This window comes from Arctopsyche grandis, unplaced genomic scaffold (genome assembly GCF_051622035.1).
Source record: "Arctopsyche grandis isolate Sample6627 unplaced genomic scaffold, ASM5162203v2 HiC_scaffold_94, whole genome shotgun sequence".
In the NCBI taxonomy this organism is placed as follows: Eukaryota; Metazoa; Arthropoda; class Insecta; order Trichoptera; family Hydropsychidae; genus Arctopsyche; species Arctopsyche grandis.
Genome location: NW_027518461.1, coordinates 1 through 112,646, shown reverse-complemented (window position 1 = coordinate 112,646; position 112,646 = coordinate 1). Strand labels below are relative to the sequence as shown.

At 25.6% G+C, this 112,646-nt stretch overlaps 1 protein-coding gene and 1 non-coding gene across 2 annotated transcripts; one reads left to right on the top strand and one right to left on the bottom strand.

The window, feature by feature from the left end:
* Positions 1 to 64,455: 64,455 nt before the first annotated feature.
* On the top strand, positions 64,456 to 92,425 carry LOC143921959 (GTP cyclohydrolase 1-like; the record flags this gene model as incomplete). Its single annotated transcript, XM_077445264.1, has 2 exons — positions 64,456 to 64,897; positions 92,253 to 92,425. Coding segments are annotated over exons 1-2 (615 nt in total), but the record flags the coding sequence as incomplete, so codon positions are not given.
* LOC143921960 (small subunit ribosomal RNA) lies at positions 76,944 to 78,202 on the bottom strand. The gene has a single exon (XR_013261533.1). It is a non-coding gene; the product is annotated as a small subunit ribosomal RNA (ribosomal RNA).
* Positions 92,426 to 112,646: the final 20,221 nt, after the last annotated feature.

Below are 112,646 nucleotides of genomic sequence, written 5' to 3'. Positions count from 1 at the left end.
TTTTTATTTGACCACTGGATTTCCTTATCTTTATTGTAATCAAGAATTTTTTACATAAACTCTATTGGTACCTTTTGCCTATCTTTATTGTATCTCAGAATTACATAAAACATAGGCAAAAAAAAAAAAACTAGCTAGGGTCCTCTCAGAAATTTCCACTGGATAGGCAAAAAAAAAAAACTAGCTAGGGTCCTCTCAGAAATTTCCACTGGATTGTAATGTGAATTTTTACATAAACTGCTATGGTACCTTTTCCTTAGCTTTATTGTAATGTGGGTTTTTACATAAACTCTATTGGTAACCTTTTCCTTATCTTTATTGTAATGTGGGTTTTTACATAAACTCTATTGGTACCTTTTCCTTATCTTTATTGTAATGTGGGGTTTTTACATAAAAGATATAGGTACCATTTCTTATCTTTATTGTAATGTGAATTTTTACATAAAAGATATAGGTACCATTTCCTTATCTTTATTGTAATCAAGAATTTTTTACATAAACTCTATTGGTACCTTTTGCCTATCTTTATTGTAATCTCAGAATTACATAAAACATAGGCAAAAAAAAAAAACTAGCTAGGGTCCTCTCAGAAATTTCCACTGGATGTAAAAACATTTGCATGATAGCAAGGAAAACGCCAGTCAATTTTTTGGGCAGGCGCATTTTATGTAAAAAACATTTTGCATGATAGCAAGGGAAAACGCCAGTCAATTTTTGGGCAGGCGCATTTTTATGTAAAAACATTTTGCATGATAGCAAAGAAAACGCCAGTCAATTTTAGGGCAGGCGCATTTTATGTAAAAACATTTTGCATGATAGCAAGGAAAACGCCAGTCAATTTTTGGGCAGGCGCATTTTATGTAAAAACATTTTGCATGATAGCAAGGAAAACGCCAGTCAATTTTTGGGCAGGCGCCATTTTATGTAATCGTGGTGAATATTAGTAAAGGGCTAGACAGAAAAAAAGTAGGTGGAAGCAAATTTTATATGAAAACAAATTAATTTAATAAAATATTTAAAAACTTTAAATTATATTACCAATTAAAAAAAATTATGAATGTAAAATCAATTTATTAATTATTGTCTAACTGAAATTACAGTTAATTTTCTTTTCCTTTATTCCAATTTTGTGTGTAATTACATTTTTTATTTTTCAAATTTAAAAAAACTAGGCAATTGGTTTTGAAAAACAGGTAGTATCTATTTTACTAATTTTTTCAATAATAAAAAAAATTCAAAAAATCGACTAACTAATAAACTAACTATTGGAATTTTATTTGACCACTGGATTTTTTCCCCATCTTTTATGTAATAATGTGGCAGCTGATTTTTACACTCATACATAAATATGCAAAATGAAGTTGGTGTAAAATTAAAAATATCTCCAAAACAATATACTTTAAAAAAAAATAAAAAAAAACTGTATCATTTCTTAACTTTCTTTTTAATTAAATATGCATAAAAATTTATATAAAAATTCAAAAATTAGTAAAAAACATTTTTTAAAAAAGAAATTATTTATTAAATAACAGGTTTTTTATCTTCACAGTCTTGTAAATCTACTTTTCATCTTTTTTCTATAAAACTTCAAACTTGAAAAGTGACTAACTATTTTTTTAACTAGCTGATAAAAAAAAGAAAACGTAGCTGGATGTTAAACTAATTGCTTTTAATACCTTATTTTAATGTAGTAAGCAGCATTTTAATTTTTTTAAACTTTATCTGTTGCAAATTATTATTTTTAACAGACTATTTTTAAAACCGTTGATTTACAAACACACTATTGCTCGGGTTCTACATTTTAGTGTGAAAAGAGATTAAAAAACAGAACAGAGGAAGATATCTTGTTTAAATTGAAGCTGTTGTACTTTAATGCTGGATAGCAACTAAGAATCATTATATTGCTCTCCGACTAGTCTGGGCTATGAATAAAAGCCCGTGCTCTTATCCTAAACACTTAAGGTTGAGTTATTTTTAACTTTAAGTCGATCTTGTTTAATTTACCATAGCAAAAAAAAACATAATAATTGGTATGTTTATATCGTCTTATTTAAATAATTTCAGCTTAATGTTGTTATTAGCATTTAATATATTTAAAATTTGATTCTTTTTAATTATTCTGCAGCTATTCTATATGGTCTTTTTACTGCCTTGTCTTAAAAATTCTAATTATGAGGCTTCTTATTTTTTTATTTTGTTTAGCTAGAGAAGAGAATTGGGTATAATAAACAAAATTATATAAAACCCATTCTTTGTTTTTGAATGATAAAAGGCTATTGTATATTATTTTTATAGAATCAAGTCCTAATTAAATTACAGAGTTGACAGAGTTCATTTGTAAACTCATGAGGTTTCTTAAATACCTTAAAACATCTCTTAAGTAATTCCTTATTATTTTTGAGTAAAATTCACTAAAACATTTATTGAGCAGAAATATGGTTTGTATTGAGTGATTTTTTTAAAACTAAATTTATACGTTTGATTTGGGATTTTTTCTTTTAGTTTTATAATTATTTTCCTATGCCGCAAAGTATTAATAAATCAATTTTTTTCTGTTTAACTACCTCATTTAAATATCAAAAAATAATAAACGAAAAATTAAGATTTTATATATAAAAAGTCTAGATAATATATTTAATTTACAGTTAATAAATCTTTTTAAAGATAATTAGCCTCTAAACTCTAAAGCAAAATATTTAGATATTAATATAAATTATCATCATAAAACAAATTTTCCTTACCATTATTAGATTTAAAATAATAAGTTTATAGTGATATCATCATCAAAAAATAACATTACTCAAAAACTGGATTTGTAAAAGGAATCTTTAAAATTCATTACTATTTAATTAACTCAATATTAAGCATGCTGATTACGATTATTCTATTTAAATCTAGACAATAATATTAAGGACAAGTTTTGTAGGAACTTATTTTTCAACCCAGTTTAATCTTGTGCCCAGAATTTAAATAATAGAATCAAGAATACAACTATTTTGATGCAGTCAAGGCAAAAAATCTCAAATACATGCCAGATCTCAAATTAGTTTTATCACTAATATCTATTTAGTATGTAAAGATAAAAGAATTCGGATCTTAAAATGATAATTCCACAAGCTCACTTTTAATATAATTTTGCTTCTTTTCACAAAGTCTTCTTAAACGGGCATCTCTATTCATAAAAAAACTAAAATATTCTCAAGGACTATGTAAAGAATTTAATGCCAAAGAAAAACACAAGCACTGCTCCTGAAATGAGCCTAATTAAATTTTATTTTGTTGTGAAGACTCTAGTCTAATCACGAAACTTCGAAAGAAAAATGGGTTTTCAGTAATCTTTAAAAACGTTATTACACGACCAGATCTTAAAAAAAAGATCCTGATTACTTACTTGTTATCACCTACCTATTACACCTTGAATGTTTCTACAAGATTGTCAAAAAGCTAAAACAGAAGAAAGGTTAAGGCAAAAAAGTGTTTTTAAATATACATACTTATTAAATAAAAAATATGTTTAAGCTAAATATAAAGAAGTTTTCTTGTTAATTTTCCAAATCAAACTTAACCCGAATCTCAAAGCAAACTTTTACTGAGTGACTAAAATTGATTTCAGATCGAAGCGATTTAGTTCAAATTGGCTTCCAAGCTTCTTTTTTAATTACTCTAATCAACTCTTTGTTTTCTCTTGAAATATGTCATACGAAAACCCCTTTTCTCTTCCTTTTTTCCTTTCTGGCATTTCTAACTCGTAGTTCAATATTTTTTTTATGAATTTCATGTATCATTTCCTCCTTTCTCAATGCTTCTTAAGGTGCCATTCCATTCCTGAATGTTGTGTTTTCTTGAATGCATTTTCATCTTTCTACAATTTTTTTATAAAATTATCTCTTATCATTCTTATTTATCTCTTTTACACTTCAGTTCAAATTATGCTTTTATACACCTGAAAAATGCTGCCTTCTATTAAGATCTGTGCTGTAATTTAAAAATTATTTTCTTTATCTGCTTTTAATTCTCTTAAAATACTTCTCAAAGACATTATAAAATATCTTTCAAGGGTCTCAAAAGTTTAAACCCTTTTATCTTTGTAATGTTTATTTCCATTTTTAATAATTAGAAGGCGGTTTTAAAATTCACCTAATTCTCCATTTTCAACTATTCTTTCTACGTATTTCACACGTGGGTGGTGACTTTTTCTTACAGCAGGGTTACTTTCGGCCACTTGAATTGTTTTTATAATCATGTTTTAATTGATGCTAAAAATTTTCTTTCGTTTAATTTTTTAAGTATATGTTACCATTAAATTAATTCTTTTGCAATTTTGATATATTCTATTCAGAGCATCTGATATATAAAGCTTTTCAATTATTATAGGTTATATCAAAGTAATAATCTAATCATGAAAACTTTAAATCGATAAAGATACTCTTTGTTCTCTAAATCTACATTCTGTTTAATCGCTTCAAATCTGTTGTGATCAGTAATTAAACTGAAGTCTCTGCTACTTAATTAGTAGCCAAAATGCTCCATTCCTCAAACCACGACTATAAATTCCTTTTCTATAATTTCCATCTGGGCAACTGTTTATAATGTAAACTTTTAATTCTAATCTATTAAGTATAGACATAATTCTTCTACTAGGCTGTTCCCCAATTTTAAACCCCATTTTTCTATTTCAATTAAAATTTGTAAATTTCCTGTTATTCCCTTCCCATTGTAATTCAGACCATATCTTTTATAAATGCTGTAAAAAAATCTATCCTTTCTAAACATAACCTTTAACTATTTGTATCTCTTGACCTCGGTGAGTTTGTTATGTCTGTTCTTGTTCTTGATTCTTTTGGTAATTTCTGGGGTTACTATTTTAATTTACTTTTGTCAATTGTAACTTAAAAAAGTTATTCTCACCCAATCTTAATAGTACTTTAAATAATATTTCATCATGTGGGCGTGTGGATTACCGCCTAAAAGAATATTATCAAGGTATACATTCTTGAGCACTGCTTTTCACTGTTATTTCCCAATAATTTATCCTTCCTAATTTTTTTAAAATACTTGGTCATTTTTATATCGCTCATTAAAAAATAAGTTATAAATTTTTAATGGAGTCTTATATCGACACCCTTTCTTTATTGCTTTCGGAAATATCAACTCTTAAAACGGTCCATTGTAAACCCAGATGTGATTTGTCATTTTTCCATTAATAGTGTATTGGAATCTGGAATCTTGTTTGCAACTAACTCAATTGGGGCTAATTAAGTTGTTACACACCCCCACTTTACGATCTTTCTTTTCTACTGGGCTCTTCATTCTGAAACTGATCTGCCCTTTATTAAAACTTGCTTAGCCAATTTCTTTAAACAAAGTTCTTTCAATCACACAATTTTATGCTCTTCTTTTGCTCAACTAAGTATCCCCTTTTCCTTTCTGGTGGATTAATTTTAGAAACAAATAGCTTAGAAAGATCTCCAAGTCTTATATCATTAATTATAACATGGGGTAATGATTTCATCATTTTTGTAATAATTTATTTTGCACTTCCCCACTTCTTCACATTATTTTAATTTTGACAGGCATACCACCACATCTCTTTGCAATTTTTTTTGGCGTGATACGCTGGAATATTAATTGGGGCTTTTCTTTTCATCATAACTCTTCTTTATAATTTGATTCATTCATCTAAACAATTACACCGGATACCATCCCTTTACTGTTTTTCCCAAGCAATTTTTTTACTAACTGTAGATTTAGTCGCGTGTAGTCTCTTATAATAAATTATCTCTCTCCAAGTTGTTCAAATACTCTTACAAATGCAATTCTGTTATAAATTCCGAATAAAGAAATATGCTTGGCCCTATTCCCTATTGCTTTCTAATCTTCTATAAACAAGTGTCTTTGAAATCTAAACATCTTAAACCGAAGCAATTGTTCAGTGTTCAGTCCAAACTTCTTTGAAAAGCTTTCTTCTACCTATAGTTCTGTGAAGGCGACACAGAAACTTTTTGTGTGCTCTCATTAAACACATGGTAAGATTTCCAGGTTTAAACAAATAAATACTAATTTAAAAAAAGTTTACGAGTTTAGATTATAAACTCGGGGATTTTACATCCCAAAAATGATTTATTAAAAAAATTATTCTTCCTTATGGCTAGAGACTTCTGTGCTTCTAATTATTTAATAAGTCTTGCCATATATTAATTTGTGGACGCAAGATTTCGAACATAGCCTTTTATTTTTAAAATTCTAAATTATATTTCATTGTATTGTGAATATTCGCACCACCTTTTTTTCACCACTCAACATTTTTCTACGCCTCAAGGAGCGTAATTAGGTTGGTTCTCGAAAGATATTTGAATTTGTGTCCTTGTGTGACGCAAAAAAATGTCTTTGCAGTGATTATTAAGGCGGTTTAAATTTCTTTATATCTCATTCGTATTCTTTCTCCCCCTTTTAAACTATTCTCTTTGCAAATTAATTATTCTCCTCTCCATTCTCAAAAAAAGCATGGTGTCAATTTTTAGAAAGTTTTTATAGCAAAATTTTTCTAGAATAAATTAGAAAGTGGGTGGAGGAGTTGTATTAATTCCCGAAACTATTAATAAACAATCCTTTACGTTCCACTGCTTTTTCTTTTCTTGCCTTTACACTTTAAAGCAGTCCTCGTAAACTCCTAAATTCTTTAAACTGCTTTTTTACTCATTTGTTTTTTGATTTAACTCACAATTTCCTTCTCCTTTTTATCCACGTGCCAAAACAATAAAAATGGCGGGAATGAAAAAATATGGAACCACTTAGCTTATTAATTTGCCTAGAATGAAATGGGTGTTTGTTTAGGATCTTTGCTAATTTATTTGTAAACATTTCTTCTTTTGAAAACAACATTTGAACAAGATAATAAACAAATATTTAGTGTATATTTAGAATTGTTTTGATTCACTACACCCATTTCTGTTTTTTTTAATTTGATGCTTTCTAATGTTTCTACAATGTTACTTTTACTACAACCCATTATTACGATTTTGTTAAAATCCACAATTTCGACTACCAATCTGTTTCATTCTTTACAAAAGCTATTGAATTTCTTTCACTCACCTTGTAAACAACTTTAAATAATAATCTTTGACAGTGATATACTTTTTTTCCTCATTACACTTATTTCATTTCTAACTTTTCTTTTCGTTTAAACTTTCTTGGCTGCTATCTACTAAGATTGCCTTGTAGTTCATTATTACTAAATTTCTTGTTAATTCAATTTGTTTTTGTTTTTTTTTCTATTAATATGAAAATGGTATCATATCATTCTTGCGACTTTAAAAATTCGTTATCAATAGAAACTGTTTTTCTCTAACAAAACCTTTTTTTAAATATTTAAATTCCAATCCCACAGTATAAACGTAATTGTTGTAATTAATAAGAATGATTCTAATACGTCTTAATAAACTTGTCTTTTTTTATATTATGCATTGGAAGTGGTTATTTTAGAGTTTTTACTACTATCATCTTTAAATAACGGGTAGATATATCTTAAAACGACGATCATGTCTGTTTTATTATTATATACAGTATTTCACTATTATTTTTGTCAAGTTATATATTATACTTCGTCTTAGTTCAGGTTTCCCTATCTCTTTCTAGAACTACTAATCTATACTTACTCTCTTTCATTTATATTTATTGTATATGAGTATTATATGCCTTTTTTTATTATTTCTGTTTTCTTATCCCTTGACTTTTGTTCATTAAATATGTGATAATATATTTTCTCTTTTATTTATTAGCTTTCGCTTCTTTTGCCTTCATTCGATTTGAGTGCTACTCTACCATTAAATAATAGATCAACGTATATTCTGTGCAGATATTAAGTCGGAAAAATAAAGAAATCTCATTTATATGTTCAGTTTTATTGCCAAAATACGCATCTTTACTAGCACTGCTATTCCTATATCTATTTCTTTTTGTTTTACGTTTTTCTTGCTTTATACTCCTATCTTTTATCTGATTTATTTTAAATCTCTTTTTTCTTTTTTCAAACACCATGTTTTTATAGTTTATTTCTATATATAACCTGAAGTTAATCTGCAATTTCTTTTTAAATTAATATCATGGATAGACAGCTACAACGCATTTAGATATCCCTTGTTGATTTTTTGAGTTTTATCTTTGATATATTTTCAACAGTATTTCTTTTAATAGTACATGTTATTCTGCAGTTTACTCAATCCTGCTTTTAAACTATAATATTATTTTGATCTTTAATATCTCTAACACTCATTTGTAACTGATAATGTTTTAATACCTCTCTACTCTGTTATATTATTAATAAACGAATCATAATGAACTCCTTGAAATTATACTGTTTTCAATTCCCCTTTTTTAAACCACCCAACTTTAATTAGCTTTACTTCTTTCTAAATCAGTCTAATCAATTTCTAATCTTTAATATGAGAATAATAGACTATTTCTATAATTAATCTAGAATCACATGATATTAATCTAAAACATCAACTTTTTATAATTCATGGGTGTACAATCTGTTTATAGAAGTCGACTAGATAAAACCTGAAATTATTAAGACATGACTCAACTGATTTATTGATCAATATATAAAATAAATCTCTTTTAAATTTTACTTTTTTCAATTATTATATAAATCCATGTTTTCAATATATATTTTGTTTGACAATAATTGTAGTTTTTTGGAGCTTTAATTAATCTTTATTTTATATTCTGAGTTATTAGATAAATATTTCACTACCTTTCCTTAATTTTTAATTTTTCGTTCTAACTCCTGAATAATATATAATGAGTTTAAAGCAACAATCTTTGTTCTTTTAAACTGAAGTTTATTAATATAAAATTTTGTTCTTCACATTTAACTGTATTGCTCTTAGCAGTTAAATAGTAATATCTTAACTTTCTTACTCACACATTTCAGTTAAAATATAGACATATAATTTTAAACAAATTTCTTTAACCATAAATCAGTAGTTTCTTGTCTTTTTAATCTTTTTCTAATGCTTAATTACCTCGTTTTTATGATTTAAATTGTGAAGTTAAGTTAAATTATTTAATAAAGCTGCTCTTAATCTCATATTAATATCTTTTATATGTGTTTTTATTTGAGAACGGATTTTAATCTTAATATTTATCATATAAATTATCCTTACACAGTTCTAAATCTATAATTTAACTGGTTTCTTATTTATAGACGCTGTTATTAATGCAATCTCTAACCTTTTAATTTTGTTAAATATTTCTTACATAGTATTTTTTAAACGGGGTTATTTTTATCAACTCAATATCATAATCACAACTAATTACTCTCTACTGATATATTATTTTTAGGTCAAGTATTTAAACATTTCGTAACACTACTCATAAGAATATATACATTTAAAAAACTTGATAAACAGAATAAAGCCCCATTTATTTAACTCTTTAAATATTTACTTTAATTTATTGTTTCAATCAATCTTTAATTACCTTTTCTACTGTTTTCTTTCATTATTTTTTTTCTTGAAAGAATTTTACATAGTCTATTGATAAGTTTCTAAAATTTAAATAAAACTATAATTTAAAAGTGTGTATAATAAAATGGAATAAGTTTTATTAATTTTAAATATAACATGTACAGTTGTCTTTTAACGATTTTATATTTAATATATCCACTTCTTATCTTCTATTTCCAAGTATTTTTTTGTTAACAATTCCATGTTTTGATGGAAGAAGTTTCCCTAGTATCCAAACGTGATTTTCAATTTTTTAAAAAAATTAAAAGTAAAGATTAATTAGTATTATTCAGTTCTCTCACAAGTTTATTTTTCTTTTACCTATTTAGTTCTATAGTGTGATTTTTGTTAATATTATTAGCAGTGGTAATGCATATCTTTGATCTCTTTACACAGGACTATTTAAATCAATTAAATAAATGTATAATTTCGATTTTATATTTCGTCTGTGTGCATTTAATATCTTTTAATTTAATTAATTTGATCTCTTTTACATGTTTTTAATCTATTTAATATCTTTCTTTTGTCAAATAAATTTCTCAGGTGTTAACTGGCTTTGTTTATTACAATATTTTATTAGCTACTGCTTCGTATTGATTAACGTGTGATCTCAATGCTAAAAAACGGTCTTTTTTTAGAGTTTTATAACGTTAATCAATTAGTATTGGCCTGAGCTTAATTTACAACTAATCATATTTTATTTAAAAATTTTATTGATCTATCAAGCTGTTTTAATAATAAAATATTTTAATATTACTTCTTTCTTTATTAAATTTCTTTTAATCTATATTCATATGTTAATAATAGAGGATATTTATAATGCCAAATCTAATTAAATATCTTCAAACGTAATCAAGTCTTATTCTTTGTCACTTTTATTATGTTTAAACCTATCTCTTGCAACATTTTATAGAGATAAAATTGTTTTGCTTTTGTATATAACACTTTCTTTCTTTTTTTTTCTTGCCGTTATTGTTCTGGGTTAAAACTCTTATATCCTTCTCTATAATATTGTTTTAAATTCTAAATACTATACTTAATATTCATACCCTATAAATTATTTTATATTCTGCTTTTCTATGTTATAATTCTTTTTATTTTAAACTTCTTTTTTAATTATACTAATATCATTTTATTCTACCCTTAAATTTTAATTAACTGTTTTTTCATATATTTAATAGCTTGTAAGCTTTACCTTATAAGTTTAATTTTAAAACATGAATAAACACTCTTATTATGCATCATCTATTGATTCTATTTTTTTTTGTCTAATATAACATCACCCATATCTTTGTTTAGCCTATTTATTATAATATTGTTTGATATTTGCCCTTATATAATTTTTAATACCTTAACTGTATTTTTTCTTTTTTTTAAATATTTGTATTTTGGCTTGATTTTTTGACTCCTTAAACGTTAAAATATGATCTGGAAATCTTTCATAAATAATATTAAATTACTTTTTAATTAATAGCAGAGATATTACTACTATAAGTTTCTTGTTTTTAATTCTAATCATTAATATTCTATCCGAATAAAATTAATTCGACCAAGTCATACAAACCCCTTACAAATTTTCAGATACAAATAAATTTAATTTAAGAACAGTTTTTTTTAAAATAATGAATATATTTCTTGTTTCTGTTTTTTCACATTGCATCTTAATTATTATAATGTTCTGTAATATTTATTAAAGTATATTGTATTCTTTTTAAAAAATCAAATAATCTTACTATCATCTATAAAATTGGTAACTTTAGAACTTACATATCTCTTTACTAATTTTGATTTAGGTATCAATGCTTTATTATAACTTCATTTAATTAAGACTTTGAAGAGTACTAAATATTTAATATTTTAAATAATATTTAATTTTAATAGTAATTTAGTTGTACTTAATTTAAATTCGATTGTATTTAACTACCATTAGCAAATCTTAATCATCTTTAAGTATCGACGTTGTTTTTTTAGATTTATTTCTATATTACTCATCAATTATGTTAGAATACGTTGTTAATTGATAAAATCTTTGTTAAAGTGGTTTATAAGCTGATGAAAGTGACTATTTTATTTAATTTCTATATTGGCAGAATTTAAACCATTACATATTTGTTGTGTTAAATTAATGTAATATATATTTAAGTTGAAACGTTAATTAATATATATGAGATTATTTCTTTATTTCAAACACACATGTAAGCTTTTTCAATATTTCCTTAATCAACCTTCTATATTTACTGAGGTTTGTTTATTTATAAATGGTAGAATTCCCCCTTTATTACTGGTAGTCTCTTAAACTGTTTTATTCTTTAAAACCTTAACGTCTTTTCTTAGCTTTTATCACTTTTTCTTTTGATAAGTATTTCCCTTACTTTTTAGAAACCCTTCATCACAATAACTTAATCCCTTTTTCTTTTCTTTGCAAACTCCTTGGAATTTCCATTCTTTATGTTCGAACCTGTTTACCTTTTATAAATTATTTTTATATCTTACTTTGAACCTCTTATTGTATTTATTATTTAAACTTTTTTCTATCATAAAATTAAATGTATAAATACGTCAAGATCTCTTAGTTAATCCTCTATCACAATTTGGTTTGCGGGGTTTAATGTTTGTTATTCTCTCAAATCACTGCTTTACTGTTCTCTCTACTTCTTTGGCTATGTTATCTCTTTTCCGCCTTTTTTCGTTTCCTCTGTTGCTTCTATGAGATACTTCTCTCTTAACCATGTGTCAAATATTTTTTTCAAAACACATTCTCCAAAATTTTCTCCTTGATAAATTCTTAACCAATTTCAGTTGTTTTTTCTTCAATTTAAATACGCTCTTTTTACTTCTAAAGCTGTCTTGATTACTAAAACGTTTATTTCTGTTCCACTTGTAAAATAATCATTTCTTACTTTCACATATGTTTCAGCTTGTATTGTATCTTTCAAATCTATCTTTACTTTCTTCTATGGCCCGTTGTGACAAATAACTTCACATCATTTCTCTTTTTTTTATTTAATTGATCTCACTTGTTTTTAATACATTCTTAATTGACAGTTTAAATCTCTGTTTATAGTATTCTTCTTTTTTATCTTTGCCCCTACCTCTATTTCTCATACGTACTTAAATCAATTAACTCCTCTCGTTTATCTTGGGTATTTTAACCTTTTAAATCATAATCAAATTTGCAGTATTTCCTTCGTTGTTTTATATCTCTCTGTGCTTAGTCTGTTTTTCCTTCTTCTAGTCTTTCTTTTTTCTCTTCTTATAATTATTCCTTCGTCTCCTCTTCCTTAGTCTCTACTTTCTAAATCTCTACTTAAAGCAGCCCTAAATTAAAGGAGTTATATTTTGCTATTATCAAACTCCTCCATTTTTCACTATCCCCTTATTTATTTTGTAATTATTTAAGCACACCATCCTTCCAATCCTTTTGATCTTTAACTAGTTTAAACCTCCTTTCTCCTAGTTTATACTCTAATTTCCATTGAATCTAAACACTGTTACTATCTCTTTTTCTGATTTTTTATTTCTTTTCTCCATTATTGTAAACTTTTTCGGTACCCAATGTGCTGTAATAATTCTGCTTCCCCATCTTTCTGCAATAATACCATGCTTAAACCCATATTAGAAGCGTCTCCTCAAAGTACAATATCTTCCTTTGCCCAATATCATTAATTTCATCAGCCCACCCAGTACTCTCTTTATATTCGATCCCTTTGTTTAACTTTTCCTTTCCTTTTAGACACTTTTTGTAATCAAAGCTGTTACGCTATAAGATATTAATTAAATATTAATACTTAAAATACTCTTCATTTTATTCTAATATAGAAGAGTATCTTTTTTTGAAAAGATTATTTCTTGTTGTATTATATATGTTTTAATTTAAATTATAATATCTTCTCTGTACTTTATAACTTAAATTTAAAAAAGTATTTTATTTGACTGTTAAATCTTTTAATAATCATTTATTTCATTAAATATATATCTCTACCGTCTTTTAGTTTACCACATCTTGTTTTCTTTTAAATTTTGCTTAAAATGGCTTTTTGATATCATAAAACAAACGTTTAGATGCTAATTCTAAAAGTACTCTATTCATATGTTATTTTAATCAATTCATTTAAACTTTTCCCTTTCTTACAATTAAAAGAATATATGTTCATTATAAATCCTTTTCTAATTTAATTAATAAATATTTTCTTTTCGAATATTTCAACCAACTTAGCTAAAAAAAAGTGATCTGTCAATCTCTAATAATATTTTAGTCTCAGGTATCATTTCTTTAACCCATAGCCTTATAATCTAATTATATAATCTTGAGGGCCCTTTTCTTAATTATTCTATTTATCTTTAACTGTTATTATACAATTTATTCTATATCTTCTTTTACCTTAATTATTATATTCTAGCTTATCTAAACGGCTTTTTGCTTTTTTTTACATTTAAACTTGGTCTTTTACTATACGACAAGACTTAATTTATTTTAGTAACTGCTAAATATGAAATATTCATGTGTTTAATATATAGCAACATAACATGTATACTAAATAATACTGATCAAGTAAATCTTGCTTGAATAAATAATAATCATTTATATTATAATGAAGATACAGCTTAAAATTACATATTTAAAAGTGTTGAACTTTTATAAAAAATTTCTTTTTTTAATTAATATTTAATCTTTAACAGTTTAATATACAATTTGTTTTGTTAAATTATTCTAAGATGTTTCTTTGAAGTTATTAATATGCTTAAGTGGGCCCTCCTAAACATTAATTAATAAGAGTTCCCAAACTCTCTTTTTTCAACTTTACCATTTAAATTAATTAAAACTTCTATTGTTCTCCAGATCATTTCTTTTTTATTTGTTTCTATATAAATAACTGAATCTTTTTATATTCCTTCTAGAATCAAATCAAATTTAATATTAAAACGAGTATATTATGATCATGATTTGAAACTGTTTTTTTACCATTATTTAAACATAATCAATTAGTACAGAAATATCAAGATATTATGATCAATTAAACCTTTTTTTAATTCATTTATTAATAAACCTTTTCTTTTTTTAATTTCGTTATTATAATTAAATCTTAACTATAATCAAGCGGTTAATATGTTCTATATAATTAAACAATATCACAAGTATAGATTATACTGAACAGCAACTAATCTGATTTTAATATAATAGGTTGACGGATATTAAATCGTCTCACTATTATTCTACCAGTTTAATTGATCATAAAAATATCTATGAGTTATAAATAATGAATATTAAGAAAAAAACAGACATTTTAAATATTTAATTTATTTATTGGTATTAAATTACCGACTTACTTTTGTTTTATTAGTAATTTTGAGACCTGATTACTCAATATGTTTTTCTAAATAGATTTCATCGTTAAAATCTTTATAAACATGAATAAACAATTCCAACAACCATAGATCTATATTGCCTCTAAAGCAGTATACTTCCATGATTGTTAAAACTGCTCTTTAAGCTCATTCTAAATATAAATCTAACGCGTTTAGATTCTATACGTAAGAGTTTAAACGTACACCTTTAAAATTGTTGAGAGCATGCATATAGACTTGTTGTGTCTATTTATACTGCAGCTTTCCAATTTCTTTAATTTTCAGCCCTTTTTTCTATTATATTGGTTTTTTGTTTCTCCAATTATATATTGAGGGTAAGCTATTCAAGAAATTTATAAAAAAAAATAAATAAGATGCTGTAAAATTTTAACTTAAAAACTTTTTAAATTTATTTAATAATTAGTAAACAAGGTATCATATTTATTACTTTCACTTCATCATCTATTTTATTATTGTTATGTAGCTTGAGTAGGCGATTCTTTTATTTTTTAAATTACGATTTATTAACTCAACATACAATTATAAAGCTTAGTTGTTCAACCTATTTAATATTTTTTTATTTTCTTTCCTTTTTCAATTTCATTTTGTTGTTTTTTTCAATGATTTAGATTTTTCTCTCTACGTCTGAAAGAATTTACATAGTAAGAAGAAATAATTCAAAAATTTGAAAAAATGAGATTTTCTAAGTTGAATATAATAACATAATCCGATTTTTGAAGTATAAAAAACACAATTAAGACTATATTTGAATGAATTTCTATTTAATCTTTTACTTTTTATGTTTTAATCTACCTTATTTATTTTCTTTAAATGCCTTTTTTTGGCCGGAGTTTTTTCCCTATTGACTAAACGAGATTGGGAATTTCGAAAATTGTCAATTTTATAGAACCAATAAATAAAATAAAAAAGACTTAAAAAGTATAATTGTCACAAGTTAGACTGAATTTGGATAAATTTATATTTAATATTGGTCTTAAAATGTTTTGTTTCAATTATTTTTTTAGTAAATTTACCTTTTTTTGGCCGACTCTTTTTCCCTAGTAGAGAAACGCGATTTTGAAATTTACCAAAAAACTGAAGAATCAAAAATAAGCAAAGAATATATTGCTAAACACAGTAACGGTTGTGATTTCATGATTTTTGAAATTTCATTCTACTTTTATATTAAATTTCTTGCTAGTCGCATTATAATAAAGCGTAGCCAGACTAAAAAAGACGCTGCCATTTAAACTACTACGGACAGATAATACATTCCTAAATATACCAGATTGATCTGTATTACCCCTAATTAGTCTTCTGTTAATTAAATTCTAATATTTGCATAGTGTCTTAGTTTTACCAGTCAATGCGTATACTAAAAATAAACATAGCAATATAATAATCAAAGTTATTAGCAAATTGTATCTTTTACGCTTTTTTATCATAGAAAACAGCTAGAACCTTACTTATCAATTCATATTTTATTTCCAATATCTTCTTTTTTGCTATAACTTATTACACACATTCTAATAAATTAAAAACATGATTTCTTGTTTATTGTATCATTATTGTATGTTTTTAATTTTATATCTTAACAGATCAGCTTTTTAAAAATCTTATAAAAAACTTTTAAGAATTTATAATAATTCAGTTGGTACAAGCTATTTAAAGTGATATGATATCTGATTAAATTGCTCTTTTATATACTGTTATTCTTAAACTCGATTATTTCAACTCTAGCAACAACTGATTCTGTTTAGTACATCTATGAGCACATACATAAACCTGAATATTTCAAATATTTGAATATAACTTAAAATGACATATAAACTCTTTATGATTATGCAAAGTACTTATGCAAAGTACTCATTAGCATTGTACCCATGACAGTGAGGTACTGTCTATAATTAAACTCCTAGTTAAGGTCAATGGAACATTTAGTTCTAAGGCGAGTCGACTTTCGACAAGAGGTATTGATAGCTATAAGGCTGTGTAGAGTTGTAGGGGTAACCTGATTTTTGCTGCATTTGTAACACTTTCAATAAATACCATTTTTTTTTTAGCATTGTACCCATTTCTTCTCAATTTCAGTACTATACTTTTGAATAAATTATTTTAAAAACTCGTTTCTAATTAATAGCATTGATATTTAATCTTGAATTCTTATGGTTTATTAAATATTTCTATAACTGTATCAATTTGTATATTTAAACATAGTAAGAAAACTTTTTATTCTTAATATATTAGATATAAACTCGTTTATTTGGGTCTTAACAGAAACACCATTAATGACCTGCAGTATCAATTCATTATTTTCTATTCTGCCTAATTCAACATCACTCTTATCTTTGTTTACCCGATTTATTATAATCTCGTTTGATATTAAGATCTATATAATTTTTAACTGTCACAACTTTTCGTTGTCCTCATTTGTCATTTTTTCTAAATTTCTACGATTATTTTGTGTATTTGTATTTTAGCTTGATTTTATGGACAATTTTACGTTAAAATATAATCTGGAAATCTTTCATAAATAATCTGAAGTTACTTTTTAATTAATATCAGAGAAATTTTTACTATAGGTTTCTTATTTTTCATTCTAAGTATTAATATTTTAACTTTATTAATTAAACATTTAAAACTTTTACATGCCTCTTTCAAATTCCAAATAAATTTTTGACTTATAAATTGGATATCAAAAACATGAATTTATGTTGTATAAACATCCTGGATTCCTTTTTGTTGAATATTAAATAATCTAGACACAACATAACTTTTTCTTTCTAAAATAATCGAACTGGCTCCAATAATACATTTTAATAACTTCTCATTAAATTATTAATACCGAGTTATACTATATCACTTATATATATCTTTTTTATAAACGTTAATTTAATTTATTTAGAATGTCAGTATGCTTATTACATTTCTCATATATGTTTTTCTTTTTAAAACAATAATCACTAGATCTTCCATTCTAATAATAATCTTAAAGCATGTTTGTTTCAATCACTTATTTAAATAAATATTACTTTTGTTTCTATACATTGCAGTACATTCTGTCTTGTCCATCTTCCCATTAAATAACTTAAAATTTGAGCATTCTTAATGCCTAATTAGATTTCATAGTTAATAATCTTTCTCACTACAAGATCAAATCTCTTTTTTATTTTCTACAACATATACCAACCAGTTTTAAATAAGATTTAATCAAAACAACATGGTACATGGACTCTTTTTACTGTTTATAAAGATATTAAATTATTTTCAAGATATATTTAATAGTGTATATTATCAATACTGTTTCTGTATTTAGAAATATTTTACTGGGTTTTAATAACTTTTTAAAATTATTAATGAGTTTTTGTATCCGTTTTTAATTATCATCACCATATAATACTTTTATAAGATATTTTAACTAATTTAAATCTCAGGTATATATTAATTTAATCAAAAATTGAAAGATCTTAAGCTTACAATGCATACCACTGTGGACTGTCCTGATTTTTTCCTCATCTTATATTTGTTATTGTTGAAGCGATCTACGGACTCTTACAAAACATACGAAATGAAGCTGGTGTAAGATTCAAATATCTGCAAAACAATATACTTATTTTGAAAAAATTTATATAAATCTGTATCATTTCTTTTTAAAAAAATTTGCAAAAAATTATATAAATTGAAATATTAGTAAAGACATTTCGTAAAAAAGAAATTATTTATTTAAAACAATGTTATTTATCTTCATTAGTCTTGTTAATCTTTTTTCTAAAAAAATTGAAAAGTGATTTATTATTTTAGAAACTAACTCCTTTTAAAAAGAAATAGTAGTCGGATAATAAAGATTAATAATTTCAATAAAAATTTTTAACTCGCATTTATTTGAATATTTAATAGTAGATCTAAGACCATTAATTATTATAATTAGGCTATATATTATAAAATAAAAATTTTAAAATTTTGGCGCATTTTCTTTGTATTATTCGAGATTTTCGATAGAAAAATACGGAGGAAAATAGTGGATAAAATATTAATATTAAGCATGACAATAGTAGATAGAAATAGATTTACATTTACTTTCTCACACACAAAAGTTATATGTGCTCTTTGACAATTCTTAGTTCCTTTCTTGGTCTTTTTAATAAATTTTTTCTTTTTCTTTTTGTCACTATTTATTTGTTTGTATTTCTCACTTTGGAAAACTAGAAGCAACAAAAGAAAGGAAAAAAAATGAAAAAGATAATAAATCACATTGGTATAAAATTACAACTGGATATATATGTCATTTAGTTACTTTTTGACTTTTTTTAAGATAAAAATTAATTTTCGTTTTACAACTTTTTATTTGTTTGTATTTCTCAATTAAACTCATCTAGAATCAAAAAAGAGAAAATATCGACGAAAAAGTTTAATATTTCAACAGGAGAATAGAAAACAAAATAAATACAACAGCCATGAGTTAATTAATAGGATATTCAAGCTACTGACATTACAATTCAAAAATCAATATTTCTGCTAATTATTAGATAAATTTCTGTCTCTTAGTAGCTTTTTTTTGTTTTTCTCTTTTTACTAATTTTTCTATAAAGGCAAATGGATAGTGCAATCATTTATTCATGACCATTTTTTTAATATTCTTAGCTTCTATATTTCGGCGTTTTCATCTTTTTTTTCATAATTTACGTTTACTTTATTACCTTTTCACTATTTTTTTTTTAATATTCTTTACTACTAATATGCACTTTTTTGATGATGTATGTTTACTCTAATACTTTTTCACTATGAAAACTCTTAATATTCTTGAAAACAAATTTATTCGTTAAAATCGAGGTTTTAATAGTTTCTCTTGATTATCTATCAAGTTTTAAATGTTTTTTTCCACTAATTTAATTTGTACTTATTACTAATTTCCCGTTTAAAGGCCATTTTAAATTTTAAATATTTTTAACTACATACTACTATTTAATTAACTTTTTCATGGTTTTTGATAACTGCTTTCAATTAATCACCAAATTCATATTTAATATTCTTGCCAGCTATGACACATCTTTACTAATCGTGCTGATTTTCTTTAATAATTTCGGCGAAGTGAAATAACTTACATATAGAGTGTAGGATTTGAGTTCTATTTACTATTTGACTTTCTTTTTAAATTATAAAAAACTAGTCAATTGGTTTTAAAAACCAGCTAGTATAAGTTGGGATGTTTTCTACCTTTGCTTATTTTTCCTACTTTTCTATGCATTGTTAGAATTTTACATCAAAACGGACTTTGGTCCAGGCCTATTGCTTTTGAATTTATGAGGCCTGACTTGGGGTTTTTATGTAAAATTACATAAATTATATCAAAACGGATTTTGGTCCAGGCCTATTGCTTTTGAATTTATGAGGCCTGACTTGGGGTTTTTATGTAATCTCTCGCCCGTTACTATTGACTTGACACTAATTAGCGTGGGGTTGATTCTAAGAGGGCGTTTTGTCAGTCTTAAACATACTTTATATCTTTATGTACTTTAGTGTGTAATGTTATTTTACTTTAAAAACCTAAAAGTTGAAAGGTGAATTATAATTTTTATGATGATAAAAGAAAAAAACAGTTTATGACAAAAACATTTATTTACTAATTTCTAAAGGTTAATTTAAATTTAATTTGTTCAGAACGTTATTTATTTAATTTGTTGTACACTTTTATTTTTTTTCCAAAGAAACTAACTCGGGTGAAAAAAATTTGGTCCCTGGATTTAATAGTCTTACTAAACTTTGAAATTCAAATTAACAAAGTTTATTACAAATCGTATTTATTTAAACCTAGTGCTTCTGAAAAATATAAAAACATAGATCTACTTTTAAAAAGCTAATTATTAAGTAACTAATTGCTTTTACATTTTAATTTTGTGCTTTTATCACTTTCGTTTTTTAAATTATTAATCTTAATATTTAAATTTAAAATTTTGCCGATCAATATGACAGATCCTTACTATAAACGTACAAGAACTGTCTTGACTGCTTGGAAGAGCAAAGTTCTTTCAAAAGCTTTTGTTTTAACTAAATTTCCTGATGAAAATGAAAGGTTTGAACTCTCTAACTCTTTAAATATATCTGAACGTACAGTCCAAGTATGGTTTCAAAATCAAAGACAGAAAAGTAAAAAAATCAGCAAAGGATATATTTATATTGATCGAAACCTTGAAAATATAGAAAAAACTAAATTTCTTTCTAAAGGTTCTATTAATTCTTTGTTTCCACTAGAATATGCTGCATGTTATAAATTTGAAAAGAAGTTTAAGCCAAAGAATAAAAATTATAACTCTTATTTGAAATAATTAAATACTTATCATTATTGTTTCTTTTTTTAAGAAAATAACATTTTTAGTTTATGTATTATAACGGTTTTATATATTTATAAGAATTGTTAAATTAAATATCTTTTTAATTTTGATTATAAGAAATAAAGCTCGTGAAAAATGATTGCGGATTTATATAAAAGAACGCCGATTTATTTAAAGTGTTAATTGTACTTTAATACAATGAAATAAAAGAAAGTCTCTATCTCAACAGGTTTAATGAATAAGTTTTAATTAATGATTTATCAAGTTTGCCTATTTAACAAAATTAGATCTTTAATTGCCAGATTATTTTGTTTTTTTACTTAAAATTTTACTCTACAGAATTTTTTTAAATTATAATCTTAACACATATTAAATGTAATGGTTTGCAGCAAATAGCATTTCCTTTCCTTTCGTTTTTTTATTTATTAAATAGTGGCATGACTTAAAAATCAATTTTAACAATATTGTGCGTCTATGTGGAATGTCATTATCACATTTCCGTGATGTTTTTAATCGCAACTCAATAAGTTGCTTTAAAAAATTTAATTACTCTTAAAAATCAAAAATTTATAATTATTCTCCTACCTTATAAACGGATCCCAATTTTAATAAAATCACATTGCTCGTTTTCGGCACAGTCGTTGAAAGTTGTGAATTATTATTTCACAAAAATCATTAGAATCTTGCTATAAGCATTATCTTTTTTACCCTGTGTTTAAACTTGTTATTGGTATTAAACACCTAATCATTGTAATTTGTTTCCGTACCCTAGTGAAAATAAATTTAAACTAAAATCATTTTTTTATTGTTTTTGTTTCTTGTAGTAATTATTAAAATGTTTTTTAAATTATTTGATTCTAACAATATTTTGAAAACAACTTCATTTATAAATGCTATTGTATTCAATTAATTAAAATTAGAAAGAGGTGTGATTTTATAGTCTAAAACGTTTTTTCTTTTCCGCTCCTTTCTCAACAACTTGCGGTTACCGTAAATATAATCTTATTTAAGGTGGTATGGTAATCATGGGTATTTAGTTTAATATATATCTAATCTTCCTTCACATTAAAGCAAATTCCAACTGTTGTATGTTAATTTTTTTAGATCGGTGTGATTAATTTAAAATTGTTCCTTGCTACATCTTTAACGGTAAACCAATCGGTTCTTACAACTGTGTCTGTATTATGATTTAAATTTTGTCCTCAAATTTCGTTTATTAGCGTTTCTTACTAGCTGCCCTAAAATGAATTTTTCTCTTTGCCTCTTTTAAGAATCTATCTATAGAATAGTATCATTTTCTTTTTTAATTTTCAACCATTGGCAAGAATATTATAAGATCAAGTAAAAATAAAACTTTCTATTTATTTAGATATAATACAATGTCTAAAATAATTTAAAGTTTAAAATTAAAATGTCTTTTTTTCAATAGACTTGTGTTTCTTTAAGTAATTATCTTTCATAAAGGATTCTTTGGATTATAATTATTAATCACTCTTTATCACTGTTGTTTGTTTTTACTTAGAATTTTATCTAAAACTTAGAAATTACTTTTTAAAACCTGGCTAGTTTATTTTATTTGTAACCCTACTTACTTTTATTTTTGTTAAACTGTGCAACACGTTTTTTGAACTACTTGTTTAGTCTTTAATGAATTAATTAAAACTAATGTAGTACAATTTATTGTTAGTGATGGTTTATCTGATTTTGATGCACTTTTTTTACCGTCTTTCTTAAAATAAATTATATCAGCTCTAACACCAAGTTATTCTTTTTAATAGACTCTGGACTTATCTATAAATCAGAATGTATTAAACATTTGTTTATAAATTATAATTACAAATTACCTTTTTATGATTTTGTAAGCTATTTATCATTTCCTATTTACTAACTTTCTTTTTTAACAGATTTCAACTCAAATTCTGAATGATACTTTAATTAAATTATTTAAATTATTCGTTTCTGATTAATAGCAGTGCTATTTAATCTTGTATTTTTTTAATTAATTAAATATACCCAAAGATTTTTGTATATTTTAAGCGTATTTTAAAAACTTTTTGTTCTTTGGAATATTAGAAGGCAAGCTTTTTTCTTTGACTTATAATTAGTAACACCGTCTTTGAAAATATTCTTTTAATTCATTATTATTTTTCTTTTCTGATTTAATCTTCTGAAACCCATGTTAACTAATTTTGTATATTCTAATTTCTTTTTTAGATCTTTATAATTTTTAATGCTACACTTGCTTGCTCTCCTTATTCTGTTTTTTCTAAAAAACTGCTTTTGTAATGAAAAATTGTCTTTTAGCTTGATTTAATCATTCACTAATCTTTGAAAAAAGATCTGTAAATCTTTATTAAATGATTTGATGCTACTTTATATTATAAACAAGAGATATTTTTACTATAAGGAATTTGTTTTTTGTTATAAGTATTCATATTTAAACTTTATTAAATTGAAAATTAAAAGTCAAAATATCCCCTTTCAAAATTTTCAATGTTAAAAAATTAATGTATAGATACATTTTGTTGCACTAAAAAGTAGTTTTTATACATTTATAAACATGTATTTTAACTATGAAATGATACCTATTTTAGTCTGCCTGTCAATATGTTTATGTTTTTATAATAAGACTGATATAATGTGTTGCTCAGATTCTTTTTGAGTTGAAACCCTTTTTTTAATTTATAAATCTATGTTGTTTTGTTTTTTAATGAGCTTATATGATATTTAAACTCTATTTTTGCTTTCTCCTCTTACCAAGTTGTTTTATTCAAACTATTTTATTGCTCTAATGATCTCTTAAATCTCAAATATCTCTTATTTAATCATAGAAATAAATATCCCTTGAATGTGTTTTTTGAGAATAGAACCTAAATTGTTTTCTAATGTGTATAATTCCACTACTTTTTTGTTCAAGTTCTTTTAAAACTTTTATATATATCAACATATTTTAACATTCCTAATTTTTTTATCAGATTATTTTCGTCTCGTTATCAATTTTGTAAAGTTCTCAGATCTAACTTCGTTCGGGAATTGTGTATTTGATTTATTAGGCAACAAAGTAGCATGGCCAGGAAATATTAATCAATAACTCATTATTCAACATTCATATATTGCTAAAACATTAACGTACAAACATAACTAAGACATTTGATTAGTTGGTTCCCCGAAGAGATAGTTTGATCAGCTTGTATGATGTATTTAATGTTCTAACTTTATATAAATGTTTTCCTAATGAGTTTTTCATAACAGTTGTTTCTATATCCTCCCCTTTCTAACTTATCATTATTTCAAAGGACTTCTTCTGGCTACTTTTCGTTGCTCTTGGCTCTATTGTATTTATCTCTATTTCAACTATCTAAATTCCTATGGGTTTAAAACGTGGAAAGTTTTTTTAGTAAAAATTTTCAAGAATATAGAGAAAATAAGTGATGGCCATGTTGTAATTAATCGCGGATCACTCTAGATGAATGTAATAAACCTCTCAAGTGTTTTAAACTCATTTCTTGTTTTAATTTGTCAATATTTCTCCAATTCATTCTTTGCCTTCTCTTTTTTATATTTCTTTTTTCTTAAATTTTATAGTAGTGTGTGGCAGTGAAAAAAAAAAAGCTTTTTGTTGTTAAACACCAATGAATAACTTGTTTCTAATTGGATCTTTAGCAGAATGTAATTTGTTGAGCAACTAGCTTTTCAACCCAATTAAATATTCTTTTTTAAATCGAACAGGTGTTAATTCTGAATAGAAGTAGCTCTTTTTTGATCTTTTCTACTTTAAGTTCCTTTTAACGTCTTTTTTTATTCATACGTTTAATTGTTCTGTTTTCTTAAATTTCTTTTCAAATGTTTTTTTTTATGTTTGTTATTTTTATTATCTATCAATTGAAAACTGCCTGTATGTTTTGGTCCAAGTAAATAGACATTAAATTTTAAACCCGCTTGATAAATATATAATAAAAAGACTTTCAAATATGAATATCTTTTCAAATTGATTAGTGAAATACTTTAGATAATTGTTTAAATGTTTCTTTAGCTTAGTCTACTATCCAAGTTATTCTTCTTCCTCTAAATGAATCTACATCTAAAATTATGTTATTATCTTTTATTACCTACTCTGGTATATAGCTTTTTATTTAGTGAAATTTATTTTAAAATAGTAATTAAAGTTTAATTATATTAATTATTAGTAGTTCATATATATTTAAATGACTTTTAATATCTTTTGTAATCTCTTATAATTAAATAAACATGAAAAATAAAAGTGTTTTACTAATTTACTTGAATCTAAGCCCCAGTAATTATTATTGGCTTTGTTTAAACTGCCACTTTTCAGTTGAAACCATCTTGTTTTATCTGAAATTCATATTCAAACTTAAACTGTTTAAACCCAGAGAATATCCCAATTTCTAGGGTTACAGAATAGTTTTGCCATTTTTAATTTTTCCAATGTAGTACTAATATAAACTTATTAAAATATTGCAATGATCTTAATGAGTAACTTTAATCTTGTACATAGAAATAACTTTCTATAACAAGAGTAATTTATAAGTTTGTTTTTTTAATTATATTAATATGTAAAACAGTGCTGTAAATCTCCAACCAAGAATAATAGTTGTTTTGGCTGAATTGCACAGATTTGACATGTTGATCTTAAAAATGCTTTTAATTTAAATATTAAATTTTTTTGTATATTTCTACTGCTTAAATTAATTAATACTTTTGTAATCTAATTTATTTTTAAACTGCTTAATCTCTTAAAACTATTTGGGTTTTTAATTAGCAATCTAACAATATAATATGTCTGTTTACTGACTTATCAAATCTACCACTGTTTAACTTTTTCATAAATTTCCTTGATTTACAAGTTACTGTACAATAAACGTATATTTTTAAGGTGTCTGCATTCTTATCTCTTACATCATATTAAATCAATTTACAATTCTAAATATAGGGTTAAACAAAGTAAATGCCCGTAAATTAAATTTTAGTGTTTCATATCTTTTCTATTCAGATTTACAAATTCAAATATACATGGATTCAACTATATTATTTATTATCCAAATATTTGTTATTTTAGTTAGGATGCTATTCCAACCTTTATTCAAGCGATCCTTAATGTGTTTCATGCTGATTATAATTTAAAGTATTCAACCTCACTAATATGGGTACATAGCCAAATAATTAAACAAAAGAAATGTAAAATTTTTAAGGCAAATGAAATTTTTAATATCTAGTTGTTGTGAACTTATTTATTCTTTTGGTTGGTCTAAGGCGGTCCTATGAATCATCCTACTATTAAACTCTTTTTGTTGCTAGCAGGAATTGTTAGCATTTGATTTTAACTTTTTATGTGTGATATTTCATTTAATAATCACAGCTACCTTTCTTTTAGTTTTTTTTCATAACGTCTCTTTCATAGTTATTTATAATACAACCTATATTCTATTCAAAGGAGCAGCTTTTTATGTTTAAACGTGTAATAAAAGCTGTTCTAACTTTTAATCTAAAATAAATATTTCTTTATATCGTTTCTATTTTATTCCATGTTTTTTTTTAAAAAAAATTACTTCTTTACAATAAGATTTTTATTATTGAAGCTTAGATCAAATTTAAATTGAAGTTATTAACTCTTATCTGAGCTTATAATTAAAAACGTGTTATTAAACACCTTAAAATACAATTCCACCCAAGCGTTTTGAATTGATCTGATTATCTATGTGAAATACTAAATAATCGATTAAAAAAGTTTATTAATTAGCTCACAGCCATATGTTTAACAGCATCGTGGATCTATTTTGCATATAAACTTGTAAACATTTAGAAATTAATGCAGAATTATTTCCAAACGTGCCAATTTCTATATTACTTAAAATTGTTTTTAATAGCCTCATTTAAGATCTATTAATTATTTATTGTTCAATAAACTGCATTTTCCAAATTGCTAATATTTTATGGCTTTTTTTTTGCAATGCTGATCGATTACTTTTCTTTATAAGTTTCATATTCTCTTATAAAAATATGTCACTAGAGCTATCAAATTAACGAAATAGTATTTAACTGAAAATTTAATTTCTTCAATCTTAAGTTCGGGTTTATAATTGTATGGGTGAATATCTTCTGTTATTTCGAATTTTGGAGGTCTAAAACAACCCGACTTAGATGATTTTTTTAATAATTATAGCCAAATATCAGTTTTCGTTAGTTTTTAATTGTGTTTTTAAAACCTTAAACTCTATTAAGGAATTTACAATACTTCTGGCTTTAGTGGTTAGCAATCTGTTTACATTCTCTTTATTTAATTCCCCATTTCATTTTAAGCCTTTTGTAGATGTTAGATGTGATGGCAACAGGATTAAAATAACATTAATTTGATTAATAAAAATATCTTCTGCTATTAAAGTCACTCCTTTGTTTTTACCCTTTTTTATTTTCTACTAATTTAATCTATTTGATTTCTTTTTTGGTTAGTAGGGGAATAGAATATAAATTGGGGCTATTATAAGAATATTTAAATCTTAAGAAGTATTGCTAGAATTAAAAACAAACCATCGTTGTAATAAATTTTGTTGAATTTATTGATCTTCGTTACATTTGTCTGTTTCTCACTCTGGGCCTCCTTATTTTGGTTATTTATGTAGCTTTAGTATGTGTCTTTAATATAAAACAACCAATCTTTTAATATCTTTAGTTTAAAACCACTTTCTCTTAAATTTATCAAGTTTAACCATTTAATGAAAATGCTTTTTTAAAAAGTAGCACATATATTTCAATAGGAATTTCTTTACCCTTTTAAACCTTCTAAAAAAATAACATCTCTGACAATTTTAATAAAAGAGATTAAACAACAATGTTTGTTCAAAAATATGTGCCTGTGAATCCAAATATAAAGATTAACTATATTAACTTTCTATTCTTGCGTCTCTGCTTACTTTGCTTCTATTTTAAAAGATTTCTGTCTTTTTTAATTAAAAAGAGGGTTTATCTTTTATTTATAGAAATTCGTATTTGTTAAAGCATTTAATTTCGTTTTTTTGTTCCAACGCCTTAATAGGTCGAATAATTTATTCAAGGCCTATAATGTCTTTTTCTTTCATTTTGGACTTATTCTGGTTAACTCAACCTGTCCATCAGGTATCTTCTTAGTTGGCACGTTAATTTCTTTTATCATATTAGCTTATGTTTTTTGATATTACTTTATATCTGCATAAATTCTATTTATAAAAAACAGTGATTTATTAAATTTATTTATTTTTTCCTAAACAGTTTTACGAGAAATTTCTTAGCAATATTTTTGACCATATCTATACATACACATTTTAGTTTGTTTTCTTTTGAAAAAAGATTATTTTCAAAAATATTTTTAAATTTTATGAACTCATCATGAACAACACCGTTCAGCTCCTTTTGTAACTCTACTAAGCGAATGAATTTGTGCATTCCAAGTATAAAATCTTGTTTAAACCCTACAAAATAAGGAATTTCTGATCTCTTTGACTCAAATACTTTAATAGAAGACCTATTAATATGTATCAAATAGAATATAAACTTAATTTTAATTTTTTTTTCATTTGAAATATGATTATGATCTCCTGTTAAATCGCTCTCTTCCAGTTTTGGAATACTGTTAAGAAAAACGATAGTTTTACTGTTTAAATTCCAAATCATATTAGCGTAAATTATACTGTCTTCATTTAATTCATTTGTGAAATTAATGAATGCATAGTAAGTATTTAGTAATGCTAAATATAAATCTTTGTTCAATTTAGAATCACTTGAAACAAAAAGTTCATCTGTGCATTTGTGAATTTTGTTAAGTGCATCACAAGAAACTCCAACGTGTTTTAAACATACTTGACCTAAATCTAATTCGGAGCTGGATACTTGTTTTTCATCGTTTGTGGGAACAGTAACTTCTGTAGTATTAGACTCAGGTCTTTTAAGTTTATCTGTGCTTTCATTTTGTTTTTTGTCTGCATCAACTTCTTTTACAACAACTTTTTTGTATACTTCTTTCAAATCTAATTCGGGGTTGGGCTTTTTTTCTTCGCTTGTGAAAACATCAGCTTTATTGACATTATCCTCTGGTCTTTCAAGTTCAGCTGTATTTGATAATCCAGCCCAGTAAAACGAAAATTTTGAATGCTGAATTAAGACTTTTAATATTGGAAACATTTTGTTTAAAGTGGCTTAATTTTTTTTAATTTTTTTAAACAAAAAGAGTCGTTTAGACCAGTATTTCTTTTTTAAATTAAAAGGAGATCTTTTTTCATCTTTTTAATTATTTTGATTTTAACTTTCATTAAATTGTTATTTATTACAACTCTTGAACATTAATATATTAAGTCCAACTCTTATAAACATATAGAATGTCTATTAATTATATTTATTCTGTTTCTTTATTAAAATATAAAGCATACAATAAACATTATTTATTTGGTTTAGCAAAAATATACAACTCCTGTGCTGTATAGTACCCCAAGTTAAGTTTATTATGTATAACATGGTATTAATAAAATTTTTAAGTCTAACAAAACTTAAATAACTTATTAATCATCTTGCTGATTATATTTCAAACATCTCTAGTTGCTTAAATCAACCCCCTTTTAGAAGTCACATGCTTCTATTTTAAATACGCTTTATGCTGTTATAAATTAAATCTAAATAGATATATTCTGTAAACATCTATTTTACATCTGTACTAATTTAATATTCTTTTAAATATTGACTTGAAAGCTATACTGGATTCGTTAATTTATTATTATCACTTTTCTTTAATACAGCAAAATACTTAACTTTACATAACACTATTAGAATTTCGTTAATATAAATAAATAACTCAATTACGTGTAACATTGTCTCGAATCAAGTATTTGTTTTATTTATGTGGTTGAAATAACCTTCTTTGAATTTAAACCAAGAAAGTTAATCTTTGTTTAAAGTTTTGATCTATTATGATGTGCTTCTTAATATTTTTGTTTTACCAGTTTTTCGTATCAGATTGCATTGATTGTCCCATGATTATATGAATCTACTTACTCTATACTTAATTGTCTTAATACACAAATTTATGTTGTTAGCGGTATTGTTTTATTCAACTTCTAGCATATATACTCAAAATTTTGGGTATATTTGGTATAAACTGTTTTATTCTTTCTTTTATTATAATTTGATACGGTTTTAAACCTAAAATATCTATTGCATATATTAAGTGTCTGTATTTAAAAATGCTTTTTATTCTCCGTATCTATTTTTGTTCGGCAACTCATAATAATAAATAACTTCTTTTGAAAACTAATTTTTTTATTTAATTTATTAATCTTATTTTTATTTGTGGTGTTTGTTTCCAACCGGTATAATATTAAATTAATACTCTCTCCATATATTTCTGCGTTCAAATTTTAAATAAACAATAATAAGAATCAAACTGTAGAATTAGTATCGTAAAATGATAAACAATGTTACGCTGAAGAATTAGTATTAAAAACCAAAGAAGTTGTTTTCAATTTAAAACCCCCTTGTAATCTATTAATTAAAAGAAACTTTAAAACCTTTAATAAATACCATTTAATTAACTTTTTATGTTATGAATTCCAACATTTGCTGGAAAGATCATTTTTGCTTCTTATTACCTGTTCTTATTTGAGAGCTTTTCATTTAATTAATAATGTTGATCTACATCAACTGTTTCAATCATTATAGGAATGAATAAAACCCCATACCTTATTTATCAAGACAATTATTAAACAAATTGTTAGACAGTAACTGATTTCTTTCTAAGCGCTTTTAGGTGCAGTCAAAGAACTTGTTGCTAATATTTTGATGTCTCATACACGTGCCTGGCTTCGGCGGACTTAGAAAGCAATTAATTGTGTGCAATCTATTCGTTTTTATTCATTCTTTTATATTTGTGTACGCTTTAAACAAATCTCTTTTTAAAATAATATTCGTTGAAGAGTTTCTTCCCTTACTTGATTTGAGAGACTTTTCAGCATCTTTCTCTTTAACTTTATTTGTTGAGTTCAAAACTTCTAAAATTGGCAATATACTTTATCAAACCGTCATTTAAAGTTTTATTCAGCAGTCTGAACTTCCAATCTCAGAGATGAGATACTTCTTTTCTCTATCCTCAAGAAACTAAAAATTTTCAAAATCAAATTTATATAAGAAAACCACCACCCTTTATTATTTTCAATATTGATGTAAACAGGTCTTCATTAGTTGGTCTTTACAAGCATTTACATACTATTGTATAAAGTCACTCGATTACTTTGATGATAATTACTTTATATTCTTCGTATGTATACCTTCTAATTACACTAATAATGTGCAGCTTTAAATACTATTATTTTAGATGTATGAATACATAATATTGATATCTTTTATTCTGTGAAGATAAATTGAAGTATATATACTTAAGCAACAACCTCGTTCTTGTCAACTATTCTTTTTCTATGAGTCCCATAATACAGTTTTATAATAAATCATAATTTTGGTAAGACTTTTTGGCTCCTGTACCTGAATCTGCTTTATCAAGTTAATTACAGATCTTAGTAAACCAAATGTTGAAAGTTAATCTGGTTAAATTAAATAAATACAAAGTTTATTTTCTTTATTTTCACATTGTATTTACCAACACATTCTTTGTGTTTTAATATTAATTAATTCAAACGTTGATTAATAATTGTGATTTCTTTTTTTAATTCTAAATGGACTTAAAACTTCAGTAACATATTCTTTAAACGTAAAACCTATTTCTTTTTAATACCACACCATTACTAGTATTATGAATTTACAATCAACTATCACTATTCAGATAAAGTTAGATGAGATATCTCTCGGTTTATCATAGCTTTATTTAATTTATAAAGCAATATATTTAAAAAACTATACTTAAAGCAGTAGACAAGTTAGCACTAACAATTTTTCATTTAATTAATTGGAATTTATAAGATTGGCTTTCATTTCTGGTTTGGGTTTTATTCGGTATTAATTCGATATTCACCTGTTTATAAATTCTTAGAACAATTTACTTTATATATGTATAAATAATTATTTAAACAGATTTTTAATTTATTTCTATAATTTTAATAAATTGTTGTTTTGGATTTTGTAAATGTCTTTTAGTTTATTTTTATAATGTTTGTTCTATTAAAATTTTGTTTTCATTTATTCACTGCTATTTTATTCCTAGGCAATAATTAAAAGACCAATTAAGCCAGCTCTTGAAGCATTTATGAAATTTGTAGAAATCAAAAGTAGACCCTTAAAACCCCCATAACTAGTATCTTAAAGTGGCCATTCAGGAAAAGCTTTCAATGCTAAGATACTCTTGTTGCTTTATTTTCTTCTTAAAGATTTTAATTCTAAATTTGTATAATGTTTAAACCTTCTAAAAATATTCTATAAATAAAGTATACTTTCACAGCAGCTCTTGTTAATTATTTATGTTAAAACGCCTTATATATAGAATCTATGAATCTTTGTTCTAAATTATATACCCTATCATTATAAATCACATCTTATTCTTTTATTCAAAAGTATTCTTACAAAATAATGTTTTTTAATTAATATCTTCATCTTCCTTAGAAGATCTTAATAGTTGTTATTTAAGATCAATATTATAACGCCCTTTAAAACAGCAACACTCTTTTTATAGATTTAATCATGTTATTTGCCACTTATATTAGTTTCATAACCACCAATGTCTTTCTAGCAAGTTTGTCTTAAAACTTCTTTATAGCCGCATTACAATTTAAAATAGCTTTAAACGTCCTCATATAATTATACGGCGATTATAAGCAATTAACCATCAGTAATAATTAGTTGCCAACTTTGATTGAAATCATTTCCTTTCTAATTAATTTAAATGTTAATTGTTATCTTACAAGCTACGGAACATGAATATTTACTTTATAAATAATCTCTTATATGTAAGCCCAATCCCTATTTTTTTTTCTACAAAGTTTTTCGTTTTTATTGAGTTATATGAACTTGTGAATGTTCTCTTTATATTTGTACTGAAAATAAATTAATACATATAGATCAATACATTAAATTTCATTTATAACTTGTTTTTCATAAAATTAACTTTTTATAGGTCTCTTTTTTCATTTTGTAAATTTTTGACACTTTTTTCTTCATTATGGTTTTTTAATGAACTTTCTAGATCTCCTAGTTTAAACTCTGACGTTTTATGTTTTAATTATAAATCTCTACTAATTAATAACCTACATATTAAATAGAACCCAATTTATATCGGGTTTTAGATATTGTTATTTTGTATTTCCCATTATCTTTCTAATATTAATAATCATGAAGTTTATTTAACATCTGTTGAAAAAACTCTGCTCTCACTTACTATTAATCCGTATGAGCTAATCTACTAATCAAATTTAAATTATTTGTTTTTTACCTTGATAAATATATAATTGTTGTTTACTTTAAAATAATATTGATTATTGATCAAAGCAGACCCTTGTATGATGTATTTATTTCTATATATTAATTTTAAGAGATAGAATACAAAAACCTTTTATTTTTATTTCATTTAATAAATTATCATTAATTATTAAATGTTTCACACCTGTCTTTATTATATTGTTCGTTTTAAATTTTAATTTTGTTTATAATATTCTTTGATTGTTTTTCTCGTTAATATGAATACTCAACCTTACCAACTTCTTTTTTTATTACTTTTAGATTATGATTTCCAACTAAACCGGATTATTTTTATTGTGCTCACTGGTTAAAATCTAAATGAATAAGAATCACATGCTTTCTAAACCAACTCTTAAACTCGGTTGACAGTTCCAAGCAACAATTCCCTTAAATAAACGTGATATAAACATCTGAATCCTTTAAACATTCAATAATACTTTTAAAAAGACTACATTATACTTAAAAAACACAATTAAAAACAAATTTATTTATATTTTAGCCTAGCATGTGTGTTTTTTATATTTTAATCCAAGTGTTAAAGCACCACCTTGGTTTGCTCTTAGATTGTTTTGACTTTTATTTCAACTTATTTTATTTCTTATATTGGGTTTTTAACTAAATTTCTTCATCTTCATTATTTTTCTCCTTACAGTAAAGTGAAAGTATGGGTATTTTTATCCTGCTTCTTTTCTAATAGAATATTCTTAAAATTTTTCACCACAAGAAAAAACATTGACAAATGCCTAGTCTATACTAGTGAGAATAAAGACTCAGACAATTTCGTTTATATCAACATTAAAAACCTAGACAAACATTACTCTAAGATTGAATTTGGTCAATAAACTTTTAATAATTGCCATAGAGAAATTAAACATCATACCTTCTTTTAAACTTTTAATATTAATTCATAAGTTAAAATAAGGTTTTCAATCTTATATTGTAATTTTTGTTGACCGCTGTAATTACAAGTTGAAAATTCTGTTAAATACGTAAACTTTACCTTTAAACGCACTTTTTATATCTTTCTCTTCAATCTATAGGGTGATATATTTATCGATAACGTTCAGACAGTCAGCATTCATAATCGAAAGTGTAAATTTCTTTTGTAAATTCAATAGTATGATTTTTTAACACAGTAAACCTAGAACATCCAGCATATATTTCTATACTTTCTAATTAGACTGTGTAGTGATATTCAATATTACAAAAAAACATTTATGTTATTCGTTAAATTTTACATTGTTATCTTAATTCTAAATATATCTTCTATCATGACTTTATTAATTTTGATTATATCGTGTTTACAATCTTAAAGATTAGTCTGCATCTAAATCTTGTGTACTATTTATCAATCACCTTAGAGGTAAATTTCGTTTTTATTTATTAATTTTAAGGTAATTCAAGCAAGAACTCTTAGCTAATCATTTTATTCTTCTAAATATTATCATTATTAAACTTTTTTAAAAATATCTTAACATTAAACAATTTAAAACTGCCAATTATTAATTTTTAATCTATTTCTATTTTTTTAGTTTTTAAACAAATCTACATATATAAAGTGTAAGTACGTTTCTTTTTTCAATCAAATTAACGGCTGTGATCTTATTTGCTGCCAAAATACCTATTTAAATTGAATATTTAATAAAATGGCAGCGCTTATATATATTATCAAAAATATATATGTCAGGAATAGAAATTAACATTTTCCATTTTATTTAAAAAATCTTTTCAAGTTCATTAAATAATGATTATGTTCAAAATCAATGTTTTTATTAAAGAATGTCATGACTTCTTAGATTCAAGATTGTTGTTATTCTTCAATTAGAGACATAAGATTGAGTAGATCAAGCCAGTATTTACTATTTCTGTCTTCTATTATGAACTTGAATAAATTGTTCAATTTTTAAGTCTTTCATATATAAAAGCTGTCGTTTCTCTTAACTTATTATAAACAGCAATAAATTCCAATTGTTAAAGATCTAAAGTGTTGATTAAGGTTAAATTGTTTAGAATCAACTAATTTTATATTTCTTAAAGAAGAATGAGGTTTACTTATTTTATTAGCATTTATAAACTCTTTTTCTAATATAATAATATGAATGTTGAAAATATATCACTCTACTTATTGTTGATTAATGAATAAGTATGAAATATCAAGAATATTTTTTCATCTTTTTTAAACTGTTTTAACATGTCTCATGTTTTTCTCCTCTTTGTAGAGCTCTTCTTAAATTCTAATGAAACTACAAACTTAATCAAATAAAGATAAAGTGAAATGAATTTACAATATCTATTATAGAACAGCTTAAAACATTTACTGAATATTGGTAAAATACCAACCTTTTGTATACAAATCTTTCTTTTTTTTATGTGTCACAAAATTAATACCTTTTTGTTTATTAAAATTTCGCAGATTGAATCATATATTTCGCAGTGTTTATTCTTTTCATTCTAAACATGTGCTTTATAAAACATTTCGTGATTAAATTTAATTTTAAAGTCATTTAATTCAATTTACTATATACGTCTTCTGCTGTTCAATTTTTTAATGTTGTTTCTTTTATAGTGTAATTATCTTCTTAAATATTTTTTAACAGTGGTCTCTCTAGTCTTTTCATTACTTTTCTTTATAATAGCCGCTTTTCTATATTATTTAGTCAAATTTTTAATATTACTTCTTCCTCCCTAGATTCTTATAAAGAAATTTCTTTGTAATACAATCTTTACGATTTCGATTTACACATTGTGTTAAACTGACACCAAGTCTTGCTGATCTTAAGAGTCACTGATGAGCTATAACAGTATTATTACTTTCTATACATGCTTGCTGTTTAACGTTATTTCTTCAGTTAAACATTTTTTGGAATAATATTCTTTATTCTTCTTCTTATCTCTAACTTACTTCTAGTGAGTCAGATCTAATACAGTACTGCTTTTATCATCTTCTTGACGATATCAGCTTACAGTTAAAAAGCACATATTTAATGTGTTTATTTTATGATAATAATCTTGATGATTACTTTGAAGCCAATATTGCCATTGTTTTGTTTATCTTGTATTAGTTTGGTTCATAGGCTAATCCCTTTTTCTTCTTATTCTCTCTTTGTTACTTTTATGGAGTTTTCATAATCTTTGACTTTATCGAGTCCTAATTTTTTTAGCAATAAAAGAGGTTTGATATCTTAATATTTCATGATATCCTTCTCATTATTATCTGCTAATTTATTTCCAAACGGATTTTATCCTTGAATAAATATATTTTCTTGTTACCGGTTTTCTATTAATCTATACAGCGACTTTCTGCCGTTTTTTATTAATCTCTAATTTAGTTGTAAAAAAATTACAACTAAGTTTATAGCTGTATAACTGGTCTATTTTCGACGGACTCATTAAAAGGTTATCCTCTTTTTTATTCTGAATCCGAGTAATTTTTTTAACAAAGTAAAGGTCTAATAATCAAACTTCACTTTTCCTTTCTGCCTAGTCTTAATACTAATTTAACGTATTTAAGAAATACCAGAACTGGGTTAACTAACATTTTTTTAATCACCAGTTCTATTTTATACATTTGGTCTTTATTGTTTTTGTCAGAATATCTTTTTTATAGAGATTTCAGGTTCTTTTAATTCCACTGCGCAATTATTTCGATGTTTTTTAATTTTAATACTTGTATTAAATATGTTTAACCTCATGTATTTTCTAAAATTAATTTTTTCTGTTTTCTCGCAGTTAAGGATAAATAATGTTTTTTAGCTTTTCTCTAATTAGGTTTAATGTTCAAATGATTTTTGTCTAACGTTCATCTTTTTTTCATTGTTAAAAATCTAATCACAAATTTTTCGCTAATATTATTGTACTTTTCAATATATTTGCAGTTTCCTTCTTTTCGTTCCGAATTATATTTTTCTTTTGGCTTTTTCAGGCAGTTCTTATCTGCTGGTGATTATCTCTAGGCACAGTATTTTAATTTGTGTCTATCATATTTCCGCTTTTATGTTTAATCGTCTTGCTCGATTTACTTTTTGAGTGTGATTAAGCAGTTCAGGTTTGACCAATCGATAATCTGAATCTTAAATTGGAAAAGACCGTTTAATATTAAATCTCATATTTCGCTGTTTTAAAAATTATTTTCCAAAGCTTTTTACTCTGATAGTATTTAAATCTTAACTAAAATTTTTTAGAAATGTTGTGAATTTCTTGTCTTTATTGACACACATTCTAATATCATTATTAAATACATGAGAATTTGTCTTTGATAGTTTTATTCATTTCTGTTTCTTTTTTACAAATTTCTTTTCTACATTTGTTTTTTTATTCTTTTTACTGTTTTTCAATTATTAAATCTTTAATATATAAATTATCAGAATTAAAAAGTTTATTCCAACTGAATTTTGGTAAGTTCTGGTCATTATAAATCTTTTTTACGACTTTTTTTTAATTTTTAGCTCTATGTTCCTTAACCCTGTCTGGTTTGATTATATAATTTAAAAATGCCGTTATTAAAATATTTTCCATTTAGATAAGTTAAAACCCAACCTTTACAAATAAATCTATTAAAACTTTTTTTAAATTTCTTTCTAACTGGTTAATTTACATTGTTTCTAACTTTAAATATCAATTCATTTAATTCTACCAGATATATCTGCTTTTACTATACTGTTCATCACAATCTCATAATTAAACCCTTTAAAAAAGAGACTTAATTGTAAAACAAGTCAAGTTTAAATTAAATACGGCTGTATATAAGTTGAAATCATTTAATATTTTTTATTGTGTTTAAATTATTAATATTTATTTTAAATAGAAAATCATATTCTATATCTCAAACTTGTGCAAATATCCATTTTTTTATGAAATCAATATAATAAGTATTTAAATCAATCTCCTAAGAATACTATTTATTTGATAACAACAGCAATTCTCTTAAATTCTGTTATTACTCATTTCCAATAATTAGTAATCTCTAAAGTGAGCTTTTGCCTTAATCTGTCAATTCAAAGTCATCTCAAGTTTTATTTTATATATAAAGTAATTTTTAAATTAATAAACGGGTTTACATCTCAAAACTATTTAAATATTTTATTTAAGTTCTGAAAACAAATATTCTTCTTCAAAACCTTTTAAATTCTTTTTTTAATTATATTTACTACGCTTAAATTTATCTATTAGATTTAAACATTAAAAATTTTAATTTATTTTAAATTATTTTGAAACATACTATCTATTAGTTTCTTACTTGATTTAAATCTTATAAACTGTTTATTACAAGTTAATGGGGTATATAGGAATATCAATTCTTTTTTATAAAATTTTTATTCCTACTTAACAAATTAATTCAATCCTTATTCTAAAAAAGATTTTCTTCTTCTTAAAATTCTTCATTTGCTTGCTTTATTTTTTAACAGAATAGAAGCCCCTATACTAAAAAATAGAAGTGGATTTTTATAACTCAAGAACAAAGTAGTCTAGCCCAAAAAAACAATTTTATTTGAAGAGGATCCTGAATTTCTACGAGTAAGACGAGTTTATTAGCTCAATCACTCTTTACAAAACTTCGTGCTGACATAATGAAGTGTTCAATTCTATAAAAAATAATTTTTTGATTGTGGAATTGATATAAAGAGCTTTGTTTGTTTTTTATGATTTCTTTATATCCAACTGATATGGATGTAAATAAATCACTGGTTTCTAATCAAAACACCTTGAACTCTATTGATTTCGAGATTCAACGAGAGTTATAACTTTTATTTTACGTTTGAATTTTAAAAATGGTACCTATCTAGAAGTATGCACTAAACTTATTAAATGGTAGCAATGTTTACAACTAGTTTAATCCCATCCATTTTAGGTGTTATTACATCTCTTTATTTAATAAATTTTTTAAATTAATCTTCTTTTTATTGTCTTGAGTATTAACATCTTAAATTAATATTTTGAAGAACAGCAACTGTCTGTGGCCAGGTTTTATTTATTCTTTCTACTTTTTTAATAAATTTATCGTTTTAATTTTTACTGAGTGTATTCATATTTGAATTGAGTTTAAGTTTCTAGCAGTATGTAGTAAAACTGATTCTCAAAATGGTATCATCTTGCTAGTTTATAACGTATTTGGAATGCTTTTTCTTGTATAATAATGAGTTATATATGTCTATTAAGTTGTTATTATCTTTTGAATCTGCTATTATTTCAATTAACTTCTTTTTTTTTAATGAAAATTACTCAATACTTAAATCATTCGTTTTACTGTCTTGGTCAGATCTATTTTAATTATAATATGACAAGATTTGTTTCTTTATTTATGAATTAATATATTATTTAAAAACAATTATATTTATTTTTTGCTTATTTAATAAATTTTCTTCTTTTAATAGTTTTTTTTTAATTAATAGCTGCTACTTTTAATTTTCTTTTTTATTACCCTTTTAAAATCTAATTCTTTTATTAAACTCTTTAGATTCAATATGATTATCTTGTGCCATCGTAGATAACCCAATCTCTTCACCATTAAAGTATTTAGTCATTAAGGGTCTGTATTAGAATTATATTGATAGAGGATAACTCAACAATGATAGTGCTAATAACGTGCCTTTCTTTTTTAAATTAGCATCACAATTATCATCATCTTTTTTTATTTTATTTGCTTAATTCTAAAAATGTCTAAATTATAGATGCACGCTTTTATTTATCATTATGTAATTGTAATATCTAAATATTTACATTCATACGAATTTATTAATAAATTATTTATTTGATTATAGGGCATAAACTTCAGCTCGTTTATAATCTTTAAAATTTTTATCTTTTTATTTTCTATATTTCAATCCTATCGTATAGCTTCTTCATAAATTCATGTGCTTCTATACCAAGCTAAGTTATTAAATATTTTTTTTTTCTCTCAATCCCTCCTTTTGTTTTTTCTGTTTGCTGTTTCTATGAAGTTTTCAAATAAACGATTTCCTTTAATCTAAACCCTTTAGAATTTGTTGTTTCTGATGTACTGTACTCTTTTTTCATATTTTCATTATTTCTTTTTTTCATTTCCTTTATTCTCTGTCTCTCCAGAATTTTTTAATGCTGTCTCAAAGTCAAAGGCACCACATGTTTAGTTGCTTGATAAATTCTTTAAAATACTCTTCGAGCTTGTATAAAGCCTTAATCTAATTTTTTAATGACAAATTGATACTTCGGCTATTTAGTGAATTTATCTGAGTTATGTTTTAACTGGACATTTTACAAAGCTGTTAAGAACATTATGTTGTTCCTTAAGAAATAAAGACAAACATTTCACGCTTTAGAATGAATGGTTCCTTCTTGTACTGTTCTCTTTATCATCTATTTTTGGTTCGGGGGCTTATTGAACAGCTAAATGTTCAGTTAATTAGTCTATACTAACTGCTTTCCATTCCGAATATAACATTTTTTTTCTTTATAGAAGAGTGTTTAATGGTAAAGTTACATTGATTTAATTTGGTGGGTAATCATGGTAACTCTTACCAATCATTTTTGTAGAACTTTCTACTGTATACCTTTTAAAGAATGTTTTTTTCGCATTTTGAGTTATTTCTGGCAAAATTTTAACCAATATCTTATCTTTCAGTTTAAGGAAGGCAGCGGCGTTGGGCTAGTGGTCGGCTTGCTGATTCACTCCCGAACTGCCCGGGTTCGAGCCTCGCTTTGGTAGGTAAAAGAACATTAACCGGGACGCCGTTACAAAAGTGGGCGCTAGTCGTAATAACCCCACTATAAAAAGACTAAGACAGTATGGTACTGTCTCTAATTATAACGCCAGCTCAGGGTCAATGGGACACTTAGTCCTAAGGCTAGCCGACCGTCGGCAGAGGGATTAAGCTGGCATAAGGGCCGTGGGGGGTTTACGCAGCAATGCGGTTCCCCGACCGGATTACAGAGAAACACACGAAGAAAACTAACAAAGTATTAACAACTACAGCTTAAATAAATCCGAACATTTTTTTTTTCTTATCTTTCAGTCTGTATCTTTGGTTTTATTGTTTCGCTATTCTCTCTCCTGAGAATATCTTAAATAAATTCTTTCTCTGATAGGGAGTGTATAATTTTTATGTGTAATCTTTCTTCATTTAAAATAACTTATTTTATCTCTTTTAAATATCTTATTAATATATATCAATTAATTGTTTTCTTTCGCAAAATAAATGTTTAATTATCGTAAATTTGTTTTTTTTTGATTTTTTCTATTACAAGATTAATATACATCTTTAGATACTTACAATATTTTTAATTCGAATTTATTTAAGAATTAAATCTTTTCGGATTTATAAATATCTCTATAAAAGAACAATATGCTCTATTTTATTGTTTGCTTTAATTTTAAACTGTTTTAATGTATAAAATACTCTTTTACTTTTTTATTTATAATTTTTTAATTTCGTGGTTGCCGTTTTATTTAAGGTGAATTATATAATTTTCTTGGCTAATTAATAATTACATGATTTAATCTATGTTGTTTTACCATCGTTTGGTTTTTATGTTGGCTGCCAGAAAAATAATGTTTAAAAACGTGTGTTCACAGTTGATACCTAAATATTAATCATTGTTTTCTAAGACATCAAACTTTACTTTTGATTATTATATTTGATTTAATCACTCTATTAAACTGCTATCTATATGCTGTGTTTTTTTAAATACATTCTTACACGTTATGCTTTTTTTAATCATGAAAGTTGGATCCACTACCATCTGATCAGTAATTATTTCTTAATCAAAATTTAAATCTAAAATTACAATTACAAATTTAAATTCTTCTAATTTCATAAGCACCCCTTAAATTCATTAGACCAATTAGTAAAAACTCTTACTAGGAATTTAAACCAATTTAAAAACAGTGCTTTAAACCTACTATTTTACCCAGACCTCCAATTTCTTAATAGATAAATCTTTATTTACATCTTTTATGATTAAATTCAACTTATCCAGAATATTTTAATTTTATTGCTAAATTTTTCCTTGCTACATTTTAATCCTTCAGTTTTAATTCTACAAATTCTAAATTTAAATTTTTTACTTCTAAAATTGTATGAAAAATTAATGCTATCAAAATATGATCAATTATTATAACTATATTGTCTTCTCTTCAAGCTGTTTTTCTTTTCCTTACATGTTTATTTCTGCAAGTTTGTTTTCCCCCTTTTTACTCTTTATTTCAAGATTTATTTATTTATGTATGTAACCAACCACTTAATTAATTAGTTCATATCTTACTCTTGGTGTTACTGCAGCTTAAAAATGAATCTTTTACTCTTTCTTTTATTTTCTGCCTTTTCTAATTTTACTTTTCAACTTTCTTTTCTTTACTTATTTCCACTTCCGTTTTAAGATAAGGTTTCTGCCTTATAAATTTTTTTATTTGTTTAATTACTTCTTCATACTCTTAATGGCTATCTTTTACTTCTACACTCTTAAATCTGTTTTAAGTTGTTGAACTTTCTGTTTTCTTTTTTATTACCATTCTAACTAATATTTGTCTCGTTATCTGATAGTGTTAGGTATATTACTTCCTACATATATTCTGTTTTTTTTTAAACTCATAAATAATAATTAAAAATATATGTCCTACCAATTTATTTGTCAATAGGCGGATAGCTTCTGCTGTTACTTTTGGTCACTATGATCATTTGCATTAAGGGACACTTCTTTTGTTTTTGTTTCTAATTCTTTCTGCTCTTATTTTCTTTTTTCAGGCTCCTACTAAAGTTATTAATGTTTTTAGTATTAACACTTACTGTCAAGTTTAAAAATAGACTTGTTTATTTTTGGTATTACTTTTTCATATATCCCCTGAATAATAGGTTTGCTTAAACACCAATTGGGCCCAATATTATACTAATCTCTATGTCTTACTCTTTTGTCATAGAAGTTGCTCGTTCTTTATTTTTATGATTATTTTACTAACGTCTTTTGCTGTATGCCACTTACCTGATATTAACTTTAATTTCAAGGGGTTCTAATTATACGTTTTAGTTAATTCTAGATACTTGCTTTATAAATGTTTTTGTCTAATTCCCTAGGTGCTGATATTACCTCTTCTATTACCTTTTTACTCTCAAATCACTTTGTATCAATTTATCAACAGTGTGAAATTGGATCTTTCTTTCGTATTATCACCCAGTCTTTCGGTATTATAATTAGTTTGAGTTAAACTATCTTCTTTTACTATTTCTATTCTGTTTTCTTAAAATGGCGCTCCGATCCCCTAGCCTGAAGAATACTCTTCTCAAAAACACGATTTTACATCTTATTTTGCTGCTGAGTGTGAATAATACATGATATAACTGTTTTTATTACTTTTTCTGCTGCCTGGTTTATATACTCTTCATCTTTCTTTTAATTAAATTTTTTAAAAAGATCTTTCATTTTCACTTTCAAACATTTTTTTTCAATCTTTGCTTTAGTTTCATCTATTCCACAGTTTTTTCTTAAAGATTCTAAAATTTATTTGTTTTTATGACACTTTATATATATTTTTAACCATTTTAAAAAAATTCATTATTTTAATATCATTATTTATTCGATTATTTGTTCTTTGCCTTGGTAGTTTTCAAGGTTGTAGCTAGCAAATACCATCATTAATCTTCTTTTTTAACTTTTCAATTAATTATTTTTATTTTCACTCTCTGGTTCTCTGAAACTAGTTTTGGTAAAAATTTTCAGCCCTTTTATTTATCTGTGCCGTCTTATTTATTAATAGTAAAACTCTTCCCCAACTTCCTTTTTCCAGCTTTGCTTCTATATCCATAACATTGATGAACTCTTTCTCTCGATTTCTCCTTTTCAAGTTAAAATTCAATTTACAACTCTTTATTACAACCAAACTTATTTTTGTAGAATTTCCACTTAAGATAGAAATTTGTTACAATTAGATGCTTAAGCAGTTAAATAGGCACTGTTTTCTCATTTTATTTTTTGTTACCACTTTCTTTCACTTTGCTTTTTGTTAATTCGTCACTTGATATTTCTTTATATCAAATCTGTTCAGGTTATATTCTCATTGGAATAACATCATGTGTATTATATTAGTTTTTCGAATTTTCTGAATATCCTGTTATCTGTAATTATTATTTCCGATATTCTTCTACTGTACTTTACAGCTACGTTACTTACATTTCCGTTCTTTTTTAGGACGCTTTTTAAACAACATCAGCTTTATTAATATTTTAATAAGTTCTGGAAAATGGCATAACAATCCCATGATCAAAATAAAACCTCTTATTTAAACACTTGAAATTAATTATTTACCTTTCTTATTTTGCAAAATCTAAAGTATTTTAACTGAAAAGTGGTGTTTTTAATTAAAATATTAAATCAATTAGTTGTAAAATATTTTTAAGAAAAACAACCTTTTCCATTACTTTTATAATTTAGAGCTATTCCGATCTATGTTTCCCAATAGTTTTTAATATTATAACTTAATATTGATTACTCTATTTTCCTCACATGACAAAGTTGATCTAAATATTATAATGAATTTTAATTTTCAATTACCAATTTAATTGTTTTTATTGCAGAATATAATGTAAAATTCTAAACTACTTGAATATTAATTTAAAAGAATAATTTTTTATTTTCTTGGTTAATTGTGATTTTTATTTATTAATTATAACTGTTATAATCGGTCAAGATAAATACCCCCAATGTCAATAAATATTTTAAGTAGTAACAATAATTATCAATGTTTCTTATTAATCTGCTCATTTTATTACTTATACCGGCCCAGCATTATTTAGCTCGAAATAAACAAAAAGATAAATTATTATATATTAGTGTGCTTGTAAACTCTATTAATTGTTTAATCAGAAGCTAATATTTCTTTTTAAACCACTTTCTGGGCTAAACAATATACATCTCAATATATATAGTTTTAAAATCAAGTTAAATTTCTTAAATTCGTATTACAAACATTTTAATTTTCACACATAAATTTAAACCTATTGTATAATCAGATTACTGTTCTGAATTATTAAATAATTTTTTAACATATTTAATTAACGTGCCATAAAAAAACTAAAATAAAAAAGATTAAACTGCGTTTTATTTATTAAACGGAAATTATCTGCAACTTGCACCTGTTTAACTTGGCTTTTGGTTATTTCATCACTTCAAACTCATTTGTTATGTGTTTTTAAAGAGTCAACCCCCCGTGCTTTACTTTTTTTTATTATATATAATTCTCCAGTTTCCACGTTTATTATAGGATTTTAAAGTATTTTTGAGTTCATTTAATTTTCTTAATCAATTAATTGTTTCATATTTTGTTACTTATTTAAAATTTCAATTCCATTCATACTTTTACATATGTTTATTGCCTTAAAGATGCCTACTTTCTTTTATTTTGTCACTCTTCTTCGTTTAGATTTCTACTTCTTTTTGATTTGTTTTTTTTTTTTTCTAATTAGAATGGCATTTGAAAAATTTGGGGTATTATTTTATATACTTACTTTTAGGAGTCTAATTTAAATTAATTTTTTTCCAAGAAACAGATGTTGAGCTGGTTGTGTGATTCTCTATTCCGTACGAATAACACTTTCTATTCAAAGAAATTTTGCTTCAGAGTTCATCATTACTTATTATATATTTCCCCAACACTAATTTAAAGCACTCTTTTTTTAGTAAAATTTTTCAAGTACATAATATAGAGCTCAACATAAGTTAAATCAGACAATAGTACTATTTAATGATTAATAGCGGCGTTGGGCTAGTGGTCGGCTTGCTGATTCACTCCCGAACTGCCCGGGTTCGAGCCTCGCTTTGGTAGGTAAAAGAACATTAACCGGGACGCCGTTACAAAAGTGGGCGCTAGTCGTAATAACCCCACTATAAAAAGACTAAGACAGTATGGTACTGTCTCTAATTATAACGCCAGCTCAGGGTCAATGGGACACTTAGTCCTAAGGCTAGCCGACCGTCGGCAGAGGGATTAAGCTGGCATAAGGGCCGTGGGGGGTTTACGCAGCAATGCGGTTCCCCGACCGGATTACAGAGAAACACACGAAGAAAACTAACAAAGTATTAACAACTACAGCTTAAATAAATCGAACATTTTTTTTTTTTTTTTTTATTCACTTTTCGAATTTTTAAATATATTTTAGCAATCAAAAGTTTAAACCGGCATTTTTTTGCCTTCACCATTTAAAATGGTCTTGGATCATAATAAAACTGTAACTATTAAAAAAGAGAAATACATAAAATATGCAAAAAATATTTTTTAAAAAATTATTTAATTATTTCTTTTACGGATTTTGTTTTCTTGTTTTTTTTTTGTTTTCGGAATGTTTTTGTTACTTTTAACTGTTGGTTTCTTCATACACTCTACTATTTCTGGAGTGTCTTTAATAAAGTTTTGATCATTATATTTAAAATCTACAAAATTGGGGTCCATCGATTGAATTATTTCTACTATGTTGCAATGTAAAAGATAGTTTTCACTTAAATCTAAATATTTGAGATTCATTAGATTCGTGAGATTTTCAAGCGGAATAATCTTTAATTCGTTACAACCAAGATTTAATGCTTCTAGTAGTTTAAGTTCAAAGAGTTCTTTTGGCAATTGTTTGATTTTATTTCTAGAAAGATCCAACTTCTTTAATTTTTGCAGTAAATTTATTCTAGCCGGAATAATACCCAATTCGTTATAACCAAGATCTAATTCTTCTAGTAATTTAAGTTTAAAGAGTTCTTCTGGCAATTGTTTGATTTTATTTCCAGGCAAAACCAACTTCTTTAATTTTTGCAGAAGCTTTATTCTAGCCGGAATAATACCCAATTCGTTATAACCAAGATCCAATTCTTCTAGTAGTTTAAGTTGAAAGAGTTTTCTTGGCAATTGTTTGATTTTATTCCATCTCAAATTCAGCACCTTTAAATGCTTTAGTCTTCTAATTTGCAAAGGGATTTCTTTAATTTTTGCAGTTAAAAAGATTCAATTTTTCCAATTTTTTTAGTTTAAAAATCCTGAATGGTAGATTCATGATTCCATTCTCTGAAAGATCTAACACCTCCAATTGTTTCAGAAGATTTATATTACTTGGTATGTTTTTTAACTTGTTTTTGGAAAGATTTAATTCTTCTAGTAGCTTAAGTTTAAACAGTTCTTTTGGTAGGGTTTTGATTTCATTAAATGAGAGATCTAAATTCTTTAAATGCTCTAGTCTGCTAATTTCCGAAGGTATTTAATAATTTTGCATTTAAATATTTTAAAGTATCTAATGCTTTCAGTTTTGAAAATTTGAGAATAGTTTTTTTTAGTTCATCTTCAGAAAAGTAGCTTTTAGATATTAAAATTTCTTTTATTTTTTCCAAGCTTACAATAGAATCTGGAATGCAAACATTGTCTGAACTTGTAACTTCTAAACTGTGATTTGCATTATAACCTCTTGAATTTCTGGGCTTGAGAAGTCAAACTTGCTGTCAGTCTCCAAATCAAACACAAGTTTATATGTAACTTCACCCTTTTCTGTTTTACCATTTACAGATAACTCAAAGTTCTCCGAGGTTCTCTTTTCATTGGAAATGCCAAAAATTCCTACAATTCCAAGCGCTGGGAAAAAGCTCAACGATTTTACAAAGTTTAGCAAAAGCATGAGGGGACTGAATAAATTTTTTTAAATATTGTTTTTTGATGGGGTTGACACTTTTAGATCATTTTAATAAAAACACCCACTTTTATTTGCTACTTAAATAAAAAATAATTTATGGTAGTTATAGATGAAAAATGTGTGGTTTTTCTTTTTTGCAAGCTTTTCTAATGTACTTTACTTCTTAGCAGTGTTGTTTAAAAAATTTCGCTTGAAAAAGAAGAAGAAAAACTACAAAATAAAAATAATGCTGAAAAACTATTCTCTTAAAAAAACACAAGCTTGGAAATTGTTTACATTTGCTTAATAATTTTAACATTGTTTTTTTTATAATGACTTCTCTTCTTCTTTCGCTTCAATATTTTTTTGAATAAAAAACTATTGAAAAAATTTATTCAAAAATTTTAGAGGACAATAATGTCAGTAGTGCAAGATTTTAAAATAAGCATAAAATTATTTAATAATTTTTAGTTTCTGCTTTATTGAAATATTTACGAGTGACTTTAGTCCAGAAAAAGCATTCTGACACTTAAATGGTAATTTATATTAGTGATAGATTTTTGTAACTCAAACTCAAGTCAAAAACTAAGTTTTAATTTCTTCTAATCTCAAGAGTATCAAGATTTTCTTCTAAAGAAAAACAAAGCCTTTTATTTTAAATACGTTCCAAGTAGCAGTTTGTTCAAAGCTTTTTCATCCTATTTTTTCGAAGATTTCTCAGCTGTAGACTATCTATCACTTTCTTCTTTTTAAGAATCAATTTCAAAATTAAAAAAAAAATCAACAAATTTATCCTTTAGAAACAAGCTAGATATGGCCTATGTTATCATTAACTTGAAAAATAATTTTTTATTATAATTTTTTCATTAAATAGAAAGATTTAAAAATTTTCACTTTTAGATTTTTAACATTTTTCAAAAGTAAAATCTATTATATTCTGTTAATTTACATGTTTTGTTTATACATAGTTCTGATTATTCAATAAAAAAAACGGGGTTCAATTCTAAGAAAGAAAAAATTACTAGTAAATGCTTTAATGTTCGCTATACACTGCTTATATTCTCAAAATAAAACGCAAAATTTTTATTTTTTCAAAACTATTCTATCCATCTGTGAATTATAAAATTTAAAAAGTTTTCGATTTCGATATAAAATTTGAAAAATACTGAGAGAACCAAAATTAATCATTGGTTTAATTTAATACTATGCTCCCAAAAAATCGTTTGTGTTGTTTCGATAGAACTTTAAATTTTATTAAAGTAAAAAAGGTTTTTTTTTTATATAATTGTCACAACAGCTTCTTGTGTAGTTAAAAGCTTTTAATCGGGCAGTAGAATTTAAAACAAAAAATCCTTGTTCTGTAACAAAAAAAGCTTTAATGTCTTATCAACTAAAGCATACGCAACAAAGCTATTTTAATAAAAATATTTATAATATTTGTCTTGCATATCTCATCCAAAAGCTGATTTAGAAAATCCCACGGCTGAAGAATACCCAACAATAACGTTTACAAAAGTTTAACCAATTTTATCAATAAGCATAAAAAAATAATTTTATTGTTTTTTTTACTATTTTCATCAAAACTTTTAATTTATTTTTAATTACTAACGTTTCTATAGTTTTTTGAGATCGACCTTTTAACTTTTTCGTGTTACTGTAATTTACATATGCGACTCACCAAATTAAAAACAACTTTACGAAGATTTCAGCATTACAAATCCATGCCGTAAAGCCAATATGTTCCATCAATTTATTAGATTTTGAAATCAGTCAACTATAAATAAATTTGTGATTTTTAAAACCACTGTATTTTTTACTTTTATTTGAATTAAATCATTTTCTACATTATCAATAGATTATTTACCTGTTAACTTTGCTCTTGAGCAGATTTCCAATAAACTCGACTTAAAAAAGATTAGAAATCTAAATCTAACTCAAGAATTTCTATATTGCTTTTAAGCTCCTCTAGAGTCAAGAAAACGAAGGAAAGTCGATGTTTTACTAATGTTCACAGGCTTTTAAGTGTTTTGTTTTTTTAAATATAAGTCAAACAACCTTTTTTTAACTCAATGAATAAAAATAAGAAGTAGACTCTGTGGCTAATATACATTTTGACCGAACTCTTTTTTCTGTTTAATAAACATTTAAACCCCCAAGGATGATTGATAATTATAAAATACCCAGACAACTATTCATTAATATATTGTCATCTCTCCAATAAAATTAACAAACTTTGGCAAATAAAAAGAACTTTATTTATTTATCTATAAATCAAATTAAACCCCATTTTTAAACTGTTTCTTATTTCAATTAAAAGAAGACGGGGTTTTCACAACTTTTCTTTTAGCTCTGTTGTGATTAATTTTATAATATCACAGATTTGATTGATATTAAATTATTTTAAACCTTTATTTTTAGTAAAAATCTTGATAAATTTCCTATTACAAAAATTATAAATGATTTTAAAATCGAAATCTGAAAAAATTAATATACTGCCGTTATAAATCGTTAAACTTAGCTCATATAGAAATTTGTTTTTAATTATTTTACACATTTAATTTTGCGATTCATAATTAAAAAATATCTTCTTTATATTAAGTTTTTTATTAAAATAATAATTCGTCAAGTTTCTGATAATTTTTTAAATTTTGTATTCGCTGTTTTAAATAATAAATTATATACTTGATCTATATATTACAGCGAGGCAGATTTTTTAACCTAAACGCGATGAAGATAAAATAACATGTAGCCACTTTACTTAAGTAATTTAAAATCACAAAGTTTTGCTATTGTATGTGAAGAATTATGATTCAACTTCATAAGAGCATATCTATTTACCTTTTCTTTGAATTATAGACAAGAAAGTCACGCCCTAATGAATGACTCATGAAATTTTGTTGGTACTTGCAAAACTAATTCAGTTCTGATTTATTTACGACATTTCTCTGTACAAGCAGCATCTTATACATATCCAGTGAATAAACTTACTTGCATTTAAAACAAGTCAATTTCAAAAAGATGAGACCAACTTAAATGTGATAATCTGCCTAAAGGGCTATTAAATCATGTTGGTGCTAGAAAAACTGTTTGTTAACCATTTTTTAAGTGTTAGGTTAGAAGCTTTTGCTACAAAAAATTATGGGCAATGCTCCCTACATTTTTTTTAAGAATATTTTAAAGCCCAACCCAAATATTGTTTAATATTTGAAGCAATAGATATAAAAAGCAATAAGAAATTGGCTCTTTAGCATTATAATTAACATACAAGAGTTTTTATTGGCCTTTTTACTATTTTTTAACATGGATGAACCGGGAAGCACTGTTTTTGGCGATTACAATTTTAACCCTAAGTAAAATGATAAAGAACAATTTAAAATAAATACGGAAATTTCTGGATATAAAGAAGAAAACAGTTTAGACAACATTTTATGAGTTAATTCCTGATATGGTACCTTCAGATCTGTTTTTTTTTTGCTAGACAAAGTTGGAATTGTTTTGTGCTTGCAACTGATAGATATAGAATAAAATGTAGCCGGAGTTTCTACTTAAATGTTTTTTATCCTTTAAACAATTTACTAAAAACAAGATATCAGAGTTGTGATTTTTTTGGGTGCTTTTATTCTAGGTATAAACCGAAAATAAAATCTTAATTATGCTTTTCAGAAAAAATTAATGACATTTTAAAAAAATTGTTGATCAAATAAATTTTGGTTTAAATGATTTATAAGAACAAGGGGGTTTCAATCGATTAATACCCCCAGTCGTAAGAAAATGGTATTTTTTTATAGTAAGCGTTTGATAAATATTGAATTGATTAATAATATTTTGTTAAAACTTCATATTATTACCTAATGTTTTTAAATTATGAGTAAATGACACTTAAATTCATTGACTTGTAAACATCTCGCAATAAAATAGATTTAGCATTTTAGTAATGCAGACAAGTTTGTTTTATCAATTTATACTTGCTAAGAAACTTATTTATAAAAGTTAAAACGCTTTGCATGCGAACTATTTAATTTTAATATTATCTTTAGATAAATCTTACTGGAAACCCCCTAAAAATTGTCAAGCATAATTCTAAATGACTATGGTACTAAACAAGATTTCGCAATTAACACAATAGAACCAATTTTAATCTTCGCTAATATTGCTAAATTTTTTCTAATTATTTTTTGATTGAATGGGGCAAATTTCTACTGTTTATTTCGCTTGCTAATTTTTATTAATAATTTCCCCTTTGAAGAAGCCACAGAGTTACAAGATATTTAATAGTTTTTAAAACTAAATAAAACCCACTTCTTAAATATTTTTATAATACATAACTCAAATAAAATTGATCTTTAAGCTACTGATACGGGTTGTTTTTCTAGCAATAATTTAATGCTCTTAATTTAGTTTGAACTTTTACTTTTTATATTTACCGGGGCTATAATTAACAATGCAAAAAAGTTTTTCTTCAGCTCTTGACTCGCTAAAATGAATATTAAAATTATTCAAGTATAATATGGGGAATTTTCTTTTGGATATAAAGATTTAACGTAAGTTGGTTTTTTTTTTATTTATTTTTTTCCTCATAAGTAAAGCTAGAGAAACGACATACACCGTTTTTAAATTAGATTTAATTAATTCTATTAACAAATTCTTAATAGTTTTAAATTTGTAAATTTCTAAACTGGTATTAGATTTTATATCTTTCCTTTGAAATTTATATTATTTATCAGCTTGCTCTTTATAATGTTTGGTTAAACAACCACTTTTAAATCCAATACTTTATTTCGCCTTCCCATTTTAATAAAAAAAGCTTTTGGACATGGCAGTATTGTTTTAAAGTATTATAAATACCATTACTCTTTAATTTTGTTTCAAATGATACGTTAATAATTCTACCTTTAAAATTAATATTTATAACCTTTTAATACTTGCCATTTTCTTTTTTTTATACACTATTTTTCTGCGTTGTTGATGATATTCTTAATACAACTTCGCATTGATAACTTAATATTCAATTAAAATTTTGGCTTCCAATAAACATATACTGAATTTAAATATAAGCAGAATGTAAATTATCGTATTTAATCAAATTTTTGCCAAAAAATTGATAATTTGTCCTTTTTTGTAGATTCCGTGCTCAATAATATTACTCTTCCAACGATAAAATTTTTAATTCCTATAATATAAAATTATGTTATTTTTTCTGTAGAGTATTATCTCCAAACCAATTTTAAAAAGAGTAGTTTTTTTGATATTTCTATTTATGTTGATCTCAAAAGCTGTGTTATATTCCAACACCCCAAATCTAATATTTAAGAGATATAAAAAATTTGATCGCCTTTAAAATTTATGATATTCTTCTGTCAATTTTGAGCCCAATTTATTTTTTAAAAGAATTTACCTTACTTTTTATTACTACTTTGGTTTATACTGACAGTATGAACGCCTGAAAATTGTTAGGCAAAAACAAGTTTTTCAACAAGAATATAATGAAAAAAAATTTTTAATTAAGTTTTAAAAATAAAAAACTCCCTTCAAGCTTTGGCATTGAGCTGTTTAAAATTTGTGTGAATCTATAAAATTACAACAGAAAACATATTTTACCAGTGAAAAGACTTTAAAACACTTTTCTTAATTACGAACCTGTTATTATTAAAAAATAATCGAAAGATAAGCTTTCTTTACAGCAATTATTCTTGCTGTTCCTTCATTCTTTGAAATTTTTTTCTTCAATTGGTCTAACCCTAATTAGCTTTTATAAATACTTCAAGTTTTCCCTTAAAGTCAAAGATTGTCTAATAATCATCCGCCATAAAACAATTAAATAAATCTTTTGCCAATATATAACAATTTTCTTTTTAATTATGTTTTATTACTTTAATATATTAAGAATTATATTGTTTACACATAAGTTTAGTATATTTATTAAAATAGCCTGCATTTTTCTAATTTTAGAAGCAAATTATGATTAAAGCATAAATAACATTACTCGAGCTATTAAATATTTTTTAACTGTAGGCATTACTGAGCTTAATTCCAAGAGTTAAATTATATTGTTTCTGATATGTACAACAAAATTATATCCTGTGCTAACTTGGGCTTTGTTTCTTTCTGTGAATATTAAATTACCAATAAGTTTAGTTCCTGTTAACAATCATCCACCCTCTGTGCTTATTTTTTCTACTTAAGATTTATCCATGCTGAGAAATGACAAAAAAAACAATTTATTGAATTATACAAAGATATTTAAGAAAATAGGACTGACACCAACAAGCTAAAATACCCATCCTATAATCATCTTAATTTAATTACTTGAAATATTCGGTGCTTTTTTTTGTTTTTTTGAGTTTTAACAAAATTAGATTAATTCTTCTACAAGATCAAATTGGCATGAAAGCAAATTAAGAACACGATTTAATGTTTGAAGCATTGTTCTTTTTCTTTTTTGATTTATCTTTCGTAAGTATGATGATGGCACTCTTTCTTCGGGTTAGCTAAAATTTCTAGCTAAATGTCCAAAATACTCTTATCGATGCCTCATGTAAATTTAATCTCAATTTGATTATAACGAACAAATTTATAAGAATTCCAGCATGGTTTTAGTGTATTAAGTAAATAAAATCTTTAATCTAAAAATTTTTATCAGTTGGGGGTTTTCCTTCGAAGTAATTTGGAATTAGGTTTTCTGCTGAATATATTAATTCTCTAGTTAGCAAGATGAATAAAAGTTTTACGTTTTTTATGAGTTTCATAATGTGGAGCTACAAAATAAAATACTATCATTGCAACTATCATTCTTATTTCATTATTTTTTATACCACAACCCTTAAACGCTTAATCGTTTTAAGCGAATAATATAGTGTGAGTGTACGGTTCCTGTTTTATTAAGTAGAATATAAAAACGTTAAAATTTATCTGTTTGGCTATGAACATTGCAAATAAAAAATTACTTTCTATAATTAATTTACCTTAACGAAATGTTAAAATTTTTACAAGTAAAACAATCAACTCAGTACGCTATAATATAATAGTTCAAAAACAAAGTAATAAATTTTTAAATTAATGATTAATCCTTAAACTACATAGTCTTGAACTTTCAATCGATATTACTCGTTTCTCTTGACAATATTTTAGTTTGTAAATCTTTTTGATCTGTAGTGTCGAAAGTTTAACGTGAAATTTTTATCATTAATTAATAATGATTAAGATTAAATATCGTCAAACCATTATTCCTGTTTCTACGTATTTCTAAAATATTAAGTTATGATGTAACGCGTATATAAAAACAATTTTATGTTGTTATCAAAAAAATCTTTAGATTTATTGGTACACATTGAGCCCTTTTATAATTAAAGACTTAAAACAAGTAAAATTTATTTTAGCAACAATATATAGTTTTTGTTATTTAAATTTAATATAAATAATTTTATATTCTAAATGAGTCGTGTTTACATTAAAAAAGCGAAACCGTTCTTTAAACAAAATTTCTTAATTTTTTTAAAAATTGTTGTTTATTATAATATATGGGACAATTATTTCGTTATTCTGAGTGAAGATTGGCTTTCTAAAATTGACAGTGTTTTTAATAATATGATGATATACCTCTTATTTTTAGCACAAGACGTTTTAGTATTAATAATCTGCAAGCCGTTTTCTCAGGCTGATTTTCTGTAAACCCCTTTTTCTTGTCAGTTTTATACATAATTATTAGGTTCATAATATGCTGCTCAAATCAAAATCTTTTTCAGATTTTATTTAATTTTTTTTACATTCAAGCCCTTACACATTAAAAGGTGCTATAGATAGCTTAGTGCTAATATAATTTGTCGCAACTGTAGAGTTATCTTGTAACTCTGTTGCTTTCTTAAGTGAAGATTTTTAAGTAAAATTTTGCTTTAAAATAAAGCATGGATTATTTACCCATGCAATCAATAAATGAAAGTTCTAAAATTGACATAATTATTTAGAAAAACTACAGGATTCTATCTTACAAAAACTAATATAATTATTACTATTTGTAATTTTTTTTAACCGTGTGTTTCTGGTTCGTAAACATGTAGATCTCATTGATTCTCGAATTTTAATCTGTCAAAAACATGACTTTTACAAATAAATTAAATGTTTGGTTAAAAAATCTAATAGAAGTTTATAATTTAAAAGTTTTAATTAATTATAGAATTGTTTCTTTGAGATTACTATGCTTCTTAATATAAATTATGAAATTAAAGAAAGATGATGGAAAGAGCAAGTTTACACTGCGGTTAAAAGAACTATTTATGAATCAAATTATTATAAAACATAAAATACTAGCAAGAATATTTCAGTTTTTTACTTGGTTTTTTTACGATAATTATTTAACTGATTCCTCCATTCTATTGATCATTTTCAACATTTTATTCTTCAGTTTGCTTACCTTTATTTCGGTCTTGAGAATCCTAATTAATTAATTATTAAAATGAGAAAACTGTATAAAGGTGCTTTCTTAATTAAATTTTGAACTATATTTCCTAAAAAACAAATGGTTACCTTATATAAAATAATTCTAAACAATAAATATTAGTCGGCCTATTTAGTTTAGAAAAGTCACTCGCCAAAGATTCAAAATATAATTCCGGCACCTAGCACTAAAAATTTTAAATGAAATTTTATTTTGTATTGGATTAAAACAATTGAATAAATTAAATTCAACTCGCTGAGAAGCACATTAATGATTTTATGATTAAATTATTTAATTTACTGATACGGTGTATATTTTTAAAATGAAAAAACGTTTTAGAATTTTTTATATGCTCTAATTAACATTTTACTCTACAAATGTAAGATTATTGATTTATAATTTTTTTACTATTTAAAACGAAGACTAAAAATTAATTGGAACTATATTTAATTATTTTTCATTAATTAATCCAATTCCCTTCAATGTCTTTTTCTATGCTATAGTAAGTTTAAACATTCGCCTGTTTGCTATACTATTGATAGAAACACACAACTTAGTTGTAAACATATGCAATATTATACACTCTTTTTGCAATACCCACGTTGATCTGATTATATTTTCAACTACATTTTGCTAGGGTGCTGAAAGAAGGTATTAAGGAGGAAGAAAAAATGGGTGTGGTAAACAGAAGTTTAATAAAAACAATTGCCGGGTTGAATTAAGAGTTAAGAAGGGTTGTGTATTGTTTGAACCAAAAGTTTTATCAAGTAATAAATGACTTGGAGCTAATACTTACAACAAATTAACTGAAATAAATTAATAAAATTAAGTTTTTTTGTGTTTCTTAATAATTAGGTTTATTTTTTCACAAATTTATTTAAAAGCCTGCAATAATAATTCATTTCATTTATATTGGACTTTTTAAGCATAATTTAGCCTTTGCTTTGTTATGATAGATTTTTTTAAAAAATATAAAGTCTAAATTAAAGCGAATTAGATTTTTTTCTGGCAATTCTTTTTAGAGAAGGTTTTTATTAAATATTGAAATGCATGAAATAATTAGATTTTATTTGCTTGGTTGATGATGATTAGTAATATAGAATTCAAAAAAGGGAGAGAGACAAGTGTTTTCCTGAACAGATTAGATCAAGATGTTATTTTCAAATTAAAGTGGTGCCTGAATTATTGGCAGTTATTTCTTAAAGTTTTAAATAATAATACCACTTGTGATCTAAAAAACCTTTATTCTAAAAATAAATTTGTATATTGATTGTTTTACTAATTAAAACACATGAATCATTATGTTTATTGTTTTCCCCAGTATTGCAACACATTATTGCCTTTTCGATGATAAAAGCGCACTATTGGATTTAAGTTCTTTTAATTATATGACAACAAGCTTCATTGAAAGCCTTTAAATTAATCTGGTAACAACGTGTTTTCAGTGGCAAATCAGCATTTCTAAAAATATACACATACAATTTTGCGTCTATTTTTTGGAGCTGGTAAGGTTATCATTTAAATGTGTAAAAGATTTTATAAATAAAACTCAAGATTCTTCATCTAGTAAAAAATAAATATATTTCAAGCCTGTATTATGATTTAATTTTAAAAATCATATCTCTATTATAAGCTTTGGTGTAAAATTATACCAACTTTCTTTTTTGCCATTAAACTCCAACAAAAAGCATTTTTATGCTTCATTTTCTAATTCTTCACACCAGTTTTAAAATTTACAGTATTTTTAAGAAGCTTCAACTAGCAACTTAATATTTTTGTAGAGCAAAGAAATGTAAGAACTTGTAACATTTTATTTTTGTTCTAGATAAAACATTTATATTTATATGATTATTATTCGTTTGAATCTAATTATCTTATCTTTGTTTCCTTTATTTTCCAAGCCACTTGAACGCCCTTAATTATTGGTTAAAATTTTATTTGAAGAAAATGAAGTATATGAGATTCGAAATCTAGATGTAAACCACTGGTTGCAATAATTATATAGACATTTTATCCCGTTTTAGAATATTCAAAGTCATCTGATATTACTTTTTGAAAAAAGATTACTTTAATCAGTGCTTGTTTTTAATATTAAAAAGAAAAATTTCTTTAGGTTATAAGATTCGGGCAGAAAGAACAGTTTGAAATAATTTAGTTCTATTTTGAATATATGGGCTTTTTTACAAAAATAAATTGTTTATATAGATTTAAAATTGGAAAATTCTGAATAGTAACTTCTTACTCTCAAATTTATGTTAAAATTAATCACAACCGAATTGATACTTTTAAATAAAGCTGAGAATGTGATTGTAATAACAGCAGCAAATTTTTTATGGAATGCAAGACACTTATCTTGTGTCTTAGTTAGCAAGCATTAATTTTAACTGATTAAGATATGTCTATTTTTTGATAATTTGCATATTTTAAATTCTTTTTTTAAAAACTATTAGTAAAAACGTAACTTTGTTTACTTTTAGCTTTTATTTTTTTTCTGTGAATACGTCTCAAGTGCTTATATCGAATAATTATGCGTTATTTACTTCAAAAATTAGAATCTAGCTTTGTAAATGTATGCTTTATAGGGCAATAAATTAAATCTGTTGTTTTGAACAATTAGATGAATTTGATCACAAAATTAGATTAACCGCTCAGTTGCTTGCTATGATCAGATTTTATTCTAATAATTAAATTTATGAATGTTTTTTTAAATCGTGTATTTTGTTACCTATATTGATACATCATTATTTAGTCTGGTAATAAACGTGAGAATAATTATTATATTACTGTGAATGTAAACTGTATTAGATGTATATTCAGAATCATAAAATAGAAATAAATAAATAATTTTATCAACTAGCACTTTCTCGTTGCAATATAAATCTCATTATAAATAATTAAAAAATCTTTTACAACTCTTTAGTAGATTTCACTAACATCCTCAACTTTCATACATAAATTATCACCTATATCATAATCTGTATGTTGTTATGAAATATTAATTTATTTTGCGTCTTCTATAACACCCTAATCATAACTTAAAATTAATGTTTGCTATTAGCTCATAGGTATTTTATTTGTGGCTCTGACTTATTTGAAAAAAAGATTCAAATACAATAATTATTCTTATTGCCATCTTCGCAATCATCTTGGCTAAATGTTAGTTTTTCCAAGAAGGTTCTTTAAGATAAGTAATTACAAACTTTATCAATTAGTTGTTAAATTTTATATTTTCATAAGCAATCGCAACTGTATCTATTTAAGATACTATAATCTTATGAAAAATTTGTTTAATCTGCAAAATAAATTATTGATTAAATAATCCTTTTTTTAATAACGAGCTATCCAGAAGTCTTTTATGCCAATTAATCATGTTATTCTACAAAACCTGCAAGTTGTTATGTGACCAATTTTTAGCTCTACTAGGAACTTACAAAATGTTTCATGCCTGGATTCAATTTTTATATAATAAATTTTTGTTCTGTTGAATAATTAAACTTTTAATCTTTAAAATAAAATTTTGTTTTTCAACCAATTTTTTAAATTTATAATATAAGGATCACACAAATGTAAATTTTTTTAAAAATTATTTACTTTTTATTTAAATATCACTTTTGATACTTCAACATTGGGCAGAAAGTTTCTATTATTTGGAACCCTTATGGTTTCTTGAAAGACCAAATGACTTTATAATGAAATATTAAAACTCATAATGAATTAACTTTACAGATTTGGAGATGTTTAAGGATTGAAAGAAACATAATTAAGGTTCTTCGCATCTTTTTGGTCTTTTTTGATATAAAATGAAGACTGTAGACAAATATAAAGATTATGATAAACTAAAGTTTCTTATTGAATTGTAAAAAAAAATTAAAATTTAGAATTGGAAGATGTGAGTTTAGATAGATATAAAGAATTTTTTTGTGTTAAAATCTAAGACATTTGCCTAGAAAAATAGAAAGATAATTGTACCGCTGGATATAATTAAATATTGGGTTGCAAAAATAAGAATATTAAACAGCTAAAAAAATTGTATTTTAAATTTGATGAAAAAGTAACAATGAAGGGATGATTAAAACATGGTAGCATCAAAAATACAAGGTCTGAAATCATTTTATTAAAAAAAAATCGGGTAAAAGGGGCAAATATAAAGCAGCAAAACGTTAATATATTTAAAATTAATACAGTGTTGTTAGAAGTGCGTAGAATAAATTATTTGGTTTATTGTTTTAGTTTAAAAATATATGTGTTTACTTTTATCGAATTATATCAGAGTAATAAAATTACTGATTGTTAAATTTTATTAAAAAAGACATGTTTTCAAAAGGTAGAAGTTTATTATTATTAACTTTAGGAAAAACGGAAATTTTTTATTGAACGATAATCATTACAAAACAGCAACGGATAATAGTGTTATTTATTGAATTATTAATTTTCAACTTTGTATTTCATGGCAATTTAAATTATTTCTCTTTGAAAATTGCGTTTATAAAAACCTTTTTCTTCCACATATATAAAGTGCTGTGCGAATTATATTAAAATAAATAACCATTTGTCTAACCCTGATACTTGATTCGGGTTTATTAGGTAGTTATTATATAAACTTTTAGAACTAAGCATTTAAAGGAAGGGTTATTTATTAAATTATTTTCTTATTTATAGTTTTATAAATTGTTAATTAAACTTGATTGTTTTGACAGCTGTATGTCCTAGAATTTTGCAATGGAACCCTTATTTGGTCATGCAGTTTCTGGAAGGCAGGAGAGGGCATGACACCATTTTACTTTTAAACTTTTTTTGAGAATATTTAGAAATTTATTAATTGATTGGGATTATAAAAACTTCTTTATTAAATATAACTGTTTTATTTTGCAAATGGCATGTAAACAATTCTTAATTCATTTGAGCGGCCAAATAACTTTATTCTATAAAAAGCAGCAGTCTTAAGTTTTGATTGCCCAAGTATTCTGTTGTCCCAGTTGATTAGGCAAACCAATTTTAAACAATTTTCTAAAAAAATTGATATGATATTAAAGCTGTGTCATTTCTACCGACCATAGTATAAAATGAATGAATATTCAACACCAAGTGTATTTATTTTTATAAACAATACATAATAGCGGTTATTTTAAACATACTGACGAGTATTATTTATTGTAGAGGGGTTAGTAATATTGCTGATTTCCAACGTCTCGGTTTCAATTATGTTGCTTAGATTAAACTGGCATATTACCACTATACACATTGTGTATTTCTTTGGCAATTCTAAAACAGCATTTAATAATCAAGCAATATATGGCTGCCCTTTATTAATAACTTTCATGTGACAATCAATTTAGATCCCCACCCTTTAGTTGTAAATCGCGTTTATTTTAGAATTTAAATATTGATTTTATTTTTAAACAAAGTTTTAATTATTCCCATTTTTAAATCAAATTTCATTTGACAAATTGTGCCTGCTTACGTTTTTTATCAGACAGGGCAGCTGAGAATATTTTTCATTGGAATGAAAAAAGGTTAAAAATTGCAATATCAATGGTAAAGTACCACTGTAGTTGCACCTGCAACGTATATTTTGCGTTTTAAAAGTCAAACCTCAAAGAAAAAAAACATGGGAAACATAGAAGTTTTTATTTTGAAATAAAAACGAATGCGGAGGCAAAAACTTTTGCTGCGAATTTTGCAGCTATCAGAATTAGACTAATAAAAACTTTTTTTATTGATTAGATTTAAGTTAAGACCTAATTCAATATTTATTTTCCAACTCTCTAAAATTTGGTTTTAAATGATTCAATAAGTAATATTTATTGTTGCATAAGCCGTATACATTTAAAAAAGCATTCAAGCATTTTACCGAGACACTAATCATGTATTTATTCACTTTTCTTATCAGCCAATGTTACGAGCCAGAGCTGTGAATTTCCTTAGGCAAATAAGTTTTAACCCTCATAAATCTCTTTTGGATATGGTTTCATAAAGGTTGTTCTTCTACTCTTAGTTTAATTACATTGGCTTTATGTTTTTCTTCGTCGTTTCTTTTTATTTCTTGCCGAGGAATATCTGAAAATTTTTTAATATTAGTTGCTAAAATCAAATGTAAAGTTTAAATAAGAGATTTCGGTGTAATTAAATTATGCATCTTCTCTTAAAGAATAGATTATGCAATAGAAATATATTTCAGTACCATATGCTAATTTTCTTGTAAATACAAGTAGTTGGTTCAAAAAAACCAAGAACTAACGTAAAGTATTCTCATATTTGTTTCTGATATAATTATTAACATGCTTGGAAACTAACTTTAATAAATTACTTTGACTACTAAATCAAAAATAAAATTTAATTAATGTTAAGGCTTTCAAATGCTCAAAAATTGGTGCAAGTTAATTTTCGAAAAGGCCTGGGTTCTTGAACCATTTCAAACCTTAAGAGAAAAAGACTCCTGCCCAAAATAAAAAGTTATTTCTGTCTTTTGTTTAAATTTTAGTTTTAGATGTTAACAACCTGTTTGATTAATTTAAATACTGAGATTCATAGCTGCTTTATTTTAATTAGCACAATCGCTTTTCAAATTTATTATTATTTTTAAAAGTGTTCAATTCTAAATATTTCTAGTTTAATTATTTTTTATTATTAAAAACACTGAGATACAACTTTCTAAGTCTGCTTATTATTGGAATTAACGTCTTATTATAAAAAGTGTTTTTAATAATAAACCTGATCAAAGATCTATTAACTAAAATTAGAAAAGAGCAAGAAAGCTTTAATATTTAATGAATTTCCTCTGTTTCCCAAATGCAAAGTAATATTGTTTTTCGTTGTATTATATGTTGAGACTTGATGGGACTGCCTAAGAAATCCAACGAGAAACCCATGGCGTAGATGGAAATGTATCTCAAGACTTAAGCATACATTAAAAACAGAGTTTGTCAAATGTCTTTTAATATCATCTTTTTAGACGAAGAATAATATATTCCCTGAATTAATTGAAGATCTAATAATTAAGATCTCTGGAGTATCAATCAAGGTTAATCCTGTTTTAATTCAGTAAATAAAATATGCTCCTAATCGTTAATAAATACTATTAAATTATTAACAATAGAAGTTGTTTTGTTTTAAACTCCAAAATGCTAATATTTGCTTTTAGCAACAAAGTAAAAGTTGAAAGTTCATAGCACTCTGGTATACTTGTTAATGATATTTTAAATATTTGATTAAAAATGTCTTTTTCTAATATCTATTTATAATTGTATTCTCAAAAAAGAATTTAAGTGCTTGGTTATATTGCTTTTAGCACTATTAAAAATTTAATCTATCATATCAATTTTCTCTTCCTTTCGTTAGGGGCTAAATTAAAAGAGATTACATCAAGAATGCTGTAATAATTATGTTTTAGTTTTCATGTGAAAAAAACCTCTGCTTATTTTTATTTTAATTCTCTTTTAAAATTTTTCACTCTTTAGATCGGCAGAATTATAAGAGAACTCTTTATTTGTGAAATGTATAATTAGTTTTTACATCTGTGTTCTTACAGATAGGTCTCTTGAGACTTTAAACTAAGATTGGCGTTTCTAAAAAGTTCAAAAGATTCTGGTTCATTTTACTGGGTTAATTAAAGCTAGTTTTTAGAAAATACTCTGTTTATGATTTATTAAAATATTTTACATACATAAGTTTAATACATTAATAGCAGTCAAGCTATACTTAGTTCTTTTTAAATGATTATAGTGTCGCATGTTAAATAATAAAGATTAAAATTAGACCAGCTTACAATAATACTTGCGTTTAAAATATCCCCAAGAATGGTTGTTAACCAAGAAAAAATAGCTGAGGCCATAAAAATGATAATAGAAGCGATAGATGAAGATCCCAATAGAGAAGGATTAGTGGAAACTCCTAAAAGAGTTGCTAAAATGTACGCAGAACTGTTTTCTGGTATAGAACAAGATGCAAAAGTTCATCTTTCTAAAACTTTTAAAGTTGGAAGTAATGATCTAATAGTAGAAAAAGACATCAGCTTTTACTCTATGTGTGAGCATCACTTTTTGCCTTTCTTCGGTAAAGTACATATAGGTTATATTCCTAATGGAAACGTTGTTGGGCTATCAAAACTTGCTAGAACAGTTGAAATGTATTCAAAGAGACCACAGATTCAAGAGAAAATGACATCAGAAATTGCTGAAGCTATAATGACTTGTTTAAAACCCAAAGGCACTATGATAATAATTGAAGCTCAACATATGTGTATGTCTATGAGAGGAATTAAATGCCATGGCAGTTTGGTTTCAACTGTTTCGCATACAGGATCATTTTCTGATAATCCAATTTTAAGAAATGAAATGTTTTCAATCGTTAAAAGATGATTGAATTGTGTCTAATTATATCTGTAATACACAATATATGCTTGTTGATTGCAGATATATTTTCTAATAATAAATAATTTTAGACACATCTTGTCACTTATTTTGTTTCTTAAGGCAGTTTTATTTCTACAATTTCACCTATTTAAGATAATTTTTAATAAATTTTCTTGATTAAATCTTCTTCCATTTCGCTGGTATCTTTTTAGACTCTATTTAGAAAAGTAGAGATAAGGTAAATGCAAACCGTTGTTTTCTTCAGGATAATTATTGTTAGAATGCATAATTTTAATACCATTATAAATTATCTTGAAGCAGGCCATTTATAAGCTTAGTAATAAATATTAAATAAATAAAATCGTATTTGTCACTTTAAAACACCCTTAAACATTATTAATAAAAGTTTTTTTAATCATTTACCAAGCAATTTTTAAATTGATTAATATTATATAGACTCGTTTTGTTTAACACTTCAAATAATTAAGATTTATAAAATATTTTTTTAAATTTTTGATTTATTAATAGGTGAATCAACTAAGAATTATGTGGGCTGTTTTTTAAACACGATGGTATACATTAACAATAAAGTTTGCCTTTAAAAAATTCATTTTTAGTTTATCAAGCTGAACGGTTTCTTATATTTTTCACAGTGTCTGTGCTTTATATGGTTGTTTTTATTTAATAATTAACATGAGTAAAGACGAATTGATACATTTTATCTGTGATATAATTAATGTGCTGAAATTTAATAAAAATTATTCTTTGTTTTAAGCTGTTACTATTCTTTTCAGCATAATTATTGCTAATCAAACTGTTTCTATAATATCTTTGTCTTGTGACAACCAAGATATAGTAAGATCTTCATCATTAAAGTATTTAATCATTTGGGGTATTTATTTAACTTATATTAATAGAGGATAACACAACAATCTTCTTTTATTAGAAAACCTTTTTGAAATTTGCTGATTCATTTATACCAATTATATTAAATAGACCATCTAATAATAAATTTTTCTAAACCTCTAACTTAATATTTACGGCTAAATTACATTACTACATCTCTGCTTTATAGGTTCTAAAACAACTGAATCAAACGACGTTTTTAATTCTACTATGGCATTGGGCTGTTCCAAAAAGCTTTTAATGAATTTGTAGCTTGAAATATTCTCCGAAACCTTAAATAATATTCTACATTTGTTTACCGACCACAAAAGTATAATGTCAGTCTGGTTTCAATGTAGGATCTGCAACAAATAATAGAATTTCATTTTCATAATGTTTCTTTTAATAATTAGATCTATTTCTTCCCTCTTTATAAAACATCATGTCAGAAATAGCATTATTTTGTTCTGTAACCACCATAGATGTTTTGTGCCTTTTAATACCCAACTTAAAATTTCTTCCATACCCTTTTAAGATATGCTTCCTAATTAAAAGATATCTGAGTCAATGAACTAGTAGAGATTCTTGCCCAAATATACTAGTGCCATTCCAAAGCTCACAAACACCAACCTCAATAATACTAGTGCAAAAAATTCTCATCTTTTTAGTATGTATACTGAAGCTAAAACTTTCTTTTTCCAAATTTGCAAATAAAGCTTTCATAGATTACTGTTAATTTAAAATAGTAAGTTCAAATTGTGATAAAATAAATTTGCATGTTATCATTGGGTAAATCTGAGGTGTTAGTAATAGATACGGTTGTTATTTTATATTCATTCAGTGGTAAAATAGTAGAAAAAGCATTTATTTTGAAAGTAGAGGAGGTCTATAAAGGAAAATGACCGGTGTAAGCAAACAACCGCTGCAGAAGGACGGCAGTAGTAACCCTATAGGATTCTCGAACATGACATAATGAGTCGTTTTAAACTTTAATTAAATTACTAAAATATAAATATAGATTATATTTATCGATGTACTCAATATATATTCTGTATCATAAAAGTTTTAGTTTAATTGAACAATAATTTATCGTAAAAGTATTTTCAGTGCTTTCAGATAAATATTTCACTGCTGTTTCACATTTTTTGGTTTTGTTCTAACACCCTTTTAATATATAAATGATAAATAATCTTAAAACACGAATCTTTCTAAATATTAAACTGAAATTTATTGAATTACTATTTGTTTTATTTTATTAAACTGTATTGCTACTGAGCAGTTGAATGGTAATATATCTAAAAACCCTTACTTTTCGAATTTACTTAAAATATAGACACATAATTTTATAACGAATTACAACAATCATAAATCAGTAGTTTCTTATCAATTTATTAAATTTATAATGCTTAATTATCTCTCTTTTTTTCAATTTTAATTGTTATGTCAGTTTTTAATTAAATTAGTTGAACTCTCACATTAATGTCTATTATACGTGTTTTTATTTGAAAACTGATTATAATCTTAATATTCATCTTTTATTAGCTTTATACAGTTCTAAATCTTTAATTTATTTGATTTCTTAATTATAGACTTTGATATAAATGAAATCCATAACTTTTAATCTGAACAATTTGTTAAATATTTCATAAACAGAAAATTCTCATCCTTTTCAATTTTATCATACTCACAACCAAATACTCTCAACTGATATATTGTTTTAAAGTAAAGTATTATAACAATGCTAAACGCTATTCATAAGAATATATACATTAAATTTAAACATACAAGCTTAATAAAGCTTTATTTATTTAGTTCATTAAATATTTGTTCAGTTTTACTGTTTATATCATTCTTTAATTACTTTTTCTACTGTTTTCTTTCTTTAATTATTTTTTTGCTGAAAGAATTTACGTAGTCAAATGAAAAGTTTCTTAAAATTGAAAATAACTGGAATTTAAAACTGTGTATTATAAAATAAAAAGTGGGTTTGAATTGTAATTATAACACGTTCATTCGATTTTAGTCAATATGGTATTAAATGTTCTACTTCTTATATTCTATTTGAAAGTATTTTTTTGCTAAAAATGGCTTCTTTTGCCTGAAGTTTTTTCCCTAGTAACAAAACGTGCTCGGGAAATTCAAAAAAATGAAATTCAAAAGACTTTATTATAAAATACAAAAGATTTCCTGTTCTTAATTATAACTAGCTCATTTAATATAAGGCAGTATGGTATTTAATGTTCTACTTCAAATCTTTTATTTCTCAGTATTTTTTTAGTAAATTTGCGTTTTTTTGATCGACTGTTTTTCCCTAGTAGAGAAACGCGCTTTTTAAATTTTTGAAAAATAGAAACTAAAGATAAATTGGTATTAAACTAGTCTCTCGCAAGTTTATTTTGTCATACCTATTTATTTCAGAAGAATAGTGTCTCATAATATTTATAGCAGTGGTAATACATATCTTTGAACACTTTTAACAAGATCATTTCTAAAAATTAAATAAATAGACTAAATCGATCTCATAGTTTGTCTAAGAGTATTTTATATCTTTAAATTCATTTAAACTTGGCTTATATTTGAAGTTTTAAATCTTAAAAATATCATTCTTTTGTCAAATAAATTTACTAAGTGTTATCTGGCCTTGTTTATCACATTTTTTAATTATTTAAAGATTTGTATTAATTGAAAAAACCACATTCTTAAATAATATACTTTTGTAGAGTTTACTGCCGTTAATTAATTCTTATTGGGTTGAGCTTTACTAATTTTTTAATCAGAATTTATTATATCTGTTTTATAATTAGACAATTGCTCTAGCAACCTCTTTTAATGTTTTAATAATACATCTTTCGTTATTCATATGTTAACAATTGAATTAAATATTTAGGCCTATTTACAATGCCAATTTTAATTAAATATCTTCAACTGTAATCAATATTTATACTTAGTCACATTTATTATGTTTAAATGATTTATTTTAACTCATCTCAGACAACAATTAATAACCACAAATTTGTTTTTATTTTGTTCAGCGCACATTCTTTCCTTATTTATACTTGGCATTATTATTCTGGGTTATACCTCTTATATCCTTCTCTATATAATTGTTATAAATTCTAAATAGTATACTTAATATTCTTACCCTATAATTTAATTGATATTCTGATCATCTATCTAAAAATTTCTTTTAATTTAATAGTTCAGTATTAAATATGCTAATATCAGTTTATTGATTCTACTCGTTGTTGTAAATTAATTATTTTCTGAAATATCTAATAATTTCAAAGCTATACTTTATAAGTTCAAATATCCAAAAATGAATAAACACTGTTATTTTTCATCATCTGCTTATTTCTATTTATTTTTCTCTAATTTAACATCACTCTTATCTTTGTTTACTCTCTTTATTATAATCTTTTTTGATATTTGCCTACCTAAATAATTTTTAATACCTGAACTGTAATTTACCTCTTTTTTTAGTTTTCAACGATTATTTTGAATATTTGATTTTGGCTTGATTTTATGACTCAATAAACGTTAAAAGAAGATCTGTAAATCTTTCATAAACAATATAAAGTTAGTTTCTAATTAATATCAGTTATATTGCTACTTTAGGTTTCTTGTTTTTAATTCTAATCATTAATATTACAACCGAATAAAATTAATTCTCCTAAGTCATACTAACCCCCTACTAAATTTTTAAAAACAAATAAATCTAATTTAATAGCACTTTTTTTATAGAATAATGAATATAATTCTTGTTTAAATATTTTAACAGTACATCTTAATTATAATAATGTTCTGGAATATCTTTTAAACTGTTTCGAATTCTTTTTTAAAAAATAAAAATTAATTAATCAAATAATCTTACTACAACCTACAAAAGTGGTAACTTTAAAACTTACATATCTCTTTTCACAAATTTTGATTTAGAGCTCAATCTTTAATTATAACTTCATTTGATTTAGACTATAAAGAGTTCTTAATACTTTAAACTTCAATTAATTCTAATAGTAATTTAGTTCTACTTAATTTAAAATCGATTTTATTTAAATATCACTGCCAAATCTTAATCACCTTTTTATTAATTTAATTGTTTTATAAAATTTATTTAAATACTACACTTTAATTAAGTTTAATAGAAGATCAAGGATAAAATATTTATTAAAGAGGCTTATAAAGCTGCTGCCAGTGACTTTTTTCATTTACTTTTATTTAATTACTATATTAGCAAAATGAGACTATTACATAGTTGCTGTGGTAAATTAATTTAATAAATATTTTAATTGAAATGATAATTAATATATATGAAATCTTTTAATTATTTCAAACCACTTAAGTTTGCCTTTCTATTATTTCCTTGTCCCAACTTTAATATTCAAGTGTTGAAACTTACTTTTAATTGGTAAAATTCCTCCTTATATTACGTTTGTTCTCTTAAACTGTTTTATTCTTTGATACCAAAATGTCTTTTCTTGACTTGTTCCCCATCATCTTACCAATTTAATAATTATTTCCCTTACAAATATGTACTGTATCACCAATATCGTTAAATCTACACCCACTTTCTTTTTTACCTCAGAATTCTTTTTCTATGTGTTTTGGACCTGCTTATCCTTTACTAATTGTTTCCCTTTATCTTTCTTTAAACATCTTTTTTTTAATTAGACCTATTTTTTATAATGAAATTTCCTCTAAAAAATACGTCAAGAACTCTTGTTGATCATCTTAACCCACCTTGGTTGGTTTTTATTCTCTCAATTCAATGCTCTACTGTTCTCTCTACATCTTTCGCTGTGCGATCTCTTTTTTCGCAATTTTTCATTTTCTATTTAGCAAAATTAATCAAGGTTAATTAACTGAACTTCATTTGATGTTATTTTTACCCTTCTTATTCTACTTTGTTTTATGTTCATAGTATTTTTTATTAGTTTTGATAATTAAGCTACTCTTTTATTTTTAAAACAACAAACTTCTCTTGTGCTTAACTGTAGGGTGTAATTTTTTTGTAGTTCTTTATTTAAGTCAAATCCATGAAAAAAAATTCTGTTTAGGAGGGATTATTAAAAGCTTACCAAATAAAGCTTACGATTAGACAGATATTTACATCTCTAATCTACATTAATATATAATGTAGGTTTAAATAACCAATTCAATAATTTTGTGCTTAATTATTCTTACTTTCTTTCCTACTTATTTTTTATAAAAGTATTCATTGAGAAAAGAAGAAGAAACAGATCCCAATTTATATTTCCTACATATTTACACAGTGTTTTAGAATTTATTCTCAATTAAATCTAAAATGGGATTTGTTTTCCTAGAGAAAATACTGCCTGAAAACAGCATTAGACAGCCAATTTACGTTTATTTTTAGTAATTCGAATATTATCAAATAAACTTAAATTAAGATATCAAAGAATTGTGTTAAATGTCTAAAAAGACAGTCTGATAATTGTGGAACTCGAGATATTGAAGGCCTACACCAGTCTAATTATCAAGTTGAAAAGTCCTTGCATCATTTTGTTAAATATGGTGCTTATATTAAAAAGATATCATTAGACATTGATTACAAACATATTAATAAAATTTGTAAATGTACACAATGTAATGCGAGCTAATTAGCTATAGATCTAAGATAAATTATACTGGATGTAACAAATTTGGTCTTGCCCCTATTTTAATTTAAGTGATAAATAATCACCTAAATCAGCTTTTTCTTTCTTTTTTTTGTCTATAGCTCTGACATCATTAGTTCATTAAAACAACAATTTAGGTGTTAAGGTATTCTAATAAGCCAGCAAACCCCCCAAATTTTTAACTGCAAGAATCCCCCCATGGAATTCTTTGCTCTATGCACATTCATCTAGTTCACTTGATTTATCACAGGTCTGTAAAAGTTCTACGCCCACTATGTAAATCTTTATTCGTTATCTGTAATTTATCACCTGAATCTGGAATCCATAGAATTGAGACTTGTTTCCAGTTTTATGTAGCAACATATGTGATCCAGAGCAGATCTTTTTTTAATGTGATTATTTGATTTTATCCTTTAATTAATCATCTGGGTTTGTTTTTAAAACAACACAGCTAAGATTATCTGATGGTCTTAAGTTTCAAGTTTTTCCTGAAAAATAAAATCTAATGATTGAGCATTTATATATAATTAAACTCTTATGGATTTTCGGTTGAAAATAAATTTTTTTGATGATAAGGCCGTTTTTAGCATTTATTAACCAATAACAAAAAATTTATCTTGAAAATCGCACTCAAAAAGATTTAAACTTCTATCAGTTAATAAACCTTAGTTCAGATAATAAAGTATTAGCTTCTACAGGCTATTTTTTCCAAAAAGAGACAGAATCTGGTGTATTTATGAATATAGAGCAAAACAGCCTATACAAAATGTTGCAGCCCAATCATATTCTCATTCTTGTTCACATCAGAAATATCTTAAAAAAGGGTCCTGTGATACGGCATAAGAGTATAATTTCTGATGCTTTATCATCAAATAGTAGAAATAATGTTAAAATCAAAAACGAGATCAACGATTTACACATAAGTGAGTTATAATCGTCTTTCATATACCTTTTTTCGTATTACTTTTATTATTCTCGAATTAAAAAATTTTCAATCTATTTAAATTTGTTTCAAACAGTATTTTTCTAAATATAGTTGATTTTAAAACGTTCTCATAGTTTACTAATAAAAATTAAAACATAATTTTAATATTCGATAATTTTCCCCTGAAAATCAATCTATTAGATTAATACATCCTCCAATTTAAAAATTTAAAGTTTTTAGTCTTTTGAAACTGTATAAACTTCGCAAAATTATTTGTTTAATATTTACAGTTATAATTTAAGGTAAAAAATCGTTAGTTTACTTTTTTGAAACTTTAAAAACTTCGCAAAATTATTTGTTTAATATTTACAGTTATAATTTAAGTTAAAAAATCGTTTATTTACTTTTTTTGAAACCGTAAAAACTTCGCAAAATTATTTGTTTAATATTTACAGTTATAATTTAAAGTAAAAAATCGTTTATTTACTTTTTTGAAAATCTTGTGCTTTTTATGCGACCCAATCTTAGTAAACGCTTAATTATAAAATTTTAAAAATTATTCTCTGTTTGAGTAATATTATCGACATAATTGAGACAAAGTTTCTAGACTTCTTAGAAATAGTGCCTTCGCCAAGAAACTAATATTTATTGTTTAAACAAGAGTACTTAAAGCTATTTAATTTATAGTTTTTTTATTTATAACATGTATTCTTTAAAATACGTTTTATTAGTGGGATAAATCAATTTACTTCTGTTTAAACATAATTTAGATTTAATCAATATTTTTGAGAGTATTTCCTTCGAACGATAGACTGCTATCAAAGGAAATGATAGTCGCAAAGAAGCTATTGAATTGGTAACTAATATGGTAAAAGAAGCTTCTGAGGAGAACCCAATTAATTAAAATGTAGAGCAAGCTTTAAATCTAAATTAATTGCTGTTTTATGAAAACCTTGCTGGCATTATAAGCTATTTAAACTATATATACTTTTACAACAAGAAACACATTCTTAATCCATTGATTATTTAAATTTTCTTTTTTTGATCAAATTATAATCGCCAGTTATTTACTTAATTACTAAACTAAAAAAACTTTTTGGACGATTGAGAGAGCTTATTGAATTCTTATTAAATACCTTTCTGTGATTATATGCTATTTTTTGTCTTGAAAATTGTTCAATTAATAAATCTGTTTATTTAGTATTATGAGTTTTAAATATATTTCATCACAAAATTAATATTTACTAGGAACGGTGAAATTAAGACAGAACGCTAAATTTGTTGTACATTTTATTAAAACCAAAATCTGATGAATATACAATATTTAAAAATCATACACTCAAATAATTTAATTCTAGAGATAATTCTTGTCATATAAAAATTTATATTTAATGTGCTTTTCTAAACTTGTTAAAAAACAGTCAGTATGGAGTTAATTATTAAGTTTCATAAAGTTTTTTTAAACTCGTTGTTTATATTTAAATAATTTACTGTGACAAGGACTAGAATCCAATTTTTATATGCTATTCTAGTAATTTAAAATGAAGTTGGAATTAAATCACTGTAGTTTCTTACAATATATGCGAGATGGTTTTTGTTTTAGAGCTGACGATAATCCGAAAACAATATTAAGTTTAAATTATAAACGTTATTTTGTTTGCATAAAAGAATAGCAACCCTTCTTATAGACATTCAACTGTTTAGACTAATTATATACGCTTCATTAGTTTAGTAAGATTCTTACTCAGAAAAAACTCTCCTATCATACTTTAGCTCGGTTTGATCTACTAAACCCTTTTTGACTTAACGTCAGGTAAATGATAGGCTGTTTGCATCTCTAAATAACATAAATCACATCTAGAGGGAAGCCTCTTGAAAGCTGAGAGTTATAGATATCTTTTTAAAGACATCCAGGGGTCGCTATCTTCCATTTAAAAACTTTAGAAATAAAAGATTGTTTTGATAATTAAATGAGAAAAAACAGTCTGATTATGTTATATTCTTTCTTACTTAGTGTATTGGGGGTTTCAACAATAAATTTACTGATTTCTATATTTTATTGTCTTTTATAGGTCTGTAGGATATTTTACATCTTTAAGTATGTAATTGGTTCTGAATATACTAAAAATATCTAAACTCTTCTAATTTGGGTTCTTATTACTTTCTATAATCAAGTTTCCCCTACAATTTTTATGTGAATGGAGAGGTTTCAAATGGTGAATTAAAAAACACACTGCTAAAAAAAAGTTCATAGAGATAAAACTACCTATGATTACTAATATTCACTCACCAAACGTATAATTGTTTAATATTTTTCACAATAGCTTTTTGTGAACAAAATAGTTTAAATGGTTCATTTTTAATATTATTTTTTAGAGAACTTAAAAAAGATTCTTCACCAAGATAAAATCATAGCATATAATAAAGTATTGATTGTAATATAAAATCTTTTTCTTTTAAAGATTTCCTTTTATCATTTATTAGCCAAACTAAACCCCTTTAATGATAATTTGTAACTAATACAATCACCCTACACAGTCGCTTTACAAATCCTTTGAAAAGTTAAACATCTTTTTTCAAGCTAATTTTTAATTAACGTTCAATTAGTTCCAAAGTCACTTTTTATTTTTAAAAGCTATAAAAATCTTATTTGCAAAGCCTTTTTTGACTGCAAAAAAACATATAAACCTCTCTAAGTGCGTCCTTTTTCTAAATTTAATATTCTTATATATCTAAACCTGCACTTTAAGAATTTAAAAATCTATTTCACTTCTAGCTCTAAAATCACCTGTACATTAGGAATGATATTTTAAAAGAACATGATCGTTTAAACCTACTAGCTCTTTGCTTAATAAATTTGTTAAAATTGGCTGTACTTATAAAAAAACTTTGCTAGTTTATTGTTTTTTTCTTATAAATATAAAAATGTTTTCGAATTAATCATTATTTTTGTAGGGTTTTTTATTATCACATGATAAGCCCCCAAATTTATGCTTTCTAGCTTAAGGGCTGTTTAAGATGATCTTTTTCTTTTGTGTGCAACACAGATTAAAAAAAACAAATTTTTAACCAATTGATCTTTCATCACCTACAAAAAAAGGTATCTTTAAAAACATCCTAAACTGTTGTTAGAGATCAGTTTAAACTTCTGGTGTTTCACACATACCACATTACTTTAATCAATAACATGATAATGTATGTTCAAATTATGAAATTTTTTTATTACCAGATTCCCATTTTAGTTTAATCTTTTACATTATGAGCAACTTTACTGATAATGGCATCTTCAGCAGTTTAAATCTCCTGATTTAAATTACCAGCCAACTTCGTTATATATAGATTAAATCGAGAAATTCATTCCACAAAGACGATTTATATTGAATTATAATTAAAAAAAGAATTATAAAGCTTAGTTGGTTCAACCTATTAAATATTTAATTGGTTTCTTTTTTTTTTAATTTTATTTAGTTGTTTTATATCGATAATTTAGATTTCTCTCTCTTCGTCTGAAAGATTTTACATAGTAAGAAGAAATAATTCCAAAAATGAAAAAACTGAATTTTCTCAGTTGCATATAATAATATAACTTGATTTTAAAAGTATAATAAACACATTTTAGAATACATTTGAATTAATTTATATTTAATCTTTTACTTTTTATGTTTTAATCTACCGTATTTATTTTCCTAAAATTGCCTTTTTTGACCAGAGTTTTTTCCCTAGTGACTAAACGAGATTGGGAATTTCGAACATTGTCAAATTTAAAGAAGTAATAAATAAAATAAAAAAGACTTAACAAGTATAATTAGCACTTGTTAGACTGAATTTAAATAAAAAAAACAAATTTATTAACCAATTGATCTTACTGTCACCTACAAAAAAGGTAACTTTTAAAACATCCTACACTGTTGATAGAGATCAGTTGAAACTTCTGGTGTTACACACCTACTATACTATTAAGGCTTTGGTTACAAGAGGGTTATATTTACAAGTTGATTACTAAGTTATCTGCAATTAATGCAGACCTCTTCTTAATCATTGATAACAAATACTTAATTAGCAACTCCTTTCAAAGGCCTAAATTTTGCAATCAATGTCTATTTCACCTCTTATTTATTAAATTATCTTTTATACACTAATTGATACAATCTTACTTTTAACAATTAATCCCCTTTATGATTATTAAATTATCCTTTATACACTAATTGATACAATCTTACTTTTAATAATTAATCCCCTTTATGATTATTAAATTATCCTTTATACACTAATTGATAAAATCTTACTTTTAATAATTAATCCCCTTTATGATTATTAAATTATCCTTTATACACTAATTGATACAATCTTACTTTTAACAATTAATCCCCTTTATAAACAAAAGTTGGATATATATATTATACTTAAATAAATACCCATGTTTACCTCAAACTCTTACTACAAATAATCCTTAATTCTATTGTAATTACTAATTCTTAAAAAGTTTTTAATGATCCTGCGGCTGGTTCACCGACCGCAACCTTGTTACGACTTACATCTTATCTACTTTTCATTATTCAGAGCCTAAACTCTTCATCCTGAAAAACATCTGAGATAGTGACGGGCGGTGTGTACAAGCTACAGGGACATATTCAATACCCATTGTTGATACATACTTACTAGGAATTCCTCTTTCATATCTGCCTTACAGCACATAATCCATCAAAACATTTTCCAAATTATTTATTTATATGCTATTGTATTGCGCGTGCAGCCCAGGGCATCTAAGGGCATCTCTGATCTGTTATAGCCTCTTCCTTCCTGTTTCGTATGAAACATGTCTAAAGATCTCACTCATTCAAGCATTTAAGCTCAAAGTCATCCCATCAATTTCCAACGACCATGCACCACTTTCGTGAAACTCTTTTCTACATAACACTTGGCCCTGGTAAGTTTCCTCGCGTTGAGTCAAATTAAGCCGCACAATCCACTCCTTGTGGTGTAGCTCCGTCAATTTCTTTAATTTTCACTCTTGCGAGCATACTATCCCCAGAGCCCGAACTCTAAGATTTCTCCCTGTCCACTGTTACCAATGAACATGTCGGCATCTTTTACTGCTGGAACTACTGCGGTATCTAATCACTTTCGATACTCCAGCCTTCGTCCTTGATCATTAAATACCTACAAGAAACATCGCTTTCGCCTCGCTTAGTCCACCAGGGGTCTTGGCATTTCATCTCTCGCCCTGGTATACTATGTTCCCCATCGATTTTTCAATTACTAATTTAAAAGATTTCTCATCTTAATTTAATTTTTTATGACTACGGACTTTTTAACTGCAGCATCTCTCATACACACTCTTGGAGTCGGTATTACCGCGGCGGCTGGCACCAAACTTGCCCTCCAATTCTCCTATTCATCTTTACTAAATAATCTATTTCACGTCTCATAACTGCCTCCTACAAAGAGTGGGCAATTTTCGCGCCTGCTGCCGTCCATGGACGTGGGAGCTATCTCTCAGGCTCCCTCTCCGGTATCAAACCCTGATTTCCCGTTACCCGTCATTGTCTTGGTAGTCCATTACACTACCAACTAACTGATAGTCCTACGTCTTATTCTGTTCTCTCTTAGCTACATTTTCACGTAGTTATCTTAAACAAACAGACTAAATAATCGTAGTTCTACTGAGCTGTTCGTCCTTATTACATAAACATGCATGGCTTAATCTTAGAAACTAGCATCTACGTCAGGCAGAATCAACCTGGTGTTCTTTTTATTAAATTCTTCTATTTTCTTTTCCATATATATATATTCCTTGAAATTTCAGATTAGAATCTGTTTTTTTATTTCTAAATTATCTTCACTAATTCTAACTCGTAACTGACGTTTTACTAAACAGCTTAATAGCTAACTTTATGAGTTCAGAATGTTACTTCATTCCTCATGATATACACCAAAAAAGTTCATCAATAACTAAAAATTAAATTTGTTAATAATTAGAAATTGAATTTATTTTATTAATTTTTTGTAAGAATAAACATCATAATATAATTACTAAGTAATTGAAAGATACATTCATTATGTATTATTGTTTTCGGAATTAAATAATTTAAACATTATGATTTATACCCTTTTATCTTACTCATAATCATCTTCATTACTGCTTTCTGCTACTAATAATTCATTTAACTTGTTTTATTGTCTTACCAATCACTCTATATTATTAATAAATCTCTTTGTTTAGCTTATTAACTCTTTATTTGTTTTTTTATCAATTAATAAAGATACACAGTAGAACTATCTGTGGTTTGTACCATTTATTAATTTTAAATATTCTTGTTATTGATATAATATTTCTCTTTAGCATCTTTTTCACAATCTACAACACCAATTTTCTATTCCTTGAATTGATTTTTATATTTGAAGGCAGCTTATTAATTTATTCTCCTTTCTTTAATATCATCTATTTGCAAATTTTGATTTAGAATTCCAACTTTAATTATAAATTAATTTGATTGAGACTTAAAAGAGATCTTAACATTTAATACTGTAAAATTTATTTAATTGTAATAGTAATTTATTTCTACTTAATTTAAAATTGCTTGTATTTGAATACCACTGGTAAATCTAAATCACCTTTTTATTAATTTAATTGTTTTATAAAATTTATTTATATACTACTCTCTAATTAAGCTTTATACAAAGTTCAAGGATGAAATATTTATTAAAGTGATCTAAAAGCAGCTGCTAGTGATTATTTTTATTTAATTTTGTCTTAACATTCACTTTAATTCAAATAATAAATTAGTATCTATATTAAAGTAATGAAACAATTAAATACTATCTGTGTTGTTTTAATGTAGTAGATATTTCAGTTGGAACGTTAATTAATATATATGAAATCTAATAATTATTTTAAACACACACTATATCCTCATATTTCAATATGGTTTACTTTTAAACTTTTTATTCATATTAGACCCACTTAAATTCTTTTTGATTTTTTAAATCCAGGTTTATCATCTTCAATTTATCACTTTCTTTTTTAATTGTTTTTAATTCATAAATTTTAATCTTACTAATATTAATGTCTTTCTCTAAAATTAATTAAACTGATTTACTAATTATATAGTAGCAATTTTGCTCTCGAATATCAACTATTAAAATATTTCTGTTTTATCCTTGAGCTTATATAGATGAATTATTTACAATTCAAACTAAGTTTAATGAGTTGTTATTATTGATTTAATTTATGTTCATAATCAGTTGCATTATTCTAATCATAATATGTTCTATAATTCTTACTAATCTCCAAAAGAATTAAAGCTAATTATAAATGAATCTATAAACAGCTTTTATAATCATAAATAATTTAATTATTACCAATTTCTTGTTAAATTATCATATTTCCTAATTTATAACATTTTTGCTTTTTGATTCTAAACTGCTATAATTAAATTGGTGTTAAAAATACTCTTAATTTATATTATTGCTGTTATTTATTATATAAACCTATATTTGTTTGATTTATACTTTTTTTCTAACTCCAAATGCGCATTCTGATCTACCAATCTTTACCCAAGCCATTTTAATATATATCTGATCATATTACTAATATGGGTTTTCTCAAATTTTAAAATTTACTTTCTTGCTGTTTCGAAAAAGAGTAAACTCTACATAATTGACGTTTTTTGTTATTGGGGTAATTTATTTAAAATCGTTTTTTTAGTATATTTCACAACACTTACCTTTGAGAATATTTCTCTTTGACTTTGTTTAATAATTACTTAATTAGAATTCCCAAATTATTCAATTAATCATAAACATTGCACATGTATCATGTTGTTTTTGTTTTATAAAAGAAATCAATCTTTTTTCATGTTTTTTTACTTTTGCTTTTATTCACTTTTTAACTCGTATCATTAAACCCCAATATCATGCCATTTTAAACTTATTCTGTTAATATCATAATAAAAATATTTATTTAAGAGTGTGTGAGTATCTATTTCTTTACTATCTTGCTGTTGTATATCTATAATAATATATACATATTCTGAATAAACTGTTTGTTTTTTAATATTCTAACTCATTGAAACATACTTGATCTTAAATATTTAATGGATTTTAGGGTCCTGAGTTACATCAGGTTTTATAACGTCAACTGCTAATTTTAATTTAATATTTATTACTCTTATAGCTACATTTACAAATAATTATCAACAGCAAAGTTTTCACAACATTTTATTCTAGTCTGGTTTCATTTATTCTGTTCATTGTTCTTCGCACTGTTTTAATATATTATAGCTTAATATTAGGTTTTAAATACTTTCTATTTCATTCTCTATACTTCAATCGTAAACTTCTCTAAATTTTTCATTTTAGTCTAAAACTTCAATTATGTGGAATTATTAAGTTTTTGCTTGATTTAATGACTACTAAAACGTTAAAAGAAGATCTGTAAGTCTTTCACAAATAATACAAAGACACTTTTTGTTATATAGCAGGGATATTCTTACTATACGTATTTTGGTTTTTATTATAAGTATTAATATTTCAACTTTATTAAACCAATAATCAAAACTTATACAGGCCCCTTGCTAAGTTACAATTTTTTAAATAACTTTTGTTTAAAAACTTTCTATGGATCTTAAGAGAGAAAATTATTTGGGGCTTAAGGAAAGAAAAGGTATAGTTTATTCTAACTAAATATCCAGTTCATTACAACCGTGGTTTCATATGCTGATATTTTTAACTCAATATTCTTACTCCCTACCCATATAATTATTTCCAGTTTCATATGATTTATAAAATACACCCATATTTATATGATTCATTACATCAGTGAAATATATCTGAAAGTGTTTAAATATTCAATTCTAATTAAGTTCATTATTTGTTTCATCATATTGAATATTTCCATTTTAGAAGAATTCTTATTGGACTTTTAAATTCAATTCTTTTTATTGTTCAGCAATTTATATGAACTTACCCTAGATTAACAATTTTTTAATGACACTTTTTGACAAACTTTAAATGCCGACATTATAAATTCTTTTAAGGCACTACAGTATAGTTTGACGGTCTTATTAGGCATACCTCTTCTTTCTCCTTATTCCCTGATCTTTTAACTTGATCACGTGAACATTCTTGACTATTATATTAGCCCAATCACTTGATCTTCGTTTTGTTCTCTTACTCAGATAAATTTAATCTAACATTTATTTCCAACTGAGATTAAATTAAACTTTAAATTTTATTTGATTTTCTTAGCTTTGTAACAAAGTTATTTAACTCATTAATAGTTTTCTGTGATTAATCTTATTTCAAAAGCTTTATTGATAACATGGAGTCAAACTAGTACATGTTGTAAGCTGATTAATTAGAAATCAAGCCAATGCACTAATAATATATTCTTCTGGGGTTCAAATTGGTATTTAAAGTAAGAGTTTGAGGTAAACATGTGTAATTATTTGAGTATAATATATATATCTAACTTTTAATACACTCAGCGATCCTTGTTTTTAAATATTTGTAAAATCATACAATTTTAATATGCGTTTTGATGATGTAAGTTTTCTAAAATATTATCTTAGACATAGAGTTGACAATTATACTTCTTTCTACTTATCATATTTACTAAATCTTTTTTTATACGTTATTAATAATGGTATATTTTGAGTTTCCAATTTGTTCAAACATAATCCATTTTTAGCTCTACTGTTATTTCAGAATTATTTTATGCTTAATTTAGGCCGATTTAATAGAACTATTATGGTATCAAAGCAACTGATAAAAGATCAAACATTAAAAAACAAATCCTTGTTGTCATACTATTAGATATTAATTTAATAGAACCATTCTAATACTCTTCATTTTATGTTAACTTAAAAGAGTATATTTAAATTTAAATGTCCAATTCTTTGCAAAGTATAATATCTCCCTTGCTATTTTATAAATTAAATTAAAAAATGAATTTTATTTATTTCAAAACTTTTCATATGTCTTTAAAATCTGTTAATAATCATTTACTTAAAACATTGTATATCTTTACTGACTTTTAAAAACCCACATCTTGATTTCAAATAAATTTTGCTTAATTCGCCTTTTTTTTATCATAAATAATCATTTAAAATCTAATTTTAGAAAGTACCTTATTCATATTTTTCGAAGAATACTTTATTAAACGTTTCTTCTCCATACAATTATTAGAACAAATGCTTTATATAAATCCTTTTCTAAATTAATGAATACAAATATTTTTTACTTTGGAAATGATTCAACCCACTTATTTATTAATGTGATCTGATAGACTCTAATAATATTCTGGTTACGGGTATCATTTCAAAAACTGGCATACTAAATAATCTAGTTATATAATCCAGAGACCTTATAAAGAATTATTCTATTTATCTTTATGTGCCATCATCCTTTACCATTTTGTACTTTAATTTTTATATTCTAGGTTATCTCAACCTTTGTTCTTTTTTTTTTCATTTTAACTTGTATTTTTCTATCCGGTGAAGAAAAATAAATATTTTTTAATATTCATTAAATATGATTTGAATAAAAACTACTTATAATTGTTCTCTAAGCCCAAAACGCCCCTTAATAAACAGTTACTCAATAATTAACTTAATAAAGTATTTTAATATTACCCTGCTTTTTACTTAATGACAGGTTTGATTATTCTCTTACTAGCTTCAATTTTTTTCAAATGCTACAGCAGCATCATTTCTGAATACCTTTTACTCTAGAAACAGCTGAACCGTATCAATAGCGCTTATCACAATAACATTGTATTTATTATATTTCTATCTTGTCTGCTATTTTTGTTCAAGTTATTTTTTGAATTTCCTTTTAACAGTATAAGCAAAATAATATTTGAGAAGATAAAATTTGGTTCAGATATAGAGATATTTTGATATGTTCACTAAGTTTTACTCCAGAGAATGTTTCCGCTTTCAAAATCATTATTTCCCAAATTGTTTGCTTATCCTCTTTTTTTATGCTTACCCTTTGATTGAAAAGCATATTTCCAAAAATACTTCTCAATAACAAGTTTTTGGGTTCTAGTTCTGGATATACTATTATTGTTGAATTTTTTTTATTCTATTTATACCAATTAATTATATATAACAATATTTATCGCGTGAATTAACAAGATATAATTTATTGAATGTTAAGCTTTTAATTTTATGGAATTCCTGCCTTTTCTTGGTGTATAATTATTATTTATTAAACTTTTTTTCTTATTTCTTGTTTTACAGGCCCTTTTTTGGTTTCTGAACTGAACAGGAATACTTAACCTTTAATATTATTAACTGCCTACTTATCAATATCTATAAACTGATTTTATGATATTATAAATCACAAAATTTTATTATGCTTTTTTTTAAGCAGCATTGTAGTCCTTTACCAGGCTTACTACACTACTTTATCGTGCTCTAATTAAAAAACGGTTGTAAATATTTTTGTAACAAGTATATCATATTTATATAGGCTTGCTTGTTTCTATATACCCAAGAAATGCTTTTTTAGATCTATAATTTTTTTAAACCTCTCTCTTTCGTTTTGGTTTAAAAGGAAACTAGAAATAATAAAAGTACAGGGAATTCTAATCATCCAGCTGGCTTCTTTTATTAATTTACTATCTTCTCTTGTTTATATGTTATCTTGGTTTTGCGCATAAGGGTTGCTTGTTTTTACAGGTTAAATGTTTTTTGATTATTCTTGTGAAAGCCTATTTAATATTTACAAGCAGTCTAAAATTAAATAATTACTTAAGAAGTAAACAGCAATTACTAGTCTTTTCCACTTTTTTTTTATTTGTGCCTTTGATAACAAAAATTAATTTTCTTAATAATGAAATGATATATTTCATTCTGTTAAATTTATGTACACCTCAAACTCTTTCAAGAAATAATTTATTTAGATATGACTAAAGCAAAAAAATAGATGTCGATATTTCAAATTTTGGCTGTAATATAAGCAATGTGTCTAATGTTAAAAATTACAATTGTACTTGATTCTAAGACCTATTTCATTTGAAATTCATGATTTTTGAATTTAATCTTTCATAAATATACATGTTTACCTTAAACTCTAATTACAAAACCATTTGTTTTAAATATAATAAAATCTATCAGCTTTATACTTTGCTTACGTTTGTTGTATATAAAAAACAATCCCCGTGCCCCTTAATAACTTTCTAATGCTCTATTGTTTATCAGATGCCTTTCTCTAGCAGGTGAGAAAACAACAGGCAAGGCACAAATAAGCGATTTTGGTTTTTACTGTAAAAAGAATTTGCTATTGGCGTATTTTGTGATAGTTGTATTAACCTTTACTATGATCATTTATTGATCTTTGTTAATTAAGGTTTTTTTAGTATGTTTTACTTTGAATACTTTTGAAGTTGCATTACTTAATTAAATATTTTATTTCCACCCTTTTCTATAACTTTTATTATCTATTATTGTTAAAGTTACCCCTATGTCATTAAATTCTATTAACAATTATAATTAAATAAATACCTATAAAAGTAAATGAACACCTTCAATAAAAACCCCCTTACACTCCGTTTAAAATAGATTAGGGTACAGCAAATTAAATCAAGGAGATATAAAAATTGCATTATTCATTTTTCAAGATTTATTATTTGACTTGAAAAAGTCGTCCTAAGAAGTAATTGAAAAGGAGCTTATCAATTAACAACGGAATTGGCTTCTAAAATTGCGTTGAAGCCAAAAATATGTGCTTGATTGCAAACAGTTAAACCCCTCTTGCTTTAAAAATCTTGTTTTTTAATAATTGCAAATAATAATCTAAGAGAAAAATAGCCTGATTGGTTTTGCTAGATTTAATAAATAATTTTTATTTACGAGTATTTGGATTCAAAGAAGCTTTTTTGTTATTGGAAAAATTAAGATTCAAGAAATTTCTCACTATTCTAAACCATATATAAAAATTTCATTCAACTTAATTCTATCACTTCGTAAAAGATGAAATACTTCTAAAAAAACGATTTATTCATTCTCAAATTTGCTTTTTAGTTGTTTTCTAAATCTCACAGCAAATTCAAAAGATTATGTTTGAAATATACTTTAGCATCGTTTGTAAGTATATCATGCTAATTATTCATAATTTTTCAAATATCTAATTCACAAAACAAGTTTGTTTATCAATGAATGATATTGTTCACGATATAAAGATCAGCTTCATTAAAACATAGCTTGTATTTTATGTAGTTAAAAGCTCAGCATTATTTGAATCTTTCATATTTCCTCCTTTATTTTTTTTTGTTTAGAAAAAATTTGCAGCAAGGAAAGTTAATGCAGGAATTTATGAGTGCACTCTACTAATCAATTAATGACCACACAGTAGAAATGTCTAGTTTTAATTTATTTATAATAGGTTTAATGATAATTGCTACTATACTTGGATTTCTTTCAATCATAGAGTTTAGTCGTTCTGTAAAATTCTTTAAGGACACGTATCACAAATCTATTATATTACTACGCTGTATATTTTGGTTTAATAGTGTTCATCTACTCAAAAAAATATGTAGGTTAAAAATAACAAAATCAAAAATTAAAATTTTTTCATTAACCAATATCAATGAGTGTTTTTGTGCCCTTACAAGTTTAGACCCCGTTCCACTCTCTGAGAGCGCGTTAATGTTTGCCTTAGTCCCTGTTATATTATTCATCGGTATTTTGATTACGTATTTATTCGTCTTTAATTTGGTAAATTACAAAGTGGAAGTTGGAATTACAGCGAAAAGTAGACTGCTTAACTTAGTATTTTTCTTTAAATTGATTATGCTAATTCCTGTTGTTTTTAAAATCTTGGCAGCTGCATCTGAAAAAAAGGCGATAAGTTGCTTTGAATTTACCTATTCATTATGTTTAGATTTCTTTATGATCTCGGCTTCAGTGCTCATATATGACCTTTTAGTCCAATATTTAGATTACTATAAAACTTACCCCAAAGAAGAAAAAAATGCCAGTTTTAAAGAATTTATGAGTATTAATGATGTGATTTTTCGTAAAACTCTTTTTGGCTTCTTTCTGTTAACATCAGCTTTGGGATTTATAGCTATTCTATTTTATTAAATTTGTGTTGCTCTAAGATATTTCTTTTTTATTTCATTTTAGCCTCGGTAATAAATAAAAAGCGATGCATTATATATAAATGTATTGCTTATAAAAACTTCATTTTTTCCTCTAAACCCCAGAGCCTACTTTCTAAAACCCTCAATGAAGGCGTATATGCCCACTTTGCCAAAGGATGTGCTTTAACGTATTTTTCAAAAGCTAAAAATAAGTTTGTTTGATATCACAGCTTAAATTCTCGTTAGCTAAAACTTTGAATAGCACAGAATCGGAGCTTAAACACTAGTGTACCCAATATTGTAAAATGCTGCCAATTAGCATAAAATTGTCACTGAAAAATAATTTTAAATGTAAAGGGATATAATGACAAGAATTATTCAAAATAAAGCTTAATTTTACACTTTAGATATTTTTTCCCTTTAAATTTCTACATTTTGTTAATTATACTTATAACTTAAAATCCTAATAGCAATAATTTTACAGTAAAACACTCTTTGTTTTAATTCTTTGATCGACCTATCATTCCTAATTAACTCAAAAAAAACTGTAACTTGATAGAAATTTTATAAATTTAAATACATTTACAAGTTCCAAATTTTCATCTTTTAAGTTTAGAGCCATTTTTAAGAAAATCACTTTTTACATCTCGCTCTAATTTTTTTTTAAACTAATAATATGGAAAAGTGAAAATTATTCGAATGTTTCGATACTATCATTTAAATTGAAAGTAGTAAGCTTATAGGATTAAAGCTTACCAGCGCTTTTCGAAAATATTCTATTGACTTCAAGATTAGATTGAAATAACGAAAAAGTAAATAAGAACATTAATCTCATTAATAAATCTCTAAGCATCAATTAAATTTTTAATATTTTAAATCTATGATCTATTATTTAGACAATTAATTCTGCTTTTATTGAATTGAGATAAAATGCTCTTGTTTAGAAGTCAAAGCCGTTTGCATTAATTAGTAAGTAAAACTGTTTTTTTTCAAATATGAAAGCCGAGAGTTGTTATTGTTATATTCGGTCAAGTTTAATACCCCCAATGTCAATAAATATTTTAAGTACTAGCAGTTATATTTAAACTTACAGAACTAATTTTTAATTTAATCGATCATTATATAGGTAACTTTATTTTATAAGGTTTATTCAAAAAATTTTTAGAATTCCCCGTATTGGTATAAAAGATTAACTTCCTTTTTTTTAAGCTTTCATTACAAAATTTGACAACACAAATTTATTTTTTAAGTATAGATTGCACATACCCATTAAGTTAAATGCTTCAAGGATATTACAATCTATTTTAAGTTAATCATAAATTATAAAACATATGTAATTCTTTTGCTAAATATTCAATAGAACTATCGTTTTTTTGGAGTTCAATAAGTGCGATTAAATAATTAAGTTGTTTTCTTATTTGCAATTTTTTTTATTTTCATAAAATTACAAATTTATCACTGGGGTAACTCTGAATTGGTAAGCTAGACTAGAATTTAGATTGCTAGGGTGTAAAAAAGTAACCCAACTTAATTAGTTTGCACAGCGTTTATTATTAAACAAGCAATTTAAAATAAGATTTAAAACTTCTAATTGTTTAATTACCAGGCTTGCAGGTTTTTACTTGAAAAACTAATATCTACACTTGCAGCTTTAATTAATCCAAAAGCAGCCCTCTTAAAACTCCTTTATACTAGTAAGGGTTTCTCCTAATCTTTGTCGTACATTTAAATACTTGACAACACAGCAAGTTTTCTTCGCTGTTAACAAATCTATTAATTTGTGCATAAAATTTATTTAAAGTTTAAATACAGCACTTTTGTTTTTATTTTTTTTAAACGCTAAAATATACTGGCTTAACTGTATAAACTCCCTTTCGAATCATACTAAAATTCCCAATTGATTTAAAAGGCCTAGAAAACTAAGCATAAAAATATATTATTGTTGTTCAAGCTCCTTTTTAAAAATCTAATGGCATCTTAATGCTCAGTAATCATAAAAACATAGTTTAAACCCGCATCAGATATTTTTTAATCAAGATTTAGTTGTGTTTAGTATATAAATGCCAGCTGCTAGTTTTCAAACAACAAAAATCTCCATTTTCTGTTTTTTTACTGAGCTTTGATTTCTTTTTTCTTCTCTGGTGTAAAGTATAAATCGTAAAGTTGATATTATATTAATGTTTGCAGACTTTTAATGTTGGGTGTATTTATAATTATAAGCCATATACCCATCCTCAAATCACTTTTAAACCAGGCAAGGTATAACCCCGCTGTTACGATCAGCTTTTATCATGTCTTATTAAAAAACCCCCCCCTAAATTAACATTTTAAATAAAGAATATGTATTTAACAATATATTACTTTTGTATAACAATATTTACCACCATATCATTCACTTTGTTCCTTTATTTCTTTTGTGAACATTTTTATTAATGAGTATAATTTTGACATAGATAGCACATTCTATAATTTGCACATATCTAACTTTTTTGTAATTTTTTGTTGAATTCTTATCTGAAAACTAAATTAAATGGTAATAAAAAAATTTACCACATTTTTGGTTTTTTCTTGGCATGCAATAGTAGATTTTAATTATTTTTTAAGGTAACTGGGATTTAAAAGAAATTATGGATGAAATATAGATCTAACCATCCCCTAGATTTCTACAAGTGAAATTTTGGGTTATTTTATACCTAAATTATGTAATGTAACTCTGAAATTTAAAGCACATATTTATTTGTTAAAACGAAATTTTCTAATTAGATCAACAAAAAATCTGTAAAAAGCTATTTGTATTGATAATTAACAATTTTTTAATTGAACAAAACTTTTCAAATGGCTTTTTTATCAACAAAAAATCTCCTGTTTTAAAAAGTTTGTTTTTTAAATTTAATTATTTGCTTACTTCCATTTAACTTGTATCTATATTAATAGCACTTTTTATTCTTCAACGAAATGCAGCTTATTTTAGTATAATTAGAACATAAATCAATAAGTTTCTTATATGATTAATAGTAATAGTTTGGGGTAAAGATGGATATTGTTTTAAGTATAATATATATATCTAACCTTAACAAAGCTGCATGTTTTTAAACATAGAAGTATTTTTTTGATAAATTAATGTACCAATTCTCATATCTTAAATAATTCTAAACAATTAATACCCTTTTATGAACGCAAAAGTTATTTATATCAGGTTTTATGTATATTGTGCTTTTATTACTCATCACCAGTAATTTCATGTTCTTGCTTACTTTGGCCCACCTCAATTCATACTTTTCAACATTTTTTCTCATATCGATTTTATTGTGGGCTAAATATTGATTATATGCTTGATCATTCTTAAGATAAATTTAAATTTCATTATTAAAATTTTTATTAAAAGTTACATTCAAGTCATTTAATTCTATTAATCATTTTCAAAAAAAACTGTTATTTATTTATGAAACTTTAACTAAAATTTTGCTTTAAATTAATATTAGCAGGTATGTATATTGTTGTTATATGAAAACTTATTAGGCTTTAAGGGGTATTTATTAAATACTATTTCAACACTTGTTCTTGATAAATTACTTTTTTATTTCCCTTTTTACAAGACTGTTTTTCATATTCATTGGTAAATTATACTTTTCTCCTAAAGTATTCCCAAACCCCACATCAACTAAATAGTATGATTTGTTACAAATTTTATAGTTTTCTGGTATAAATCCAAGACCCAACCCGGTAAAACTCGTTAAATTTGTGTTATTTGGAAGATCTAATAAAATTATTTGATTAGAGGATATCAATCCTTTTTCAAAGGTACAATTTCTATTACATGCAAATACAACCAACGTATAAACTTTTTCTTCGGCTGGAAACACTTCAAATACCCCTCCAGAATTAACAAATGCTCCTTTATAGCTTAAGGAGTTAATATCATTTAAATCACATCTCAATTCTACATTCAAAATCATAGATTTACCTAAAACCATTCTTGCGAAGCCAAGGCTTTTTCTACCAAAAATATCAGTTGATTCTATAATAATTTTTATACTGCTAGGACTGATATCTTTTATGAATTTTTTTAAAGAAGTTGCTGCAGAATAAATAAATTGATCTTCAAAAGGGCCATAAATGTTAAACGCATCTTAAAACAATGCATTCATTATGATTCTTTCTGTGGTAATCCTCCCTTTAAAAGAGAAAGATCTAAAACATCTTCAAATTTCACTTGGTGTTTAGAAGTTGAGTTTTCTATTGTAATTTGACCATTTTCTTGGTCAAATACTAACATAATACCTTCAATTATATTTTTTATGTTTTTACTTTTTGATGTTTTCCCTTCTATTTCTCCATATAAGCGTTAAAAATTGAATCCTTTAAAATTAGAACACAAGAAAAGAAACGAAATTTGAATCTGAGATGTTCATAAGATTAAACTGGAAACGAAGTGGTTTTGGCATATAAACAGTACTTAAATACGAAGATTGCGAGAAACATAAAGGAACGGCAATAAAATAAAAAGTATTTTAAAAAAGTGTTAAAAACTAAGTAAAATAAGGTAGGTTTAAAAAGAAATACAGTAGAAGTTTAACTGCAAATTCTAGACAATAGAAGTGGTATTAAAAGTATAAATTGGTAATATACATAAGTTTTATGAGACGATGGCGAAATACATTTTTCTCCAAAAAATTATTTTATAGCCAAAATCAGAAAACACGTAAAATACTGTTGAATATTTAATATAAACAACATAACGGGTCTGAGCACAGTAAGAAAGACTTATTTGATTATTTACAACAATATTATATATATTAGTCTGTATTTATTCTTTAAACGTTCTGTAAGTTCAAGTTACTCGTAAAATTTATGTGTATTAAATCAGTTGCATCTAGAAAAGAACACATTTGCCGATATTATTTTCTGTTTTAAACCATATCTAAGGATCCGTTTCTTGCTTTTTATTAATTAAATGATATTATGTCATTAGATGAAAAGAATATTAAACAATATTAAATTAGAAATCATCTTGTCAGCACAATAATATGTTGTTTTAGCATTATTTTTATAAAACTTACCAATAGGGCTGCCTGGGCCTTTATTCTATAATATTGTTACTTTAATCAATTTTTTTGTAAAATTAAATGACTTAATAAGAATTATTGACTGATCAATTATATTGTACTAATTATTTTAAAAAAAAAACTAAATTAACGCCTAATAAATGTTTCAAAGCATAAATCAAATTTTATATACTACCTGAGTTTCTTAAAGGTGTCTCATTTGATTACAAAAGATTTTTCTAATATAGAATACCTGTAGGTGGCATCTTACCTTTAATCAAGAAATACCTCTATTCTACCAGTATAGTAACATCCAAATATTAATTAATTAGATGATATAAACATTCACAACTCTAAATTATTTCATTTATTTAATTAATTACCACAAGAAATGCTTGTTGTGTAAAATAATTTAATTTATAATTCTCAGTAATATCACTTTTCATCCACTTAATTTAGTGTTGCATTTGCATTCATTGCAATAATAATAAACCCCCAAATTACTAAATTTAATTTTTATACTCGTTTATTAATACTTATATGACACCTGTTTTTTTAATTTGATTCTTGTTGTTATTTGGAGCCCCTTATGGTAACACAGAAAGAGCAAATGACAGACAATGAAATAATACAACTTCTGAATGAATATAACTTTACAGATAATGAAATGTCTAAGATATTGAAGGAAGTAAAGGAAAGAGATTTTGAATCTGTTTTAGAATTTATTGAAAATAGAAAGAAAAGTGAAGGCCAATGGAAAAATGATGATAAAGAAAAGATGCTAGAAGAAATGAGAAAAAGAAATGACATTCAAAAGATGGAAGATGAGAGAGTAAGTAGATACAAAGACTCTCTTAGAGGAAAAATAGAAGCTAATCGACAAGAGCAGAAGATAAGAGAAGAAAAGGAAAATAAAAATCTGAAGATAACTGAAGCACCAGTTGTTATTAACGGGGACGTAAAAATAAGAATTTATAACGAAACTGATGAATTTTATTTTGGTTTTGATGAAACAGTTACAATGGAGGATGTTTATAATAAGGTGGCATCAAAAATAGGTGGATCAGAATTCAATTTATTAAAATTTGGAATTGGAGAAAAAATGACAATATCAAAACAAAAAATCATTGATTTGTTTAAAGTAAACGCAGTGATGTTTGAAGTTCAAAGAATAAATTAATTTGTTTCTTTTTTAAAATTTCAAAAGTATAATTTATTATTGTCTTAATATATAAAAACGGAATGTAATTATAAACTGTTTTTGTATTCAACGTACATATTATTGTAGGGTAATTATTAGTATTTGAAAAGGAATTAACAAACAACAGAATCTATAATGGTAATGTGTATTTATACTTTCTATTGAATTAAAAACAAACACTAGCAATCTATCTCGTTAATAAATGTTTTCTTTATTTAAATTATTAATCAGGTTTTGAGAGTTTTATTCATACTTTTAACAGATTTAAATAAACTAGGACAAGGTTATTATACTAAAACGTGTTTCCGTGTTTACTAAAACTCTAATATATAATGAATTTGGAAATTTTGTTATTTAATTGATTTGACTTTTTTTTAATTAATGTAAATAACATTTGATTTTATCTATTGTAATTAAATAATTATAAAAGAGTTTCTAATAGAAAAATCATGAAAAATATATAAATACTGACCAGTATGTTACTGAACTATTTTTATTGCCCTTTTCTTGATAAAACTTTTAATTATCAATTTCTTGGAGTTAAGTTTTTTTAGTAGATTACGTAAGATACTTTCATTTGAAATTCACACTAAAAAATCACCATGTTTATTAAGTATCACTATAACTACCGATAAAGAATAAAATTGGTTTTCACACCCTGTGCTATTTAAACTTTCATTTTTTTCGGTATTCAAACATTTATAATCATTACATTATATAACTTGATATGTTGTTTATTTCAATTAGCCGGAATGCCATTAAATATGTTAAACTATTTTTAAATAAATTATTGTTGTCTTGTGCCATCGAAGATAGCTTAAGCTCTTCATCATTAAAGTATTTAGTCATTAAGGGTATTTATTATTTAAATTATATTAATAGAGGATAACACAACAATTGTAATTGTATGAAGACTTATTAAACATTAGGAGGTATTTATGAAAACTTATATATACTATTTTAACAAATATCTTTAGATTTGTTATTGGTGATTTAAGAGAAATATGCAGTTAAACGTATTGCAGAAATTTTTATCGTTTAATTAAAAATAACTGCTGTTCATCTATCTAATGAGTTTTTTTATGAACAAGCACCACATATTATTACTTTTCTTATTCATTAACGAAATCATAATGAAGTGAAGGATATATTTCAAAGGTTATTTAAGTTTTGGTTACTTTTTATATCTAAATGTCATTTCAGAAGTGACAAGTATAATGTTAATTGATAAAACATTGAAATTTTTATTTATCGTTAAATGCTGAATTTTATAAAATTACAAGCAAATTTCCGGCTGTTTAATTTTATTTTCAAAAAAATAAATGTAATTGACGTAGTTTAAAATAATTTACTTTTTTTCTTAGGTTAATAAATTCATAATCTTAATGGCAAAACTTATATTTAATTCAAGGTTTTAGGTTAATTTGATTATTTATGCAAGTCTATTATATATATCCTACTTCCTTAGATACGGCATATGACCCTTGGGAGTGCCTAGCATGATTACAGCTGAAAATGACAAGATAAAATGTATGATGGTGGGTTCAATGCAGCCAAAAAGATACTTAAACCGCCAGGATAAAATCGCCACAAAAAACAAATGTAATAAGATGTTGTTATTCAACTGTATTCATTTACCTTAATAGTTTATCTGCCTTTTTTTATTAAACTTTAATTTATTTTAAAAAACAATTATAATTTGATTATTAATAATCAACTATATTTAGTATAGTGCTTTATATTGTCAAATGTGGACCCAAGGGTAAAGGACTCTTTCCTTATACCCCGCGGCTTAAGTATTTATTTTAAATTAGAGGCAGCTTTTATACATCAAATAGGCTTGTCAGGAATCATCAAATGTGTGAATTTTCTTTTTTAGTTTACAAAGGAGACTGATTTAACATTTGATTTTTTGACCAGTCTTTCATTTAGTTTTCACTTAATTATGATTTTGTTTAAGCAGTTCTTAAGTGTTTATAAGAACTTCACTAGGCTTTAAATATAACTTTTATCTCTTTTTTAATTAAAAATTTACTTTAAAATGAAAAAAATAAAGTCCCCAATTTAATTATCGAAAACATACCTCTTTCTTAGCAAATTTAGTCTGCAATTCCACTTTTTAATTTCATTTACTGCGTTTTTATTAAAATCGGAATATGGTGCATTCAGATACTTTAAGTTCTTTAGAGGATGATTTTTAAATATGACTTGATCTAAATTTCTACAATCAACTTCGTTCATTTGTAATTCTTCGAGGTTACGCAATTTGAGAATAGCTATCATAAACTTGTCATTTATTTCGCAGTTATCAAGTTGTATCTTAGTAAGTGTTGATTCAGATGCTTTGAAGACTGAGGTTAGAATAGTGTTATCATTTGAAAAATTAAAATCACTTACGATTAAAGTTGTCAACTTAAAAGCGGGAATATTTGCTTTTAAAGCATAATTTGTAAAACATCCACTAAATTTAAAAGATTTTAAAGAACTTATTGCTTTTCCTATTTTTGCTCTGTTAAAAAGATGTAGAAAATCACAATCATTTGCAGATAATATATTAAGGTTACCTAAATCCATAATTTCTTCGAATATAGGTAGTATTATTTTACACCGATCGATATTTAAATCAAAAAGTGTTGTTTTCCAATTTTCACTCAATTTTATAGGTGTTTCAAAATTATTAAGTGAAATATTTAGAGTTTTTAAAACATTCAAATTATTACTTAAAGTCTCAAGATCATTAGCATCTAAATTGCTATTACTAAAATCTAACTTTTTCAATGTGCTTGATAACTCTCCCCAATTTATTTCAATTGCTTTCAGATTTGAAAAATTATTATCTTCTGCGTGTAACGTTGTTAATTTATTAAATCTGCCAAATCCTTCTAAAGATACAGCGTTTAAATCACACCATCCAACGTCTAGTTCTATCAATGTTTTTTTCAGTTTATAGAAATCAAAATTTTTATCTATTCCATTCAAATTATTTCCTTTGATCTCTAATATTTCTAGTTTCTCAAGCTTTTTCAAAAGAATTTGTAGAGTTACTTTGTTCAAATTACAGAACTTTAGAGAAAGCACTTCTAATGATTTGTTTAAACTTTTAAAATGAAAATCTTCGTCTATTTCACTCTTGTTTAACCATGCAGGATGATAATCTTTAGAATACATAGACGCTGCATAAACTTTATATAAATGACTACCAGATTCCCTCCAATAATTTTTTACATTTTTACCCCATTTTTTAAATCCATTTAAATTATATTTTTCTGGAAACCAAGACCGAATGAACTTCTTAGCCCCTTCATATCCTTCCTCAAGTTCGGTTTTATTAAAACAATTAAAAGAAGCATCAAGATGTGTCAATTCCAAACCAGTAAGTGAAACCAGACCTTTATAAGTCAAACGACATGCATCAACATTTAACTTTTTTAAACTTCCATTAAATGATGGAAATATATACCCGTCTGGGATTTTACTTAAATCTGAATGGCTTAAATTCAACTCTTCTAAAAATTTAAAGTCTAATTTTCTTAAATCATCAAAAGTAATTGAGCATTTACTTAAATTAAGTTTTTTCAATGTTTTTTTAAGCTTTCCAAAATGAAAATTCTCAAGAAATAAAATATTTGGATTATCTGAAATATCCAATTCTTCTAAGTTATCGAATGATGAACAAATCAAATTAAATCAGTAGTTTGTAAATCACCAACCAGATAATTTAAGCTTTTTCAAAGATTTGTTCAAACGCCCAAACTTTTTGGTAAAACACAAATATTAGTTGAAAGATAAATTCATCTCTTCAAGATTACTGATATATTCAAATACAAAGTTTGGTATCGTTGTCAAATCAAAATGTGATAAATCCAGTTTTCTCCTATTTACGTCAACTTCTATCAGTTTTTCAGTTAAATCAAAATTTTCAAAGGCATCTTTTCTCAAAAAGCACTTTTTTGGTTTTTGGATTATAATTTTCTAAGTACTCAGTTAGTCTCAACTTTGCTTTCTTTATCTAAGTAGTTTGTGTCAGTTTTACTGGAATGTTTAGTGTGTTTATACCTTATTGGCTAGGTTGGAGAGTTTCTGTATCCTAAAGTACAACGGAATGAACCCAATCAATAAACATGTCAATTTAATTGTTAAACAACCTTTCATTTAACCCCAAGGTCTTTTTATACATTTTGAGCAAAAACCTGTTTGTTTTATTTGTTAATATTTTATGATATTAAGGAGAAAAAGGCTTTTTTGTATTTTTTATGATTTATTTAATTTTGTTGGCTGCTAATTAATTAAAATCTTGCTTGCCCCTTTCTAGCAAGAAACAAACAATTCGAAGCGGCTTTTAAATTTAATTTGATGACAAAAATTTTATTTGACACGACCGCCTCCCTTAATCTCAAGATGATACTTTATTGAAAATTATTTTCTTGGTTTTTAACATGAAATTTTAATTATTAAAATCATAGGACTATTTAGGATTGATAATGATCTTGACGTCAGTGTGTAATTGAATTAATTGTTGGAATCAAATTAGTTTTAGCAAGCCTGGTTGTATAAATAATTCAAATTAATGAATTTATTAATTTTATAAAAAACTAACTGCTAAGAAATTCAATAAATCAGGTAGTCAACCTATTTATAAAATACCCTTTGAACTCAAATTTGTAGACCTTAATAAAAGTATAAACTCTCCATATCTTCAGTTTTAGTACTAAATTAATAAATAAACTATAATTTACTCAATTTCAATAAACCAATAAATTATAAATAAACCATATAATGAATTCTGTCTTACATATCCTTATCGATTATTCCATTTTAAATTTTATCCTTTTAATATCAATATAATAATGTCACACCAATAGTGTTATTTAAATGAGATACAGAAATTTAATTCTAACTAAAGGTATTAATGGGCCTAAATTATGGCACATCATTTGTACCGGGGAAAGTTTCTTCCTGGTGTATCAATACATTAATTTTAAATTCAAATATTACGTACTTTTTAACCTTTCAATAACATATAATTAATGCCTTACATCGATAATTTAATTCCTTTAATAAAATTGTAGCTCTATATTGTTTAAATAATTAACGTATTTTGCCACTAATCAAATCACTTAAATAACATAACTTATGTCTTAGCAACACAAAAAAAAAATCGGATTTAATGAAAAGTGGTTGCCTTACAGCAAAAAAAGAAGTTGCCCGACAAAACTCTGGGAGGCCCCTATAGCATTTCTATCCCTTTGCCGAGAGTCGGCTAGCCTTAGGACTAAGTGTCCCATTGACCTTGAGCTGGCGTTTAATTATAGACAGTACCATACTGTCTTGTTTATTAGGTTCGTTAGTTGAAGTAACTCAGGCTTAAGCAACAGTGACACTCCGATCCAAAAGGACCAGGAGCAGAAACTGCCACTGAAACCCATCAACTAACTACTGGAAAATTAGCACACCCCTCAGGCAGAAAGTGGTGCTAAGATACTATCTTTAACGTTCTCTGAAACTTGCTTAAACTGATCTACTTAATGAACTGCCTGTTCAACTATTCCTTTGTTTTTCTTCCTTGGCTTCTTTAAGCTTTAACTCTCCTTAGGAGTGCCAACTTCTCATGGAAAGCACCGACTTTCCGATTTTCTTTTGATAAAAGTTCCTTATCACAGTTGTTTTTAGACGGCCTTTCAGCATATAACTCAATAACTTGTCCTTCCAATCAACTTCCGTTTCTATTGCTTTAAAAATTATAATGATGTTATCAAGGTACTCATACCTATGACATCCATGGCTTTACAATCCTTTACCCAATGCCTATAGTTATCTGGTGCGATTTCGTTACATAACAAACACTTATCTTTAAAATCTTCTTTAATTTCGCCTCTACCAACCAACTGGAGCCTATTAGGCTGAGTCCCAGTCCTTACTTCTAAAATCAATCTAAAACCATCCATAGTCTCCGCTTTAAGAGAATTTCTCAAAACTTCTCTACCACAACCTAATTGCAATTTATCACGTAATACACCAATTTTACTAACTGGATTTAAGCGTTTCTTCGAGCTAAACAAGGTACTTATCTGCTCTTTCACACTTCTCCTCGAATCCAAAGTAATCTTATTTCTTTTGCTGAAACGGTAAGCTTCGTTGAGCCAGGTCAACTTGCAAGACCTCGGGTTACGCCAATTCTTTATCCATCCATTCGAATTTATCAATTTTAAAATAGGACCATTAGAGCTCCTCCAATCTGCAAGACTTTTCTGTTGCCTATACCTACCAAGTTCTTCAAAAGTTGTCATACCAAATTCTTTATAAACTTCTATCCGACAGAACTTACTCCATTTCAGAACTTTTCCAATGCTTTATTAACAATACTTTTGATTCCGGATAAATAGGAATACCTACCTTAACAACACAATTTTTTCTTACCCATGTGAGAACTCTTGAAAGCTCCAAACACAATTATATAAATGAAGCAGGGCGTAGGATACGTATAACAAAGGCTAGTTTTAATATACACAGCTTTTATAGCACAATATCCGCCTCAAACCCCAAATCCAAATATTTTGAATTTTATTATTACAAATAGGGAACAATCATGTGCTATTAATTTTAGGAATGAAGATTAAATGTCAAAAAAATCACTTTATGCCCTTGTAATAAACTTCAGTTTACAAGGAGTTGGATCAGTCATTCTTGTGACAGTTTTTCAATTAAATCCCGCATGTAAAGCTCTAATTAAAAGTATAAAAGTTAATTTTGAACATTTTTTGGTTGAAGAATTACAATTTAATATATCAAAGCATTGTCTTGTTCTAAAACATAAATTATGAGCTTTGAAGATCAAGAAACTTCTTAAAACTAACAAAATGTGAAAACCCCAATATACCAACTATTTTAAATGTTGACCCGGTGTGTAGATATATTTTAGAGCTAAAATTGGTGATGTTTTCGAAATTACAAGAAACAGTCAAACTACAGGAACAGCTGTCTATTACAGAGCTATAAGAGCACCGGGCTTAAATGATACGGATTTAATTAAAAAAATTAATTATAAATCTTAATTATATAAAATACCTTTTTTATTTTATACTTAGTAGAAAACAGCAAAAACCTGCTAGCTATCAGTTTAAAAGATTCTGATGCTAATATATTATTAAATGATGTTAAATAACTGAATTTATCTTTAATTTATTTTTGAATTTTTATATAACACTAGTTTAGTGGTCTACTAAGTCAATAAATCATCATTGAAAAAGTATTGTCATTTAGAACCAAGTTATCAATGTTTCACAACATAAGTTTAATAAATAAACTTTTTTAAAATTTTAGGCAACTATTATCAATTAATTAAAAATAGTAGTTTATATATGAAAGCCTTTTAGACATTAGGTGTAATTTATAAAAAAAATTAATATTTTTAGAATTGAAACTAAATATTACTGCCAAATGATTTTTGATCTCAATTAAAAGTATTAATGACAAATGTTTGGGTTTTGAATCTTTTTTAGCAGTGTTATGAAATTGGAAAAAGATACTAGGCTATAAATATCAATATGTTAAATAAAATATCTTATTGTATTCTAACCCAACCATTAAATTTAATCAATTACGAACCATTTTAACCATATAAAATTTGATATTGCTAATTATTAAATCAAATCTTTTTAAAAAATGTGATTATTCTTATGATGCGAATATTTATTTTAATCTTTATTTAAAACGAATTTTGTAATTTTTTAGTGATAATTAAACGTAAATGTCAATATTTGTAGTGACCATTTTAAACAAATCTTTATCTAAACGCGTATTTATGAATTTTAAATCGAAAATGAAACGCAAATTAGCCTATTTGAACTGATTATTTATTTTTAACAAGATGATTTATTTGTTTTTTTAACTTTAGATTTCACGCAGTTATTATAGTTGCCAACGACTACATGCCAATCTATAGCCCAAGCCCCGTTTCAATCCAAAGAAGATCATTAAACTAATTCAATCGCCTTACTTAATTAATACCCCCCCATTATGGGTTTTATAATTGAGAGATTAAGTATATGTGTAATTAATTTTGAATTGTAACGTTTCCAGAATTAAAATGTTGCTTTATCCACAGTCAATTGAATACTAATAAGGGGGGGATTTCTTATATCCTTAAAGTCCACGTAAAGTCTATTTTGAACTAGGACACTCAAGTAGCAAGTATGGGCTTCTTATACAACTATTACATTACTTTTTCGCATGCCAAGCTTAGGAGCAAATGGTATGTATCAATAAACAAAGGGAGAGCCCATTTCTCTTTACTAATACAATAAAAGCTCAGCCATTGCTATTTAAAAAATTTCTTTTATTCGATTCGTGTCTAAATGTGGAGAAAGTTTTCAGGAATAAAAGTCTGCAGCTAATTTCATTAGATTGTTATAGGCTTAATTGCGGCCTAACAATCTCTTTAATGAATAACATTTGATAGATGGGTGAGAATTCTCAAAATACAATGGAGCTAGGCTAATCACAAGTCTAGATAATGTTCTCTGAAAACCAATTCAATTTATAAACACAAAAATATAAGAAAAGGGAAAGCATTGGCCCAAACTTTTGTTTTAAAGTAAACATCTACAATACTTCGAATTGATTGTTTAAGCAATATTTAAAAATCATTAAGGGCTTTAAAAACTTATAAGCATTATGACCCTGAAACCGCCTTTTTATTGATGATTTTTCATAAATATCAAAACCCCATTTTTAAACCTACACTAGATGATGCTTGAATAATAATTAGGACCTTTTTTAGAAATTAAATGCAATAACTAGTTCTTTAGTTTTATTGTAGCAAAGCATCTGGCAATATACACTTGATTAACAGCTGTAGAATCGTGAAAACAAATATTGAGTATAATCACATTAAACACCCCCATTTATTGGTATTAATTATCTAATCTAAAATAGGTCTTTCCTTATTAAATGCAGATCTTATGCAAGCTGAATATCAAGAATCTTAAGACGTTGGAATTACTGCCAACAATATTTAAACTGCTTTATTTTTGTATAGAAAATCTGTCGTACCTTTCTATTTCTACTTTTTTTAATCAACATTTGCTTACTCATGAAAGAATAAATAGGAAATTATAAATCTACTTTTACAATTCTAGATTTCATTAAATAAACCCCAAAATAAATTTTAATACTATTTTTCCATTTGGGTTTTCGTTGGTGGGATATACCCTGCTATAAACAAGAAAAAGGTTTATTGAGCTTTAAATATTTATTGCCAATACTTTTTACAACTATTTTAATGGTTTCTTCTAAATAAAGAATTTCGAATAATTGTCTTCAAAAATATATTTGGCCGGGTTTATTTTCAATTGATCTATAAACAAAAAGGTCTGGGACAATAAATTCTTAACAAAGGTTAAAAACGAGCTTTTTATCAAAATAAAAACATTTAAAAATCATTAAAAGTTTGAATAAAATTCGCACGAATATTTATTTGATGTTTTTTATATGTAAACCCCCTCGCTCTAAAAGAAAATGCCCTTTTAATTTGCTATAAAATGCGTTTTAGACTTAGTACGAAGTTAATGTTGGAGTTTACCTGACCCTATATAGTGTTAAAGTTCAATAGTTGACTTAAAAACATCTCCCAAATGTGTAATTATTTAGTTAGAAAATTGCAAACGCCCAATGATTTATTGTTTTAAGTCCATTCATAATAAGCAAAAATCAACTGTATGCACAAATCAGAATTGTTTAAACAATCTAAAATTTTAATGGCAGCTCTTTTTCCATTTATGAGTAACCCATAAGTCCCTGTAAATATCCGATCCCTAGTAAATTAGTTTAGATTCAACTGGCCTTGATGAATCACAAATGAAATTTCATGTTAATAATATAATATCCCAAAAATTTAAGCTATTTTTTCTATTTTATACTCAAAATCAGCTTCAACATCAATATCATCTTCTAAAAACAGAAAGTGGCTTTTTACTTTCTGATTGAATTATTCGGGCCATTAAAATGTAATTGAGTCAATCTAAGCCCAACAGCACCAAATTGATTTCTTTCAAGTTTTTTATCACTACTAAATTTCTTTTAATTTTTGACCATGGGAATAAAATGAGATTTCTTTCTTCTCTGGTAAACACATCATTACCATCTACAGCTTCCAAAATCACGAAATTAAATTTAGCAAAAGTGAGCATGATAATCATATGAAGTCATCTTTTTTTTTCCTCTACTAAGATTTTATACATGTAATGTTAAATTCAGTACTTGCCATTGAGAGTTCAAAATTTATTAGAAGAACTACTATAAATACCTGAAACATATGCATTTATAAGGCCAATAAAGATAAATTTTTAGGTTTAAACAACAAACAATCTGTTTTCTGCTTGTGCGCTCGTAAATTTAGGAGTTAAACGAGGAACTGAAATATCGCTTAGTTTATAAGAGAATTAAAGTATATAAAAATTATTTCTTTGGTCTGTTTTTTGTTTTATTATCCAATGGATTATAATTAATTTACAAATAACAAGTAAAAAATAGCTTTATGTTAGTACTTATTATGAATAGAATAATTACATCTTCTTACCTTGAAAATAAAAAAGTTACAAGCCGAATCGAATAATGCATCTAATATAAGATATCACACGGGCTCTTGAGAATCTTTAAATTGTTAACAGCAGAAATTCGGCAGTTATAATGCCTTAAAGAATCATATATAGTAGCTTAAACCATCAAACAGATCAATTAGCTACCCTGGGTAGAATCGGGCTCATACTAATATATCCATTTATAAGATGTTAACAAAATCAATTAATTATAAATTATTTTATTTTTTCTTTTGTAATACGTGTAAAAGCATATATTTCTAAACAATTAATTTTATAATAGATTTTCTTCATTTTTATGTTATAATGTGTTCTTGTTTTTTGAGTGCTCAGTATTGTTTCAAATTATTGTGATTAGTTCATAATTTTAAATATATCACATAGGTTTCTTTCTTTTTTTTTCTCCTCTATATTCTTGTGTTCTCAATAAAAAATTTCAAATATTTTTCTGTGGTCAATCTTATAATATTAAAAGATAGTATTTGTAAATAGCACATAAAACTATAAAGATTCGAGACGGGTTTTAAACCAGTAACATTAATCACAAAGGAGTAATTTTTACTTTTTTATGTCTCTTTTATTTTTTTCAATATGTTTTTTCTTTCTATTTTACCTGTCAAATCAATGATATGATCAGTAAACTGACAAATAGAAATAGCAGGCACAATAAAAATTAAAAAATGAACATAAAAAAGACATCAGAGTTTGCAAAGCAAATACAATGTTTTATCATTGATTTTGTTATAATTTTTTTTAATTTTGAGTTTTTTAAAAAAGTACAGAGTTGTAAATTATAGGTCAATATATTATTAATATCAAGTAGTAATTAAAGCAATTTCTTATTATATTATTATTTCTTTCTAATTCTAAACATATTTGTAGTAATTTCCTTTTTAAAACTGATACACATACAATTTTTCATTCCATTTCTTACTTTCTTCTTCTATTTAATGATAAATCAAAATTTTATAAAGGAAAAAAGATATAAAATGAAATAAAATGTTAAAATACAAAATATGAAATAATGCATATAATTTCTTTACTACTAATCATTTAATCTGCTTTTTTTTTATAAATTAAACATTTTTTGATTTTTTGTTACATTTAGCAAACAAAGTCGAATAATTATTAAAAGCATATTATTCAGCTTAAATTCTTTTTTCTATTCTATTTATAGCTATCTGCTCAAATTTTCACTTTTTTAATTTTTGGAAAATTTACCCGATCAAAATGAATTATTCATACAAAAAAAACGCAAAAAGAACTGTATTGACACAAAAACAGAACCAAATTCTTTCCAGAGCTTTCAACAAATGGCCTTTTCCTGATGTAGAGCAGAGGACTGAACTCTCAAACGATTTTAAATATGTCTCCTCGTTCGTCCAAATATGGTTTCAAAACCAAAGACAGATTATAAAAAACAACAGTAATGGATTTAATCCTGGATTTTTTTTTATTCCAAATATGGAAAACACTTTGAATCGACAACTTGGCCCTGTTAAATCTTTGTTTGCACTAGCTCATGTTGCGTGTATAGAATTTTGACAAGAAATTTGGCCCAAAAAAGAATAACCGTAATCATATTTAATAAAAAAAACTTAACATTAACGCTACTTAGAATAAAAAAAGACTATTTATAATTTAAATTAAAGTATTTTGATGTTTTAATTTAATTAAGTAGAATTATAAAAGTAAAATTGATATTATCTGAAGGACCCATTAGTTTTTAAATGGCTATTATCTAATACTATTTCAACATTTTTCTTCTTAAATCAAATATTTTTTAATTGTTATATTTTGCTCTTATAGTGGTTAGTAATTTTTAAATTTAAAAATACATGTTATACCACTTGATTTCATTGTCAAAGGCTTATTTCGACGCCTCTTTTTACTTGTAACTGACTTCCACTTCATGTAAATCCTAGTTTCTCTTTGCTAGAATTCGTTTATTCCTGAATCCTAACTGTATACTGATTAATCGTAATTCTTCTCCTTTTTCTGGTCTCTTTTTTTTCTTTTCAGCCTAATTTCACATTAATAATTCAATCCTTTCTTTTTATGAATAATTAATCTTTAAATTCAACCAAGTTTGTGGGCTGTTTACACACGCTTTTTGTTTTGGGGTTGCCTTCTCTCATTTCCTTGGCATGTAAGAGTCCACGAGTTCAATCCTTGCACTCTCCACCATGTTACTATTTAAAATATTTATTGACATTAGGGGTATTAATCTTGACAGATTATAACAATTATATTTATCGATGTACTCAATATATATTCTGTATCATAAAAGTTTTAGTTTTAATTGAAAATAATTATTTTAATCTTATTTTCAGTGTTATCAGATAAATATTTCACAGCTGTTTCACATTTTTTGGTTTTGTTCTAACACCCTTTTAATATATAAAAGATAAATAATCTTATAAACACGAATCTTTCTAAATATTAAACTGAGATTTATTGAATTCCTATTTGTTTTATTTTTTTAACTGTAACGCTACTGAGCAGTTGAATGGTAATATATCTAAACACGCTTACTTTTCGAATTTACTTAAAATATAGACACATAATTTTGTAACGAATTGCAACAATCATAAAACAGTAGTTTCTTATCATTTATTAAATTTATAATGCTTAATTATCTCTCTTTTTTGTTTTTCAATTTTAATTGTTATGCCAGTTATTAATTAAATTAGTTTAACTCTCACATTAATGTCTATTATACGTGTTTTGATTTGAACTGTATAAATCATAATATTTATTTGATTTCTTAATTCTAGACTTTGATAAAAATGAAATCCATAACTTTTAATCTGAACAATTTGTTAAATATTTCATAAACAGATAATTCTCATCGTTTTCAATTTTATCATACTCACAACCAAATACTCTCTACTGATATATTGTTTTAAAGTAGAGTATTATAACAATGCTAAACGCTATTCAAAAGAATATATACATTAAATTTAAACATACAAGCTTAATAAAGCTTTATTTATTGAGCCCATTAAATATTCGTTCAGTTTTACTTTTCTATCATTCTTTAATTACTTTTTCTACTGTTTTTTTTCTTTAATTATTATTTTGCTGAAAGAATTTACGTAGTCAAACGAAAAGTTTCTTAAAATTGAAAATAACTGGAATTTAAAACTGTGTATTATAAAATAAAAAGCGGGTTTAAATTTTAATTATAACACCTTCATTCGATTTTAGTCAATATGGTATTTTATGTTCTACTTCTTATATTCTATTTGAAAGTATTTTTTTGCTAAAAATGGCTTCTTTTGCCTGAAGTTTTTTCCCTAGAAACAAAACGTGTTCGGGAAATCAAAAAAATGAAATTTCAAAATACAAAAGATTCCTTGTTCTTAGTTATAACAAGCTCATTTAACAATAAGTCAATATGGTATTTAATGTTCTACTTCAAATCTTTTATTTGTCAGTATTTTTTTAGTAAAATTGACGATTTTTGGCGGAATAAGTTTCCGTAGATAGAAACTAAAGATCAATTGGTATTAAACTTGTCTCTCGCAAGTTTATTTTGTCATACCTATTTATTTCAGAAGAATAGTGTCTCTTAATATTTCTAGCAGTGGTAATACATATCTTTGAACTCTTTTAACAAGAGTATTTCTAAAATTAAATAAACAGACTAAATCGATCTTATAGTTTGTCTAAGAGTATTTTATTTCTTTAAATTGACATATATTTGGAGTTTTAAATCTAAAAAAAAAAAACAAATTTATTAACCAATTGATCTTACTATCACCTACAAAAAAGGTATCTTTATAAACATCCTACACTGTTGATAGAGATCAGTTGAAACTTCTGGTGTTACACACCTACCATACCATTAAGGCTTTGGTTACAAGAGGGTTATATTTACAAGTTGATTACTAAATAATCTACAATTAATGCAGATCTCTTCTTAATCATTGCTAACAAATACTTAGTTACCCTAGGTATTATATCAGCAGGCTTACTGCCGAAAGCTGGCGTCTCACATCCCATGAGAATACTATTCTATATTTAAATAAATAAATTTATTGACACAACCACACATAATTTTTTTAATTTTATGTTATTTAATGTATTGTTTTACCATCTCTTTGCAGTCTCAATTTCACTTCAATTTGTTAGATGTGTGAGCACTTATTTATTATAATTAATTTGTTTATATTCTTTTAATTTTAAGTTGTTACTCTAATAAATTGTTCATTATAAAAAACTTACATCTAAATATATCTGTTTAAATTTTAATTACACAAGTTTTATTAAGACAATTTATTATTAAAAGAATTTCTTTACCAGATATCTGAATATTCTTCATCTCAATTTATACAACTCATTAATATATTCTATTACAATTTATACAAATCATTAATATTCTTCATCTCAATTTATACAACTCATTAATATTCTTCATCTCAATTTATACAACTCATTAATATTCTTCATCTCAATTTATACAACTCACCAATATATTCTCTTACAATTTATACATCATACCAACATTCACCCACAACAAACCAACAACACAAAAACAATCTCTAAGTAATTCAATTCCATAAAGGAAAAGCACAGCCTCAAACACTCGCTCAAGGCTAGTGTCGTACAGCTTGCTTCCTTATTTGTGTCGTCTTCACATAAAATGTGCCCTCAAGTTTGCTTTCTGGCTTAGAGGCCTTCAGCCATTACACTTAGAACGTAGCTGTGCTGCTGCGTTAACACACAACAGCTTCACCAGTGGTTCTGATCAGCGCTTCCTCTCGTACTCCTCTGACCTACTCTTAGGCACTAGCAGTAGGGTAAAACTAACCTGTCTCGCGACGGTCTAAACCCAGCTCACGTTCCCTGTTGGTGGGTGAACAATCCAACACTAGGTGATTTCTGCTTCACCATGCTAGGAAGAGCCGACATCGAAGAATCAAAAAGCGGCGTCGCTATGTTCGCTCGGCCGCCACAAGCCAGTTATCCCTGTGGTAACTTTTCCGTCACCTCTCCTCATAACCTAGAAGAGGATCTATAGGCCCCTGTTTCCAGTAGTATCATTTCATAATAATACCTAAAGCAAGCTTTTGCCCTTTTGCTCTATGAGTGGTTTCCTTCCCCTCGCAGCTTACCTTTGGACAACTGCGTTATAGTTTAGCAGTCGTGCCGCCCCAGCCAAACTCCCCATCAGATATAAATAACACATTCATTACATATGCCAGTGGTCTTGCACTTTTTTATCCCACCTCGCTGCGGCATCATAACAAACACCTCTATCTCACTAGAGTCAAGCTCAACAGGGTCTTCTTTCCCCGCTGCTTATCCCAAGCCCGTTCCCTTGGCTGTAGGTTCGCGCTGCTCAAGTAGGGACAGTGGGAATCTCGTTGCTCCATTCATGCGCGTCACTAATTAGATGACGAGGCATTTGGCTACCTTAAGAGAGTCATAGTTACTCCCGCCGTTTACATGTGCGTACTATATATTACTTTTTTAACGTCCCAAGCACTGGGCAGAATTCACTTTCTATCTATCAGAAAGCTATGTTTTTATTAAACAGTCAGATTCCCCTTGTAAGCCCAGTTCTAGCATGCTAGAGCCAATAATTCTCCCAAAGTTACTCATCTATTTTGCCGATTTCCCTTACTTGAGTTATATCTCACATTGGGCTACTCACCCATAAGTCCTGTTGCGGTTCGGTACGACTAATTCTTTCCTTTTTATCAAACTAATATAAAATCTAATTCTTTGTATAACACTCCATAGATTTACTTAAAATTGACAAATTTACATCAACTCTTTTAAAATTAGTTGTCGTTATTATATTACTATAACTGAATTATCATATGAATATCTTCATATCTCCCTTTTACATAGGATCGTATCACCTCCTTCAATTAAAAAGGATGAACCCGACTTAATATGTCCTAATAATAGTCGCTACTACTCCAAGATCTGCTCTAAGAATCCTTCCATATAAAATTACTTTTATACTTCAAAACAATCCTCATGCCAGTCTACTAATATACAGGTCTCGCATTACACATAACCACCTTCAATTTTAGTCTATCCCAAATTCGATAGGTACGTTTTAACACGTTTCTTAGCGGATTCCGACTTCCATGGCCACCGTCCTACTGTCTTAACTTGGAAATCTACTTTAATGCATGTTGTGTATTTGGTTGCTTAACAATATCTGCTTCTAGCTTCTTTGCTTCTTGCAGATTATGCTTACCACAATCTGCCCACTGGTTGAGATCAATTAGACAATAAATAATTTATTATTTATTTAAACACATTCGGAGTTTGTTGACTATGTCCACATCCTCTCTACTGCATCTTCCTATAACTCAACCGCTGTCCTGAGAGACATTTCGACTGGAACCAGCTACCAGATAGTTCGTTTGGTCTTTCGCCCCTATACCCATTTCTCGTCAGCGAATTGAACATCAGCAAGACTAATATCTTCCATCAGAATTTCTCCTGACTTCAATACCAACAGATATAGTTCACTATCTTTCGGGTCTTACCGTTATAACTAATTAATTTCTTTCGGTTCAAATCTTTAATTTATTTTCTCCTCGCTATAACGGAAATCTCCTTGGTCCGTGTTTCAATACGGGTCCTATAAAATAGGCTTAAACTCATGTACTTTCAGTATTTCATCCTATATAATTATTTTCAGCTTTCCCTCGCGGTACTTTTTTGCTATCGGTCTCTACATAATATTTAGCTTTAGATGCTTATACCACCTATTCATACTGCAATACCAAACAATACTACTCTATAATTTATTTAAAAATCTACCGTGGGCTATCACCACATAACTGCTCCTCTTTCCATAGGATTCTAGATATCTCTATATACAACTAAATATATTACCATTAGAGCTCTTTCTTGTTCGTTCGCCACTACTAAAGAAATCCAAGTTTGTTTCTTCTCCTGTCCTTAATGATATGCTTAAGTTAAGGACGTATTCTTACATTACTGCAATATTACAATCTCATAAAATTCATTATGCTTATCGTATTCTTTACGTTGGTCTTCGTTTATAGAACCTATCCATCCTGTACATGAGATAAAATATCATCTTGTTAATTGTTAAACTTATATTTTTTCAGTTGAATAACTGTTTTGTGGTTACTACTCCACAATATAGGGTATTGGAGTCGAGGACTAACAAAAATTAAAACTTTGTTGACAGCAATTAATATCTCTGATCGTTATTAATTAGATATTAAAAGTATGAGATCTAAAAAGAACCCGTGAGATTAAACAAAAAATTTCATTTTCAAAAATAATTCTTTACAGCTTTTAGCTTAGTGATATTTTATACATCCTAAATCACTTCAAATTTAAAGATATTGCAATTATTTTTATTTAATAAATATTTATGCGGTATCTTAAACATGAGATTTCAATGTAACTTGTGTAATAATACATTTATTTTCTTTTATAGAAATATTTATTAGCCCTTTTAAATTTATGTGGTAACTTATACATGAGATTACATTATAAACTGTAAGAAACGTTATTTTCATTTAAATTTATACTTTATTGCTTGGTTTTAAATTTCTAAGGTATTATTTTAATTTTAAATCATTTTAAATTTAGTAATTATGCTTTTTGTATCATAAAAATGAATATTAAATGGTTTTATCTATATTATCTTGTTTTTTATACATGTGATATCATTTTAAAGTTTGTGAAGCTGCTATTTTTTATCATTTAAATGAATATTTCTTACCTGTTTCTATTATTTATGTTTTCTTATACATGTGATATCATTTAAAATTTAATTATAATGTATTTACTTTCAATTAAATTTGTTTCCTATCAAGAATATTCAATATTCCTATTATTTTATACATGAAATCTAATTATAAATTTTATTTTTTGTGATAAAACAAAGATTTTCTTTTAAATATTGTTGCTTATCAATTTATAATTGTACTCCTTTTTTAATTAATTGAATGAAACCCTACAATTTAGGCAAATGTCTTACTTTTACCAGTAATATTAAATATTTCTGATATCTTTATAAAAATGAAGTTAAATGATAACACATTATTTTAATATTTTAAATAAGATTTTTCATTTGAATACCTTAATTAGATATGTTAGCTTAACATTATTTTTTTTGGGTTATCTATTTCTTTAAAAAGCAATTAATAGAATATAAAGTTTAACAATATCTGTAATTACTCAGTATAGAATATGAATCTTTAAATTTTGATTTTTAATTTAAATAATACCACGAACATTGTAAAACACGCTTAAAGAAACATCTATTATTTATTTGTTTATAAATACTATCCGTTTTGCTCAAACTTAAATTCTTTACTTCTATAATTAATTAAGTAATGTATTCAGGTATTTTTGTTTAATCTGCTTGCTTTACCCACTTCTTATTTTCTTAATTAACACTATCTCCGATGTATTGTATAAGTGCAATCTATGAAAAGTAGCATCAAACGTGATAAAATTTCGCTTAACTAGGAAATTAGATCTGATTTACCGAATATATTAGCTGTATACTATGTATTATTGTTGGAATCTATTATTCGGTTTTAATCAATTTATTATCTTAAAACTATAAAGGAATTTAACCAAAATTGGTTATTTGCCGTTTTTGTAATCCACATCTTTATTATGTGTTTTGGCTTTTATTTTATTCAGACCAATGTTATTAAAATGGTGTTTCTTATATATCAAATCTAGTTCATTATAGATAATACAGAATATTTATTTAATTTAAGGTGGCAGATCTTTACAATGATATTAACTTCTGCAAAGCCAGTGAAAGTAATATTGAATGATACACTTCAAGCAAGAATAAATGGCAATGTAATTCAAGGGTTGGATTTAAACATCTCCATTTTGTCGTTTTTAAATTCTCTAAGACATTATAATTAACTTTTTAATAAACATCTAATAAATCTCTTTTTTTTCTTTACATATTCTAATTAAATGATTCAAAAGCTATCTTTTTCATACCAAATTAATTTTATAATTTTCTTGTTGTTTAGTTCAACTTGCTAAGTATAAAGTCTGGAATTAATTAATTCCTAATTATTATTTATATTTTAGTTGAAATATATTACTCTGTAAAAGTACAAAGGTGGTATTAATGTTGCACTACATGTTGGTCGTATTTGTTATTATTAATTCTTCTTGATTATCATTCATTTTAAACTAATTAATTATTACAGCAAAGGGGAGCTAGTCTTATGTATATCTGGCAGATTATATTTTAATTAATTATAATTATA